General features: G+C 41.7%; 1 protein-coding gene, 2 long non-coding RNA genes and 1 other non-coding gene across 9 annotated transcripts; all 4 read right to left on the bottom strand.

Annotated features, from left to right (window-relative positions):
- Positions 1-809: 809 nt before the first annotated feature.
- On the bottom strand, positions 810-45,402 carry LOC145509054 (uncharacterized). The gene is made up of 5 exons (XR_014055819.1): positions 45,345-45,402; positions 20,854-21,043; positions 19,742-19,890; positions 7,886-8,010; positions 810-2,643 (listed from the first exon to the last, which is right to left on the bottom strand). It is a non-coding gene; the product is annotated as an uncharacterized LOC145509054 (long non-coding RNA).
- Positions 45,403-46,616: 1,214 nt separating this feature from the next.
- On the bottom strand, positions 46,617-50,867 carry LOC145509055 (uncharacterized). Its single transcript, XR_014055820.1, has 2 exons — positions 47,618-50,867; positions 46,617-47,059 (listed from the first exon to the last, which is right to left on the bottom strand). It is a non-coding gene; the product is annotated as an uncharacterized LOC145509055 (long non-coding RNA).
- A 794-nt stretch (positions 50,868-51,661) lies between these two features.
- NDUFAF6 (NADH:ubiquinone oxidoreductase complex assembly factor 6) lies at positions 51,662-85,471 on the bottom strand. Of its 6 annotated transcripts, XM_081497025.1 has the most exons (10): positions 85,255-85,471; positions 82,763-82,862; positions 71,628-71,750; positions 67,495-67,551; positions 63,083-63,185; positions 61,206-61,339; positions 60,508-60,609; positions 57,050-57,106; positions 55,020-55,117; positions 51,662-53,238 (listed from the first exon to the last, which is right to left on the bottom strand). In XM_081497025.1, the coding sequence occupies exons 1-10, from the start codon at positions 85,449-85,451 to the stop codon at positions 53,217-53,219; spliced, it is 993 nt and encodes a 330-aa protein (XP_081353151.1). In that variant the 5' UTR covers positions 85,452-85,471; the 3' UTR covers positions 51,662-53,216. The 6 variants fall into 6 exon arrangements, with proteins under 6 accessions (XP_081353151.1, XP_081353154.1, XP_081353149.1 ...); XM_081497028.1 differs by lacking the exon at positions 55,020-55,117 and having other exon boundaries at positions 82,759-82,862; XM_081497023.1 differs by lacking the exon at positions 55,020-55,117.
- Positions 59,766-59,900, bottom strand: LOC145511825 (small nucleolar RNA SNORA14). The gene has a single exon (XR_014058200.1). It is a non-coding gene; the product is annotated as a small nucleolar RNA SNORA14 (small nucleolar RNA).
- Positions 85,472-121,896: the final 36,425 nt, after the last annotated feature.

Genomic DNA, 121,896 nt, shown 5'->3' with positions numbered 1-121,896 from the left:
CTGGCATTGGGGAGCAGGGAAGAATAGTATAAAGATTCAAAAACACAAGCATCCTGAACTCAGATTTTCTGAGCTCAAGCTCCAGCTCTGTCACTGATGCTTTTGAACAAGTGATTTAACCACTCTTTATCTTAGTTTTTATACCTGCTCAGTCTGGATAATAATAGTGCCTTACTTTATTGGGTTGTTTTGAAGATTAAATGAGTAAATATATAAAAGCACTCAGAACAGTACCCGGAATGTAGCAAGCACTCAATGTGTGTTAGCCATTATTATTTTTACTGAAATACATCCAACACTGTACATCACTGACATGGAAAACTGCTTAGATAACCTATCTGGCTTCTCAAATAAGTGGCGCCCATGAACCAAAACTCACAGACCATTGCAATTTTATCTACTGATATAAGCTCCACGAAAGCATCTTGATGGTAGCTGGACTGAAACATGTTTTGTCTGGTGCATGGTTTGTTGGTGAAGCAAGATGCTAATAAGATCACAGGGCAGAAGAGTAAAGTCTCCAACCATCTCTCAAGCATAAGCCACTGGCCCGAAGGACATCTGGTCACCATTACTGACTATTATTGAACTATGGACCTCATTATTGGGGAAATTACACAGCCATAGTCAACATATGTTAGGTCTTTAGGATCCCATTCCTGAATACATAAGAATGCATTTTACCACCACCCAGGGGACTGGATAAGGATAATTCAAAGAAAATGAGAAAAGAATCCATGTAAGAATATGTTGATATGGAAATGAAACAAAATATCACATAAAAAGAGGCAGAGACAGACAAACATGCGTAATCTTGGATAAGTCACTTTTCATTTTACCAGTTTCAGTTTCCTTATTAACAAAGATTTGGAGGTGTAGATGGTGACCTTAATCAGCCTACCTGAAGACCAAATCCTTTCTTACGTGAAGCACCCAGAATCTCACATAGCACATTATTAGAAAGACTATCTTACAGGATCTGTAATAAGAAGTATCCCATTTACTCTGCCCCCTGAAACTTCTAATCCAATTCTGAGAATATAAAGAAATACTATGCTGTCAGTTCAGTTCAGTCGCTCAGTCGTGTCTGACTCTTTGTGACCCCATGAATTGCAGCACGCCAGGCCTCTCTGTCCATCACCAACTCCCGGAGTCTACCCAAACCCATGTTCATCGAGTCAGTGATGCCATCCAACCATCTCATCCTCTGTCGTCCCCTTCTCCTCCCGCCCCCAATCCTACCCAGCATCAGGGTCCCTTCCAATGAGTCAACCCTTCGCATGAGGTGGCCAAAGTATTGGAGTTTCAGCTTCAACATCAGACCTTCCAATGAACACCCAGGATTGATCTCCCTTAGGATGGATTGATTGGATCTCCTTGCAGTCCAAGGGACTCTCAAGAGTCTTCTCCAACACCACAGCTCAAAAGCATCAATTCTGCGGCACTCAGCTTTCTTCAGCGTCCAACTCTCACATCCATACATGACCACTGGAAAAACCATAGCCTTGACTAGATGGACTTTTGTTGGCAAAGTAATGTCTCTGCTTTTAAATATGCTATCTAGGTTGGCCATAACCTTCCTTCCAAGGAGTAAGCGTCTCTTAATTTCATGGCTGCAGTCACCATCAGCAGTGATTCTGGAGCCCAAAAAAATAAAGTCTGACACTGTTTCCACTGTTTCCTCATCTATTTCCCATGGAGTGATGGGACCAGATGCCATGATCTTAGTTTTCTGAACGTTGAGCTTTAAGCCAACTTTTTCACTCTCCTCCTTCACCTTCATCAAGAGGCTCTTTAGTTCTTCTTCACTCTCTGCCATAAGGGTGGTGTCATCCGCATATCTGAGGTTATTGATATTTCTCCTGGCAATCTTGATTCCAGCTTGTGTTTCTTCCAGCCCAGCGTTTCTCGTGATGTTCTCTGCATATAAGTTAAATAAGCAGGGTGACAATATACAGCCTTGATGTACTCCTTTTCCTATTTGGAACCAGTCTGTTGTTCCATGTCCAGTTCTAACTGTTGCTTCCTGACCTGCATACAGGTTTCTCAAGAGACAGGTCAGATGGTCTGCTATTCCCATCTCTTTCAGAATTTTCCACAGTTTATTGTGATCCACACAGTCAAAGGCTTTGGCATAGTCAATAAAGCAGAAATAGATGTTTTTCTGGAACTCTCTTGCTTTTTCGATGATCCAGCGGATATTGGCAATTTGATCTCTTGTTCCTCTGCCTTTTCTAAAATCAGCTTGAACATCTGGAAGTTCACGGTTCATGTATTGCTGAAGCCTGGCTTGGAGAATTTTGAGCATTACTTTACTAGCATGTGAGATGAGTGCAATTGTGCGGTAGTTTGAGCATTCCTTGGCATTGTCTTTCTTTGGGATTGGAACGAAAACTGACCTTTTCCAGTCCTGTGGCCACTGCTGAGTTTTCCAAATTTGCTGGCATATCAAGTGCAGCACTTTCACAGCATCACCTTTGAGGATTTGAAATAGCTCAACTGGAATTCCATCACCTCCACTAGCTTTGTTCATAGTGATGCTTTCCAAGGCCCACTTGACTTCACATTCCAGGATGTCTGGCTCTAGGTGAGTGATCACACCATCGTGATTATCTGGGTCGTGAAGATCTTTTTTGTACTATGCTGTAGAGGGAAAAAAAAAACCATAAGTAATTAACATGTGATACAGTATTATTAACTAAAGTACAGATTTTGTTCAAATTTCACAAAATTTTTTGCTAGTGTCTATTATTTGTTTTCAAGCTTTATTCGAGATTCCACATTGTATTTAGTTGCACTGAGCAGCTTCAGCTGCATGCAACAAATTCTGGTAAATTCTCTTTTCATTTTTATTCTGTTACAAATATTTTCTAGTTTTACTTATTATGGCTTCTTAGATATAACCATTATGTAAAAGTGGACATTTAACTTCCAAATACATGGGGTTTTTTAAGTAGTTTTGATATTAACTTCTCATTTAAATGCTTTCTTCTCTGCAATCACCCTCTGTGTTTTTTCAGTCTTTTAACTTTATTGAGGCTTTCAATGGCTAAGTCAAAGATTCCTCTTGGTAAATGTCACATTGCACTTGAAAATATGTTGGTTATTTTCAAATATCTTTTGATATTGATTTCTAACATAATTCCAGAGTGATAAGGGAACACACTCTGTATGATGTCAATACCTTTAGACCATGAAATTTTTGTACCTTTTTTTTATGTCCCTGGATATGTCCCAGTGTCTCCTAGTTTATCTGCTAAGTCACTTCAGTCGTGTCCGACTCTGTGCGACCCCAGAGACGGCAGCCCATCAGACTCCGCCATCCCTGGGATTCTCCAGGCAAGAATACTGGAGCGGATTGCCATTTCCTTCTCCAGTGCATGAAAGGGAAAAGTGAAAGCGAAGTCGCTCAGTCGTGTCCGACTCTTAGCGACCCCATGGACTGTAGCCTACCAGGCTCCTCCGTCCATGGGATTTTCCAGGCAAGAGTATTGGAGTGGGGTGCCATTGCCTTTTCCGTCCTAGTTTATAGTCTATGGGAACTTGAATGGAATTTGTATCCTACTATTGTGTGGAAATTGTATAAATCTTAATAATGTTGAATTGGTTCATGATGTTTTCAGGTCTGCTAAATGCTTCTACTTTTTGTATATTCATTCTATTAATTTTTGAGAGCTTGATATTGGAACTCCAACAAAAGTCTTAATTTACCTACTCAAAAATAATTGTAGTATATAGTGGAACTATATGTAACTTTTTCTGTATTTTCCAAGTCTCCTGTAAATATGTTATCATAATTGCTTTCATAATTTATCATAATATCAAAATGCTTTCATAATTTAAAAAGGTAAGAAGAAAGAGGAAAAAAGAGAAAGCAAGAAAACAATTCAATTTATAATTTCATTAAAAAGAATAACATACCCAGAAATAAACTTAACCAAGGAGGTGAAAGACCTATACTCTGAAATCTGTAAAACACTGATGAAGGAAGTTGAAGATGATACAAAGAAATGAAAAGATAGCCTGTGTTTTTGGATTAGAAGAGTTAATATTGTTAAAAATGTCCATACAACTCAAAGCAATCCACAAATTCAATGTTGCTGCTGCTGCTAAGTCGCATCAGTCATGTCCGACTCTGTGCGACCCCACAGATGGCAGCCCACCAGGCTCCCCCGTCCCTGGGATTCTCTAGGCAAGAATACTGGAGTGGATTGCCATTTCCTTCTCCAATGCAGTCCCTATCAAAATACCAATAGCATTTTTCACAGAACTAGAAAAAAGTAATTCTAAAATTTATATGGAAATGCAAAAGTCCCCAAAACGCAAAAATAGCCAAAACTATTTTGAGAAAGAGGAACAGGGCTACAAGTATCATGTTGCCTGATTTCAAACTATACCACAATATTACCGTGATCAGAATAGTATAGTACTGGCACAAAAACAGGCACATGGATGAATGGAACAGAATAGAAAGCCCAGAAACAAACCCAAGCATATATGGTCAATTAATCCATGAGAAAGGTGTCAAAAACATACACTGGGGAAAGGACAGTGTCTTCAGTAAAGGGTGTTAGAAAACTGGACAGCTACATGCAAAAGAATCAAAATGAACAACTTTCTTACACCATATACAAAAATAAAATTAAAATGGATTAAAGACTTAACAGTAAAATCTGAAACCACAAAACTCGTAGAAGAAAACATTGGCAGTACACTATCTGACATCAATCTTAGTAATTTTTTTTCAGCTCTGGTCTCCTTAGGCAGGTGAAACAAAACCAAAGATAAACAAATGAGACCGTATCAAACTAAAGAGCTTCTGGACAACAAAGGAAAACATCAACAAAATGAAAAAGTCCACCTACTGAATGAGAAAAGATATTTGCAAACAATATATCTGATTAGAAGTTAATACCCAAAACACATAAAGAACTCACACAACTCAACATCAAAAAAAACAAACCTGATTAAAAAATGGACAGAGGACCTGAATAAACACTTGTCCGAAGAAGACATACAGATGGCCAGCCCATAAAGCAGCTCAAAACCACAGTGACACAACACCTCACACTTGTCTCAATGGCTATCATCAAAAAGACAAGAAATAACAAGTGTCAGCAAGCATATGGAGAAAAGGGGAGTCCTTTTCCCACTGCCGGTGGGAATGTAAATTGGTGACAGATGGGAACTGACTTCTTGCGGTGATCATTTAGCAATGTATAGAAATATTGAATCATTATGTTGTACATCTGAAATAACACAGTATTGCAGGTCAATTATACTTCAATTTTTAAAAAAGAAAGAAACACAGGGTGTCAGGGTGATATGAAGAGGACATGATAGCAACTGAACACACAATAGGGTTAATTACAGGAGGGGAAGCCTAAGAACAAGAAATGTGAATCTTTTATAATCGGTATATATGCAACACCTTTTGTTCCAGATGAGACATTATCTTTTTAATACTGGACTGTAAGCATAACTGCTCTTTGCTTTACAGGGAAACACTATCTCTATCTTCCGAGGCTGTTCACTACATAAACTTCCCTAGATGAAGCTAAGAAAGATAATCCAGAATAAAAGCAAGTCGGTATCTCTGCTTGCAAGCCATGCAGAAACAAGAAAGACACGTGGAGAATTATCTCCCAGTAATGGAGGCTATAGCCCACAGGGTTGTAAAGAGTTGGACACAACTGAAGCCACTTAGCCTGCCCAGTGGTGGCTCAGTGGTAAAGAATCCGCCTGCCAATGCAGGAGACACAGGAGACACAGGTTCCATCCCTGGATTGGGAAAATCCCCTGGAATAGGAAATGGCAACCCACTCCAATATTCTTGCCTGGAAAATTCCATAGACAGAGGTGCTTGGCAGGCTATGGAGTCACAAAAAGTCTGACATGACTGAGTGACTGAGCACACACACAGTAGTTACTAGCAAATGCTGCTTCCTAACCTTTTTATATAAATACGCTGATGCTGGGAAAGATTGAAGGTGGGAGGAGAAGGGGACAACAGAGGATGAGATGGTTGGATGGCGTCACTGACTCAATGGACACGAGTTCGAGTAAACTCCGGGAGTTGGTGATGGACAGGGAGGCCTGGTGTGCTGCAGTCTGTGGCGTCACAAAGAGTAGGACACAACTGAGGAGCTGAACTGAACTCTGAGGACCATAGGGCTTTATTGTGTGTGCTATGATCTGATGTTCATAAATGTGAAAGTGGACATTCTAAAATCTTTTCTGCATGGTGATTATGATGGACCACTGCAGCAATGCTTAAATGCAAAGGTAAGATACCTATTGTCATTTTATTCTTTTGAGAGTTTTAGAAATAGACCAGTCTTTGCCTGGGCCTTTCTAGGCTGTACTTGGTCAGTATTTACCAGCTCTACCTAAACGAGTACAGATAGGTGTCCACCTGGCTGAACCAGGCTACCTGGAATGACAGGGCAGGCACCAATCAGGTACACTTCCTCATGAACAGCTTTCCCCAGCACCATGGGAATAAATTTCCAGTAAGTTGCAGGGCAAGATTTCCAGCAGGTTCCACTGAAATAGCATGACAGTGACTTGTTCCTCCATCAGAGAGACACAGCTGTGCCCTTTCCAACAAGGTCTGGATCCCAACCATAGGTGGGGAGATGGAAGTGCCAGGATCTTTCTCGGGTGCTCTGTCAGCCCTGGGGGAGGATTGCTCCATATACCCACTCTCCCTGCATTCTTTAGGACTCTACTTTTCCCTAGCCAATCTAATGTTTTACATATCCTGCTATAGTTAATAATTCTTTTTTTTTTTATAATTTTTATTGAAACACAGTTGGTTTACAATGCTATGTCAATTTCAGATGGACAGCAAAGTGAATGATTCTGTAGACTGAGCTTTCCCTGTTCAAATGATCCTGTGACTTCTCTCTCCTGGTGGGACCCTGAATGACAGTTTGAGGGGTGGGGGTGAGGGGCGGGGATCAGGCCCTGACGACACTGGCTGGGCCAGCGGCCTCCTCTTCCTCTGGACTTTTCAGTTATATAGGCCAATACTTTTTTTTCCTTAATGGATCCACGTTGAACTGGATTTTCTGCCTCTGGCAAATTAAAGAATCTCAACTACATAAGCCACAAAAGGAGAAGGAATAAGAAATGTTTACCTAGGAAAAAAGTCACCTTCCTAGAAGGCAGTATGAGAACCATTTACATTTCCATTGTGTGAAACAATTTGCATATTATGATCAATTTGAATTATATGACCATAATATAATTTGTCACCTGGTGACTACACGACTGAGCAACTAACACTAAATAATTAACTAACATAATTTGTCATCCGATGATGACATGGGTAGTAGTTACAGAGAGACAAAATCTCAGTTCACCATGATAGCATAAGGGAAATTTTTCAGCAATTCAGTGTTCAAAAGTGGAGTGAACTGCCATGTCCTTTGGGAGGGCTCTGTCCCTGGAGGGGTTGGGGTACAAGAGGTGGGTGAGTCACTGTCAGGCATGCTATGGAAGGGATGCTTGCATTGGGTGGGATATGCAACTAAATGATCTGTAAAGTCTTTTCCAAGTCTAAGATTCTACTATTAGATTGTGGAAATTCCTTAGCCCAAATACTATTAGTCAGTCCCAGTTAAGAGAAAAACCAGACAAGGGCAACATTGTGCATTATGTGAACCACTTGGGATTGGAACTTTGGGTACTGCCAGATGTTATCATCAGATGCAAAGAAAATGGACTAAGTCACCAGATAGGGGCATTTAAATAGATTTCTTTGCCCTGCTCAGAACACAATGTATTGCATGAAAAACAGGAAAGCAATTACTGTAAATAAAATTCTTCTAAAAATAAACACATTAAAACCTTGGTTTTAATTTGGTTCGAGCGTATTTACCTGATTCAGATTGCTTAAACGAGAAGGTAAATGAAAATTGCTCCAAGATCCGGCTTCACCCAAGGTATGGAACATTAAGCTGGGAGGCAGCCAACATTGATTCTATTCCTGCTTTTTATAGTGACCTTGGGGCAAGGGGGAGGGGAAGAGAAACAAGAAAAAGAACTTGACTTTGCTGAGCTTTGGCTTGTCCAAGTACAAGAATCAACAAAACAGTAGTCACACCTACATCGCAGAGTATGTGAAAGTTAAACAGGAAATGCCTGCAAAAATAGAAAACAATGTATTTGTCTATGAACATAATAGATATTTTGAGTCAGAATCTTTTAATGCAGAGGTTTCTGGGAATAAATTACACTGAAAGATGCATTATTCAGCCAATATTTCCCAACACCTTCTGAATTAATAAAACTTCTAAAAGTATCTCAACCAAAACTAGCCAGTTCTAGCATGTAGGACAAGTTGGTTTAACATATACCTAAAAAAAGGAAGAAAGAAACTGAAACTAAAACACATTAAAAAAAAAAAAAATCAGAAACACAGTATACTCAAAGACATAATATATTCAGGAAGTCAGAGGCAACTTTGCATCTAACTATATACGGAGTAGTCCTCTAGACCAAACATTTCAGCAAATCAGATCATTTCCTTTTCACCATCGACCTTTTTTTCCTTTTCTTTAAGAGGAAAAAAAGAATTCCAACCACAGCTCCATAACAGGTTTTATAGAGCGAAACTTGATTTCAAGTTTAATACCTTACTTTGTCCTTCTATTTACTATTGTTCCTTCTATTTATTTTTTTGCATGCAGACCGCATCCTGAGCAGGAAATCATTTTAAAACCTAATTCTTACGGATTTCCTCATTTCAAGGACATTTTATTTATTTACACAGACTGAGGGAAGGCAGGAATTGATTAGGAGCCAAGAAAGGTAGGGACTGCCCCTGGATTGAGCCTTTACAATTTGACTTCCCTGATCAATTAAAATCAATTTCTAGATCAGGTGGACCCATCCATATTCAGTTTGCTCCAAAGCCTCGTGTATGACTTAGGGATTGTTATCTGCAGCCCAGACCAACACAGAAGAGCCTCAACACACTCTGTCCTAGAGGAAAAGGGTTTGGACAGCAAAGTTGCAGAGATTCTCCTGAAGCCTGGAGCAATGAAAGAGGTACCAGAGAAAGCATTAAAGGCCAAACTTCCACTAATAGTTTATTTAATAGGCACCTGCAGACGCTCTACTATAGGTAATGCTCTAGAGGCGAGAAGACGGAAGTCGAGTGGCCAGGGTAAAGAGAATAGTGATGTGCGCCGCCAGCAAACCCCCATGAGAAGGCCTGGGCTCTGTAACCTGAGGTGAAGAGACAGAAGGGGCAGAACACTTAAGAGGCTGCTCTTGCCAGAGGAGCTCTCCTCTCTGTTTAGAGCAGGGAAAGTACTAGGAACTCTTCCTAGGCCACGCCTTGCATAAACCATGGAAGTTTCGGCCAGGCAGTGGAGGGTAAGGCATGCAGAGAATGTAAAGGCAATCGCCGTGATCACGGCCATCTTTGTCAGCCAACACGGAAACCTAGGAGAACTGGTCGGGGCTGGCGGGGTCCAGTAAGAACATACCTTGAGAGGGAAGCCACTTTCAGGGGAAATGGGTCTCTCTGGATTACAGAGTTGCCCTCACTGAACGTTGGCAGTATTGTGGCATCGACATATGAAGAGAGGTCTGAAGGTTTGAGGTCACCGCATTGGGGATGGCTCTAGCTGCAGTTTAACATCAGCACTGGCCTGTTTTCATACGCTTGGAACAAGACATTAAACATGAGTATATATCTTCTAAGGTTTCAAGGACAGAGACGTGTTGCTCCTTTCTTAGCGCATAGTCATAAGGACAGGCTTGCTGGGAAATGAATCCCTTGGAGGAAATAGGATTTTAGGATTCAGGGATTCCAGCCCACCTTCTCAGTGGTAAAGAACCCACCCCCCAATGCAGGAGATGCAGGTTCGATCCCTGGGTCGGGAAGATCCCCTGGAGAAGGAAAGGGCAACCCACTCCAGTATTCTTGCCTGGGAAATCCCATGGACAGAGGGGCCTGGTGGGCTACAGTCCATGGGGTTGCAAAAGCACTGGACATGACTGAGCAACTAAACAACAACAACCCCCCATCGCCACAACTAGAAGTTTGGCTCTTTCCTTCTGGGTGGAGGGGGGTTCGCTCCAGTCCCAAAGAAGGGCATGACCAGGTCCAGGTACCACATAGCTCAGTGCCTGCCGCAGAGATCACAGTACACAGAACTCATGTTAACACTGGAACAGATGAGCCGAGAGTAAAGGGGATGCTGCTGCTGCTGCGTCGTTTCAGTCGTGTCCGACTCTGTTCATTCCCATAGATGGCAGCCCACCAGGCTCCACCGTCCCTGGGATTCTCCAGGCAAGAATACTGAAGTGGGTTGCCATTGCTTTCTCCGGTTAAAGGAGATGGGAGGGGACAAAACCAGGTCTCTGCCTTGTTACCAGAGCCTCTGAAGGAAGATTGTCCTGTTTCTGTTCTCAAGTCACAAAAAGTATTCCTCTCAGTAGGTGTTTTCAGGTTAAAAGCAACCTACACCCGGGTTTTCTTGCATTTAGTCTAAATTGCGGAGAAGGCAATGGCAACCCACTCCAGTACTCTTGCCTGGACAATCCCATGGACGGAGGAGCCTGGTAGGCTGCAGTCCATGGGGTCGCGAAGAGTCGGACACGACTGAGTGACTTCACTTTCACGCATTGGAGAAGGAAATGGCAACCCACTCCAGTGTTCTTGCCTGGAGAATCCCAGGGACGGCGGAGCCTGGTGGGCTGCCGTCTATGGGGTTGCACAGAGTTGGACACGACTGAAGAGACTTAGCAGCAGCAGCAGCAGCAGTCTAAATTGGCTCAGCAGGTAAAGAATCTGCCTGCAATGCAGGAGACATGGGTTTGTTCCCTGGGTTGGGAAGATCCCCTGGAGAAGGAAAAGGCTACCCACTCCAGTATTGTGGCCTGGAAAATTCCATGGACTGTATAGTCCATGGGGTCGCAAAGAGTTGGACACAACTGAGCGACTTTCACTCCACTCACTCACTCGGTCTAAACTGGTCCAAACAAGAAATGGTGAAAGTGAAGCCAGAAATCTTATAACTCTATTAGGAAAGATAATATTTTTCATACCTGTAGGTTCTTTGGGCTTCCCTGGTGGTTCAGACGATAAAGAATCTGCCTGAAATGCAGGAGACCCAGATTTGATCCCTGGGTTGCGAAGATCCCCTGGAGAAGGGAAAGGCTACCCACTCCAGTATTCTTGCCTGGAGAATCCCCATGGACAGGGGAGCCTGGCGGGCTACAGTCCATGTGGTTGCAAAGACTCGAACACAACTGTTCAACTAACACACTAACAGTGGTAGGTTCTTTTGCGTTTTATCACACTTGGGAAAAATGTAGACTGATGGTACACATGTTTAGCATGTTAGGTGGTCTCAGAAAATTGACTAAATAATAGATTAGTTAAGCATTTTTCTTTTGTTTCTATTCTAACAAATGTAGCTTCTCTACCAAAATAGAAAAACGAGAAACCGTATGATCGTATTTACCTTATTTTGTCAAACAAGTTTCAACAGCTCTTAATTTTATGGGGTTATTTAAAATATTCTACAGAATGTTGCTTACTCATAAGACTTTACATGTAAGTATGTTTATGGACAATTTTAAAATAAAAAAATGAAGAAACATCCATACAGAATATATTGCAAAAGGATGCTGGTGAGACTATGTAATGATATGAGAGAGCTAATCTTAATTAAAGAGAACAGAGCACAAAACTCTATAATATGCAGTGTAATTTTAATTTTAAATAAATATTATGTGTTTAATTAAAAATCATAAGGGTGGAAAATAGAATGGTGTTTGTCAGCGGCTGGGGGGAGGGGAGAATGAGGTGTTAGTGATGAACAGGTATAGAGTTTCAGTTTCACAAAATGAAAGAGTTTTAGAGATGATTGGTGGTGAGGTGTGCACAAGGATGTAAAACTACCTAATGTCACTGAACTGTATACTTAATAGTGGGTAAGATGATAAATTTTATTTTTTTAAATATTTATTTATCTGGCTGCCCTGGGTCTTAGTTGGGGCACACAGGATCTTTAATCTTCGTGGTGAAATGTGGACCTTTAGTCGTGGCATGCAAACTCTTAGTGGGATCTAATTTTCTGACCAGGGATTGAACCCAGGCCCCTTGTACTGGGAGCACAGAGTCCACTGGGCCGCCAGCAAAGGCCCTAAATTTTATGTTATGTATACTTTACTATAATTTTAAAAATTATATATCCAAGGTAAAAGTCTAGACAAAAACACAGTAAAACCCCAGAAGTCATTATTTCAGAGTGGTGGAATTATAGATGGTTTATTTTCTTTATGATTTTCCACAGCAAATATTTTTTAATAAAAAAATAATTTAAAACACCTCTTTTCAAACTCCAGCTTTCTTAGATTTCTCAAGTCATCAGTCTACTTTGCAACTTCTTCAAGATTTCCCCAAGCACAGCTACTAGGCTTTCTTCTTCTTGGGACACAATCTGTAGAATTTCCTATTCAGATTTCATAGAATTAGAAAAACCGATCTCCCAAATAGTCCAAGAGATTTCAGTTTCATCCTCATAGTTGTAATGTCAATTTTTAATTCAGAGGGTGTGGTCACTATACCCATAAAGTTTCCCAGCTTCTCCACGGCCTTTGCCCACCTAATTTTCTCTGCATTTTCTCCCATCTCCTCCCTCTGTGGTTTAAGAATCTGTGGTGACAGAGAGTAGATGAGGTTTCACATCTTTCGCCATGACTACCGTCAGTTCACTGTGTCATTATACAGGGCTCTACACATCTCTCCTCCTTTCTGAGCACTGAGGATGTAATAATAGACATTCTTTTTTTTCCTTTTTTAATCTGCTAAGAAAATTGACTTTGGGAAAGCAGAAGAGTCCTGATCAGCATATCACCGCTAAGGCATAAGCTGCTCGCACCTGAAACTCTTTGTAAGCAAGGAGTTGTCGGAAATAAAGGACTACCATTTCAATGAATGAATCTTGGAAGGTAGTTCTTTCATGAGCACATCAACTTCTAAAAGTTTAATTTTCATCTCAGGCATCAATAATATAAACATTATTGTCATAAAACAATAAAAAAATGATAAAAATATAAAACATTATTTTAACAACTGCATAGCTTTCTATATCTATTGTTGAACATTTCCGTTGTTTCTAATTTTTTCCTTTTACCAATTATGCCATTACCAATAAGGGAAGTACTTTCAGATTCTCAAATTGAGATGTCATAATTTAATCTTTGTCATTCACTCTGAGCTTTATTTCATGTGCAGTCAAAGACTGTGGCCTAGACAATTCTCCATTTGGAAATCTGAGACCTAGTGCATTACATATATTTTGGTCATTTCCCATGAATGCTTGAAAAGAAGATTCTCTCTGGGTCCATAAGGTGTTTGAAAAGGACAACATATCCAGCCACAGGTAAAAATGGGAAAATGAGTTTGTTCTTGGACCCAAGGGCTCTAGGATCTGCAAAGTTTAGATGACTCCTTACCTCCCTGTCAGGCCTTCTTGGATGGGATTCGACTAGCACTGCTACTGATGAACAGTGCCACCAGCGACTGCCCCATCTCCAAGTTTGCAGTGTCTCGGCTTCCACTTTGGCAACTGCAATAACACCAGTAATAGCAGAACAAGCTCCTTCCTGCAGCTTTCCTCACATGAAATTCTCAAAATTGGACTTGCCTGCTTTTGGTCCGTGGAGTCTCAGATACTGACTGAGATGGAAGCTTTGGGGAAAAAAAATCAATGGGGACCAGGGGCTCAGAGAAGATGATAAAGGTGAAAAGGTCACAACATGATCCAGTTTGGGTTAGATAGTTCCTATACTTTGGCAAGATGTGTATAGTTATAGTTATTATTAAGACATATGTATCTTAAATTTTACTGGATGACTCTAGTCTCCACTACTTACTAGCTCTGCAGTTTTCCACATCCATAAAATGGGAAGAATAATGCTGGCCTCTAATGAAAAACGTCTGCTTAATAATATTAATTCTTTCTTTTTTCAGCTGTTGTTTCTTAGTCTATTAACCAAGGGCCCCTTTTCATCCCTATTCATTTTGATTACTTGAGTTGTTCATAAATTTGCAGAGAAACACGCCTTCTCAGCCTGACCTCCTGCAAGGCCCAGTAATTTCTTCTAAGTCCCAGCCCTGATGTCCCTCCCCTTCACATTCTTCACCTTCTGACCTTCTCCCACCTCAAATTTCTGTGCCCACTGCACAGCTCACAAATGTGCACATGCTTCTAAATAAGGAGCACTTGCATCCTGGTTTGACCCTAATTGGCAATTAAACTATCAGTGAATTGAGTCAAGTACCAAACACCTACAGTAAGCAAAAACAAGACCAGGAGATGACTCTAGCTCAGATCATGAACTCCTTATTGCCAAATTCAGACTTAAATTGAAGAAAGTAGGGAAAACCACTAGACCATTCAGGTATGACCTAAATCAAATCCCTTATGATTATACAGTGGAAGTGACAAACAGATTCAAGGAATTAGATCTGATAGACAGAGTGCCTGAAGAACTATGGACGGAGGTTTGTGACATTGTACAGGAGGCAGTGATCAAGACCATCACCAAGAAAAAGAAATGCAAAAAAGACAAAATGGTTGTCTGAGGAGGCCTTACAAATAGCTGAGAAAAGAAGAGAAGCTAAAGACAAAAGAGAAAAGGAAAGTTATACCCATTTGAATGCAGAGCTCCAAAGAATAGCAAGGAGAGATAAGAAAGTCTTCCTCAGCAATCAATGCAAAGAAATAGAGGAAAACAATAGAATGGGAAAGACTAGAGATCTCTTCAAGAAGATTAGAGATACTAAGGGAACATTTCATGCAAAGATGAGCGCAATAAACGACAGAAATTGTGTGGATCTAACAGAGGCACAAGATATTAAGAAGAGGTGGCAAGAATACACAGAAGAACTATACAAAAAAGATCTTCATGGCCCAGATAACCACGATGGTGTGATCACTCACCTAGAGCCAGACATCCTGGAATGCGAAGTCAAGTGGGCCTTAGGAAGCATCACTACAAACAAAGCTAGTGGAGGTGATGGAATTCCAGTTGAGCTATTTCAAATCCTAAAAGATGATGCTGTGAAAGTGCTGCACTCAACATGCCAGCAAGTTTGGAAAACTCAGCAGTGGCCACAGGACTGGAAAAGGTCCGTTTTCATTCCAATCCCAAAGAAAGGCAATGCCAAAGAATGCTCAAACAACCACACAATTACACTCATCTCACACACTAGCAAAGTAATGCTCAAAATTCTCCAAGCCAGGCTTCAACAGTATGTTACCCATGAACTTCCAGATGTTCAAGCTGGATTTAGAAAAGGCAGAGGAACCAGAGATCAAATTGCCACAATCCGTGGGATCACCAAAAAAGCAAGAGTCCCAGAAAAATATCTACTTCTGCTTCATTGACTATGCTAAAGCCTTTGACTGTGGATCACAGCAAACTGTGGAAAATTCAAGAGATGGCAATACTGGACCATTTGACCTGCCTCCTGAGAAATCTATATGCAGGTCAAGAAGCAACAGTTAGAACTGGACATGGAACAACAGACTGGTTCCAAATCGGGAAAGGAGTACGTCAAGGCTGTATACTGTCACCCTGCTTATTTAACTTATATGCAGAGTATATCATGAGAAATGCTGGGCTGGATGAAGAACAAGCTGGAATCAAGATTTCTGGGAGAAATATCAATAACCTCAGATAAGCAGATGACACCACCCTTATGGCAGAAAGCTAAGAGGAACTAAAGAGCCTCTTGATGAAAGTGAAAGAGGAGAGTGAAAAAGCTGGCTTAAAACTCAACATTCAGAAAACTAAGATCATGGCACATGGTCCCATCACTTCATGGCAAATAGATGGGGAAGAAATGCAAACAGTGACAGACTTTATTTTTGGGGGCTCCAAAATCACGGCAGATGGTAACTGCAGCCATGAAATTAAAAGATGCTTGCTCCTTGGAAGAAAAGCTATGACCAACCTAGACAGCATATTATAAAGCAGAGACATCACTTTACCAACAAAGGTCTGTCTAGTCAAAGCTATGGTTTTTCCAGTAGTCGTGTATGGATGTGAGTTGGACCATAAAGAAAGCTGAGTGCTGAAGAACTGATGCTTTTGAACTGTGGTGTTGCAGAAGACTCTTGAGAATCCCTTGGACAGAAAGGAGATCAAACCAGTCCGTCCTAAAGGAAATCAACCCTGAATATTCATTGGAAGGACTGATGCTGAAGCTGAAACTCCAATACTTTGGCCACCTGATGTGAAGAGCCGACTCATCGGAAAAGACCCTGATGCTGGGAAAGATTGAAGGCAGGAGGAGAAGGGGACAATAGAGGATGAGATGGTTGGATGGCATCACCAGTGTGATAGACATGAGTTTGTGTAGGCTCCTGGAGTTGGTGATGGATAGGGAGGCCTGGCAGAGAAGCCAATGGCAACCCACTCCAGTGTTCTTGCCTGGAGAATCCCAGGGATGGGGGAGTCTGATGGGCTGCCGTCTATGGGCTCATACAGAGTCGGACACGACTGAAGCGACTTAGCAGCAGCAGCAGCAGCAGGGAGGCCTGACGTGTTGCAGTCCGTGGGCTTGCAAAGAGTCGGACACAACTAAACGACTGAACTGACTGATCAAACAACTCTTAAAAATAATTGTTCAAATCTGTTACACTTATGAAGATTCATAAGCTGAACTTAAAAACTTAAGTTGAAGCTAGGATCTAGAAAAATGGTACTGATGAATTTATTTGCAGGGCAGCAATGGAGAAACAGACATAGAGAACAGACTTATGGACACGGGGAGAGAGGGAGGAGAAGGGGAGTAACATGGTAACTTATATTACCATATGTAAAATAGATAGTCAATAGGAATTTGCTGTATATCTCAGGGAAATCAAACAGGGCCTCTGTATCAACCTAGAGGGCTGGGATGGGAAGGGAGATGGGAGGGAGGTTCAAGAGGGAGGTGACATATGTATACCTATGACTGATTCATGTTGATGTTTGACAGAAAACAACAAAATTCTGTAAAGCAATTATCCTTCCATTAAAAAATAAGTACATTTCTAAACATTTTTTAAAAAAAGAAGTTGTTACTATTATAAACAGAATATCCATTTTAGATTTCAAGACAAAACCAGCTTTTTACAGACACTCCAGAAGCGCTGATGTTGACTAAGCTGGGTGGAGAAGGGCACAGATCACACAGGACTTGGAAGAAAACTAAGAGGCACTGAGGAGCAGTCAGCCACCTGGGATTTACCTGCCTTGGGCTAGAGCCTAGGACAGTCTTGATAGATTGGCCTTTCCATGCCCTGCCTGCCTTGGCACCCCACCCTGGGGCTCAAAGGTCAATTGCCTTTAGATTGTCACTTTGTTAAGAGCAGGGTGCCACAGGGAGTGGCTGTGGGTTACTGACCCTACGCCCCTTCCCCATTAAGATGACCCATGTCCCAATCCCAATATCCTTCTTCCTCTGACAGCACAAAGGTGACAGTCTTCCCAAGGGTCTCTGGGTTTGCCCAGATCACCTGGCTCTCCTCATTCACCCACTGAGGCATACTTTGCAAATTAAGCATAGATGCCTGCATGCAAGACAGACAGAATCTTCTACAATCATAGGTCAACTTTAGACATGTGAAGTCACATTTTTTTTTTTTTTTTTTTGCCATGCTGGGAGGCTTGTGGAATTTGTGGGTTCTTAGTTACTATATGAGGGATCGTACCCTGCCCCTCTGCAAGGGAAGTGCAGTCTACCACTGGAGCCCCAGGGAAGTCCCACATGTTTTTTTGTTTATTCCCCTCTCCCAACTCTAACTGGATGGTGCTTGTCACCTGTCAGGTACAAACAAACTTAAGAGTCATAGAAAGTCGTGGAAAAAGTAGGGACAGGGTGCTCAGAAGGAAGTGGAGGGAGAAAGGGAGAAAAGGGGTATTTCTTTGAGGTCTTAAGAAGACCTTGAGGGGGGCTTCCCTGGTGGCTCAGAGGTAAAGAATCCGCCTGCCAATGCAGGAGACACGGGTTCAAACCCTGGTCCAGGAAGATTCTACATGCCGAGGAACAGCTGGGCCAGCGTGCTACAGCTGTGGAACCTGCACTCCAGAGCCTGGGGGCCACAACCCCTGGGGCCCACAAAAACCACCCCAGTGAGGAGTCCGCTGCAACAAAGAACGGCCCCTGCTCATGGCAACTAGGGAAAGCCTGCTCAGCGACGAAGACCCAGCACACTCAAACATCAATCAACAATTTCTTTTTTTTTAAAAGAAAGACTTGAGAAAGGGAAAACAAAAGAGAATAGCTTAGGATAATTAAGTGAGGGAAGAACCATGAGTGGACTCTAAAGGGAAGATGCTTGGCACTAAAAATTCTAGCTAACATTTACTGAACACTTCCTCCGTGTTAAGAACTTGTTTTAACGACATTGCATCTTATCTTGTTTAAGCCTTCTGACAACCCCAAAAGGTGGGGTATTTGGGCGAGGGAGGACGGGTGGTGCTGGTGAGGAAATGGAGGCATAGATGAAGTGAGTTGTTCACGGTCCCTACTGGGGCGGGGCCAGGACACAAGCCCACCGTAGCTACCCAGAACCTAAGCATCATCTGCCAACCCCGTTCCTGCCTCCCTAGGCTTCCTACTTGACGGTTCCAGGGAAAAGGAAAGCTACCCACTGAGCAGCTCAAGGTGGGCACCGTGGCCATGGATTTGGTTAGAACAAACTCAGTAAACTCGACATATGTTTTCTATAATTCAGATGCTTTAGGAGCAACTGTTCTCACGAAATTGCAGATCAGCAGAGAAAATGGATTTAATTCTGCATACTGTTTCTACATGTAAGGATGGATACAGGAGATTTCGTTATTTACTTAAAAGACTTCCAAGGGTATTAAATAACCCTAGTAAAAGATGCTGACCAGTTTGGGGTCTGGCCTGCAGATGATTAGCATGGAATCAAATTATGTTAAAGGGGAACTTGGGGTTAACCACATGCCAGACAACTCCATTTAGAGACAGTGGAAGACGTACCAGTGTGATTCAAAACTCTTGAGTGCAATGTGAAGGTGGGAACAGTGGCCCAGGTACAAATAAGAAAGGTGTAAATGTGAAAGGTCGACACTACCACCTGTTTGCAGGTAACACACAGTTAGGCAAACTGCCCAAGACTGTGACGTAATAAGAAGGAGGTGGGTAGAATTGGGTTTGCTTTAAGGGCACACGGAAGAAAAGGGAAGAGGAACAAATGAGTTATTTTCGTTTGTCTGAAGAATGCAAGGAAGAGATTTTTTTTTTAGGGGGTGGGGGCAGATGTAAGTTAAGGGGAGGTTTTCTGGAAGAGCTTCCAGGGTAAAACAAAGAAGATAGATTTAAGCTTGTGGTGGGTGTTTGGAGAATGGAACAGATGACTTTCAATAATATTAAGCAATGAACCAGAGTAACAGCAAGAAATAGAAGGTGGCAGAAAATAGCTCTTGAGAGGAAATGAAAGGACCATGACTCAACTTTGTGTCAATCCTGCACAGGAGAAGAAGGGTGGAGGGGAAGAATTAATAGGGAAAGGTGAGCAGGACAAGAGTCAGAGCTTCACTGCAGGAATCCCAAGTCTCCACGAAAAGAAGCGGCCGAGTACAGAGCTGGAGCCGCCAGTACACAACCTGAGATAAAAGAACATGCTTGTGTGTCCTCAGTTGCTTCAGTCGTGTCCAACTCTGTGCGACCCTATGGCCTGTAGCTCACCAGGTTCCTCTGTCCCTGGGATTCTCCAGGCAGGAGTACTGGATTGGGTTGCCGTGCCATCCTCCAGGGGATCTTCCCCACCCAGGGATCAAACCCGAGTCTCTTATGGCCACTGCATTGGCTGGCGGGTTATTTACCACTAGCGCCACCTGGGAAGACCAGAACAGGGTAAGTCAAATACAGGAGAAGAAGAGAAATCCAGAGCATGAGCTAAAGAACAGAGTAAATACAAGCAAACAGATATTAACGTTATAATGCTTAACTAGCTAGTGGGGCCATGCCACATAAGTATCAGGTGTAGGAAAGGAAAATTCTACAGAGGGAGCTTCAAACGGGGAGAACTCCAATGCCATACAAAGAAGGCAGAGAGACAGCTGAGAGTTGCTCCCACAGCGGGTTATTTGGAAGGCAAGCACACTGGATAGAACCAGGTACGACCATTTAACAAGGAGCGCCTCCTGCACCAGTCAGACGGGACACGGGCTGAGACAGCAGGTCCTGGGGACCTGTCCTCATACGGCGCCAGGACAAGGAGGTGGAGGAAGGTGTTCAGGGGAAGGGCTTGGAAGGGACCAAGGCACAGGGCCCCTCAGGGTGGCAGATGTTTACCCAAAAGTACAGTAAAACTCATTGCACAATAGTGCCAGCCAATGTGGTCCAATATTTAAACACAAAACACAGGCCCCACTATTATGAAGTCAATTTGAGAATAATATTTTTCAGGACTTCCCTGGTGGTCCAGGGGTTAAGATTCCACCTTCAATGCAGAGGAAGGCGGGTTCCATCTCTGATCAGAGAGCTAAGATCCCACATGCCTGGGGGAAACCAAGCCCCAGCCCCTGAAGCTACTGAGCCCATGCACCGCAGCAAAGTATCCCACATGCCACGTGCCTCAAGGAAGACCCCACACAGTCAAAAATACAAATAAATAGCAAAGCCAAATAGAGGTGGAGTACAGGCACTTACTCGTTTAAAAAAAAAAAGAAAAGAATAATACTTTTCCAAGTATCTTTGCAAAAAACACACAAGAGATGCTCATTCTGAGCCCAGCTGACCCCACACTGAATTGAGCATGCACAAATGATCCCCAGGCGTTGAGCTACTGCCCTCACCCCACTCCCAGTTAGGAGCTTTGGCTGGTTCCAGAGAGAGACACCTGGTGCCAACTGTTTTTCATTCCAGTTCATTTTATGGGAGTTTGAGGGAGTGAGCAGCTGGCACAACCATGCAGTAACTTCCTGCCTCCATCCACTGTAAATGCACTTAAGCGCTGAGGTTTAAGAGAATAGTTGGAGATAAAAACTATGGAGGGAAAAAAAATAAGAATATTAATAACTCTCCCCTTCCTTTTTCTCCTAAACATAATTTATACTGTTATTACATTTTCCTATATAAGGAGATACTGTTGCAGGGAAGGGCCGATTCTGACTCCATGATGGACGTATTTCTTTGGCTTTACCCTTTGTTTTCCATTGGTTTTGTTATTATAATCGTATATAATAACCCGCCTCAGAGAGACTTACCCCTCTGCCTGAAGAGATTAACACATTCCCTCCCTGAAGTGGGCCATTCCAGGAGATATTTGCAAGATTGTTTTTGTTCAGTGGCTCAGTCATGTCCAATTCTTTGTGATCCCATGGACTACAGCATGCCAGGCTTCCCTGTTCTTCATTGTCTCCCAGAATTTGCTCAAACTAATGTCTATTGAGTCGGTGTTGCCATCCAACCATCTCATCCTCTGTTGTCCCCTTCTCCTCCTGCCTTCAATCTTTCTCAGCATCAGGGTCTTTTCCAATGAGTCAGCTCTGTGCAACAGGTGGCCAAAGTACTGGAGCTTCAGCATCAGTTCTTCCAGTGAACATTCAGGGTTGATTTCCTTTAGGATGGACTGGTTTAATCTTCTTTCTGTCCAAGGGACTCTTAGGAGTCTTCTCCAACATCACAGGTCAAAAGCATCAATTCTTTAGCTCTCAGCCTTCCAACTCTCACATCCATACATGACTACTGGAAAAAATCATGCCTCTGACTAGAAAGACCTTTGTCAGCAAACTGATATCTCTGCTTTTTAATACAATGTCTAGGTTTGTCATAACTTTTCTTCCAAGAAGCTAATGCCTTTTAATTTCATGGCTGCAGTCACCATCTGCAGTGATTTTGGAGCCCAAGAAAATAAAATCTGTCACTGTTTCCATTTATTCCTCATCTATTTGCCATGAAGTAATGGGACCATATGTCATGATCTTCGTTTTTTGAATGTTGAGTTTTAAGCCATCTGGAAGTTCTTGGTGCACATACTGTTGAAGCCTAGCTTGAAGGATTTTGAGCATTACCTTGTTAGCATGTGGAATGAACACAATTGTGTGGTAGTTTGAATATTCTTTGACATTGCCCTTTTTTGGGACTGGAATGAGAACTGACCTTTTCCAGTCCTGTGGCCACTGCTGAGTTTTCCAAATTTGCTGGCATATTGAGTGCAGCACATTAACAGCATCATCTTTTATGGTCTTAACTTCCTCAACTCCTCCCCCTCTCTGTTTTACAAAAGAACCGGCAACCAGCTTCTGATAAAATGGTTATTTTGAGACATTAGTCTGACATCTTCTCCAGTCAGCCGGCATCCCAAATAAAGTCATATTCCTTGCCTCAACACTTTGTGTCTCGGTTACTTGGCATGTCCTGCAGCTAGCAGACCGAGCTTGGACTAGTGGTAACATTATTGGAAAGGTATTTCAAAGAGATCCTTAGGAAAGTGATTCAGCTGAAAATAAGCTAAAGTTGACTCCTGAAGCCAAGCCTTAGGCCATTATGTAAAAATACAGGGCCCATAGGGCACATATGGAAAAGGGAAATTGACAGAAAGGAGCTGCCTCTGCAGGCCCCTCTTGGTGGAGTTACAGTATGTGGGAGACTGCCCATGGAGCAGGCGAGTTTCAGGGGTGGGAATAAATTGAGGTAGAAAGGATGAGTCCAGCCAAACAAAGCACAGTGGAAGAATATGCACTGTTGCCCAGTTTGGGAGTGGTAGTGATGTTGATCCTACCAGTTCCAGTTTCCAGAGGGAATCTGAAAAGAACCTGAAGCCTTGCGTTGGGGCCTTATGTGATGGGCATACCTGTCCCTCTCCGGTCCTGCCAGGGCACTGGGGGTCAGAGGTGCGTGAGTGTGGGACAGAGGTGGAAGAAGCAGTCGCCTTTGCAGGGGTGTCAACCAGTGGGTGTACTGGACCCTAGCAACCTTGCAGCAACGAGGGCTGCAGATGGCACTGCAGATGGCAGGGCCCCAAGTGCAGGCACCTGAGTAGAGATCCCTTGCTGGTGGATGGCCGCTGGCCCGAGGCATCTGCAGGGTTGGTCCCCAGGCACTGACAGGCAGAGTTTGACGAGCGCTGATTGTTGGCTTCCCTCCACTCCCAAAGCTGCTCTGAACACAGCAAATGCAGGCTGGGGTTTTCAGTTAACTAGCGGAAGGGGCATCTTAAGAAACTGAGTTTTGTTGTCATCATCCATGTGCCACGCCCCAAGCCTGAATCAAATGTGCAACAAAGACTGGAAGTTGTGAAATGCAACTCAGAAGTCCGTGCCAACTGCAGTTCTGTGTTGAGATCTACTGGAACTACGGTCTCAGAAGCTGGGTGACGGGCCGCTTAGCAATTGTGTGTGCCAGAGTGAAATGCAAAGTAAATCCAAATAAAAGGACAAGGGAAGGAATTGGGGATCACCTTTTCAAGGAGGCACAGAATGGTGAGAAATATTCTTTAAATGTTTTAAAATAAAACTACTAAGAAAAGGAGAAAGTCAAAGTTCTTAAACAGCCGATAGATTTCTGGCTGCACGGATGTTTAAATGGAAGCACGTGCCCAGGAAATATGGTAGAGAAAGCAAAGGGCAGCTAGAAGATGCAGAGGACACTGACAGAGGCACATGATGAGCCAAGACAAAGGTCAAGGGAGCTTTAGGAGAAATAGGAAGGGAAACAGTGTCTTACTTCAAGAAAGAAAAAATTGTGCAAAGAATCACAGAGATGGGGACAAAGGATCTTCGCCTGCTAAATTGCTTCAGTCGTGTCCGACTGTTTGTGACCCCATGGACTGTAGCCCATCAGGATCCTCTGTCCATGGGATCCTCAAGGCAAGAATACTGGAGTGGGTTACCATTTCCTCCTCCAGGGGATCTTCCCGACCCAGGGATCAAACCTGCATTTTTCCTGTCTCCTGCATTGGCAGGCAGGTTCTTTACCACTAGCACCACCTGGGAAGCTCTTTGGAAGAATCTTTGGGTAGCAGAAATGTGGACTCCTATAAAGGTATAAGCAGCTACCAGAAGTAGGAATATGTATATGAAGGAGAAAGGTGAACGTTTAAGAACGAAGTTTAATTTGGATCCTGGTGACTCCCATAACCTGCTGCTGGCGCACCCAGTGGATGGCACACTCCTCCCAGGATGCTGACAGTCACCACCCTACAGCCACAGACTTCCTCTGGGGACTTTAGAATGTGTTCCCTTGCTGCAGGCTGGGAGAGCACTCCAGAGGAGCCGAGGACCGAGGGAAGCATTTATGTCAGGCTTGCATTCCCAGCCAAGGATTCTGAGGGGGTGCCTAAGGGAAGGAGCCATTCCTGGATTGCTTGCTATTTCTCAGGCCGGATTAGGGGAAGCAGGGATTAACTAAGGATTGAGTGCTATTTGTGGCTAAGCCATGGGCTATCCATGGTAATAATGAAAATAGGTAAGTGGGTCTATGACTGGTTATTACGGCATTTTACAGCTTTGAGAACAAAAGATGTTTTCTGTTCATTGCAACTGGTTTTATCTGTCTCTGTCCTCCCAGCCTGGTGGTTAAAGGCAGGGCTGCTTTTTCTTTCTTAGTTTGACCTGATTTTTATTCTTTCGGTATCGGTTAGGTTTTTTTCGTTCAGTCCCATCTTGACCAAGGGTAAACAATGTCAGCCCCTAGGACATTATTCTGTGAAATCCAGTTGTTGTTGTTCAGTTGCTCTGTCATGTCCAACTCTTTGTGACCCCATGGACTGCAGCACTCCAGGATTCCCTGTCCTTCACCATCTCCCAGAGCTTGGTCAAACTCATGTCTATTGAGTCGGTGATGCCATCCAACCATCTCTTTCTCTGTTGCCCACTTCTCCTCCTGCCTTCAATCTTTCCCAGCATCAGGGTCTTTTCCAATGAGTCAGTTCTTCGCATCAGGTGGCCAAAGTATTGGAGCTTCAGCATCAGTCCTTCCAATGAACATTCAGGATTGATTTCCTTTAGGATGTACTGGTTTGATCTCCTTGCAGTTCAAGGGATTCTCAGGAGTCTGCTCCAACATCACAATTCAAAAGCATCAATTCTTTGGCATTCATCCTTCTTTATGGTCCAACTCTCACATCCATACATGACTACTGGAAAAATCATAGCTTTGACTAGACGGACCTTTGTTGGCAAAGTAATGTCTCTGCTTCTTAATACGCTGTCTAGGTTTATCATAGCTTTTCTTCCAAAGACCAAGTGTCTTTTAATTTCGTGGCTGCCGTCACCATCTGCAGTGAAACCCAGATCTTCCCCATAATCCAGAATTGACCTAAAGGCAGTTTAGAGACAGATTTTATTTTCTTGGGATCCTAAATCACTGTGGATGGTGACTGCAGCCATCAAATTAAGAGACTCTTACTCCTTGGAAGAAAAGCTATGACAAATCTAGACTGCGGCATATTAGAAAGCAGAGATATCAGTTTGCCAACAAAGGTGCATATAGCCAAAGCTATGGTTTCTCCAGTAGTCATGTATGGATATGAGAGTTGGACTATAAAGAAGGCTGAGGACTGAAGAATTGATGCTTTTGAACTATGGTGCTGGAGAAAACTCTTCAGAGTCCCTTGGACAACAAGGAGATCAAACCAGTCAATCCCAAATGAAATCAATCCTGAATATTCATTGGAAGGACTGATGCTGAAGCTGAAGCTCCAATATTGGCCACTTGATGCAAAAAACTGACTCATTGGAAAAGACCCTGATGCTGAGAAAGATGGAGGGCAGGAGAAGAAGGAGATGACAGAGGATGAGATGGTTGGATGGCATCACTGACTCAATGGACATGAGTTTAAGCAAGCTCCAGGAGATAGTGGAAAGGAAGCCTGGTGTACTGCAGTCCATGGGGTCGCAAAGAGTCAGACATGACTTAGCAACTGAACAACAACAACAGCTCAGAGAACCTCATGTACAGGCAGATAAAAGAAACCTTCTCATTCCTTCTGTTGTCTGATAAACTACGGATCATCTGATCGGATGATAGCCATGTGTTAGCATTTGGATTCTGGAGGTCACAAAATTGAATTCTGCAACACAGACAAATACTAGTGGAATAGATTACGATCAAGGTGTACAGTCTATTTTTTAACCAAGGGACAAATTTACTCAGATTTGCATCAAGAACTGGTTCCATCCCCATTCTGCAGAGCCTGTAGAAACGGACACAGGAATATTAGCTATACTGAGTTGAGTATGAACTCATGTTTAGATTAATATAGATACAGGTTTCATGTAGAAATATAAACATATATAATACATACATGGCTAACTATACACAGATTTTTCTTTGTTCTGTCAGCTGAGGGGACCTAGAGTCAACCTTCCACTAGCCATGATTGCACCTACTGACCAGATTTGGGTTTCTAATACCATTCTCTAATAGAAGAAATCAGGGCTCTTTGGAGAAATAGCTGATTCTAGGACTGGGGCAGAAAATATAAGATAAACCTAGAGCAGCCTGCAGTCCCAGAAAGTAAATAAGTGTTCCTGAAAGATACAAGGAAGAAGAGAGAGAGGAAGAGAGAGTGAAAGAAAACACACATGCGCACACAATGAAGGGACACGGTTGACTGAAAGAGTTCCCACGGCCAAAGCTGGAATAATTTGAGCAAGAAAATAAGGTACCATTGGATTACAATGTAAAGTATAAAGGAAGTATTCATGAGTCTATGCTGATTTAAATAAAAGATTGAATAAATTTAAAAATGGGAGAGAAGGGACAAATCTCCCATGCAGAAGGATTTCAAAACATTTATGTAGATACTTTGCCCTTAAGGAGTGGAACATAACGCCCACTCCTGGAATGTGAGCTGCACGTGGTGACTTCCTTCCAAAGAGCACGATATGAAAAGATGGGGGTGGCAGGGGTGGGAGGAACTTTGGGGTGGCGGTGGTGACTTTACAGTGGAGAAACTTGACAAAACTACCTCAGCTGGGTAATCAAGACCCACATCAGCGGTGGTAAGTCTTACTGATGTACCCTTGATAAGATGTGATGATAATGGTACTTCTTTGATCTTCCTCCAGAAAACCCATAACCCTCATCTCATCATGAGAAAAACATCAGACAAATATCAGTTGAGGGATATTCTACAAAATACTGATATCGTCAACAAAAGAAAGCACTCCTCTGAACGGTGAAGGTTGACAAAGACAAGGAAAGTCAGAAATTGTCACAGCCAAGAGGAGCCTAGGCAGACTGATAACTACATGTAATATGGTCCCTGGATGGGATTCTGGAACAGAAAAAAGCCATTAAGTAAAAAAGACATTAAGTAAAAACATGAATCAACTATGACCTTTTTAGTCAATAATGTAATTAGAAGTTTATTTTTAAAACAGGGTGTGTGTTTCTGCCCCTCTGCTCCAAAAAAGAAAAAAAAAGGCTGAAAACCCCTAATACTTCATTTCCATGGGGACTTTTGAGGACAGCTTTCTCTTGATTAATTTCAACTTTCATCTTCTTGTAAGGCATATATTTAAGTGGTCAAAGTTTTACACTCTCATCAGTTAAAACTTAAGTAGTGCTTTTGCAACAAGTGGGCCCCTCCACCTCCGTCTGTCAGCTAATGACTTTAATCATAATATATTCCATTCTCTTGAGAAAAGGCCCGTAGTGGGGTCTGGGGAAGTTTTGGGAGAGTTTGGGGGCTGTGTCGCTGTGTGTGACGCCAAAAGTTCAGTCTCTGTGTACACCACTGGGGAATCAAATCTCAGAGACAGAGTTCTGGGTAAGGAAGAAAAGGATAGCTTTATTGCTTTGCCAGGCAAAGGGGGCCACAGTCGACTCACGCCTTCAAAACCATGTGTCCTCGCTTAGGGAAGATAGTGACAAGTTCTATAGCAATTGTTCAAAGAGGGCCAGATTAGCTCATGTACATTCTTCTGATGGGTTGGTGATGAGGCAAGTAGGAGTCCAGCATCCACCTTCAGGTCCAGCTGGTCTGGGGTCTACACGCTTGTGGGCAGCCTATCATCACTGATGGTTAACTTCTCCTACCTGGAAGGGGTTTTGGTCTCTGCAAAACAGCTCAAAGATACTGTTGTGTGTATCCATTGATGGGGAAACGGGACCTTGCCCCAAAGCTACTCTTGACAGTTTGTTTCTCCTTGGTCTCCCATCCCCCTCCCTTCTCTAATTAGTAACTGCTTGAATCTGCCCCTTGGAACTTAGGGAAGGTCATGGATGAAGGCTGTTTCTTGTAATCAAAGAAGTGGAGGACACAGGCCTTGTGCCCAGGAACCCCCAAAGGGGCTCAGTATCATGTGTTAGCCCAAATGCTGGTTAAGTAGCATTCATCTGACTTCCCCCTCAGGTCACTTGTTAGATATGTGACTTTGAGCAAACCTAACTCACTTCCTCTTATATGCATCACTGGAATCTAGTCCTTCACCAAGAATCTATTGTGGACCAGGCCCTGTGCTGAGTCCTGGGAAGACAGAGGAGTGCAAAGTGGCCTCTGTCCCCCCATGGAGTTTGTGGTCCACAATAATTAATACTATGAATAATTAATCAAGTTCTCTCATGTGAAAGGTGAAAATGAAAGTGCAAGTCACTCAGTCATGTCCGACTCTTGTGACCCCATGGACTTTACATTCCATGGAATTCTCCAGGCCAGAACACTGGAGTGGGTAGCCTTTCCCTTCTCCAGGGAATTTTCCCAACCCAGGGATCGAACCCAGGTCTCCCGCATTGCAGGTGGATTATAAGCAAAAGCAAATAATCCCAACTTCAACACACACTACCAAGCGAGGGTTGTGTGCTGTCCTGGGGGAAGTAAGGCTTTGGCGAGATCCAAAGGATGGGAGGGGACAGGAAGGCCTGCCAGGCAGAGGGGTGGCACAGGAGGCCAGAGCCCCAAGAGCGCCGTGGGCAAATGCCCTGGCCTTCGCCTCCCTCCTCTCCAGTCATCTAGCCAGTCTGGGGAGATGTGCTGAGCCTGGAGAGAAAGACACAGCAAGGGACAAGGGTTTCAAATGTAACTGGCCGTGCTTACAGGCCTCTCCTGACCACTGAGGGAAAGAAAGAAAGATTCCAAGCAGGCTGATCAGTGGCAGAGCCAGCCTCCCAGGCGGGCAGTGGTTCACCGGGAGCCCGCAAAGCTCTGGGTGCCCAAGGCTACACTCGCACCTCTCATTCTCCCCACCGGCTCCTTCTGCCCTGGCTGCCTGCTTGTTCTCATCTCTTCTGTGCCACGTGGCTTTGGTATACGAGTGACCTCTGCCGTCTCCTGCCATCTCTCAGTGGCTCTGAGCTGCTTCCAGCTGGCTCCATCTGCTGAGAGAGACGTGCTTGGCTCAGCACATCACTGGCCATCAGCGCCCTCCCCAGATCAGGTCAGTTTCTAGGAGGGGTAGGTCACCACCCTTGTCTAGAGCTTTCCAAGGGTTGGTTGTTTATTCCACGGGCCCTCTGGGGGATGGCCCCAGCAGGTGGCTCTGTCTTTAATTGTCTTGATTTTGCGTGGTCACCTTGCCCTGCTCACAAAACCACTGAGCTGTGTTTGTCAAAGATTCCCCCATGGTGATTACCTGAAAAAGCCCTGGAGCTGGCAAAGCAGAAAGATTTCTAGGCATAAGTGCCTGGTAAGATGGGGTGCAGCTGACCCTGGGTGTGCCTGCAACCAGGAACACTGCTTCTCAAAGCGCTCTTGTGCTGGCTTCACTCTTTCAGGCGGGCTGACTGTACGAGACTCACAGCCTGAGTGGTTACATCCTTAATTTCCTTGCCTTCCTCACTAGAGGAATTTAAGACTGTCAACCTCAACCGTGGTCTAACTTGAATCCCAGTTCAAATAAACTGTGCTTTAAAAAATGAAAATTTCCACCTGACTTGATATTTGATAATATAAGAAAACACTGTTAATGTTTAAGACAGGGTAATACTATTGTGCTTTTTTTTTGAAAGAGTCCTTATCTTTTGAAATTCACACTGAAATATTTATTGTGAAAGCTGTGACGTTGGGAATTTTCTTCAAAATAATAATTCAGGGAGAAGTGGGTGAGGGTTGGGGTGAAAAAAGATTAAAGAGGACCCTTCCTCACCAGAGCCAACTGGAAAATTCCAGAAAAACCCTGATTAGGTCACACACCCACTTCTGTCCAAAGAGATGCTTATGGTTAACTGGGGAGGAGAAAATCCCTCCTCAGGAAAGGACCTCGGCTGATAAAATAATACATGTCTATTTTGGGATATCAAAGAAATTTTTCTTTATTTTTGACTATGCTACGTGGCATGTGGGATCTTAGTTCCCTGACCAGGGATCGAACTTACCACTCCCTGCAGTGGAAGTATGGAGTCCTAACCACTGGACCACCAGGGAATTCCCCAGAAATTATTTTTATTTCCAAGCATTTTGAGGCTGCATGTTTGGCCCAAGAGACCCAATAGGTTAAATTTTCATTTAATGTTTCAATCTCATTTAATGCAAATTTTCTGTCAATAAAGTGTATCACTAAGCATGATTTGTTTTTGTACACTTTTGTACAGCTTCATGTGAATAAGTGACTAAATTTGAAATTCATTTGTCAAGTCTTATGTCCTTGGTTTAAAAAAAAAACAAAACCTGGCACCTTGCTCTACTGTTGAGCACACTAGCAAAATTAGCAAGAATCTCTGAGTCCTTCTTCTTTAGTTCTGTTATTTGAGCTCTTCATTTATCTATTGACCCACTTGAACAAGATCTTCGTCACCTTATATTCTGTTGATTGTCCAAGTCTAGGTGTTGTTGACCTACCAACAATGGATGAAAGATGTGTTTGCTTAGCAATTGAGAAATAATGTTTTCCACATTAGACTCTGCTTGAGGTGTGAGGTCTTTTTTGCTATGTGCCTGATGATCATCATTCCAACCTTATTTGCATGGGACTCTCTTGAGATTGGGAGGGCAGGAAATTAGCGTTTGCAAAGTCCAGATCATGCTGTCCCCTCTGAGGCTGTGACTTAATACAAGGCTCTTGCCCCAGTGGCCTCTCTAATGGTTGGTGGCAGGGAGAAATGGCTGGAAGGAGAACAGGAATGGTAGGAAATGGGCAAGGAAGTCACATACAGGGGGAAACCACAACTGGCATTGGATGAAAGCTACAAGAGTGGGAAGGAAGAGACGAGTCTGAGAAACCCTGTGAAAGAAGGATGCATAGAGCTTGGCGACTAAGTGGATTTACAGAGAGAAGAGGAAGGGAGAGTCCGAGACAGCCAGATGCCTTTAATCTGTGATAGAGGCAAAGGAAATGCTCAACCAGTAACAGAAAAGGAGAAGTTGGGGGTGAGAGCCTGGTGCTGGACACTTTCAGACATACTGAGCTCAGACAGGACAGGAAACCGCCTCCCTTCTAGTTAATATTCAGGAGGGGAAGTGCAGAGAGGTGGAAACCACGGGCCCAGTTAGGGGTCAGAAGGCACCAGAGGGGCCGCACGAGTCACCGACAGAAAGGCTCCCAGGTGGTCTTCATGTTCCTGCATGTGGCCCTGAAAGTGCTGAGACTAAGCAGCTGGAATAGATCTACTTTTTTCTTTCCTCTTTTCTTTAACTTCTTATTACAGAACATTTTTAAAATAAACAAAAGTAGAAATAATATGATGAACCCCAGTGTTCTATCACCTAGCCTCAACACTGATCAGATTGTGGTTAACCTTGTTTCATCTTGACCCTCACCCATTTCTCCCTGCGTTATTTTGAAGCAAGTTCCAGACCTCACAGCTTTCCCAATAAATATTTCAGAAGATAAAGACTTTCAAAATTTAAGAATTTCAAAAGATAAGGACTCAAAAAAAAAGCGCAATACCATTATCATGCCTTAAAAATTAACAATAATTTTTTTTTAAATCAAATACCAAGTCAGGTTCATATTTTCATTTTTTATAAACAGTTTACTTGAATTAGGATTCACATTAGACCACAGACTGGGATGGATGATAGTTAAGTCTCTTTTACTCTGCGGATTCTCTCCCTCCACCCCCTCTCTGATCCCCACTCCCTACTCCTCTTCCTATTTATCTTTGAAGAAGTAAATTTGTTTGCCCATAGAATTTCCCACACTCCAGGTCTTGCTGGTTGCATTCCCCTGGTGTCTGTTAGCATGCTTGTCCTCCTGTATATGTTCTGTAACCTTGAAGCCCTGATGAGATTTAGACCCAGCTTCATTTTGAATGTTATGCAAAAAGATGTCCAGTGAAGGGTGTTGTAGGGAGTCAGGGCAGCAGATCCGATCAGCAGGGTAAGAGCGTAAACTGAGAGGGGTCTGAGGCCCGTGAGGCCCCTGAGGAAGAGCGACATTTAAGGGGCAGGCAGAGAAAGACACCTGGGAAGCAGGTGCAGAGGCGCGGCCGGGCCAAGGCTGAAGCTCAGACCAGGTGGTGCAGCGCGCAGGCGTCTTCACTCCGGCCGTGGCAGAGTTGCTTACCCTGAATTACCTGCAGTAGAAAGCAAAGGTTCTTCTGCAGGGGCTTTGGGTGGCCCCGGGGAAAAAACAGGCGCAAACACTGCCAGATACTTGTGCAATGCAAGAACCAAGCACAGCTCTGGGCGGCTTTGATCTAGCCTCCCCTTGGTGGAAGGGGCAGCGGGGCTTGATGCCTGATATCCGCCACATGACGGGGCCAGAGGGGGTCCTCCCGGCCCTCAGGGTGCTCACCTCTTGCAATAGTCCCTGCAGCTACCTTTGCAATTACACCCTCGCCCACTCGCCCACCCAGTGCCCTCCTACACAGGGGCATCCTTTTCCAGCTGGTGCCAGGCTCCTCCTTCAGGTGCTGCAGAGATCCCAGGGATGCCTGCTTTCCCTCACTGCTCAGGGGCCCTTCTTGTGTTGTTCAATCGCTCAGTCACGGCCGACTCTTTGCGACATGGACTGTAGTCCGCCAGGCTCCTCTGTCCATGGAATTCTCCAGGCCAGAAAACTGGAGTGGGTTGCCATTCCCTTCTCCAGGGGATCTTCCTGACCCAGGGATTGAACCCAGGTCTCCTGCCCTGAAGGCAGATTCTTTATCGACCAAGCTACCAGGGAAGCCCCTGGCTCTTAGTAAATGGCCAGGACTGGGGAGGCAGGAGAGGTGGAAGGAAAGAAAAAGGAACATCTTACTGAGCATGGAGACAGGAGTTATGCTGGTGCTGATATACATGCAAAGACTAACTTCTGGGCAGGGGAGCATTAAAAACTACTGAGATGGAGACAGGCAATTTTTGTTATTCCTCCCTCCATAAGGTAAAGCCAGTCTGCTGCTAAGTCGCTTCAGTCGTGTCCGACTCTGTGCGATCCCATGGACGGCAGCCCACCAGGCTCCCCCGTCCCTAGGATTCTCCAGGCAAGAACACTGGAGTGGGTTGCCATTTCCTTCTCCAGTGCATGAAAGGGAAAAGTGAAAGTGAAGTCGCTCAGTCATGTCTGACTCATAGCGACCCCATGGACTGTAGCCTACCAGGCTCCTACCAGGCTCCTCCATCCATGGGATTTTCCAGGCAAGAGTACTGGAGTGGGGTGCCATTGCCTTCTCCGAAAGCCAGTCTATGTAGAGTGAAAGAAGTCTTCAAAGAAAGTGGATGCCAGCCACAGGAAACCCTCCTCTGCCTTGTACTGAACCCCTGCCAACACAGCTCATGTCCTCACCAAAAGCCCCCTAAGAGGATCTCAGCCTCAAACAAGGCCCAGGGCGGAGAGCGGGCCTTGTGGACGCGGCTGGTCCAGAGGTGCCCGGGTGTTGCTGGATCTGAGCCCTGGGTCAGGAATGACTTCAGCCCCAGTCTCTCAAGACTCCCACAGGCCCCTAAGCCCCCGCCTCTTAAAGGAAGGACATGTCTCCCCATCCAAACGCATCTCTGGAGGAATCCTGCCGGAAACTACTTACCGGCCATCGGAGCCACCAAGGGAGGTATTTCCAGGACGTGAGCCCTTCTCCCCGTACCCACTGAACAGGATGCAAGTCCCCTGAAGCCCTCACAGAGAAGCTGCAAAGGTCGTGGGGTCAGGCCTGGTAAGTGGCCGATGTCTTAAATCCCCCTGCAGTCCCGGAGCCCCCAGGACAGCCTTGGGTCCTGTGCACACCTGCAAGGCGGACTGGCTAACGGGCCTCTGTGCTGTGGAAGTCAGCCTTCGGCTCTCAGATAACCCACCATATGGTACTAACAGATGCAACGCTCGTTGGTTTGACCGGGCAAGGAGGGTAGGTTTAACTTCTGGGTGATCTGGATTTTCACCAGTATTGTTTCCCTGTTAAAGACATTGCTTTTTACGGCTTGTTGCTTTTCTAAAAATTATTTTCTCCCTCTGACTTGGACAAATAATAAAGGGAAGGTGATTAGAGGGGGAAGAATATGGGAAGGAATCATGGGAGATACGCTTTAAAACCACAAATCTGAGGAAAAGGAGACGTGAAGGTTTTTCTGTTTGTAATTGCAGTTAAATTGCACAGCACAGTGCTGTAGAAGTGAATTATGATGCCAGAAATTCTCTGCCCAGCTTCCGGTTGTTGATACATTTTAATTCTTATGTGTGACATTAACAGTTGTAGTGTATATTAATTATCTGCCGTCTGCCCTCTCTTTTAAATATAGCTCTGAATTAAGGAATTTTATGTGCTTTTTGTTTTGTTTATATAACAAAATTTTGGGTTTTTTGTTCATACTTCAAAGTGGAAAGAAACCAAGTATTCATTTTTAGAAGCTCATTCTCTAAAGTTGAAAGAGATTTTTAAAAAATGTATTTTCTTCTCTTAAGGTTGTTCGATAAAATGAATTCATTAAAGCATTCAAAATGTGTAAGTCCAAGTTTCATACCTTAATGGCCGTCTAAGATTCCAACAGATAAAATCCAGTCACCTGGTTTTCTCTTAAAGAGACAGAACTATGTGTATAAATAGATTAAAATAGCAAATACTCATTAATGTAGCCCTTATTAAATACCAGGCACTGTTCTAAGTACTTTCATAGTTACTAACTTATTTCTTCAATATAAAAATTCTATAGACTAGGCACTATTATTATTCCATTTTATGGATGAAAAAATTGAGGTACAGAGAGGTTAAATAACTTGCTAAGGGATAAACCCTAGGAAGCAGAGGAACCAGCACATGAAACCAAGTTGCCTGGTTCCAGAGCCACATTCTTGTCCCATTGCTATTACTTTTAAAACTAAAAAAGATCTTCCCCTTAGGACACAGTGGTCCTTCAGGGGAACTGCTTTGAACTCGTGAGTTGAGTCCTGGTCTGGACATGAGGTTCATAAGTTGAGGGGCTCCTGGAGGCAAGAATGATGAAGGTGCAGAGAGGTTAAGTAACTTGTACCAGACTTTGTGACTGGTATGTGGCTGGACAGGTTTCAGAGTCATTGTGTAACATCAACAATATATTTAATTGCTTTGAGATATTTGCAAATAAAGTCTCCTTAGAAAAAATTAATAATCAGCAATATTTTTAAATCAACAAACTTTTAAGGTCACCAACTATGGGAATTTCCTTGGTGGTCCTGTGGCTAAGACTCCATGCTCCCAACGCAGGGGGCCAGGATTTGCACCCTGGTCAGGGAACTAGATCCCACATGCTACAACTAACAGTTCACACGCTGCAACTGAAGATCCAGCATGAGGCAACTAAGACCCAACACAGCTAAATAAATGAATTAAAAGGTTTAAAAATCACCAACTATGTGAAAGCACAACTTTAAAGTAGACCTCATGCATAAAATAAGGTGGAAGCATTAGCTTTATGGAAAAACAAAATTCTTATTTTCAATAATTTTGGAATTAATAGATAATTGAGATTATGTACATGAAAAGTTAGAAGTTTGACTAATACTGTTGAAATGTTATAAGGCTCCAAAACCAACTGATTTTGTTGCTGTTGTTGTTTGCTCTGTGTCTTCCACTGGAATAATGACATTGCTTATCTTGTTCCTTGCTATAGAACAATGCCGGGTACACAGCAGGTGCTTGATAAATGAACACTGAATGAACAAATGAGTGTATTTACCAGACTTATTGAAGCTGTGAGCTTCAAAAGCTGAGAATGAGACTATGGGCAATGGCAGGAAAGGAAGAATCTTGAGGAAGTGCACCAGTCAGAGGATGGGAGCAAGAAGAGAAGTCAGAGAGTAATCAGTGGGACGGAGGCAAATCAAGAAAGGGAAGAATCATCAAAGTCAAGAGTAGGGAGAAAGCTGGGAAGTGGTGAGTAGCATTAGGAAACACTGCAGATAAATGGGAAAGCACTGTTGCATTTGGTCTTGGGGGCTGGAAAAAATGCAGCTGCATAAGAGAAATCAGAGTGGAACCCCGTTTGCACAGGAATCAAGGAGTAATTAGGACACTAGGCAGGAAGCCCGGCATTGAATAGAAGGAAAGAGTTGACCACATTGGGCAACTGCTAGTAGAATGCAAGGACATTGTTAATTCAGTCAAAAAGCGTTGTGTTGTCACTTTGTCACTGTCTCAAGTGGGGGCTCCCTCTCACCCATCCTTTGTCCTAAAGGAACAAAAGGGGCCTTGAATTTCATGAGTGCCCCAGTGATGTGTCTGAGAGCTCAGGCTTTGGAATCAGATGGTCCATGTTCAGATCTTGCAGACACATGTTCCACTCTCTAACTTCTGAGTATAATAAATTTATTAAATTTCTCACCAGCATTATTTTTAATTGCACTGATTCTTTAACCGCACTCTTTACTTGACCCAACTGTGTTGGGTGTTTGAAGAAGAAATTACTTGAATTGAAATTACCAGTTGAAGAAGAAATTACTTAAGTTCTCAATTTTTCTCACTGAAGAAGAGATTCAGTCACTGAGTATTTTCCTACCATGTGCCAGAGACAGTTCTAGTGGGGGAGTTAACATACCAGCAATAAATAAATCTTGTATAATTCCAAAAACACGAAGCCATTTTATAAAATAAAATGTTTCATTTCATGATATTTTATATCTTGACTTCTGTCACCAGGAAGATGGAGGAGATGTACTTTTCCCTGTTGCCCCATTCAGTTCAGTTCAGTCACTCAGTCGTGTCAGACTCTTCGCGACCCCATGGACTGCAGCATGCCAGGCTTCACTGTCCTTCACCAACTCCTGGAGCTTATTCAAACTTACGTCCATCGAGTTGGTGATGTCATCCAACCATCTCATTCTCTGTCGTCCCCTTCTCCTCCTGTTTTCAATCATTCCCATTAGACTCTTTTCCAATGAGTTGCTTCTTTGCATCAGGTGGCCAAAATATCGGAGCTTCAGCTTCAGCATCAGTCCTTCCAATGAATATTCAGGACTGATTTCTTTTAGGACTGACTCTCAAGAGTCTTCTCCAACACCACAGTTCAAAAGCATCAATTCTTCGGTGCTCAGCTTTAAGTTGTATTTAATGTTGCCCCCATTAAATACAACTTAAAACCCCAGAAGTAGTCAAACAGTAGATGGCAAGAGTGAATATCGACATTTTAGAACATCAACATTTAAATTAGCAAACTAAAATGGACCAGAATAGGCAAATTTAATTCAAATGACCATTATATTTACTACTGTGGGCAAGAATCCCTTAGAAGAAATGGAGTAGCCCTCATAGTCAAAAAAGAGTGCAAAATGCAATCAGTTCAGTTCAGTTCAGTTACTCGGTCGTGTCCGACTCTTTGCGACCCCATGAATTGCAGCACACCAGGCCTCTCTGTCCATCACCAACTCCCAGAGTCTACCCAAACCCATGTCCATCGAGTCAGTGATGCCATCCAACCATCTCATCCTCTGTCGTCCCCTTCTCCTCCTGCCCCTAATCCTACCCAGCATCAGGGTCTTTTCCAAATAGTCAACTCTTCGCATGAGGTGGCCAAAGTTTTGGAGTTTCAGCTTCAACATCAGTCCTTGCAATGAACACCCAGGACTGATCTCCTTTAGGATGGACTGGTTGGATCTCCTTGCAGTCCAAGGGACTCTCAAGAGTCTTCTCCAACACCACAGTTCAAAAGTATTGATACTGTGGTGCTCAGCTTTCTTCGCCGTCCAACTCACATCCATACATGACCACTGGAAAAACCATAGCCTTGACTAGATGGACTTTTGTTGGCAAAGTAATGTCTCTGCTTTTAAATATGCTATCTAGGTTGGCCATAACCTTCCTTCCAAGGAGGAAGCGTCTTTAATTTCATGGCTGCAGTCACCATCAGCAGTGATTTTGGAGCCCAAAAAAATAAAGTCTGACACTGTTTCCACTGTTTCCCCATCTATTTCCCATGAAGTGATGGGACCAGATGCCATGATCTTAGTTTTCTGAACGTTGAGCTTTAAGCCAACTTTTTCACTCTCCTCTTTCACTTTGATCAAGAGACTCTTTAGTTCTTCTTCACTTTCTGCCATAAGGGTGGTGTCATCTGCATATCTGAGGTTATTGATATTCCTCCTGGCAATCTTGATTCCCGCTTGTGTTTCTTCCAGCCCAGCGTTTCTCATGATGTACTTTGCATATAAGTGAAATAAGCAGGGTGACAATATACAGCCTTGACATACTCCTTTTCCTATTTGGAACCAGTCTGTTGTTCCATGTCCAGTTCTAACTGTTGCTTCCTGACCTGCATACAGGTTTCTCAAGAGACAGGTCAAATGGTCTGGTATTCACATCTCTTTCAGAATTTTCCACAGTTTATTGTGATCCACACAGTCAAAGGCTTTGGCATAGTCAATAAAGCAGAAATAGATGTTTTTCTGGAACTCTCTTGCTTTTTCGATGATCCAGCGGATATTGGCAATTTGATCTCTGGTTCCTCTGCCTTTTCTAAAATCAGCTTGAACATCTGGAAGTTCACAGTTCACGTACCGCTGAAGCCTGGCTTGGAGAATTTTGAGCATTACTTTACTAGCATGTGAGATGACTGCAATTGTGCGGTAGTTTGAGCATTCTTTGGCATTGCCTTTCTTTGGGATTGGAACGAAAACTGACCTTTTCCAGTCCTGTGGCCACTGCTGAGTTTTCCAGATTTGCTGGCATATTGAGTACAGCACTTTCACAGCATCACCTTTGAGGATTTGAAATAGCTCAACTGGAATTCCATCACCTCCACTAGCTTTGTTCATAGTGATGCTTTCTAAGGCCCACTTGACTTCACATTCCAGGATGTCTGGCTCTAGGTGAGTGATCACACCATCATGATTATCTAGGTCGTGAAGATCTTTTTTGTGCAGTTCTTCTGTGTATTCTTGCCACCTCTTCTTCATATCTTCTGCTTCTGTTAGGTCCATACCATTTCTGTCCTTTATCAAGCCTATCTTTGCATGAAATGTTCCTTTGGTATCTCTAAGTTTCTTGAAGAGATCTCTAGTCTTTCCCAATCTGTTGTTTTCCTCTATTTCTTTGCATTGATCGCTGAGGAAGGCTTTCTTATCTCTCCTTGCTCAGTTCATTTCCAAGGCAAACCATTCAACATCACAGTAATCCAAGTCTATACCCCAATGACTAATGCTGAAGAAGATGGAAGTTGAACGGTTCTATGAAGACCTACAAGACCTTCTAGAACTAACACCAAAAAAAGATGTCCTTTTCATCATAGGGGACTGGAATGCAAAAGTAGGAAGTTAAGAGATACCTATAGCAACAAGCAAGTTTGGCCCTGGAGTACAAAATGTAGCAGCGCAAAGGGCAACAGAGTTTTGCCAACAGAACGCACTGGTCATACCAAACACTCTTTTCTACAACACAAGAGACGACTCTACACCTGGACATCACCAGATGATCAATACCGGAATCAGATTAATTATATTCTTTGCAGTCAAAGATGGAGAAGCTCTATACAGTCAGCAAAAACAAGACTGGGAGCTGACTGTGGCTTAGATCATGAACTCCTTACTGCCAAATTCAGACTTAAATTGAAGAAAGTAGTAAAAACCACTAGGTCATTCAGATATGACCTAAATCAAATCCTTTATGATTGTATAGTGGAAGTGACAAATAGATTCAAGGGATCAGATCTAATAGAGTGCCAGAAGAACTATGGATGGAGGTTTGAAACACTGTACAGGAGGTGATGACCAATACCATCCCCAAGAAAAAGAAATGCAAGGAGGCAAAATGGTTCTCTGAGGAGGCCTTAGAAATAGCTGAGAAAAGAAGAGCACAAAGGGCAAGGGAAAAAAGGAAAGATATACCCATCTGAATGCAGAGTTCCAAAGAATTGCAAGAAGAGACAAGAAAGTCTTCTTAAGTGAACAATGCAAAGAAACAGAGGAAAACAATAGAATGGGAAAGACTAGAGATCTCAAGAAAATTAGAGATGCCAAGGGAACATTTCATGCAAAGATGGGCATAATAAAGGACAGAAACAGTATGGACCTAATGGAAGTAGAAGAGATTAAGAAGAGGTGGAAAAAATACACACAACTATACAAAAAAGGTCTTGCTGACCCAAATAACCACAGTGGTGTGGTCACTCCCATTGAGCCAGACATGCTGGAGTGTGAAGGCAAGTGGACCTTAGGAAGCATTATTACAAACAAAGCTAGTGGAGCTGATGGAATTCCAGTTGAGCTATTTCAGATCCTGAAAGATGATGCTGTGCAACTGCTGCACTCAATATGCCAGCAAATTTGGAAAACTCAGCAATCGCCACAGGACTGGAAAAGGTCAGCTTTCATTCCAATCCCAAGGAACGGCAATGCCAAAGAATGTCCAAACTACCACACAACTCCACTCATTTCACATGCTAGCAAGGTAGGTAATGCTTAGAATGTGAGAGGTGGACCATAAAGAAGGCTGAGCAATGAAGAATTGATGCTTTCAAATTGTGGTACTGGAGAAGACTCTTAAGGGTCCCCTGGACAGCAAGATCAAACCAGTTCATCCTAAAGGAAATCAGTCCTTAATATTCACTGGAAGGACTGATGCTGAAGCTGAAACTCCAACACTTTGGCCACTTGATGTGAAGAGCCAACTTATTAGAAAAGACTCTGATGCTGGGAAAGATTGAGGGCATGATGAGAAGGGGAGCAACAGAGAATGACATGGCTGGACGGCATCATCGACTCAATGGACATGAATTTGAGCAAACTCTGGAAGGTAGGAGAGGACAAGGAGGCCTGGTGTGCTGCAGTCCATGGGGTCACAAAGAGTCAGACAAGACTGAGCGACTGAACAACAACAACAAAAGCCCTAGACGTTATATATAAGACATGAGAAGAAATCTAAAAGGCGGAGAGAAAAATGCAGACAGGCTAGGGACTTTGGGATCTGCGGCACAATCTGGTGATAAGTTGCCTGTGTTTTCTTTTTGCTTCATGGTTCCCAGCCCTGGAGCTGAAGAAGCTGGCATCCTAGAAATGTCAAAAGGAGCAAACAAACAAACAAATAAAAAGTCCCCAACAAAAGTTAAAATAACAGGAAAGGGGAAGTCTAACAAGAGTAAGAACTTTTAATCAACTTACTCCAGCCAAAAACCACAGATAAAAATGATGACTCCATTCCCACCCACAGCATCAAAGGGGGAGTGGAAGCCTAGACTTCCTGCTAGTGGGGTATATCAAAGGACCCCAACTGCACCCCCACCCCCCACCACCACACACACTGAGATGGTATCAGAGAAGTCTGTAGGGAGCCAGACTTTCATCCCCACTGGACAGTAACGGGCCCTGCCCCTGTGGCGTCAGTAGACCACTTGGGGCACCTGAACTCATACACAACAGTAACAAGGCACCCCTCTCCATCCTAGCTGGGGTGGTGTCAAAGGAGGCAGAGTGGAGAGTCAGGAATGTCACCACTGCTCAGAGATAATGAGGCTGATCATTACCTTCTTAAGGTCAGTAGTGGCCCCATGGGGAACAGTAACAAGGAATTCCTACCCCTATCAGCCAGGGTAACAGGTACTGGTGGCTGCCTCATGGGATCCAAACCTCCCACCCCTGCCAAGCAGTTCCTAGGAGCCCCCTTCCTCTCCGGTGTCAGCAGAGGTCAAGTGTTGAACTGGACTCCTACCCCAACCTGGAAGCAACAAGGCAGTGCCCTTCCCTTCCTCTGCCAGGAATTAGAAGAACCAGTTAAACCAGAAAGTTTAAGTAAGATCCAGAGTCTCATAATGTAATACCCAAAATGCCCAGGTTTCAACTGAAAATTACACATCACACCAAGAAATCAGGAAAATCTAAATCTGAAAGAGAAAAGATCATCAATAGATGCCAACTCTAAAATGACAGAGATACTACAATTAACTGAGAAAGATTCTAAAGCAGCCATCTCAACACTTCAACAAGCAATTATGAACGTGCTTGAAACATGAAAAAATAGAAAGTCTGAACAAATAAATGGAAAATCTCAGCACAGAAAGAGAAGATATAAAAAAGAAAAAAGTAGACATTTAAGAACTGAAAAATATAAAGCTGAAGATTAAGTGGATGGGCTCAACAATGGAATGGAGGGGTCAGAGGGGAAAAAGAAATCTGTGAACTATAATACAGAGCAATAGTAATTGCCCAATTTGCACAATACAGAGGAAACAGAATGGGGTGGGGTGGGGGAATGAACAGAGCCTCAGTGATTTATGGACTCTCAGCAAAAATCTAACTATATGTTGTCTGAATCCCAATAGGAGAGGAGAAAGACAGCAAGGCTGAAAAATTACTTGAATAAATAATGGCTGAAAACTTTTCAAATCTGGCAAAAAACCATACGCCTATAGATTAAGTAAATCATGACAAGTAAGTAAATCACAAACAAGATAAGCCTAAAGAAACCCCATACCAAGTTAAACTTTACAAAACTAAACACAGTATTTTTCTTATATTTACTTAAGTGTAATTTTATGCTGCTGAATATAATAAAAAATTTGAACAACAGCAAACAAACCCTAAAAACAAAGGATCATGAAAGCTGAGAGAAGCAACACCTTATATAAAGAAGAAAAACAGCTTGAATAACAGCAGATTTCTCATCACAAATCACAGATGCAAGAAGGGGATGGCATAACACTTGCGAAGTGCTGAAATGAAATATATCCAGTGAAACTAGCCTTCAAGAATGAAAGAAAATCAAGACATCAGCTAAAGAAAACCTAAGAAAGTTCAGTTCATCATCATCATAATTATCTTAAGAAAATGGCTAAAGGAAGTTCTCTAAACAGGAAATGGAAAAGGAAGGAATCTAGGAATATGAAAAAAGAAGAAAGCACACAAAGAATAAAAACTATAAGTAAATACACTTCCTTCTCCTAAGTTTCTAAATTATTTGATGATTGAAACATAAATTATAACACTGCATGATTTAGTTATGAGTAGAGGAAATATTTAAGACAATTATAACCAGGGGAAGGCAAAGAGCTGTAAAAGGAGGTAAGGTTTCTACACTTGACTTGAACTGATAAAATACTGACACCATCAGACTGTAATTAATTGTACATATGTAAAATAATACCTGGAACAATTACTAAAAAAGCTACAAAGAGATACACTCAGAAACACTATAGCCATAGAAGAATCTACAGAATAATATAAAATTAAAATAAAACTGTATAGCTAAATAAAAATAGAATTCAAAAAAATGTTCAAGTGATCCATAAAAAGGCAAGAAAAATAAAACAGAAGCATAAGAAATAGAGCAGAAAACAATAAAATGGCAGGTTGAAGTTCTAACGTCAATAATTACATTAAACATAAGAGACCTAAATACACCAATTGAAAAAATAAATAAATACATAACCCAACTGAAAGACAGAGATCGGCAAAATGCATTAGGAAATATGACCCAACTGAATGCTCCTATAAGAAACTCACTTAAATATGACTTCATAGGTAGGTTGCAAGTAAAAGGATAGGAAAACACGTATCATCCAAATATTCATTAATCAAAAGAAAGTAGAGTAATTGTAAAAAAAAATGGCAACCCACTCCAGTATTCTTGCCTGGAGAATCCCATGGACAGAGGAGCCTGGTGGGCTACAGTCCATGGGATAGCAAAGAGTCAGACACGGCTGAAGTGACTGAGCACACACAAAGAAATGTATATTATTTACTATTTCTTTAGAGCAAAGAAATTTACCAGATTCAGAGGGACATGATGTAACGACAAACTCACTTAAGCAGAAGGGAAGAATTTCCTGGAAGACTCATAAAACCAAATTGTTGGCTGGACAAGCGGTTAGTGGAAATCAAAGACATGGAACCATGAATTAGATGTCTTCCATTCTCTTTTATTTCTGCTTCTCAATAGGAATTTCATTTCTCAGATTTCCATGAGACTGAAAACATGGCCACCAGTGGTTCTTGAGACTCATGACTCTTGTCATCCGTGTGTTCCCAGCTCCAGCTCAAATAATTTCAGGAATGAGAGTGATGCTGGTTCATAAAACAGCAGTTGGTAGATCTGCTATAGTCACATGGTTCCATCCACCACAAACACCTCTTCAAATCCTCATTCTCCTGATGAATGCCTACATTACAGGTTCCATTTGAGTACCATTTCCTCTAAGAATTCTTTTCTAGTATGTTCTCACTTAACACTGTTCTTTGGATCTCCATATATCCTCTATATGCCTGTATCATGGACCTGATGATGCTTTATTTTGGTTATTTGTTTACATCTCTCTTTCTGCATGCACGATAAGTCACTTCTGTCATGTCCGACTTTGTGACCCCATGAACTATAGCCTGCCAGGCTCCTCTGTCCATGGGATCCTTCAGGCAAGAACACTGGAGTGGGTTGCATGCTCTTCTCCAGGCGATCTTCCCCACCCAGGGATCAAACCCATGTCTCTTACGTCTCCTGCATTGGCCAGCAAGTTCTTTACCACTAGCACCACCTGGGAAGCAGCTCTCTTGCTACCAGACCTTAGTTTCATAGACATCTTTGCTTCCCCAGCTCCTAGCAGGGTAGTCAGGTTGCTAATGATTTTAAAACAAAACTCATTGGGCAACTCATTCCAGGAGTAGACACTGATCAGTTGTAACCATCAATGTGCTCACTAATGTGCAGGAAGGAGTGACCACAGTAGCAGAAGAGACTGCTGCCGTTTGCCAGGAAGAATGAAAAGGCCTGTCCCAGGATAGGGTCACACTCACCATTTAATTGTATTCTCAACTCCCTAGGGTGGCTTCCTTGGTTTGGGACAGAGAAAATTCCAAACAGGAAGTGCCGTGTCAACCTACAAAGTGATTTAAATCACTACTGAATAACTGAGGAGTTATATCCCAGTAATGCCACTGAAAGACAATTCCCATCTGGGGAGTTTGTATTATACTTAAAAAATGTAAAAACCAAGACATACACAAAGCAGAAAGGGCCCTTCCCCTTTCTCTCCTGAACAAAGAGGGGAAAAGATGAAGGAAGAGCTAAGGGATTTTTTTAACAGTGGGAGAAAACTTACCAAGGACAGGAAGATGCCCTCTGTCCCAGATGACAGGTCTCAGCACTGACGTGCTCTGGGCAGCTGCAAACACAAGCTCAGGCCTCCGAGCGGCCTACGGAGCGCTCCGTGGAGAGGACAGAAGAGTGGCCTGTCAGCCAAGCAGTCATCCCTCAGAGCACGCCCGCCAATTTCCTTCCCTCCTGTTTCTCCATCCTGCTCGATGTCTTTTCTAGGAACCGTTCTGAGCCAGGACCAGGACAGCTGCGCTGGGGATTAGTCGCAGCAGTAAATCTTCTCTGGTGAGAGCAAAATATGTATCTTTGACCCCCAGGACCCAGCTGGATTGGTCCATCAGAGCCCATACACCCTGAGGCACACACTGGTTTAATTTTTCCTCTGACATTCAGGCGACACAACATAAATTGCATCTATTGCTCATCCATCGTCTCTCACTCTCACTCACCGGCACAGACATGAAAAAGTCAGAGAGAATAACAACTAACTCCCAGATCAAGTTTACAAGGCGAGCTGAGCAGCTGTGTGCGGCATCAGTGCATACAGGACATGAAACATCACTAGAATGAACTCAAAAATACGTTTCATTAATGCAGGTGCCACAAACAATTCCTCACATAACCAGTAGATATGAACTGGTCCCATATCCACAGAAGAAGTGGAGAAAATAGTCCTTACCAGCACCAGCACCATCCACACCAAATGAATCTTGAAAATTTATTGAAAAGAATATTAGTTTGGATGGGCTAAATTCCTAGTCTACCTCATATTCCTTGGTTGAGTACAGTGCCCATTTCTCTTGTTTACTATGGTTCATATCTGAGCTAACCAATCAGAAAACAAAATGGAGATCTTTTAGAGTCAAGATGACTTAGAACTGTGTTTCCAGTTTTTGCTCAGAGACATGCTAACGTGCACTGTGGTTTACCGGCTTCTAGTTTATTCTCCTCTCTTCTCTTGCCTTTCCACTATTTGAGGAGGGGAAAAGCAAAGGGAGGAGAAGGCAATGGCAACCCACTCCAGTGTTCTTGCCTGGAGAATCCCAGGGATGGAGGAGCCTGGTGGGCTGCCGTTTATGGGGTTGCACAGAGTTGGACACGACTAAAGCGACTTCGCAGCAGCAGCAGCAAAGCAAAGGGAGAAAAAGGAAATCAAGATGGTTGAAAGAGAAAGCTGATGGGGTAGACTAAAATTTGACTGATACTCCAAAATATGCCATTTTGGAAAAACAGTGAAAAAAAAAAAAAGATTCATGAAAAATGACCAAGCCAAATGTGACCACTCACTTCTCAGTCTTTTATTTTTAATAAAAAGGAGTCATGAGAACATGTCTTCAAAAAGTGACCTCCTCTAACATTTAAAATAACACTTCAGATTCAAATACAGATAGAAATTGAGTATATGCTCAAGATGTCTGTGCTATCAGTTCACTTGGATCTATTCCTCACATCCTGCTTCAAATTCATTCCGTGTGGACCCAAATGTGAGGCTTCCCAGGTGGCTCAGTGTAAAGAATCCTCCTACCAGTGCAGGAGATGCAGGAGACGTAAGAGCATGGGTATGATCCCTGGGTCAGGAAGATGCCCTGGAGTAGGAAATGGCAACCCACTCAAGTATTCTTGTCTGGAATATTCCCTGGACAGAGGAGCCTTGCAGGCTATAGTCCATGGGGTCACAAAGAGTCAGACACGACTGACCGACTGAGCACACACTTGGACCTAAGTGTAAGAAATCAAAACACAAAAAATACTAAAAAAATCATGGGAGAAAAACATTTTATAATCAAGTAGGCAAAAACTATAAAGAATTAAATCAAAGGATAATCAAATGGCTTTTACATATATGCAAAGATGATCAAACTCATCCATAATGAAACAAAGCCAAATGAAGCTGTTCCAAGAAGTAAGGACATAAATCCTGTGTTCTGTTCTACCCAGGAAAACCTTATAAATATTGGAAAAGGTTATTATGCTGGCTTTTTACAGAACATTACATGGGATGGTGGCTTAAATTTTGATTATTAAAGGAAAGTTTGACTTCAGAGGCCTTAGATACATTTGGACTACAATTGCAAAATAAGAGAGAGAACATATTACCACTGAACTAAAATGATGTTCTAACGAATAAAAAGAATATTGCTATTTCAAATTGTATTACTCAGCTAAAATGCAGACTAAAATATACTATACACAACACACCAATTTTGTATATCATATATATGCCAAGGAAAAAACTGGAAGGCCATAAACACTATGTTAATGGTAGTTATCTCTTACCTGGTATAATCAGAATTGATTTTACTTTTATGACTTTATTTGTTTCTGGCTGTGCTGGACCTTCATTGCCACTTGGGCTTTCTCTAGTTGCAGTGTGCGGGCTTCTCATTGCGGTAGCTTTTCTTGTTGCCAAGTACTGACTCTAGGGCGCACAGGCTTCAACAGTTGCGGCATATGGGCTCAGTAGTCGCAGCTCCTGGTGTCCAGAGCACAGGCTCAATACTTGCGGCATACCAGTTTAGTTCCTCTGTAGCATGTGGGATCTGCCCAGATCAGGGATCAAATCCTTGTCTCCTGCATCAGCAGGTGGACTCTTTACCACTGAGACACCAGGGGAGCCCTAGAGTTGATCTAAAAAATGTTTTTCCCTTATGCTTTTGCATTATTCCCCCCACCCCCACACGATTTCTGTAATGAACACATGTAGGTTACTTGCGTAAAAAGAAAATAAGTACATTAATTTAGAAAATGATCGCTCAGTAAAGAGTATTATACACTCCTCCAAACTGAGATTCAAGCAGATCTAATTCTAACAACTACATTGAACAGCTTACAAGAAAAAAGTAGGGCAGGTGTCTATATGTTAAATGAGAACTTTCTCAGCTTATTAGTCCACTTACAAGATTAACACAGGATAAAAACCACTGCAACAAGCAACAAATGTAAAATATATGAAATAGCTTCTCAAATCACTAATGTTGAGCTCCAAAAGAATCTTTGTAGCACCCATAAAAGAGATCTTGTGGTTTTAAAAAGCTCTTGAACTTGCTCTCTGAGAAATTCAATCTGTAGGCCTGTGTTTAAACACACAGGATATTATTATATAACTAAGCAGCTGTGAAGATTAATCGTGATTAAAAATAAAAGGGAAAAGACAGAACACCAAGGCAGGACTGTTTAACGACAGAAGGGGGACTCAAAGGAAAACAGTATCTATACTGGGTAATAAGAAGTCAACCCATAGACTTATCAAGTAAGAATAAAGATATTCTATTGCAACCTGATTCAAAAGGTACGCTTATTAAATATACGATTACACTAGAAATAATGCAAATAATATTCATAAGCATATATACAAAACACATGTATTATGGACCATTTGTGAATAGCCCAGTATTTCCAAATTTCATGCCATTTTTCAAACCCAAGCACCTTAACGTGTCTATAATTTATCTTTCTAGCTTTACTCTTCTTTCCTTACACTCTGCTTTTCAACTTTACCCCACAGTCCAGATGCTTGAATGAGATATACACTGTCCACTCACCACCTTCTGACATGAACTTCAGTTCATCCTTTACATGTAAGCCCCAATTCATTAACATTTTCTTGGAGCCCACCACTCCACCTTATACTGTGGCATGTTCATCCAGACCATAAAGATTTATGGAGCAGCAGCAGGATCTATGATAGGTTCTGGGGATACAGAGATGAATGGAACAGGGTCTTGCACTCAAGAACTTTGGATGAGCAAGGGACAGACAGGTAAACAATAGTTAAAATGCAGTCCGCTTGCAGGGAGAACTCATGGCTATGCTTAGTGGACCCAGCTTCCAGTTATTTGTAATCACTTGTTATTAATCCATCATTCATAAATTCTCTTAAACCACTGTTTGCAAATTCAAGTCTTACAGAGCAAGCAGGTAACATGAATTGATCAGGCTGAGAGTGAGATAATAGTTCATGCTGATAACTGTCCTATCTAAAGGCATTAAATTTCTTCTTTTTCCTTAAATGCCGTGCCTGAAAATCAAAATGTGCCTGTCTTCTATATACTAAGGTTAACAACATCATTTAGTGTCTACTCCATGTAGGTCCCTGCCCCTCTTCTGGGCATTTTCCATGTTGAAGCTGATACTGTGATTCTGCCCATTTTACAAGTGGAACAACTGAGGCACCAGAGGGTTCTCATAACTTGCTGATGTCACACGGCTGTGAGGGTAGTGAAACTGGAGCTTGAACCCAGTCAGGCTCCTTCGGAGCAGTACTTCACAGCATTAGACTGCTCTGTATCTAAACTTTCAAAATTCCTTTATTCAGCTTCTACCACATCACGGTTTCATAAATTTCATCACATTCCTTGCTTACAATCATTTTTCTCATTTGAAGGTTCTAATTCTTTAGAAAGAACTTTGCAGTTTTACCCCAAGAAATACATGTCCACTATAGAAGCAAGCAGGGAGAGTGAAGTGTTTAAGGTACTCATGGTATCCACACAGCCACTCCCCACCTCCTCCCCCTCCTTCCAGTCCCTCTCCAACACCCTTCCCACCCTGGATGCATGTGCTTTATTAGTCCTCCACACAGCAGGGTAACATTTGGTTTTCAGTAACTGTCAGCATAATGTTTACACCTCTGTGGATCTTTCTGGACAAGGCAATCCATCAGGCCAGTGTCTTCAGAGAAGTCCTATTAATATCAGCTAAATAAATCCAAGGACACCGAGGCATTTGGTGCAATAGGCAAGATATAAACTCCCAAGTCAGTGATCTTAATTCAAAACGTTTCACTAGACCAGGAGATGTAGTCACTTTTTAGTCACGAACTTTCCTAAGAACCCTGAACATTATATTCTTTTCACTTAAGCAAGCTGAAGCCAAAAAATTAAGATTCTTGCTAGAGGCTGTATCAGTTCTGCCTCCTGGCCTTTGTTCCTACTGCTTCCTCAGCAGGGACCTCCCCACACCTGCACCCCCTTCCCAAATCTGCCTCCTACCCTAATTTCCTGAAATGCCTCACGTGTCCCCTCCTCTGGGAAACCCTTGATCTCCAAAGTGGTTATGTGTTCCTCCTGTATCTACCCAGTGACCAGCACATAATATCTATTTCAGTTGCCTATTTACTTCTCTAATCTGTAGTTAAGAATATATGTAGATATACTTTTTAGCCCAATTTGTGCCTAAAATTTATGCAGTAATACTTATTTCTGAGAAGAAGAAAAAAAAAAAAGTTGTACCCCTGAGCTTTAAACTTGGCTATTTATTTTACAATCTCAAGAACGGTAAAAAATATATGGGTTGTGAGCTTTGGCATTGAACTAATGTGGGTTTGGCATCCGACTCTAGTTCTAACGGCTGTGTGACCTTGAACTGAGGCAGTTTTATCCTTCAGAAAATACTTCGCTGTCAAGATTAAAGCAAAGGGGTGCAGAGCACATCACCTGCGCAGGTTCATGCTAAGTGTTAACTGCTGCTTTATTTCTCAGGAGTCATTTACCTTTCATCAAAAGGAGAGATTTAACCAAAAGGACAGAAAAAATAATGATAGCTGATTGGGGAACTATTCAACGTATTTTACGATAAGCAATGTTACGAACATTGAGATTAATACTTAACATATGTTATCTGTTGCTCTCCACCTATTCAATATCAAAATGTGTCTTAAATGGTTTGAAAATGTATCAGACTCGTTTAAATGCTCTAATAAAAAACAATCTGAAAAATAAAAAGCAATGTTGGCACCATCTAATGGAGTATCTTTAATGCCAGGAAATTAATAGTACAGTAAACATCAATGAATAATAAGCTATCTCAATCTCTAGGAGACTGGAAACTTCATCCAAATCTCTAAGCATCATATTTAAAAGGGCTTAGAAAGTATTTTGAAATTATTTGCTTAACAGTAAATTGGCTTCTGAGCCAGTAAAACATCCAGTAATCCAGTTGAGTGTTTAAACCCTTCTTTTTAACCCTTCTTAGATAGGAACTAAGATGCTTAGTGGCCAACTGCTGCCAAGCTTAACCTGAGACCCAAAGACAATCCTTACTAATCAAGACCGTATCTAAGGAACTTTTCAACTCTGGACCATTCCGAATTCCAAGAGGAAATGTGTCCCATTTCTGTGGGTTTTCCTCTTTTAGCACTCTAAAGCCTCAGGATTAAGAAGATATTCTTTCACCATCAGTATAAACCAAAAGTACACTAACATAAACAACTGCACTGTATGTTCATTCATTGATACATTTATTAACCTCCACTTGCCCTAAATCAGAAGCCATACTAGGAACTGGGGATCCCAAGAAGAATAAAACAATGTACTCCTGCTCTCAAGCAGCTCTCAGTGTTTAGTTTTATTTGCAAAAATGTAGTATTTTAAGCCATCATTAATTCACAACTGAAGTAGGCGCTTATTCATAGCTGAAACCAAAGACTTGAGATGGGAAGGAGAAATGGTACAACAGAGGCGGGAGACAAGACCACTAAAAAGACAGGAAAAGGAAACGAGGGTATAATTCTAGTGTTGTGAGCCACTCATTCAGAATCCAGATTTGTCAACTATGAGCGATGCAAAGAATTCTGCTTTTTGCAATTAGTATGTATTTTATAATTAAAACTTTTAAATTACCAAAAACGTTCCTGTTTCACAGTTTTGGAGATCAGCTGAGAACACTGATCAAAGTACATGGCACTGAGCTTTCTACCAGGAAGCTCAACTAGTCAATGGCATCCCCACTCCAGTACTCTTGCCTGGAAAATCCCATGGATGCAGGAGCCTGGTAGGCTACAGTCCACGGGGTCGCTAAGAGCTGGACACGACTGAGCGACTTCACTTTCACTTTTCCCTTTCATGCACTGGAGAAGGAAATGGCAACCCACTCCAGTGTTCTTGCCTGGAGAATCCCAGGGACGGCGGAGCCTGGTGGGCTGCCGTCTGTGGGGTTGCACAGAGTCGGACACAACTGAAGCGACTTAGCAGCAGCAGCAGCAGCAGCAACTAGTATACTAGTCTTTAAAAGTGGAGTATCCCCTTAATGAATTTTTAACACCGTTTTGTTAACTTAATTTACATTAACCCACATTTTGTTAAGAAGAGTTTTGTTCATGATGATAATGCTCGATGACCGAGAGTGAAACAGCAAGGTACACAAAGAAGTAGAAGCCTTCAAGTCAGCCAGACCTAAAATCACATTAGGATTCAAGCTCTTGACAGCCTGCCGCCTTACCCTAAAGAAGTTACTTTATCATCATGGACAAATTTTCACAGGATGGGAAAGAATAAATGTCAGAGATTTAAAGGCCCTCAAAATAGTGACCAACACTCCCCAAATACTGATGTTAACTTCACTCTTCGTGATCCCTAAATAAACGCATTTTCCCAGCTGAACTGGACGCCTGGGGTCTACTGCTCAGCACACAAACCCAGGACTTCTTCAGCCCCTTCCCGGTTCCTCTGTAACGGTGAGAGGGGGCCGAGGTGCCTGCCAGCCCCTGCCCTCTGGCGGCAGAAGCGCGGCCTGCAGCCTCAGTGCAGCGGGGACGGGCTCCCTCCTGGGGCTCCACTCCAGGGAAGGTCTGCGCTGCTGGCAACAAGGGCGGGGCCGGGGGCAGAATCCTGGCCTGGTGGCCCCACAGCAACTTCTCATCCATTCTGTGACCTACACACTCACCCGATAAATTCATTTTCTCCTTAAATAGTTCCTGTTGTGTGTAAACAAGAACCCTGAACTAAGTTCACTTTCATAAAACTAATAAATATCAGTGCCACAAAATTACTTTAGTATCTTTTTCTCCATGACTGAATATACAAAGATAATGGAAGCAGAGTATTTTTCCGCTGTAAAGATGGGTGGAATAGATCAAAATCCACTTGTTGAATTTTCTTTAAATAGTCCTCCAGAGCAACCTGGAAAAAAAAAAAATGGTCACGAGATCATAGATTAACTCTTTTAAAGAAACAAAGATAAAACCAGCAGGTATTAAGGCTACTTTAGTCTTCCTGAGATGGTCTTCTGCATGCTAAGACTGTAAACGAGAATTTTTAAAAGAGAGAAAATAAAGACATCTTCTAAGAAATTTGGAAGTTATGAAGCTAGTAAAACTGTATCACAGAGCTAGGACTAGAAATATCAAGCCAATTCTGATCATAATTTATAGTGTTCTGGTCAAAATGTAAAAGGGAAGTGATTTGCCAGATATTACTAGATTCTGTAGAATACAAAAGGGGTGTTTCAATTAAGGAAAAGGAACACCCCACCACCATCCTCCACAGAAACACACTGTGCCATGAGCGGGAGCCCAGGTTGTTTAAAAACAGTATTTTGTGAAAAAGTTCAGAGTCTCCATATTCTTGTTGGAAGAAAATCTGCAACCAGGGAGAACAATCCCAGGTCCCTTAGAGGTCACGCCATGCTCCCCCATCACACAAAACTCGGCAGCTTTCTCTGGGATTGGGGGGGCAGGTTGGAAAACACTGTTGATGGGCAGTGCTCTTCATGGTTTTCAGTGTTACTAATCTGTAAATTTTTATTGTATTGCAATAACTTCCTTATTACACAGAGAAGCACCTAGTTTCCCACTGCACAATGCAAAGCGGTCCCACCGCCCTCTCACCCATGTGCACAGCGCCCCCTGGAGTTCTGCAGCACAACCTGGGTGTCCCACACAGCTGGGGCTCGTCTAAAGACTGTTTTCTCCCAGAATTTTCTTCCGTACACTATCAACGAATAAGTTTACATATAAATTCAGTCTCTACTTCTGAAACTCTCAACTTATGTACATGCATCAGATATGTGCATGAACGAGCGCAGCTGCAAAAAACCTGGAAACAGTCCAGTTCTTTGACAGAAGCAAATAGACAAATAAAATGTTCACATGATGAAATATTACGCTGCAGTGCAATTATTGTGATTAACTTTTCATCTCTAAGAATTTTATTATGTACATTTTAATAGTTATATAATACCCAATTATAGGAATAGTTACTGAAATTAAGGTGCAAGCACATAATAAAGAATTATACAGCCATCAAATATTAATAAATATTTTTAATGATGTGGTTAAATGCTTGATAAATAGGACACTACCATATAAAGTGTGATTTTAAATACACACAGAAATTCATTAAAAAAAAAAAAAGAACAGAGTAAATAGCTTTTATCTCTGGGTCCAGGAACTGTGCTATTTATGGTATGGTAATTATTTTCTTCTAATATTCTTTTTATATTGCCCAAATCTCTATTATGAGAATATATTGCTTTTATAATCAGGAGATTTCACTGAAATACAGACGAAACAGACCTCAAAATTAGAGCTCAACTAAGCATTCACAAATCAAGATTTGGTTCAAAGTCGGAGTGAGTGAGTTAGTTGCTCAGTCGTGTCTGACTCTTTGTGACCCCATGGCCTGCAGCCCACCAGGCACCTCCATCCATGGGATCCTCCAGGCAAGAATATGGAGTGGGCTGCCATTTCCTTCTCCAAGCAAAGTCTGGCTAATGGTAAATAAATTGTTCAAGGTAACAAATTCATTGTGAAATTTTCAAAGATCTTATAATTTCTGAATATAGCTTCTGAAAACCATGGGCTTCTCTGGTAGCTCAGCTGGTAAAGAATCCGCCTGCAATGCAGGAGAGTCTAGTTTGGTTCCCGGGTTGGAAAGATCCACTGGAGAAGGGATACGCTTACCCACTCCAGTATTCTTGGCTTCCCTTGTGGCTCAGCTGGTAAAGAATCCGCCTGCAAAGCGGGAGACCTGGGTTTGATCCCTGGGTTGGGAAGATCACCTGGAGAAGGGAAAGGCTACTCACTCCAGTATTCAAGTCTGGAGAATTCCATGGACTGTATTGTCCATGGGGTCGCAAAGAGTCGGACACAACTGAGCGACTTTCACTTTCACTTCACTTTTCTGAAAACCTCATCTATAGAGAACAACATATGCTTCCCCGGACGAGTCATTTTCAAGTCATTTTTAAACAGCAGAACCTTCTCTTTGAAGAAAGTAATTAACAGATGCCCCCCACACGAAGGACATGGGGTGAGATGTGCCCAGCTGGAATGAGGAGTAGGACAGCAGCAGCTCCCCGGGACTGCTGTCATGCGTCCAGTCATGCGTCCCGCCACTTTCTCCTCGCACACGATGGAAACTGAGAACTGGGCTCCAGCCCCAGGAGTCTCTGATCCATTAGGTCTGCGGTGGACCCCCAAATCTGCATTTCCAACAGGACCCCAGGCAGATACTGCCAGCCCAGGGACCACGCCGCCAACCCAAGCGACTGGTTCTTGGCCCAGCTGCACTTCATGATTTCTGGGGGAACTTGTAAGTGGCATCAATGCCTAGACCCCACTTCTTAGATACTGTGATTTAGTTGGTTTGGAGATAGGTCCAACATTGTTTTGTTTGTTTTAAAAGTTCACCCAAGTGCTTCTGACGGACAACCAGAGTTGACAACAACATTTTTTTCCCCACAAAAGTGAACAAAACAAAGTCTTTAACCTTCTTGGGGCTTTTAAGTCAAAACAGTGATGATGGTACATCACCAAATGATCAAATACATAACAATTAAAAATGGTGATTTAGAACGTTTTGACATAGAAAGAGAGGCTTGACATCTCATTTATACCAAAAACACATATATAATTATATGAACATAAAAACTCCAAAAAGATGAACAGACATTATCTCTGGAAAGGATGAAATTGAGAAAAGATTCCAATTTCTTCTTTTGCCTCTTGTTATATGAACATCTAAAATATTAATGTATTACTTTCATAGTAAGTAAACTCAGTAAAGAAACGAAATGATTTCAAACACTCAGATCTGAGACCTAGGACAAAAGATGTCAAGGGACAGAAGTGAATCTTTGAACATATTTTAGGGAGAAAGGTAGAAGGTATGTTTGGTACTGTAGAAAATGCTTGAGTTTTCCATTTTCAAACATCACAAATCTTTGAACCTTGGTTTCTACCTATAAAATGAAGTAAACCACACTGAAGAATAATGTATGAGATGATCTAGCTCAGAACCTGTTTCCCACAATAGGTGCTACTAACCGGAAGTTATTCTCATTTTTTAATGTATTTTACAACAATGGTTCCTGAACCTGGCTACACATCAGAATCATCCAGGTAATTAAAAAAATAAAAATCATCACAAATCCTCTTAGGAATGCACCCCCCACAACCCCAAGAGTCTGAGTCTTAGTAAGAAGACCCCAGGAATCTGTATTTTTGAAGAGGCTTTCCAAGATGATTCTGATCCAGCCAGCTCAGCACTGCACTTTCAGGAACCAGTGCTACAATATGGTCACTATTGAGAAAAAAAATTAATAAGTACACCCTCAAGTCATACTTATATGGTTAGAAGCAGCCTACACTCCTATGAGGTGGTTTCTCCTGTGATTCCCATTTTACCTATGAGTAAACTGAGGAACATAATGATTAAGGAACTTGTTCCACAGTAAGTGACAAAGCAGATTCGAACCAATGCGGCCCGGCTGCAGTCAGCGCTAATGACAATTCCACTCACTTGCCTCTGGGGAATACAGACATGACCTTCCCCAAGTGCAGAATGTTAGCTAACAAAACCCACCCTAAGGGACGAAAACAAAAACAAAACACTACAAACTAAAGAACTGCACTGGAAACCTTATTAAAAAAAAAAAGACTATACACATCTGCTTTATTAATTAAACAACTTTCTCTGTTAATCTACTTACAGTCTGAAGAAAAGCAGGAAATGCTTTCACAGGAACACTTCTGTGGAAGGACCTAGCCTAAAAAAGGAAGACAAAAGGAAACGGGTTTGAAAGACAAGTATTTCTGGAAATTAACCCTCTCTGTCTGAAAGTGAACACAAAGCAACACCAGCAGTTTAAAACAGCATAGCTAGGGCCTTTCTTGTTAATCTCCTGCTGGTTGAGATTAACTTGCTAAATCTAAAGAAATCAGAAAAAGGTACTATATTAAGAATTCTATTCTTTTTAAAAAAAAAAAAATTATTTATTTCATTTGAGTCTGCCAGGTCTTAGTTGGGGCATGCAGCATCTTCAGTTGCAGCACGTCGGATCTAGGTCCCTGACCAGGGACGGAACCAAGGCCCCTTGCATTGGGAACATGGAGTTTTAGTCACTGGAAGTCACCAGGGAAGTCTTAAGAATTCTATTCTTTTTGACATTTGGTTTTGGCATTTCCAGCTGCTACAACTTTGACTACCTTTGCTCCCCCCCCACCCCCACATACAGAGGAACCCTGGATACAGAAGGCCACCTGTAAATTATATGTGGATTTTCAACTGCATGGAAGGCTGGCACCCTAAGCCCTGTGGTTGTTCAAGTGTCGACTGTATTTGCACACCAGTCCCAGCACCTCCCCAGCTTGGACGTCAGCCTCTCTAGATGAATATAAGATCCTCCTAGCCACGCTTCCTGCATCTGTGTTTCCCTACCTTTAATTCACGTCACACAATTAGCAAAATTAATGTCATAAAGTCATTGTTTTACTTTAACTTAACTCCCTGATAGATCATGTCTCAACTACTCATCTTAGAATTCAAAGGCCTCCGCATCTTAAATCTAATCTCACCTGTCCAACCCAGCTCCCTACTGCCCTGGACTACAGAGCCTCGATCCACTTGGAGTAATGCCCACCATCCACCCTCCCCAAGCCCACTTCTGTCTACAGGCCTTTGTTTACACTGTCAGCAACTGAACTCCCTGACTCACTTCTCAACCCACCGTACTCCGGTTTTACCCCATCTACTAAAACTGCTCTCTTCAAGATCATTCACCATTCACTGATCAGCATACCCCTCTTTTCTCTTCAATCTCTCTGAGGAATGCTGGACTTTAGTATTTCCCATTCTTGGAATCTGCTCCTCCCTCAGGTTTCCAAGACACTGACTCTTGAGTTCTCCTTCTTCCTAATAAATGGCCCTTTCTCCTCCTACCTGACAACTGGAGGTGGGTTCAAGGTTCGACCTTTGGTCTTCCTGTCTAAATATACACTCTCTTTGGACAACAGCATATCCACACCCGGAGCTTTAACCTTAGGCCTTTCATCTGGATGACTCCTCAGGCTGTATCTCCAGTTCTGACCTCCTTTTAAAGTCGTCAGCCTGCAATCTGCATTTTGGCCCACCTCCCTAAATGCCCTCGAATCCTCTTATATCCAGTGATGCCCAGAAGACTACTGATCAGCAGCCAGCACACCGCTGCTCTTCTATTGCAGTCTCTGACTGGCACCAGCACGATCTATATTTGAACTTCACGAAACCTTCGACTTTCCTGCTCCCTGACCCTGCTGCAAGCTAATCAGTTACCAAGTCTGGTTGCTGCTTCTTCTGCTACGTGTGTGTGCCATATGCTGTGCTCAGTCGCTTCAGTCGTATCCGACTCTTTTTTGACACCATGGACTGTAGCCCGTCAGGCTCCTCTGTCCACAGGATTTTTCAGGCAAGAATACTGGAGTGGGTTGCCATGTCCTCCTCTAGGGAATCTTCCCGACCCAGGGATTGAATCTGCATCCCCTGCATCACAGATGAATTCTTTACCACTGAGCCACTGGGGAAGCTCGTTATATGTGTATATGTATGTATATATGTATATACAATTCACATATATACATATAAAACATCTACCCTCCCTAAATCAGACACTCTTTATTTTTTAATGACTTATTATGGCTGAATTTGTTGGTAAGTATTAAATTAATTGGTAAATATTAAACCTAGACAGCATATTAAAAAGCAGAGACATTACTTTGCCAACAAAGATCCATATAATCAAAGCTATGGTTTTTCCAGTAGTCATGTATGGATGTGAGAATTGGACCAAGGTGAAGAACTGATGCTTTTGAACTATGGTGTTGGAGAAGACTCTTGAGAGCCCCTTGGACTGCAAGGAGATTAACTAGTCAATCCTAAAGGAAATCAACGCTGAATATTCATTGGAAGGACTGATGCTGAAGCTCCAATACTTGGGCCACCTGATGCAAAGAGCTGATTCATTAGAAAAGACCCTGATGCTGCGAAATATTGAAGGCGGGAAGAGAAGGGGACGACAGAGGATGAGATGGTTGGATGGCATCACTGACTCGATGGACATGAGTTTGAGCAAGCTCTGGGAGTTGGTGATGAACAGGGAAGCCTGGCATGCTGCAGTCCACAGGGTTGCAGAGTCGGACATGACCGAGCGACTGAACAACCACAAAGTATTAAATATGAGAATCATTTCTTTGTACTTTCTGGGCTTTAATGACTTAAGTGGAATTTTAATTTCAGAAACTATTTTGACTAAGCAACCTAGATAAGCTACAAAAATACTTGCTGCAACAAATTTGCTCTTATATTGTATCCTGCAAATGAGTATATCTACAAGATTCAAAGACCACAATGGTTTCAGTGACACGATTTCCCTCTTACAAATCTCTCTTAGGAGATGTTGCAGGTATGAAATAAGACTGAGCCATAGGAGAGGCGCAGCCCTTTGGACTCCCCTGCAATTCCTATAGCATTCACTCATATCCTGGAAGCATTCAGAGTGAAGCTACCAAGAGGGTTTAAGAATGCAATAAATCAGACACTCTTTCAAACGTGGCAATAGGAAATGATTTACTAGAGATGATTATTAGAGTATGCAGGATGGAAGCCAAATTACAGCTTGGTGAACAGGGTCACGGTGGTGAGGGCCTTGAGGTAAAAATAAACGTAGAGCACGTATTCAGAAAGGGTTAACTGGGAGAGAAAAGCAAGAAACAGAAGGGTCCCACAGGCTGCCCGATAAAAACAGTAGCAACAAACGAGAAGATGATGGGGCAAGTTGTCAGAGAGGCCAGCTGAAAACACCAGCTGGGAACTGCTGAGGATGGAAAGCCCTGGAAGAGTGGAAGAGGAGAGGCATCAGCCGTGACCAGACAGGAAGACACACTCTCCCCTGAGAGACAGAGAAACAGTGAGTGGACGGATCCCAGGGGAGCCTAACTGAGGAAGCTGAGGAGGAGAAAGGGGGATTTTTAGAAAGTGGAAAAAGTTTCCAATAGTCCCTGAGGTACATCTGCCGGGATTTCAGGGAGCAACGGATACACACTGTTAAACAGAGATGCTATAAGCGCGCCTTGGGAGCAGCCACAGCTAGAAACAACGGTTTCTTCAATGATTCGGCAAAAGGAGGCGACTCACGTGCTTCAGATGCAGGTGCGCCTGGCTGGCAATGTCGTATACCACGTCTCTCACATTTCTATCCCGACTCTTCCGCAGAAAATCCTCTTGTGAAACGCCATGCTACGTAGGAAAACGCACATTACATCAGGAATCAAAAAGCACACTTAAAACTAACTCAGCTCCGGACAACAGGTGATAGAACAATATGTACAGTAAAATGCCTCTTTTGGCTTTTAAATATAGCTATATGCACGTGTCACACACAAACACACTGTCTCTTCCAGAAGAATATGCAACAAGATGCTAAGTAGACAATTGTACCTGGAACAAAATAAACAAACAGATAAGAAATTTCAAAGAACAGACAATAATGAACCTCATCCGGAAAACAAAGGTTCTCATAAACAGTAATTTTTCTTAAGGATGACTTCCTCCTTTAAAATAAAACAGGCTAAGCTGAACACTAGGAATAATTATGTAATTGCTTGGAAGGGAGTGAGGCTACACAAAGTGAGGTTCTCTGGACCTTCTTACACACAGCTCCACCATAACCTAAAATGCTTGACTGATACAACCCTGACTTGATAACTCTGGAGCAAAAATTCAATAAGCATGCGTTTCAAAGAAGTTACTAGAACAGACTAAAGAACCAAGAAAAGAATGTCCCTCCCCATACTCTTGAGGTAAATAATTAGCAGTGCAAGTAACGGCCTTACCAGCACACAGATGTCCATGGGAAGGAGAACCTTTCTTCTGTGACGGTGATAGGGGGTGGCTCTCAAGCAAGTGACAATGCCTTGTGCTTTTCCGATGTGACTGGCAGCATGGTCTGCATGAAGATCCTTTATGCCTATGATTTCAGAAATCTGACAGTTAGGCTGCTCTTTTCTCTTTAAATGCATAACAAGTCAATACAAGCAGCATAGGGAAATCACCTTAACATGTAAAAGGTGTTTATCCTGTGTTTCATATCTGAAAAACAGGATTTATGTGAGCAAAACTGGGCACAAAGGCAAGCTGATCATTTACCAGTAACAGGTTTCTGAACGTCAACTTTTAGATAGAAGTTTCCTCAGACGACAGCATACCAAGAGCACATTTGGAATTTTAATCAGCTCTTGTGGAAAACACTGCAAGTCTCGCATTTCTTCTCCTCAGTGCAATTTCCATACGACCTCATTTTAAGTACATGCTTAACAAACTTTCTGCTCTTTGCTCCCTCCTTTCACTGCACTGGCAAACACGTCACTGAACGGGCAGGCAGAACAGGCCTGGGAAATCGGTAAGGACTTGTATTACTCTTTTAGGCTGACCTAAAGACATACTGCTTTCTTCCAACGGATGGTATTGTCCTTGCCCCAAATAATTCCATTACAATCCTCATGACAATAAGCCCTCACCAATTTAGAATAAAGTCAAAGGAGCAAAAACAGCTAAACTCCATAGCTTTGGGCTGTTTTTTTGTTTTTCTAAGAAAAATCTCATAAAAACTTACAGTTTTATTTCTTCAACTAAGAAAAGTTTTTTTTTTTAAGAAAAGTTTTAAGAAAAACTTAAACATGGGAAAGCATTATTGACAGAGAAGAAAGGAGTCAGGCCACAGGTCTTCCACACAGTAAGAGTTGCATAAAAAAGTAAAATCATCTGCAATTACCAGATTATTAATTACAGCATGAGGCAGCTAAAGTACTTTTATGAGAATCTGGGAATTTTCATTAGTCTGCATTCCATTCCAAAGAAAGGTATATATTATATTGCCCTTCTACCTCAAAAGAAAAAGAAAAGCTCGTCGTTTATAGTTGGTGCAAAGAAAAATTTTAGCGTTAAACTGGTTAGACTGTCAAATTAAGAAACAGTGAAGTATAAAAGGTGTTATGTTAACAGTATGGAGGTTCCTTAAAAAACTAACAACAGAGTTACCATATGATTCAGCAATTTCACGCTTGGACATACATCCAGAAAAGATGAAAACTCTCATTTGAAAAGACATTATACATCCCAGTACTCATAGCAACACTATTTACAATAGCCAAGACACAGAAACAACCTAAATGTCCATTGGCAGATGAACAGATAAAGAAGATGTGGTATATACATACAATGGAATATGACTCAGCCATAAAAGAATGAAATATTGCCATTTGCAGCAACATGGACGGACCTAGAGATTATCATACTGAGTAAAGTAAATCAGACAAAGACAAATATTATATAATTCCACTTATATGTAGAATCTAAAAAATAATACAAATGAACTTATTTACAAAACAGAAACAGACTTACAGACTTAGAAAACAAACTTATGGTTACCAAAGGGGAAAGAAGTGGGAGGGATAAATTAGGAGCATGGGATTGACAGATGCTCATCCTTATATATAAAATAAACAACAAGGATTTAGCATGGGGAACTATATTCAGTATCTTGTAATAACTACAATGAAAAAGAACCTGAAAAAAAAATGTATATATATAACTGAATCACTTTCCTGTATACCTGAAATTAACATAATGACGTAGATCAACTATACTTCAATTAAAAAAAAGTATTTTATTTAAGAAAGAGAAGTATAAAATAGAAAAAAAAGAAACTTACCCAATATTTCTAGTGTTAGATAAAGAAGAGAACTCTGTGTGTTTTCAGCATAATTTTCTAGTTCCTGGATATTACGATATGCTTTGTCATCCAAATTTTTTTCCTACAAACAAAAGGCTTTATTTGTTTGATGAATGGTTAATAATTTATTTTAAAAATGCAAAATTTTTCCCCTAAAGAAATGACTATTAAATAATTAAAACTATTAGTATGAACTGTTTATTACACAATAAGATAAAAATAAAATTAAAATATTAAAAAGTCCTACATGTTCACTACTTACAAGTCACCCCTCAAAATAATAACTCAGGAATAACCTCAATGCACAAATCACCATGGACGTGGGGTTGGTTTAATTTTTACTTGCTTCTAAAGTCTAAGGTCTTTTTATACAGTTCATGAGGGTCTCACAGCAAGTATACTGTGGTGGTTTGCCGTTCCCTCCTCCAGCTGACTCACTGGAAAAGTCTCCGATGCTGGGAAAGACTGAGGACAGAAGAAGAGGGCATCAGGGGACGAGATGGTTGGATGGCATCACTGATGCAATGGACATGAACTTGGGCAACCTTTGGGAGATGACAAGGGACAGGGGGGTCTGGTGTGCTGCAGTCCATGGGGTCGCAAAGAGTCAGACACGACTGGGTGACTGAGCAACAATGAAGTCTAAGGTGGGGGCTTCCCTGGTGGCTCAGTAGTGAAGAACCTGCCTGCCAATGCAAAAGTCGCAGGTTTGATCCCTGGGTTGGGAAGATTTCCTGAAGAAGGAAATGGCAACTCACTCTAGTATTCTTGCCTGGGAAATCCCATGAACAAAGGAGCCTCACAGTCTACCATGGAGTCGCAAGAGAGTCGGATACGACTTAGCCACCAAACAATAACAAAGTCTAAGATATCATGGAGAAAGTTACTTAACTGAGCTCCTATTTAATGAAGCATTTCAGACATTATTGCACCTCCATTCCCCCACAGAAGAAACTATATTCCATAAAGTAATGGTTGATTACCAGAAAATACTATATTTAAGAAACAGAAAAATGTAAATCTTAGAACAAGCACATCTAGCAACTTTTATAACACATTTAAAAAGACTCCATGGCCAAAGTAATATTATTCCTCCACCCCTTCCTCCTGTTTTAAAACTAGGAGAAACTAGCACCAGCAATGAATCCCAAGGGGAAAACATATCCTCCAGATCTTTCACATTAAAAAAAAAAAAAGAAACAACTCACGCATCATAAAATCTTCTGAAGTATACAATTTCTCAGTTGTAGTAAATTCCAAAGTTGTGCAATATTACCACTATCTAATTCCAGAATGTTCTCATCACCTCAGAAAGAATCCTGTATCTATGAAGCTGTCACTTCCCATTTTCCCGTCTCCTGATCGCCACAAACCACTAATCCACTTTCTGTCTCCATGGATTTGTCTGTTGCAAACATTTTACAAAAGTACAGTGATACGATATGTGGCATTCTGTATCTGGCTTCTTTCAATTAGCATATTTTCAAGGTTCGCCCATGTTGCCACATCTATTAGTATCTCATTCCTTTTAAGTGAAGAAAATACAAATAATATTCCATCGTATGTTTATTCACTCATTCATAGACTCTGAGTCGTTCCCACTTTTGGACTATTATGAATAATGCTGCTATGAACATTTGTGTACAAGTTTTGTGAGGACACATGTTTTCATTTCTCGTATCAACCTAGGAGTGAAATTACCAGGTCTATGATAACTCTATCTTTAACTTTCTGAAGAATCTGCCAAACAGTTTTTCCAAACAGCTGCACCATTTCACATTTCCATCAGCATTGTACGAAGGGTCCCAGTATCTCCATATCCTCACCAACACTTAACTATTATTCATTCTTTTTATTAGAGCCATCTCAATGGGTATGAAGTAGTATCTCATTGTGGTTTGCTTTTTTTTAATTTCTATTTATTTATTTTTGGTTGTGCTGGCTTTTTGCTAGTTGTGGGGAGTGGGGACTGCCTTCTAGTTGCAGTGTGAGGGGTTCTCCCTGCGGTGGCTTCTCTTGCTGTGGAGCACCGGCTTTAGGGCGCGTGGGCTTCAGCAGTGACGGCGCATGGGCCTGGCAGCTGCAGCCTGCGGGCTCGAGCACAGGCTCAGAAGTCGTGGCGCACAGGCTTAGCTCCTCTGCAGCACGTGGGCTCTTCCCAGACCAGGGATCCAACCTGTGTCTCCTGCGCTGGCAGGCAGATTCTCTACCCCTGAGCCATCAGGGGAGCCCCTTCATTGTTGCTTGGATTCCCATCTCCCTAGTGAAAAGATGTTGAACATCTTTTCAGGTGTTTATTACTTATTTATATATCTTTTTAAAAGAAATGTTTATACAAATCTTCTGCTCATGTTTAAATTGGATTCCTTTTTTTAATTGTTGAGTTATATGTTCTTTATATATTCTAGACACTAGTCCCTTATCATATATATAACTGATAAGTATTTTCTCCCATTCTGTGGATTGTCTTTTTGTTTTCCTGAAGCTTTTTAATTTTGATGAAGTCCAATTATCTACTTTTTAATTTTATTGCTTGTGCTTTTGGTATCATATCTAAGAAATCACTGCCAACATAAACTTAAAAAGATTTATGCCTATGTTTCCTCCTAACAATTTTACAGTTTTAACACTTACGTTTATATTCATTTTGAGTTAGTGTCTGTATATGGAATGAGGTAGGAAACCAAAATCATTCTTTTGCATGTGGGTATCTAGTTGTCCCAGCACTGTTTGCTGAAAAGGGTGTTCTTTCCCCCACTGAATTATCTTCATATCCTTGTCAAAAATCAGTTGACTATCAATATATAGGTTTACTTCTGAACTCTCAATTCTATTCCATGCCAATATATGTGATCTATATGATCAATACATATTAATCAATACGTCTATGGAAGGCCAATACTACACAGTTTGATTCCTGTAACTTTGTGGTCAAGTCTCAAAATTGGGAAATGAGTCCTTCAACTTTATTCTTCTTTTCTAAGATTCTTTTGATACTTTGGGTCCCTTGCATTTCCATGTGAATTTTAGGATCAACTTGTCAATTTCTGCAAAAAAAAAAATAGCAGCTGCAATTTTTACAGGAACTGCATTGAATCTATAGGTCAATGCATGAATACTGATCCAATCTTTTACTTTTATATATCCCTCTATGCAAATGCCAAATGTCATTTTCCATTAAACAATGGAAAAACTGTTTTGTTTTTTCATAAAAAAAGAGATTTTTCCATTATCTGTCTTGAGTTCTCACATTTTCTTACATCATAAAAACAGAAGACATCTGAAAAATAGACTTTCTTCATACTAATTAATTCTATAAGCCAACTGAGAATTTTAAAATGTAAAAGTCATTATCTCATTTTGGCTTATATTATTACTACTGTAGCCTATGGTTATTAACAGATTGTATCCAAATAAACTAAGTAAACTTACATTTTCATGACAACAGTGTATGACAAATATTAGGTCAAGGGCACTCAGCCAACAATGTGCCGGAAAGATCACACAGATCGGTCCCAGTTATCAGGCAATCTGCAAGCCTGGTTGGAACTAAAACTTAGGTCTAAGTGTAAGATTCTATTTGCTAGAACCATCAAGCTTTCTTTATTCACTCTATTTGGACACAGCTCCAAGCACTGGATGAATATGATACGTGTACAACTATTCTAGTTTTGACGAAATTAAGGAATTATCCATACTTTATAAGGTCTGATTATCATATTATATGTTATACAAGCTTCTTCTTTTCAACTTTTATTTTATATTGGAGTTGATTTACAGTGTTTTGTTAGCTTCCGGTGCACAGCAAAGTGGTTCAGTTATATATATACTTACATCTATTCTTCAGATTCTTTTCCCATTTAGATTATTACAGAACTGAGTTTCCTGTGCTATACAATAGTCCTTGTTGATTATCTGTTTATACACATTTTATTTACAGATCAAATGATAACATGTCTGGGGTTTACTTTAAAATAATCTGATAGGGTTTAGTGAGGGAAGTTGGTAGAAAATAAATGCAATACCACTGGACATTGGCTTATAACTATTAAAGCTGGGTGACAGATACATGGAAGTATATTACACAATTCTCTCTACTTTTATATAAGTCTGAAATTTTTCTATTTTTTAAAAAACACCAAAATAGTAGAGTATGATATGCACATGCATGCCTCTGCCTGGATGCCCGTTTGCCTGTCTGTCTCCAGGTACTGGGGTAGGAGGCTAAAGTAGGTTGCAGGCAGTTATGGAGAACAGATAAAATGGCATAGTTCTCTAAAAGTCTCCTTTCTCCAAAATATTAATACACATATTAAAGCATTTCTTCCCTAAAGAATCAGCATAAGGATTAAAAAAGGAGGAAAAACAAGACTTGGACAATTGCAACTTACTCTTTCATCGATGATTTTCATAAGCCATCTTTTAGTCAGATTATGTTTTCTGACAGCCTAAAAAAAAAAAGTTTTAAGTTTTTAGAAAGTACTACAAATGACTTCTGTAAGCCTGAATAACATAAACAAACCAAATACAAAACTAGGCCAGGAACATTTGTAATAACTCATCACCAGACGGCTATGTTAAAAACCTAGGAAAAAAGAAAATGTCTCTAGAAAACATTTTAAAACATTTCCAAGTAAAGATAATATATCCAAAACTTTTTCATTAATCTTTTTCTTATACTATTAGTAATTTAGTGAATCCACTTTCAAAACAAACAAACCAAAAACCCCAAGAATTAAGCAGAGCAAGCTTCTCTGTGTGATATGCCCCGACTTCTATGCTTACTACAAACTTTTTTCCATAAAATGAAGACCCTATTTAATGCAAATAACCACTTTCTTAAAAAGAAAGGGTAATAAAGCTCCAAAGAAAACCATCTGCAGGATACAGTGTTATCTTATGAGCAAAAACACTCCAGTAAGAAAGAGCACACTCAGTGCCCAGATCTTGGTCTCTAATACCATCTCCATCAAAGGAAACAGACTCTAAAAAAGGGGATTCCAGAGCTGGAACAAGGGAGATTCAAGATGATCCTAAACCATTTTATTGTGCCGGAAAATAGAAGTGCAAAAAGAAAAAAAAGATAGAAGGCATGTCAGTACACAGGAGCCAGTTTGAAGGGACTCTCGTTGTCCAAATATGGGACTGTATAATTAAGTATAGTAATGAGTTATAATCTGCCTGCCAGTGTAGGAGACATAAGAGGCATGGGTTCATTCCCTGGGTTGGGAAGATTCCCTGGAGGAGGAAATAGCAACCCACTCCAGTATTCTTGCCTGGGAAATCCCACAGATAGGGGAACATGGTAGGCTACAGTCCATAGGGTCTCAAAGAGTTGGACACAACTGAGCAAACGAGCATGCGTGCAAGCAGTGAGCTATGAAGTACTGAAAAAAAAAAAAAGGAATTCAAGACTTTATACCAATAATTAATAAACAAATATGGGAGAGTGAGAGTACTTGCTTACAGTAGCGCACCAAGTGGTAAATGTGAACAGAGCATTAGAACTGGGACATTATCATTGTGTAATCATAATAGTAAAGACTGGATAAGAACCATCAGTGAATATTACGTTTCACAGGAAATTGATGAGGAGCAGGACATTTGCATTGTCTTAAAGCTGATTAGTTGCAAGGGAAATTCTAATTATACAGTAGATTACACATTCGGAAAACCAAGCAACATCTTGAATGTTAATGAAAATGAATAATGCCAATAAAGGACAGATGGACAAAATGTGTCTCAAGATGTGACACTCCAAGAATACATCACCAATGTAGTATTCTGGCCAAGAGTGCATAACCTGAACCATCTAAGCATGAGAAAACATTAGACAAATCCAAAATGAGGTATGTTCTACTATAAAAAAAAAAAAAAGAAAGATGTTATATACTTAAAAATGTCAATGTCATAGAAGACAAAGAAAAGCTATGGAAATGTTCCAGATTAAAGTAGGCTAAACAGATATGACCAAAAAATACCTGACTTGATCCTACACTGGAGGGGAAAAATACATTAATGTATATTATTACGTCAACTGACAAAATTGGAATATGAACGGAAAATCAGATGAAAGTTATTTCAAAGTTAAATTTACTAAAGTCAATAACTATTCTGGTTAAATAAGACAATGCCTCCATTCTTAGGAAATACTTAAGTATTGAGGGATAAAGGGACATGATGTATGCAACTTATACTCAAATCATTTTAAAAAATTATGTGTGAAAATATACAGAGATCATGCCAGCACACACGAGTGAGCACACACAAATGATTAACAAATAGGATAACATGTTCACAACAGGTAAATCTGGGTGAACGACATAGAAGTGTTCTTAAAAGATTTTTAATTTTGTAACCTTCCCGAAATTTTGAAGCTATTTCCAAATAAGTTTTTAAACACTGCTTTTTTGCCAAGTCAACACTAAGTATATAATATATTTTCACAAGAAATATAGTAGTGAAACATAAAGTCTCCAGGATATCCTACACTTCACCTGAGACTCTAAGATGTCACTGATATTAATGTAAAGGCTGGCAGGCTCATCAATACACATCCATGTGGCAAAGGATGGACGTGTGCAGAATGGTCCCCACTTTGCCCAACAGGAACCAGCAGAAGCTATGAGGGCTGCAAAGAGTTGGTTTGGAAGTGTTCTCAGCATCGCTACAGTTACCCAGCAGCACTCCCACAGGCCTCCCTCCTCAGTTCCAGGAACCAGCCTGGGGTACCTCAGCCCCTTCAGTCTTGTTATCCTTTTGTTCTGCACTGTCTGAGTAGGGCAGGGCTTGTTTGATCTTTGTAACCACACCATCAAGCACCATTCCTGGCACATGAAAGTATTCAGTAGATACTAAACCACTGAAAAGTCAGACTCCTATTTACTCAAGACTGACGCTGTAACAGCTGCAGTTCCTTGACCACAAAACAGAGTTCTGTCTGATTCTGAAGGAAATCAGAGATCAAGATAAAAAACATATACTTATAAGAAGCTGAAAACCTGTTGAATAAACATATCAAAACTTTGGAAATAGAAGCCAACCAAGTAGAGTAAAAATCATGGCTATAATTATTAGGAATTATAGGAATTCATCTATTCTGTGCTCTAAAAGCACCAATGAAACAGAGCAGCAGGAATGCACACTCTGTTCCCCTATTTAATCTTCTAAAGAACCCGAAGCTCTTTAAGCAATCAATGGAAAGTCTGACTGGACAGTGGCGCAATAAGCACGTGCTCCAGAAGAACGGGGAGAAGCAAAAAACACGCAGTCAGGACAACCTCTCTGAACACTACCTGCTTCTTTCAAACGTTCACGTTAATCTGTAATACCTGTCATATCAGAGAGCTGGTCAACATTAATCATCAAAATTTAACCAGCTTTTAAAACCGAACAAACTGGCATACATGTAAACATTTTGTAATTCAGATATGTCTTCTGGAATTTAAGTGAAGCCAAGACAAGATAAATTTATGTTAAATAAATCTCTGATCTTTCAAGTTATTTCCTGACAAAGGCCAGAATCTTCGATACAAGTCTTAGCATAAACTTCTTACACAGTCAGGTTTGCATATAAAATAATCAGTTTCTGGATTTTGGATAAACTTTCCTTTAAACTGAGTCAGTCAGGAGGAGGTTCTTGAAGTGGGATGAATAAAGGGAAACAACTAATCCGATACTCACGGGCTCCCCATCCACTTTTCCTTCCCAGTCCCTGGTGGAGGGGCCTGGCTCTCCAGTTACTGAGGCTCTGTGAAGTCAATCTGGGGCCCCGAAACGGGGCCTGCCTCTGCTGGGGTGCAGACCTGAGAAGAGGTGTACCAGTCAGGTCTGTCGAGGCTCCTGGGACAGGTGCTGTCTTCTGGCACTCACGACATGACAGTGGGGACGCAGATCAGTGACAGAAGGAGCCTAACCCCGTCCTCTCCTCCTAGTTCAACATAGTTCCAGACTGTAAGGCTAGTTGTGAATAAGGAATCCATACAGCTTTAATGTAAAACTAACTACTAAATACAGCTTAGTGTACAAGTAACCACCTCGCCCACAGGCTTCCATTCTCAGATAGCTAAAATTCATCAACAAAGAGGCAATTCTATGAAACTAGACAAGGTAGTTTTAGGAATGATAAGAGCACAGAAGATCAACGCATGATTTTCAACGGTCCAGAGAAAGAACGAAAGCAGTGGAATAAGGAGCTACTCGGCAGACAGAATGGAAAATCTACCTGTCGTTGTTTCAAAATTGGTAGGGTTTAAACTCTGCAACCAAACATGTGGAAAATAATTTATAACATAAACAGACCAAATTCCTCTTTCTTCCTTTAATAAAGAAACACACTAAAGATGTGTGCAAATTATTTGTTAATGATTTTAAATTCTGTCAAAACTAACATATATCTGAACGTTGCATGAGCCTAAGAATATTTTCAGGATAGATTCCCCATTGCCACTATCCAACTTGTATGTAACCAGAAGTATGCTTAAATAACATTCTTACAAATGAAAAGTAGCTATTTTTGTTTTACCTTCCATAGTTCAATGGCCACAGGCTGACGTGGTGGATTGTCACCGTATATATCATCCACAGTTTTCTTCCAAAACTGCATTCGCATCAGTCCAATTGTTTTCTCAGAGACAGAGTCCTTAATCTACAAACAGGGTTTAAAAACATTAACAACTGCACTATTCAGAGTCTCAGAAATGACTATTTATAACTGTAAAATCATATAATTCAGTCTTCTCTGCATTTAATTTTTCCTTGAAGTTATATATCCGTTAAATTGTCACCACTGTGAGTTACCTAAGTAAAAGCTACTTGGTGCTTATTCAAAAATATTCTCAAGGTCTGCATTCAAAATTACGAGTCATTTTTCTAAAAAAGTTATAAGGAAAAACAAAGGAGGGGGGACATTTTGTTTAAAAGAAATTTAAGAAAGATCAACCAGTCACATATAGACCTATTTGAATCTGAATTTAAAGAGACAACTAGGAAAATCTGAACACCAGATGTTTAAAGATATTAAGGAATTAGTTTAAAATTTTTAATGTATAATAATAGTAGTGTTATTTTTTTTTAAGTGAATTCTTTTAGAGATGCAAACTGAAATATCTGCAGATGGAAAAATTCTTCTGAAATTTAACTTCAAAATAACCTGGAGGTGGGGATAGCTGAGGAGTAAAGATGAAAAACAAGATTGGTCATGAGTAGGTAACAGCTGGAGATGGGTGATGGGGTACATGAGGGTTCATTATATTTCTCTCTCTGTATACGGATATCCTTCATTCTATATATGATTGAAATTTTCCAATAAAGTTTTAAAAAAGTAAGTGGAAGCGAAGAAAAACAATCCTCACTTGGTTAGTGATAGCAAAAATATTTTTAAGTCTGAAGATAAATCTAGGAAATAGAACCAGAGGCCTTTTAGAGGAAGCAGAGAAGGAAATAATATTTATCAAACATCTACAAGTTCCAGAAAACTAAGATCATGGCATCTGGTCCCATCACTTCATGGGAAATAGATGGGGAAACAGTGGAAACAGGGTCAGACTTTATTTTTTTGGGCTCCAAAATCACTGCTGATGGTGATTGCAGCCATGAAATTAAAAGACACTTACTCCTTGGAAGGAAGGTTATGGCCAACCTAGATAGCATATTTAAAAGCAGAGACATTACTTTGCCAACAAAAGTACGTCTAGTCAAGGCTATGGTTTTTCCAGTGGTCATGTATGGATGTGAGAGTTGGACGGTGAAGAAAGCTGAGCGACGTAGAATTGATGCTTTTGAACTGTGGTGTTGGAGAATACTCTTGAGAGTCCCTTGGACTGCAAGGAGATCCAATCAATCCATCCTAAAAGAGATCAATCCTGGGTGTTCATTGGAAGGTCTGATGTTGAAGCTGAAACTCCAATCCTTTGGCCACCTCATGCGAAGAGTTGACTCATTGGAAAAGACCCTAATGCCGGGTAGGATTGGGGGCGGGAGGAGAAGGGGATGACAGAGGATGAGATGGTTGGATGGCATAACCGACTTGATGGACATGGGTTTGGGTAGACTCCGGGAGTTGGCGATGGACAGAGAGGCCTGGCGTGCTGCAGTTCATGGGGTCGCAAAGAGTCGGACACGACTGAGCGACTGAACTGAACTGACAAGTTCCAGGCCCTGTGCAGGTACTGTACCAGATGTTACCTGATCACAATCATCAGAACCAACTCACAGGGTCCCTATCAACACATTCATTCTACAAGTACAGAAATTATGGCTCAAAAAGGTAGAAGCTTATCTCATGCACATGGAGAAGACTGGCGAGGGTAGGGGCTGACTACAAAGGGACACATACGGGAATCTTTCAGCTTGATAGAATGGTTCTGTATCACGACTCTGATGGTACATACATGACTTTAAGCAGTTTTCAAAACCTATAGGTCTATACACCACAAAAAGTGAATTTTACCATGGTATATTTAAATAAACTCATTCATTTATTCACTAAGTAACTTTTTAAAAGAAGACTGTTAGCCTCTCTCCCTAACTTACTACTGATTAAGAATCGCCCTGTTAAGTTCTGGCAAGAATCATCAACGCATGCTAAATTTAGGAGGAAAATTTTTTATTTCTAACTGAGCTATAACTGACACATAACAGTTTCTTAGTTTTAAGTATACAATATGATTTGATACGAGCGTGGTGGGCTACAGTCCATGGGGTCGCAAAGAGTTGGACATGACTGAGCGACTAAACCTACCTACCTACCTATATATTGTGAGAGATCACCACGGGTGTCATTAACATCTATTATCACCACACAAAATTAGAAATCGGTGTACATCAAGAGCTTTTAAGATCTGCTCTATAAGCAACTTTCAAATGCATAGTAACAGTACTAGCTGTGCATTACATGCCCATGCCTTATTTACTTACAATGGCAAGTTTCTACCTTTTAACCACCATCACTCATTTCACCCATCTCCTACCCCTGCCTCTGGCGACCACCAATCTGTTCTCCATATCTATGAGCTTGGGAACTTTTTGTTTGTTATGCTTTCGCTTTAGATTCCACATATAAGTGAGATCATATGGTATTTGTCTTTGTCAAACTCGTTTCACTTAGCATGAAGCTCTCAAGGTCCACCTGTATTGTCACAAATGGCAAGATCTCCTTCTTCTTTACGGTAAGTAATAACTCATTGGGTAGATATACCTCATCTTTTTAAAAAAAATATATTTTCTTATTTATATTTTTGGCTGCCCCAGGTCTTCGTTGCTGCCCACGGGCGTTCCCGAGTTGCGGTGAGCAGGGGTGACTCCCTGGTGAAGTGCACAGGATTCTCACCGCGGTGGCTTCCGTGGTGGAGCACAGGCTCCAAGGTGCACGGATTTCAGTAGACGCAGCAAGTGGACTCAGGGGTGGCCGTGGGCAGGTTCTAGGGCGCTCAGGCTTCAGGAGTTGCAGCTCGTGGGCTCAACAGCTGTGGCACATAGGCTTCAGTTGCGCATGGCATGTAGAATCTGCCTGGACCAGGGATCGAACCCATGTCCCCTGCACTGGCAGGCAGATTCTTATCCACTGTACCACCAGGGAAGTCCCGATAAACCACACCTTTATCCAGTCATCCACCAATGGACACTTAGGTGGATTCCAAGTCTTGGCTATTGTAAATAATGCTGTGATGAACAAGGAGGTGCAACTATTTTTTCAAGTTAATGTTTTCATTTCCTTTGGCTAAATACCCAGAAATGGAATTACTCGATTTTGTGGTAGTTCTACTCTTTTGAGGAATCTCATTCTGTTTTCCACAGCGGCTGCAGCAATTTACACTCCCACCAACAGTGCACAAGGGTTCCCTTTACTCCACATCCTCAACATTTGTTATTTCTTGTTTTTTTGATGACAGCTATTCTAATAGGTGTGAGGTGGTACCTCACTGTGGTTCTGATTTACACTTCTCTCAAAGTGATGTTGAGCACGTTTTCATGTACCTATTTGCCTTATATGAGGTAAATTTTGATGAGGATCACGGTCTTAAAATGTCTCCTCACATTTAACAGGAAAAAAATATTAACATCTTGACCAGTGAACAAAATTGGTATCACCAACAAGAGGCATACAGACATGTCACGCCTCATTGTGATTCCCTGAGAAGGACATACACCATTAAGATAGTTAAGTATTAGAACAGAAATGCTTAATTGTGACAAAAAATAAATTCCAAATGAGAAATATTCAAAATTTTAAAAGGAACAGTATGGTTTTTTAAATGTCAATGTTTAACAGAAGACAAAAGCTGTGGAAATGCTCCAGATAAAAGGAGGCAAAAGATACATTAAAGCTAAATGTAATATGTGATCTTAGTTTGGATCCTGTACAGAACAGTTTAAAGATGCCACAAAAAAACATCATTCAATTGTTTGACAAAACTGGAAACCAGAGGTAGATTAAATAAAACTAGTGTATCTGTCTCAAATTTACTCAAACTGGTAACTGTTATGAAAGAGAATATGCTTGTGCTAATGAAATACAGCTCAAGTTTATGAGTAAAGGGCCAGGATGTAGTCAAGTTACAGTAAAATGATTCGTAAAAAGAAACACAGTGCACGAATGTGTGTGCATGTACATGTGTGTGTGCGTGTGTGTGTGCGTGTACAAAGAGAGAGGAAAAGAGAGGGAGACAGAAAGGAACAGCGAGAAGGGGAACAACCTGATAAAGCAAATGGGGCCAAACAGTAACAAAAGAGCCTATCGGTATTCTCTGTACTATTCCTACTCTTGTGCGCAGGGAAGTATTTCCAAATGAAAAAATTTTTTTAATGGTCTTGGTGCTGGGTGGGTCTCTTTCAATGTTTAGTGTTCAGATCCCATGGCATATGGTCTATTCTAAATACAGCATCAAGAGTAATCCTTTAAAGAAGATGCGGGCATATATATACAATGGAATGTTACTCAGCCATAAAAAAGAATGAAATAATGTCATGCAGCAACATGGATGAACCTAGAGATTATCAGATTAATTGAAGTAAGTCAGAAAAACAAAGAAAATACCATGTGATACCACTTATTTGTAGAATCTAAAATATGACACAAATAAACTTATCTACAAAACTGAAACAGACACACACAGAGAACAGACCTGTGGTTGCCAAGGGGGATGGATGGATTGGGAATTTGGGACTAGCAGATGCAAACTATTACACATAGGATGGATAGACAAGGTCACATTGTATAGCACAGGGAACTATATTCAATACCTTATAAAAAACATAATGGAAAAGAAAAAATAAGTTAAAAAAACTGTTTAAAAGACTAATCATTTCAGGAGGACACTGAGCTCACTTCTCCCCCAATGAACACATCAAAAATACATCTACATCACTGAAAACCACATGGAAACTGGCAACAAAAAGGCTCTTCTGCAACCAAGGCTATAAAAACAAATGCACAAGGAGCTGGGCAGGAAGGGAGGAGAACCTATGAGGCTGGGACCTGGGCCCTTAGCAGGGGACACAGAAGAGGAGAGGACTATCACACACAGGCTCAGGGATGCACCCTCAGCTGGTGTGAAAACCAGTGCGACTGGAGGGCTGTAAGAGACAGAGACTCCGCACAGGCTTACTCACTCCCAGGATTTGCATCAAGGCCGCAGACGGAAAAGTGCCTGAGCTCTGACCAGCTGCCTGCTTCAGCCTCTCTTGTCCAGCACTGCCCTCCACTAAGGCAAAGGCTATTATTGCCAAGGAGTGTGCACACACTGAGAGAAAAGGAGGCCAGCCTGGACCTGAGCCAGCATGCACACCATGCTGCAGGCTGAAAGCTGCCCGGGGCTGTGTGTGGCTTCATGGACTGCTCCAGCAGGCACCCCAGCCCACCCAGCTGCCTGCTTGAGCCCCTCCGGCTCTCCACTAGGGCGGAGGTGCCACTGCCAGAGAAGCGCACATACTTACGGGGAGGGGAGCCAGCTCAGACCAATCCTTAGAGCTTGTGTCCACGCCCCTGAGCTCTAATCGCACCCAGACAAGGGATGACTGCCAATGGAAGAGCCCAGGAAAAGCCCCAGCTCACATCTGGCTTGGCTATAGCCCCTTCATCTTTAGCCCTACCTCCCACCACAGTGGTAGCTGCCAGCACACCCCAAGAGAAGACGTGACCTACGTTCACGTCAGATCCAGCTCTCCCACCAAAATAACTGGGCACACACAGAATGCGTAGGGACAGCCCCACAAAAGTCCCACACCCCTTCAAGATTGGGACAGGTAACCATTTCACCTAATTTCATACAGACGAAGTTACACAAAATGAAAAGACAAAGGAATATGTTTCAAGAGAAAGAATAAGGGACAAAAACTGAGAAAAACCCCTAGTGATACAGAGATAAATAATTTACCCCATACAGTTTCACAGCAACAGTAAAAAGAATGCTAACTAAATTTGCAAAAAAAAATCCGTGAACACACTAAGAATTTAAACAAGGAACCAGAAAATATTAAAAAGAACCAGTCAGAGCTGAAGAATACAACTAATGAAATGAAAAGTGCACAAGAAGGAACGCACAGCAGACCAGCTGGTACAGAACACAAAAGTGCCCTGGGGGGGGCCGGAAATGGAAAGCACCCATCAGAGTAGCAAAAAGAAAAACAAATTTTCAAAAACGAGGATAGTTTAAGGGACCTCTGAGACAACATCAAGTGTACTAGCACTCACTTTATAAGGATCCCAGAAGAAGAGGGTGAGAAAAGAGTAGAAGATGTATTTGATAAAATTATGGCTGAAAACGTTTTGAAGTTGAAGGAGATAGATTTCTACAGCAAGCCAGAGAGTCCCAAACAAGATGAACCCAATGAGACCCACACCAAAATACATCATAATTAAAATGGCAAAAGTTAAAGAGAATTTAAAGGCAGCAAGAGAAAAACAGTCAAACACAAGGGAATCCCTATAAGGCTATCTATCAGCTAATATTTTCTGCAGAAACTATGAAAGCCAGAAGGGAGTGGCATGATATATTCAAACAGCTGAAAGAAAAAAAACCTACAACCTAGGTTACTCTACCCAGAAATGTTATCTTTCAAAACTGAAGGTGATAAAGAACTTCTCAGACGAGCAAAAACTGAGTTTACCAGTACTAACAACCTTACAAGAAGTATCAAAGGGTCTTTTTCAAGTGGAAAACACAAGATTATAAGAAGCAAGAATTCATAGAGGAAAAAAAATCCCACTAATAAAGACAAATCTTACAGTAAAGGTTGTGGATCAACCACTTTAAATAAGCTAGTATGAAGATTAAAAAAAAAAAATTGTAAATGCAACCATAACTACAATAAATGGTAAAGAGATACCATGAAGATGAAAAGTACAATAACAAAAACATAAAAATATGAGGGGTGGAAGTAAAAATTGTCATCTTTTAGAATGTGTTTGAACTTAAAAGACTATCAGTTTAAGTCAAGTAGATATAATTACTGTATAAAACATATACAAACCCCATGGTAACCACAAAATAAAAACCTACGATACAAAAACCAGTAAGAAAGCAACCCAAGCATAGTACAAAAGAAAATTATATGACCACAGTGGAAGAAACAAAATGAAGAAGAAATGAACAGATAAAAACTACAAAAACAACAGGAAAACAAGTAATACAATGTCAGTGAGTCTACTAAGTACACACCTATCAATAATTACATTTGCACTACCTACTGAATGGGAGAAAATACTTGCAAATGATAATCCTTTGAGGGGTTAATATCCAAAATTCAAAAGCAGTTCATACAACTTGATATCAAAAGAACAAACAAAACACCTACATAAGACACTTTACCAAAGAAGATATACAGATGGCCACGAGGTCCATGAAAAGGTGCTGAAACATCACTAAGCACCAGGGAGATATCACCTCACATCCATCAGAATGGGTATCATCAAAGAGACCACAAATTAAGAAATGTTGGCATGAATGTGGAGAAAAGACAGCCCCAGTGCACTGTTGGTGCAACCACTGAGGGGGTCATCACCAGCTGTCGTATAAAATCCACTTTTCATTGCATGTCACAATCCAATCGAGAAGTGGTTTCTTGTACAGAATAACAGGACACTTCAAAAAGACAATTTTTGGATTTGAAGTCAGCTCATGTGGCACCCACATATTGAACTTTTCACCTTTCCAATTTTCTTCAAATGCCAAACAACCATAGGACAGTTGATGTCAAGTTCTTCAGCAATTTCTCGTATAGTTGTAAGAGGATCAGCTTCGATGATCCTCTCAGTTGGTAGTTGTCAACTTCTGCTGGCTGGCCACTGCACTCCTCATCTTCAAGGTTCTTGTCTCCTTTTCAAAACTTCTGGAACCACCACTACACTGTATGTTATCAGTTCCTGGGCCAAATGCATTGTTGATGCTGCGAATTGTCTCTGCTGCTTTACAACCCATTTTGAACTTGGAATAAGAAAATTGCTCGAATTTGCTTTTTGTCTAACATCATTTCCCTAGTCTAAAATAAATACAAAATAAATAGCAAGTAATAATTAGCAAAAAATAAATAAATAAAGTGATAAATGTGCATTAAAATGATGTATAACATAACCACACTTAAGAATGTATTCCAGGGTCAAAGAACAAAGTTCAACAATGCAAAACTGCAATTACTTTTGCACCAATATAATAAATCCAAATAAATCAAAACCACTAACTTGAAAAGATACATGCACCCCAGTGTTCACTGCAGCATTATTTACAATAGTCAAGATATGGAAGCAATCTAAGTGTCCATCAACAGATAAGTGGACAGAGAAGACATGGTTTACACACACGTACACACACACACACACACTGAAATATTACTCAGCCATTAAAAAAAAGAATAAAATTTTGCCATTTGCAACAAGAAAGGCCTCTAGGATATTATGCTTAGTGAAATAAAATTAAAGAAAGGCAAATACTGTATGTTATCATTTACACGTAGAATCTAAAAGTTAAACACAAATGAATAAACATAACAAGAAGAAAAGAAGAGAAACAGACTCACATATACAGAGAATAAAGTAGTGGCTACTAGTGGGGAGAGGGATGAGAGAAGGGGCAAGATAGCGATAGGGGAGTAAGAACTACAAACTACGATGTATAAAATAAGTAAGATACAAGGATATACTATACAGCGCAGGGAATATAACTAATACTTTATAATAATGTTAAATGGAGTATGACCTATAAAAATATCAAATCACTATATTGAACACTTGAAACTAATATAACATTGTAAACCAACTGTATTTCACTAAAAAAAATTTTAAAGGGTAATCCTTTTAAAACATGACCGAGAGATGGTCTCTTTCTTGGCTCAGAATCCTCCAACGGTTTTCCACCTTACTCAGAGTAAATGCCAAAGTGATTGCAGTGGTCTCCAAGACCTTACCTTTCTGGCCCAGATGCCTCTAACCTAATCTCCCACACCATCCCTCCCTCTCTGCTGTGTCACACTGGTCTTTTCTTTGAATATGTCAGGCATACATATCTTAGGACCTTTGTATTTGCTGCTCCTTTTGTCTGGAATACTATTCAGCCACATATTTCACACTCCTTTGCCTCCTTCAAATCTTTGCTCAAATGCTACCTTAGTGAGCTTTTTTTCTTATGGAAACCCCCACTACACCAAACCTTCCCTAACCTCCTTAACTTTTCTATACAGAATTTATTTGCTCCTTGAGTGCAAGGACTTTGCATGTTTTCAGTTCAGTTCAGTTCAGTTCAGTTCAGTCGCTCAGTTGTGTCCGACTCTTTGCGACCCCATGAATTGCAGCATGCCAGGCCTCTGTGTCCATCACCAACTCCCGGAGTCTACCCAAACCCATGTCCATCGAGTCAGTGATGCCATACAACCATCTCATCCTCTGTCGTCCCCTTCTCCTCCAGCCCAATCCTACCCAGCATTAGAGTCTTTTCCAATGAGTCAACTCTTCGCATGAGGTGGCCAAAGTATTGGAGTTTCAGCTTCAATATCAGTCCCTCCAATGAACACCCAGGATTGATCTCCTTTAGGATGGATCGATTAGATCTCCTTGCAGTCCAAGGGACTCTCAAGAGTCTTCTCCAACACCACAGTTCAAAAGCAGCAATTCTGCGGCGCTCAGCTTTCTTCACTGTCCAACTTTCACATCCATACATGACAACTGGAAAAACCATAGCCTTGACTAGATGGACTTTTGTTGGCAAAGTAATGTCTCTGCTTTTAAATATGCTATCTAGGTTGGTCATAACCTTCCTTCCAAGGAGTAAGCGTCTTTTAATTTCATGGCTGCAATTACCATCAGCAGTGATTTTGGAGCCCCCAAAAATAAAGTCTGACACTGTTTCCACTGTTTCCCCATCTATTTCCCATGAAGTGATGGGACCAGATGCCATGATCTTAGTTTTCTGAACGTTGAGCTTTAACACTGTTATATAACCCAGTACCTAAAATAGTGCCTAGCATTATTTCGGGCAATATTTGCTGAATGAATGAATGAATGAACAAGACTGTGTGTGCAAAAACAAACAGTAAGACAGACAGCTGCTGGGAGATGAAAGCGGTGTCTTGTGAAGGGGCCACGGGACCAAGGGGCAACCAGAGGCACACTGCCTGGAGCAGCAGGCAGGAGCGAAAATGCCTGCATAACTGAATTCATTTAAATTAAAAAAAAAAAAAAAAGCAGCAAGACACTCCTACAAGATGACAGAGAATTAGGGAAAATATGGAGGATTTACCTATTAAAAATGGAATTTTTTATTATTTTAAAGTTATAATGGAAGACCACAATGGAGATTATTTATTTTTAAACTGTGACTGACTTAAGATACTGAAGTGCAGTTTATACCTGAAAAAGGATAAAGTGAAAAAATACAGAACCATGACTATTAGAAATACACCGAGGACAAACAGCCAGACTCAACTGCTCTGCAGATTCATCAAGTCTACGCTTAGTCACGCCTCAGTGCTATACTCACATCCTTTTATTCATTCCCAGCTCACCTCCTATCATATTCACTGGAAAGGCTGTGTCAAAACTTGCCACACTCTTCAAGACCCCCAACCCTCCCACGCTCCCTCACTCTCAATCACTGATCTCTCCATTTAATTTACAGAGGAAATAAGGCCATTCTATCTCAACTCCCTCAATGACACTCTCCATTTCAATTTATCTTATACCTCAGCACACATTCTTTCCATTCTAACAAAAGGAAGACTCTCTCCCTCCTTTGTTATTCTTCAGACAAGAGTGAGTATGATATAAGATTTGGGTTTGCTATAATTACTCCAATTTCCATTTCCCTTTAAAGTTAAAAACTCATTTCAAAAACTGCTCTGAAGAATTGCTATATACATGCAAATTATGCAAATATTGTAGAGAATAAGCAGTAATACTCCGATTAACCTATTTAATTAACAGACAATGTTAATTGCATAGTTTAAAATATCCTTAGAAAAAGAAATTCCAGACTGGTCTTTCCAGAAACATTAAGTTCATTAGCTACCTTTAGTTTTTGAATGGAATTGTTAAGCAGGAGAAAGAAGTCCCCAGCAGAGACCTTAAGCATGTCTAACATATAAGTTACAACTATGGTCCTTTATTACTCAGCATTAAAGACATTATATCACAATTTTTGCAAATAATTTATAAGGTATTTTAATACCAGCCTGAGCCAGTTCCACATTGAAGGCTCTCAGTGCAAAAGCAGAGCTTCTGGATTCGGCAGGGAATAACAGGGAACATAAATAGCCTTCATAATCTCGTTTCCTATAACAAAAAAGTAGAAAAAGGTAATTACTTTTCATTTTCCAAGTTGCACACAAAAAGTACTGACCAAAATGAACTGGAAACAAGGCTTCAATTCAAAATGGGCCTTAAGTTTCCTATATTTTATATCTGTTTCTCTACAATTACAAAAAAATGTATCTGCCTCCAATCCCAGAGCAGTTAAAATGAATAATCAATCTCTATTAATTTATTTTGACATATATATAATTTTAACTGTTTCAGAATCACTTTGGTTTTAGTAATAAGAATTCAAATGAGCTACAGATGTACAAATCTAGGAAACAGTTCCAATAAGCCCTGGTATGAATACACAGACATATATTTATATACAGGTAAGACACAAACACAGAACACCACGGGGCGCCGTGGGGGAGAGTGTGCCCACGTGTATGCACACACACTCACTCGTGGTTCCCCACAGCATCTGTTGAGAAAGCCTAGAAACAGTGACATTGCCCCCTCCACCCCATAACTGACACCTAGACCTTGATTTCTCCACTGAAAGAAACGTAGCCTCCTTGAAGCAGTGACTGACTCCAGGACTGGTGCACAGAAAATACAAGATAAGCCTGAAACATCTCCTTGTGTAGAAAGTAAACAAACAGTCAAAGAATGGAGGGACCTGTCAGAGGCCAAAGAAACTGGCTTGATGAGGTTCTCATTGGCCAAGTAGGGTGCAATTTGAACATCAAAAAAACACTGAGAGTCAAGATTGCAACAGGACCCAAGAGCCCACACCAACATGTGTGAATGAGTAAACAATCACACAGAGAAGGAAAAACGTGACAACCAGCACACATGAACTGACAAATCTAGACGACAGGACTGAAGTTTTTAACATCACCATTTGATAGCTCTTAATATCAAGGTAACCACTGATTCAGGCAAATATCAGTGTCTGCAAATGGTAAACAAGTGAAAGTTTGACAGGAAAAGGATATTTACATAGTATTAAAGTATCTCCTCACCAAATAAGTATCATTTACTTTTTCATTAAATTTAAAAGACAGAAACCTTGAAAGACACCCTCTCAACCAAGTAACAGAAAGTTCACCCCACAGTAATAGGATAAATCAACATGCTGTGCTTCCTGATAGGAGACTGAGAAAACCACAGCATGAGTTCTGCAATATTCTTGCAAAAATTGTATAAACCCAAATTGAGAGAACCCGGCTGATTCTCTTAAAAAAAAAAAAATACAGTTCATGAAAGATGAGAAACTGTTCCAGATTAGAGAAAACTAAAGACTTCTGACAACTAAATGTAGCACATGATCCTGGATGCATAAAAGACATAACAGAACAACTAGCAACAGTTGAACAGACTCTGCATTAGATGCTAATATTGCATCAATTTTAATATCTTGATTGCGATGGCTGTACAATGATAATTTGGGAGAGAATCCTTGTGTATTAACAAATACACACCAAAATAATAAGGGAGGTAACGGGTCATCTACATCTTATTCTCCAGTGGTTCAGAACGTTAACAATGAGGGAACTGCAGTGAAGAGCGTATTGGAGCTCTGTGTGCTATTTCTGTAATTTATATGTGAATCTGAAATTACTTTACACTGAAAAGTTAAAAAAATATAGTCATTACTATATTCATTCTAGGATGATGTAAGTATAAAGTACTTACTAGACTGCCTACTGACAAAGCTGCTGCTGCTGCTGCTGCTAAGTTGCTTCAGTCGTGTCCGACTCTGTGCGAGCCCATAGACGGCAGCCCACCAGGCTCCACCGTCCCTGGGATTCTCCAGGCAAGAACACTGGAGTGGGTTGCCATTTCCTTCTCCAATGCATGAAAGTGAAAATTGAAAGAGAAGTCGCTCAGTCGACTTAAATTCCCTAAATTCTCTCTAAATCTGTTTCCATATGTGCTAGATAAGATAATACATTTTATACTGTACTCACTGTGCCCCTGTTTTGTGCCAGACATTGTTCTAAATGCTTTAACGAATATAACTGGGAGTGTATAACTGTCCGTCATACTTTGTGGTGAAGATTAAATAAATTACTTGTAAACTAATACTTTGCATAATGCCTGACTGACACACAGGAAGAACTCAAAATTAGCCACTGCTTACTTAAAATTAATTACTAATCATCTTTCACATTTAAAAAAAAGATACCCATGTAAAAAGCTTAACGTTAAGACTCAAGCAACATGATAGACGAATGAATTTTGCCACAATTTTGGGAGCGATGTGAAAGCTCCTGTGGCTTCACGCCCCCACACACACCCGGGGCTGACCCCAGAGCACACGCATTGTAACGCCAAGGGGCAGATCGGCCCCGAGGCCCGCCGCGCCCACGAGGGTCCCTTCGGGCCTTGCTCCCCGACCTCGGGGCAGGCCGGGCTCTCTCACCGCAGCAGCTCCAAGCAGTAGCGGTCAGTACCCGAGGCGCCAAGTCCACTAGCCGCGGCCACGCTCCGCCCGGACGCCGCGGGCTCCGAAAGCCGCCGTGCGCGCGCCCACAGGCCCCGGGGTGGTCGGCGGCGACACATGCCCGGGACGCCGAGCCGCAGCGGTCCCCACGCCGAGCCCAACGTGGAGGCCGCCATGACATCGACGCTGCGTGCCCTTCGACCCCGCGCTCTCGGCGCGCGGCTACGCTCGGCCACGCCCCCGGCAGGTCAAGCCGCGCACCGTGCGGCGGCGGGAAGGCGACCTCCGGACGGCGCTCGGAGAGGAGCCAGGTGTCGCTGTGGTCCGCCGCCGCGCTCCTCAGGGAAAACCCCGCCTGAGTCCCAGGGATCTCGCCCAGGCTCTGCCCTTCCCTTCCAGGCCCTCCTGAAGATGTGTTTATCGAGATAGGAGAGTGGAGACTAGTTTGACAGCTTACTAGCTTGATTTATAACTTTTAAACAATTACTCACATGGCCTGTGAGCCTCCTTAGGCCCTCTTAACCTCAGGCTGGTCAAATATTACGGTTGGGTCTAGTTGCCAGGACCCGAGACCTGGCCCAAGCTGCTTACATCTGGATCCAGATAACACCTCCTGCCTCCATGTTTGACCAGACGTTTCCTGCTGCCGCCACGCTCAGTTCAGTGGCCCGGTCGTGTTGGACTCTGCGACTCCATGGACTGCAGCACGCCAGACCTCCCTGTCCATCACCATCTCCCCGGAGCTTGTTCAGACTCATGTCCATCGAATCTGTGATGCCATCCAACCATCTCATCCTCTGTCCTCCCCTTCTCCTTCTGCCCTAATTCTTTCCCAGCATCAGGGAAATCTTTTCCAGTGAGTCCTCTCTTCACATCAGGTGGCCAAAGCATTGCAGCTTCAGCTTCAGCATCAGTCCTTCCAGTGAATATTCAGGACTGATTTCCTTTAGGATGGACTGGTTGGATCTCCTTGAAGTCCAAGGGACTCTCAAGAGTCTTCTCGAACACCACAGTTCAAAAGCATCAATTCTTCGGCGCTCAGCTTTCTTTATGGTCAAACTCACATCCATACATGACTACTATGTGAAAAAAACCATAGCTTTGACTAGACGGACCTTTGTCTGCAGAGTAATATCTCTGCTTTTTAATATGCTATCTAGGTTTGTCATAGCTTTTCTTCCAAGGAGCCACACTAGTTCTTTCTAAAATGTACCACTGATCATGATCCTTCCCTGACTGACAAACTTTGCTGCGTGTTGGTTAAAGCTCCTCCATGATAACAGCCTCTATTTACCTTTCAGCCTCAACCCAAGCGTTTGTGATTCCAGCTTAATGTTTCTCCTTAAACCCAAGGGAGAGTTCTGGTTTTCTGGACCTAAGAACTCCAGCCAATTCACTCTGCCTTGGTTTTACTCCCTGACACAGCTTCTCTTCAGCTTATACAGGATCTCAGTCCCTCCTGCATAATGTTCTCTTTTCTCTTTGGGCTTCTGTCCTTTAGCACTAAGTTTAAACCTGCTCAGTTAAAAAAAATCACTTATCTCCACCTGCAGTTCTGGTCTCCTGCCTAGCTGGACTTTTCCGTCTCAGATCTTAGTCTTTTTGTCTGGACAGTGTGCCCCTTTTCACAATCAGGGGAGAAATACTTTGGAATCATCTTTACCTATTCTTTTTTGTATATCTAATGTAATCTAACTGGTCAGGTCCTATCAATTCTTTTTTCTTCATATATTCACATCCATGACAGCAAAACTACCTGAAACCAGATCCTGGCTCTACTTCCTATTATCTCTGTGACCTTGAGTGACCTTTTCTTGTGCTTCAAATACCTCCAATGTGAAATGGTAATAGTAATAGAAGCCAAAGTTCTTGTGAGAATTAAATGAGTTAATACATTTAAGGCATCCAGGGCAATGCCTGGACCCATAAATAGCACTCAAAACAAGTCATCTATGTAGGGAAAACATTAAAAAAGACTGTTTAAAAGGACCAGAAAGATTTCTGGGTGTCTTAATGGAAAGTTAGACACTGTCCAGGTTGTCTGATTTTATGGGTTCTTTGTGCCTTTCACTGTCTTTGAACTGTTTTATAATTCTGTAAGTGGCAGAATATTGATAATGCAAATAATTCTTGTCCATGACTTAGGCTGATTATATCCGTAGGAGATTCAGTTGATTACTGTTCTGTGGTTATTGTCCGATTTTACCCATTTCTTATCTATTAAACAGATTTACTTAAGCTTACTGACTGCCTATATATGTCTAGTAGTTTGAATGCTTCTTTGAATTGGTTGTAAGATCTTACTGGTTCCCCCACAAATTACTGAAGTTAATTTTTTAATTTTTTTTTTTTTTTTTAATTTTTGGCTCTGCTGGGTCACTGTTGCCGCATGCAGGCTTTCTCTAGTTGCAGGGAGTTGGGACTGTTGTCTAGTTGATACGCACGGGCTTCTCAGTGTGGTGGCTTCTCTTGTCGCAGAGTGTGGGCCCTTTGGTGTGCTGGGCTTCAGTAGTTGCGGCGTGTGGGCTTAGTTGCCCCGAGGCATGGGGGATCTTCCCCAACCGGGATTCAAACCAGTGTCCCCTGAGTTGGCAGGCAGATTCTTAACCACTGGACAACCAGAGAAGTCCTGAAATTTTTAGCATGTCTTGATTTTACGTCTGTATGAGAATCAAGACTATAAAATTTTGTTAAAAAAAATTTTTTTAACAGTTATCATTAGTTATCATTAACTTCTGTTTTATTTCCAGTATCCAGTTTCACATCTTTCTGATGGTCCCATTTCTTTTCATGTCTCCAGGCAGATCAATCTATATCGAAAAATACAGCCATTTCTCATAAATGTTATGAGCCTGTAGATTTTTTTTTTTTTGAGCCTGTAGCTATTTAAACCTGAAAACACAATTTCAATTAATGGAATAGAGGAAAAATTAAGTTTTAAAATTATTCTATGGATAACACATTGTCGCTAACATTTATTGAACATCTATTACTAATATTGAAGTTAATTTTTTTAGAATTATGAGTACATGAAAATATTTCCATCATGTAATTTCTTCATATTAAAATCCATATATTTGAAATATGCATGCATTTTTCTTCACTTAGTGTTTTATCAAGGCAGAAGCTCAGTGCTTAACCCAAAAATTAACATTAAAAAATAAATGACCACAGAAGCACAATTTGTTAACTTGGCCTTTATCAGTGACAGTTGCTTACTTTGTCATCTTTGAATTTATATGACTCTCTCCCTGGTGGTTATAACTGATCCATCTGTGTAGTTGTGAATGAAATATAGCAGCATTTGTTTCCAAGCTTCAGCTCAATAAACATTGCCCTGTGGTTATTGCTACATTGTAAAGAGCTGTGCATCATTGTTCAGAATATTACATCACTTCTTATTTTTTATATGACCTCTTTGAGAGTCCCTTGGACTGCAAGGAGATCCAGCCAGTCCATCCTAAAGGAGATCGGTCCTGGGTGTTCATTGGAAGGTCTGATGTTGAAGCTGAAACTCCAGTACTTTGGCCACCTCATGCGAAGAGTTGACTCATTGGAAAAGAGCCTAATGCTGGGAAGGATTGGGGGCGGGAGGAGAAGGGGACGCCAGAGGATGAGATGGTTGGATGGCATCACCGACTTGATGGACATGGGTTTGGGTAAACTCCGGGAGTTGTTGATGGACAGGGAGGCCTGGTGTGCTGCGATTCATGGGGTCGCAAAGAGTCGGACACAACTGAGCGACTGAACTGAACTGAACTGTTAAGAAGTGAGTTTCACTTTTTATGGTAAGAGTCAGGCTGACCTACTGGCTTTTATTTTTTTAATTAAGTCTTTCTTTTATTTATTTATGGTTGCACTGGGTCTCTGTTGCTGCCCTCGGGTTTTCTCTAGTTACAGTGAGTGGGGATTCTTGTTGCAGTGGCTTCTCTTGTTGCAAAGCATGAGCTCTAGAGTGCAGGCTCCAATAGTTGAGGTGCATGGGCTTAGCTGCTCCACAGCATGCAGAATCTTTCCCGACTAGGGATGGAACCTGCAGTGCAGGGATGCATTGGCAGACAAATTCCTATCCACTATACCACCAGGAAAGTCCACTTATTGGCTTTTATATGACACCTTGAGTATATAGTAAATGGTCTGCACCAGACCACACTTGGTTAAATCTCCCCAAAAGACAATACGGCACCCATCTCCTCCCAACTTCTCCATGGCTCTCAGGGATCAACTAACTTCTCCTCAGTCCACTTTGTTTTGTTACATGTTTTTGATTATATGTATTTATTCTTTTTTAAAAAAAATCTTGTTAAAGGAGATTTGGAAAATATAGACAAATGTAGGGAAAAAAATCATGTTAAACCTATGATTCAAACAGTTACTATCCACATTTTGTATTTTCTTCTGACCTCTTTCTTTATGCATAGGCTTTTACTTGTTTTTACATACTGCCTGTGCAGTGTTACTTGATTAGCTTAACATGCTGATGCACGTTTTCTTATGCTGTTATTTCATTTGTTTTGAAACATTTATTGAAAATCTACTCTGTGCCTACACTGTACTAGTTGCTAGGATTCCAGAATGAATAAATGTGCTCCATGTCCTCGAAGAACTTATTCTTAATGGTAAAAACATTTAAACAAACAAAAACCATCACAACTAAATATGCAATTAGAAAATGTGGTAACTGTTGTATTAACAGGAATATAGGTTCAGCTTCTCAGATGAAGATACAAAATAACACTGCTGTAAAAAAAAGTAGATGTTTATTCTTCTTTCAAGTACCAGTTCGGGTATAAGCACCCTAGGGTTGCATGGAGATTCCAGGATCCCAGACACCTAGGCTCTTTCAGTCTGGTTGTTCCATCATCCGAAGGGTATAGTTCTTACCTCCATGTCCAAGATGGCCTGTTGCTAGTCTACATGCCATTCAGCAGTAAGAGTCAAAGAGGAAGGGGCACGACGCCCTTCTCTTTCAGACAGGAGTTCCTTAATCATTTTTGTGCCATGGCATGTAACCATAGATGTGCTTCCTCAACATTAAATAATATTTAGCAGTGAGTCTGATTTCAAGTGTCATAGTCATGATGAACATAAACAATATAAAAAACTATTTGCAATTTCATTTGGTGACAAGATCACAGTTACTCCCAATACTTTTGTGCTTTGTTGCCTATATTCGTAATTGAAGCCAATGATAAATTTTAGTTAGCAGTTAGTAAAAATACAGATGTAGGTTTTTTGGGTTTTGTCCTATTCAAGGTTCTAGAGCCCTGTGAATTCTATCCACAGCTTCCTTGGGTTAAGAACCCTCTGCTGTAAAGGTATAATCTAGCATGTGCACATATCCCATCTGCTCATATCCCATTGGTTAGAACGTAATTTTCTACAACAAAAGCTGGAAAAAGTCTTTATTCCTGCAGACATGTGCCCAGTTAGAAATCAACGGTCCTATTATTATTGAAAATGAAGAAAATGGATATTCAGAACCCCTAATTAAAAAGAACCATATACTATGGAAGAATTTAACTAGGAGCCTAATCTAGATTATGTGGTCAAGAAAAGTATCTCTGAGAAAGTGACAGTTAAACTGAGATCTGAAATATAATTAATAATGATAGTAACAATGCCTGTTACTCATTGAATGCTTACCATATACTAGACATTCTTCTAGATATTTGTTCAATCTCACAACAACCATATTCAGTTTAGGGTGACCATTCAGGTTTTGGGGAATGATAGCCCACTCCAGTATCCTTGCCTGGAGAATTCCATGGACAGAGGAACCTGGTGGGCTACAGTCCATGGGGTCGCAAAGAGTTGGACACAACTGAGCTTGCACGCACTTGATTCAGGTTTTAGCACCGAGAGTCCTGCATCCCAGAAAACCCCTTGGTCTGGAGCATACTAGATGGTTGTCACTCTACGTGTACTCTTGTTATCATCCCCATTTTACAGAAAAGGAAACTAAGGCAAGAAAAGTTTGAACCATTTGCTAGAAATTGGCAGAGGCAGGATTTACACTTAGGAAGGTTACTCTAGAACTCAACTGTTTAACTACTGTGTTGGTTTGCTAGGGCTGTCTAACAATATGGCTTAAACAACAGAAATTTATTTTCTCAACTTTATGGAGGCTAGATATCCTAATCACGGTACTAGCAGAGCTGATTCCTTCTGAGGCCTTTCTCCTTGGCTTCTGGATGGCCGCCTCCTTCCTGTATCTTCACATGGTCTTCCCTCCGGTATGTCTGTGTCCTAATCTCATCTTTTATGAGTGCACCAGTTATATTAGATTAGGGTTCACCCTGATGATCTCATTTTACCTTGAATCACCGTGTTCAAGACCCTCTCTCTAAAAGTCAGATTCTGAAGTACTGGAGGTTTGGACTCCAACATATGAATGCGAGGGCGGGAGGGCATAGCTGAGCTGTAACAACTACTACATTCTACTGCCAGGCAAAGGGAGGAGGGGTGGGGTAGCATTGCATAAGGTGTAACTTCATGTACAGAAGTGCTGAATCAGTTAAGCACACTTGAAGAACAGAGTGAATGCCTGTGTAGCTGGCACTTACTGAGTGTGCAGGAGGGTGGACCATTTGAGACTGGAGAGGTAAGCAGTAACCGAATGATGCGATGTTTTGTAAGCTAGGTTGAGATTGGAGGATTTTATCTTAAGTACACTGGGAAGCCGTTTAAGGATGACATAATGGATAAGAATGACATAATGGACCAATTTAAGGAATGACAGGGAGTTGACATAATGGGACTTAGATTTTAAAAGACAACTCTGAGGACTGTTTGGCAAATAGATTTGAAACGGTGGGATGGGTTAGGAGTTCATGGCTGCACACCAGGCCAGAGCTCTTGGTGACTTGGACAGGTATAGTAGTGGAGGCGGAGAAAAGTGGTGGATGTCAGACATGAGGTGAAGATGGCACCCGTGGAGCACAGAAGGGGGAAGAACTGGCTGCTTCCTCCACCAGACAAAAGCCTCTTTGTACAGGTGTCAAAGGAGCTAGGTACCGTTCTCAGTCCGCCCAGGTACATCACCAGTGACTGGCCCAGGACCATGCATGTTTACCTCCTCTGGACAAGGACACTTATGGAAAAGTCTACTATGGCGCTTCTGAGAATTGAAAAAAAAAAGCCTCCCTAATAAAAGGACTCTGGGTCAAAGCGGAAACAAGGCTGTTGTGAATATGTCTGGTGGTGAAAGTAAAGTCTAATGCTGTAAAAACAGTATTACATAGGAACCTGGAATGTTAGGTCTGTGAATCAAGGTAAATTGGAAGTGGTCAAATAGGAGATGGCAAGAGTGAACATCAACATTTTAGGAGCTGGTGAACTAAAATGGACAGGAATGGGGGAATTTAATTCAGATGACCATTGTATCTACTACTGTGGGCAAGAATCCCTTAGAAGAAATGGAGTAGCCCTCATAGTCAACAAAAGAGTCCAGAATGCAGTACTTGGATACAATCTCAAAAATGACAGAATGATCTCAGTTCATTTCCAACGCAAACCATTCAACATCACAGTTACCCAAGTGTATGCCCCAACCACTAATGCCAAAGAAGCTGAAGTTGACTGGTTCTATGGAGACCAGAAAAAGATATCCCTTTCATTAGGGGACTGGAATCCAAAAGCAGGAAGTTAAGAGATACCTGGAGTAACAGACAAGTTTGGCCTTGGAGTACAAAATGAAGCAGGGCAAAAGCTAACAGGGACACACTGGTCATGGCAAACACCCACCTCCAACAACACAAGAGAAGACTCTACACATGGACATCACCAGATATCTGGTCAATATTGAAATCAGATTGATTATATTCTCTGCAACTGAAGATGGTGAAGCTCTATAAAGTTAGCGAGAACAAGACTAGGAGCTGATTGTGGCTTAGATCATGAACTTCTTATTGCCAAGCTCAGGCATAAATTGAAGAAAATAGGGAAAACCACTGGACCATTCAGGTATGACCTAAATTAAATTCCTTACAATTATACAGTAGAGGTGACAAATAGATTCAAGGGATTAAATCTGGTAGCCAGAGTGCCTGAAGAACTATGGATGGAGGTTTGAAACACTGTACAGGAGGTGGTGATCAAAACCATCCCAAAGAAAAAGAACTGCAGGAAGGCAAAACAGTTGTCTGAGGAGGCCTTACAAATAGCTGAGAAAAGAGAAGCGAAAGCAGAAGATATGCCTAACTGAATGCAGAGTTTCAGAGAATAGCAAGGAGAGGTAAGAAAGCCTTAAGTGGAGAATGCAAAGAAAGAGGAAAACAACAGAATGGGAAAGACCAGAGATCTCTTCAATAAAATTGGAGATATCAAAGGAACATTTCATCCAAAGATGGGCACAATAAAGGACAGAAACAGTATGGACAAAACAGAAGCAGAAGATATTAAGAAGAGGTGACAGGAATACACAAAAGAACTATTCAAAAAAGGTCTTAATGACCCAGATAACCATGATGTTGTGGTCACTCACCTAGAGCCAGACATCCTGGAGTGTGAAGTCAAGTGGGCCTTAGGAAGCATTACTATGAACAAAGCTAGTGGAGGTGATGGAATTCCAGCTGAGCTATTTCAAATCCTAAAAGATGATGTTGTTAAAGTGCTGCACTCAATATGCCAGCAAATTTGGAAAACTCAGCAATGGCCACAGGACTGGAAAAAGTCAGCCTTCATTCCAAACCCAAAGAAAGAAAATTCCAAAGAATGTTCAAACTACCATACAATTATGCTCATTTCACATGCTAGCAAGGTAATGCTCAAAATCCTTCAAGCTAGTCTTCAACAGTACATGAACCAAGAACTTCCAGATGTACAAGCTGGATTTAGAAAAGGCAGAGGAACCAGAAATGAAATTGTCAACATCTGTTGGATCATAGAAAAAGCAAGAGAATTCTAGAAAAACATCTACTTCTGCTTCATTGACTATTCTAAAGCCTTTGACTGTATAGATCACAACAAACTGTGGAAAATTCTTAAAGAATGGGAAAACCAGACCACCTTACCAGCCTCCTGAGAAACCTGTATGCAGGTCAAGAAGCAACTGTTAGAACTGGACATGGAACAATGGAATGGTTCCAAATTGGGAAAGGAGTAGTCAAGGCTGTATAATGTCACTCTGCTTGTTTAACTTATATGCAGAGTACATCATGCCAAATGCTGAAATCAAGATTGCCAGGAGAAATATCAACAACTTCAGATATGCAGATTATATCCCTCTAATGGCATAAAGTAAACAGGAACTAAACAGCCTCTTGATGAAGGTGAAAGGAGAGTGGAAAAGCTCAACATTCAAATAACTAAGGTCATGGCATATGGTCCCATCACTTCATAGCAAATAGATGAGGGAAAAGTAGAAACAATGGCAGATTTTATTTTCTTGGGGTCCAAAATCACTGTGGACAGTGACTTCAGCCATGGAATTAAAAGACAGATGATCCTTTGAAGAAAAGCTATGACCAACCTAGACAGTGTATTAAAAAGCAGAGATACTACTTTGCCAACAAAGGTCCATCTAGTCAAAGCTATGGTTTTTCCAGTAGTCATATATGGATGTGAGAGTTGGACCATAAGGAAGATTGAGCGCCAAAGAATTGATGCTTTTGAACTGTGGTGTTGGAGAAGGCTCTTGAGAGTCCCTTGGACTGCTAGGAGATCCAACCAGTCCATCCTAAAGGAAATCAGTCCTGAATATTCATTAGAGGGACTGATGTTGAAGCTGAAACTCCAATACTTTGGCCACCTGATGTGAAGAGCTGACTCATTAGAAAAGACCCTGATGCTGGGAAGGATTGAAGGCAGGAGGAGAAGGGGACAACAGAGGATGAGATGGTTGGATGGCATCATGGACTCAATGGACATGAGTTTTATTATACTCTGGGAGATACTTAAGGATAGGAGGCCTGGTGCACTGCAGTCCATGGGATCACAGAGAGTCGGACACAACTTAGCGACTGGACAACAATGATAAAAAGAGACATAAGGTACAATATACTACTTATGAAACATTCTTGCCAAAGAGAGTTAAGGTGAATCTCTTGAAACTTCTAAATCCAATTTTGAAGTTTATAAGAAATGCAGAGATAAGAGGAGTAATATAAATGACATGATGAGGAATCATATCAGAATAATTCAAAAGAAAAACTCGGTGAAAAACCAAATTGGGAGGACGCTGACGCCACGAACAGCATAGGGGAGGCTTGCACCAACACAAAGCTAAAGTACATCCAGTGCTTCAAGCGCTGGGTTTGCCCAGCGCTACCAGCAATGTGTTCAGAAAGCAATAAAGGAGAAGGAGATTCCTCTTGAAGGACTGGAGTTCATGGGCCATGGCAAAGAAAAGCCTGAAAGCTCTTCTTGACCTTGACAGTCACCTTGAGAGTGGACTCCTCAAATCAGGAAATTGAGGTCTCTGGATTGTGTCAATTAAAACTGAAGATAGCATTGATTCCTTTCCTCCTTGCTATTTTTCTCTCATTTTTAAAAGATGATGAACCATCACTTTGCTTTGAGATTTTTGGCTTTGGCTTCTCAGCAGGAACTCTGTGTTCTAAATAATGGGATTATGGTTGCAATACTTGGTCTGGGATCAGTTTTAAATATATCTTGTATGAAAACACGCATAAGCTTGTCAGGATGACTAAGGTTGCCTTGAGTCATTCTTTGAAGAACATCGCGGACACTCTACTGGGGTTATTTGTTCATGGAAGCAACTGGTTAAGATCTCTGTTCTTTGAGGGAGCTAATACTCCAGAAAGGGTCCTCAGCACAACAGTTCCAGTCAATGCTTGGGAGGACAGTTTTATTTTTATATAGTCATTTTACTGTGATTGCTGGTGGACTGGGTTACCCAAAAGGAAGATGGCTTTCAACAGTTCCCTACCTTAACAAGTGGTATCAGATTTCCTGTTAAGACGCGGAAGCTTCATGAATGCTGCAGTGAACACCATTTCAGAATGCATGGTGTAGTTCAGGAATTAAAATCCTTGGAGTGGCTCTGGAGGAAGATCCTAAATTACAAAGATTTGCTGCTGCCAGCTTTCAACTTCAGTCAATGAATTAAGTCCACCTGTTTATCATAAAAATGCCAAAATGCTGCATATGATTAAATGGTGGGGGTGGGAGAAAAGAGGTCACTTTACTTGCCTTGTTTACTCACCCTGCCCTGTAATGCCTGTAATCATGAAAATGGAATAAATTGTAAATTTAGTTTCTATTATTAAAAAAAAAAACAAAAACAAATTGGGAGAATGTCCTAAATTTAAAAGGACCAAAGAAACATAAAACCAAGTGCCATATATGCAACTTGCTTGGATTCTGGCTTGAATTACATAAGCTACAAAACACATTTTAGGGATAACTGAGGAAATTTGAACTTGGGACTGAACATTAAGTGACATTAAAGGATTACTGTTAACTTTTCTTCAGTGAGAGACTGTAGTTCTACAGAAGACATCTTTATTTTTAGGAAATACAGGCTAAATTTTGTAGGGGTGGAGTTGTGATATTTGCAACTGATTTTCAAATGACATGGGAAACCAAACATAAATATGTAGACATGTATCAGTCACAGAGTGAAAGAGGGCGGTTAAGCAATTATGGCATGTGGCAAAATGTTTTGTCGCTGTTGTTAGTCACTAAGTCACGTCCAACTCTTTTGCCACCCCATGGACTGTAGCCCACCAGGCTCCTCTGTCCATGGGATTTCCCAGGCAAGAATACTGGAGTGGGTTGCCATTTCTTTCTCCAAGGAATCTTCCCGACCCAGGGATCCAACTCGCATCTCCTGCATTGGCAGGCAGATTCTTTACCACTGAGCCACCTGGAAAGCCTGTGGCAAAGTGTTATCAGTAGTCAAATCTAGGTTGCACCACTCTCATCTTTTCAATATGTTTACAGTTTTTCAATATAATACCTCTTCTTCCTTTGGATGGGTGGATGGGACACCTGTTACTGAAGCAACCATGAGGGAGACTTGTCTGAGGATCAAGCTGAAATGCTGACACGGGTCCCTGCTGACATTAGGAAGTAGATGCATTTTCAAGCACTAGAGCTGCCCTTCTTCAGACGTGTTTGTTCTGTGAAATAATCTGTATTCCTTACTATTTAAGCCATTTTGAATTAAACCACTATCTCTAGTAGAAACAAACAAAAAAGATTGAAAATAGAGTATTCAAGGAGACAGCAGGGAAGCCTGGAGAGAGCGGTGTTACCGATATAAATTATTAATTCACATACAAGTTTTCCCTCTGCATTTTAAAATATTATAACATGAATTTTCCAATATCATTATGATGTATTTATAAACATTTTTATTTAATATGTTTGAATAGGTAATCTAGTCCTGTGATAGGTTAAATATGACCACAGATTCTTTGCAGCTATTCTCATCAAAAGATAGAATCTGTTTTCCACCCCTTGAATCTGCGCTGTCTTTGATATTTGCTTTGACCAGTGGAAGGTAGCAGAAGTGACACTGTGCAAGTTCCAGAGCCTGCACTTGAGAAGCCGTGCAGTTTCTGCTTTCCCCTCGTGAACAGTTCTCTGAGTCTGCCGTTAAGGAAAGTGGTTTAACCTATTAGAGGACACCAAGTTACATGGAAGAAAAGCAGACAGGAGAAGCCAAGACCAACTGCAAGACGTGTGAAAGAAGTCAGTTTGGACCTTTCTGCCCACCAGATCTCCCATCTGAATTCCACCGTGTGACTGAGGCCAAGTAAACAAATTGAAGAACAACCCAGCCAACCCACGGAACCAGGAGAAATAATAAATTATTGTTGTTAAATCATCCAGTTTTGGGATGGTTTGTTATACAGCAGTTGATTACAAGGTGCAAATTCCAAGGTGCAAAAAAATTTGAAGTACAAAAATATACAAGTGAGGACTTGAGGTATTTGCACACTCAAGTTCAGAGCAGTGTTTTTCAAAATTGCCAAGCAACTCACATGTTCATCGACTGATGAATGGATTGAAAATGTGAGATATACATACAAGGTAATGTTATTCAGCCTTAAAAAGGAAGGGGGGACATTTTGACACATGCTGCACCATGGATGAACCATGAAGACATGGTGTTAAGTAAAATAAGCCAGTTCACAAAAGGACACTTACCACATGATTCCTCTTACATCAGGTACCTGGAGTGATCAGATTCATAGAGAGAGAAAATAGACTGCAGAGGGAGTAATGGGGCCTTACTGTTTAATGAGAACAGAGTTCTCAGATGGTAAAGCGTCTGCCTACAATGCGGGAGACCCGGGTTCAATCCCTGGGCCGGGAAGATCTCCTGGAGAAGGCAATGGCACCCCACTCCAGGATTCTTGCCTGGAAAATCCCATGGACGGAGAAGCCTGGTAGGCTACAGTCCATGGGGTCGCAAAGAGTTGGACACAACTGAGCGACTTCACTTTCACTTTCACTTTTGTTTTGCAAAATGAAAAGAATTCTGGGGATGGATGGTGGCAAAGGTCTCACAAGCAGTGTGCATGTACTTAATGCTACAGACCAGTATGCTTGAAATGGTCAAGACGGTGGATCACAACTTTTTCCCAGTTTGTTTTCGGTTTTGATTTCTCTTGTGGAATTTTGCCGTGTAGAAATTTTGTTTTTGTTTGCTTATCTGTTTGTATTTAATTTTCAGTGATTCACTATTAGCATCATTACCCATTTTTGGTTAAAAAAATCTAGTAGCTTATTTCAAAATACTTTTTTTTCATTATCTTATTTATTTTTTTTAAGAAGCATTTATTGGGCACTTTTAAATTTTTATTTATTTATTTTTGGCTGTGCTGGGTCTTCGTTGCTGCGCACGGGCTTTCTCTAGTTGCAGCGAGGGGGCTACCCTTCGCTTCAGGGCACGGGCTTCTCACTGTGCTGAACTCTCCAGTTGCAGGTCATCGACTCTAGGCTCCTGCGGGCTTAGTAGTAGCAGCTCGCAGACTCTAGAGCACAGACTCAGCTGTTGTAGCGCACAGGCTTAGTTGCTCTACGGCATGTGGGATCTTCCCGGACCAGGGGTCAAACCTGTGTCCCCAGCACTGGCGGGCAGATTCTTATCCACTGCGCCACCAGGGAAGTCCTCCTTATCCATTTTAATGCTAATGGTCCTAATGTTTTTTGAGCTCTATGTTGTTGGTGGTGCTGTTGTTCAGTCGCTCAGTCGTGTCCAACTCTTTGCGACCCCATGGACTGCAGCACGCCAGGCTTCCATCTCCATCACCATCTCCCAGAGCTTGCTCAAACTCATGTCCCTTGAGTCAGTGATGCCATCCAACCATCTCGTCCTCTGTTGTCCTCTTCTCCTCCTGCCTTCAACCCTTCCCAGCATCAGGGTCTTTTCTAAGTCGAAATGAGCTATATGAGCTTATATATATTGTCTATCAAATCTATTTTAAGTGTTTATCATCTTTTTATCTAATACTTTTCCAGTTTGTTACTTAATTTTAGTTGTGTATAACATGTATTATTGTATGTAATTTTTTATTTTAAAAGTTACATATTCACTGAATAAATACAGAACCATATATACATATAAGTGTATTTAAACATATATACTAAATATATATACTGAGCCTTCTCATACTGATAAACGTATGCGGGGTGATTTTTTGACATTTAAAAATTTAAGCTTTTTATCAAATGTACAGAACTTTTCCTTTGTTAATTTCTTCCATTTGTCTATACTTAGAGAGACCTTTCCACACAGAAATCAGAGGTGGAGGGAGGCAGAGCAAGTATGGAGAAACCTCTTGAGATCATCTGGGCATCAGATTATTGTGGCATGGACTGGGATCATGGCTTAGAGATAAGCAGAGGTGGACAGATCAACATGTAATTTGGAAGTTGACTTACAGACAGATTCATGGGGGGTGGGGCGGTAATGGAGAAAAGAGAGAAATAAATAGTGACCTAGATTTTTGACACAAGCAGCTGATGGAATGAGGGTATCTTTTTCACATTCTTGAACTAAAATATGTGAATTTTTTATAGGGTGATTGAGGGAATTTTGGTATATGACACTTTCCCAGTGATATTCATCGCCACGGGATCCCCCTTCAACAGGATCCTTAAATATGGCTGACACACCCCTCGACTCTCTGTGCCAGCCCTTTGTCCTCATTCTTTGACCTGCCGTGTTTTAATGTGCCTGCCCACTTTGCAGGAATGTTCTCTTTGTGTTTACAAAGTATGCTTGAGTTTGTCACACGTTCTCTGTGATGACTTCTTCCTAGGTGCAGATGTGGGCTAGAGTTTTCCATTTCTCAGTCACTGGGAGCTTGGGAAGCAGTGTTTTGGGCACCAGGAGATCACAAACACAGGCGGGGAGGCACTCCGCAGTGCTTTCTGCGGCTATCAGATTGTTGCAAGGAGGGCCCTCGGGCACTTCCTGAGGGCTGGTGCTGTATAACTCCCCACCACCTTTAATTTCAACGTTAGGGTCATGAGAGGAGAACTTGGTTTATGAGTGTGTGGCCTGGAAGAGCCAGTTTGGAACTAATCAGTAAAAAGAGCGTCAGCAAGTTTATTATTATGTTGCAATTGCACAGACCAGTGCCCAGTGAAGCTTCCTGTCCGTCTTGAACTGCACAAACAGGTTCAGAGGACAAGGTTGTTTCAGCGCATTGCAACAAGGACACACACACGCACAGTTGCCTCTCTGAGAGTGACGATGGCTTGTGAGGAGCTGTGCCTTCTAGCAACCAGCAGCAATGTGCTAGCAAGGGGGAAAGTTCACTAGAGTTAGAAATGTCATCTGTGGTCTTGGGACAGCTTTTCTGGGCCAAACTAACTGATCCTTCCAGGGAAATAAGCAGTCTAGGTCTTTCAAACATTATGTTCTAGCTAATTCACAATTCTGTCGTGTAACCAAAGGTCACACCTACAGGCAAATTAAATGTTTGTCACTAAAGAGATTTCCATCTGGCAAACAAAATACTGTGGGATCACAGTGCTCCCTCTTCCTGGAATGTCCTTGTGTGCTGTGTCTACAAGGAGGCCATGCTCCCAAATCTAGCCTTTGACCAGTCACATCCTGCCTCCTCAGATGCCCGACAGAGCTATGCTGGCAAAAACAGTGTCTATTACTCTGTTTATATAAACCCCACTGCTGAGCTTGTCTGGATCACTTCAGAGACCAAAACAAGACATAGACAAACCCAACAGAAGTAGTGAGACCCAAGTCCTAGGTCAAGAGATAAAGCTGCAACTGAGGCCTTCCTGAGTTTGGGGTAGCAGAAGAAATTCAAGCTTATCCTTGTCTCCAAACATCCCAATCCCCTTTTCCCATCTCATAGACTTCCACTCATCATCCACTGAACCCCGATTCAAATGCCTCTTCCTTTCTGAACTTTCCTTGATCACAGCCACTTCCAAGAGAAATGAGTGGTTCCTTAATTTGTGATTCAGTAGCGATGTGTGTGTGTTTCTCTTTGATCATATTATTCGGTCTTATTGTGGTAATCTGTTTACATGGCCCTCTTCCCAGGCTCCAAGAGTAGACTCTGCTTTATTCCTCTTTTTATTTCCAGTGCCTGGCTGAGGGCCCAGCATTGGGAGGTGTTCAGTGCATTGTTCTGAAGCCATGTTTTTTGGCACTGGAATCAAGGCACCTGGTTGTACAGTTTGCGCACTGCACGAACGTGCCTGGGCATGGGGTTAAGTGGTGGTCTCGGGCTGCCAAGTGTGAAGGGCGCCTTCCTCTCACCCAGAGGCACAAGTTGGCAGGGCTGCACAAGCCTCAAATTTGCACCAAGATGCTGTATAGACTTGCACTCTTCCCTATTGGAAGACCTAACCAGCCACTTTAAGAATGGCAGAATGTGAAGAAATTCGAGCTTGAAAAGAATAGCTCCCCTTGTGAAAAGTTTCCACAACTCATTTCACTAAGACTTCCAGTTACCTGGTTTTGGAGAAAGTGTTGAAAGTGTCATATCTGACTCTTTGTGACCTCATGGACTCTAGCCCACCAGGCTCCTCTGTCCATGGAATTCTCCAGGCAAGAGTACTGGAGTGGGTAGGTATTCCCTTTTCTAGGGGATCTTCCCAACCCAGGGTTTGAACCTGGGTCTCTTGCATTGAAGGTGGCTGCTTTACCGTCTGAACCATCAGGGAAGCCCAAAATGCATCATGCTTTTCAGTGTAGTGTACTTATCTTCAATTACTGTTTTTCTAAATACACAAGTGTACAGTTTTAGTCCTGAAAAAAAGTTGTCTATTGATGTTTTTTTTCCTGAGCCTTTAATACTGGCTATAGCTTACTATGGACTAGACACTAAAAATTTTAATAAAATTGGCCAGCGTCAAACACCTAATTGGTGGCAAGTTTCTCATTTGGTAAAAAGGGTCTATTATACATTTCAATCAGAAACAATAAGAGGGGAGATTTTCTGGGGGCCTTAAGACGGTGCAGGGGTCTATTCCACTGCAGGGGGTGCAGTTTGACCTGTGGTCAGGTAACTAAGGGGCTTCCCAGGCGGCGCTGGTGGTGAAGAACCCACCCGCCAAGGCAGGAGACATAAGAGATGTGGCAGGGAGCCTGGCAGGCTACCATCCGTAGGGTCGCAAAGAGAAGGACACAACTGAAGTGACTTAGCACAGCGCAAGGAACTAGGGTCTCACGTGCTGAGTGGTGCAACAAAAACAAAAAAGAAACAATTAGAGGCAAAGTTGTCAGCTATGGTTTTTCCAGTAGTCGTGTATGGATGTGAGAATTGGACCATAAAGAAGGCTGAGTACTGAAGAATTGATGCTTTTGAACCATGGTGTTGGAGAAGACTCTTGAGAGTCCCTTGGACTGCAAGGAGATCCAACCAGTCCATCCTAAAGGAAATCAATTCTGAATATTCATTGGAAGGACTGATGCTGAAGCTGAAGCTCCAATATTTTGGCCATCTGATGCAAAGAAGCAACTCATTGGAAAAGACCCTGATGCTGGGAAAGATTGAAAGCAGGAGGAGAAGGGGATGACAGAGGATGAGATGGTTGGATGGCATCACTGACTCGATGGACATGAGTTTGAGCAAGCTCTGGGAGTTGGTGATGAACAGGGAAGCCTGGCATGCTGCAGTCCACAGGGTCGCAGAGAGTCGGACACGACTGAGCGACTGAGCTGAACTGTCACTGTGTTAGTGCAATTGTGGTTTTATCCATCTCACTCTTCGGTTTTCACTGCGGCTGTGTATTGCCAAGGTTTCAGTGCAGAAGCTGCTGGTTTGTTTGCTTCTCTCTCTGTTCTCACCCACCTACCGCAAATAGACCATCAATCATTTTAGGTATAATAACTGATGAATATTCCACAAAGTCATATCTGCAAAGAAGAGGATAGATGGTGGCCCCTCCACAAGGCACAGACAAGACCTGTCATAGTTGCCATGTGGGTAGGGTGCATTGTCCCTGCACAAATTGTTTTGAATCAGAATTAAAGAACCAAACTTTGAAAATAGCTTGCTTTTCAATATATTTAGGGATGATGCCAGGTTATCCCTAAGATAAAGGCATCCCAACATGGGAGAGAAAAGAATGGAGTTTCAGTTTTGTACCAAAAACAGCCAATACCTTCCTGAGCCACAGCCTCTAAATCAAGCACCCTTGAAGGGTGAGGGTTGGGAGAAGGTGTCTCTGAACAATGCCCATGGAGTGTGCAGTAGGGGTAAATAGTTAGGAGCCCAAGAGCTTACGATGTCACTTCTTTCTCTTCTTGCCTTCATTCTCCATCTCCTCCTGTTTCTCCTCTTCTCTTCTCTTTTGGCACTTGCGTTAGGTTTTGCAACCACAACTTCCAAGATGAGTTCGATACAATTTATATTTAATGAGCATCTTTACCCGTGTGTGGGATCTGGGCTGTTCTTAGTCGCTCAGTCGTGGGATCTAAATTCTTTCCCACTCCCACACATCTTCTCCCCAGGGTTTCCTTGTCTGCGCCCACTCTACTAGATCGGGAGCACCTTGAGGAAAGGAAATAAGTCTCAGTCTTACTTGTTTTTACTGCCTGGATTTGTAGTAGAGTAAGTAGTTGCTCGGGCTTCCCTGGTGGCTCAGTGGTAAAGAATATGCCTGCAATGCGGGAGACCCAGGTTGGATCCCTGGGTTGGGAAGATCCCCTGGAGGAGGGCATGGCAACCCACTCTAAGTACTATTGCCTGGAGTATCCCATGGACAGAGGAGACGGGCAGACTGCAGTCCACAGGGTCACACAGAGTCGGACACAACAGAAGAGACTAAGCAGCAGCAACAAGTTATTGCTCAATACGTGTTTTTAAAATGAAAGTTATTGAATGAATAGAGATAAAAGTGACAAGAAGCCTTCCATTCTGTGATATTTTATTTAAAATTTCTGAAACAAACATCAAAATATTAACATTTTCTAAATTAAGGTAGTAGATATGAGTATACATTATCTTTATACTATTTTTATATTTGAAAATTTCTGTAATATTTGTAAACCAAGATGAGGAATGGAGGTGGCAGCAGTATGATAGAAGTGTCTTTCTTCAAGGATCTTATCACTTAATTAGGGATTGTTCCAAGGGCACCTGATTGCAGAAGTCTGTTGGGCTGTACATTTTTAGGGGTTGACTGGCTTGAAGTTACAAAAAAAAAAGTAAAAGCAAATAACTCTAAACCTTGAAAAGCAGGAGTTGACACTACTTGTCCAGTTTGCAAGGTATCCTGGGAATCAGCAGGTAAGCACTTTTGGTATTTTTTAATACACATCCATGAACATTCATGATGATGAAACATGGTCAGCAAGAACTGGACGGATTCTAGGCAGCATGGTGTTGACTAGCTGTATACCTGGGGGTTGGTGGGAAGCCTCTTGAGAATGGTGGCAAAATATCTGTTTCCTCCTTAGGGTCAGATCTCCTCTTTGTCTTCTCCATCCTGCACTCTTCCTGGAACATTGATCTGTATGGACCACATCAGTGGATGCTCATGACTCTGCCTTCTGGTTGGGTTCAACTAGAAGTCAGAGGAAGGAAAGAAGAAGAAGGTCAGGTTGCTTCACCCTTTTGTTTCCTTCCTATAAATTTGCCTCCAGCTGGCAGTGTCCCTCGACTAGAGGTGGTTGCTTCTCTCATATAGAGTGGCTGTGACACACGACTCTGTCTGTCTCTTGGGTCCAGGAAACATCTCTTCTCCTCATCCCTGTGGGCCTGGGTGTTACAGGCTCATTAAGAAGTGTCTTAAGCCTGCACACATACAGCTTTGAAAACAGTCCCTTCGTATATTAAACATCCCAATGTAGCCTCTTCTGAGTGTGCCACCTGTTTTCTTTTGGGATTCTGATTAATCAAGGCTTGAACCATGACATCTAAGTTTTACCTCCTCATCAGTGGCTAGCACCCAGGTTTCTCTCCTTCACTTAGCAGATGCCAGGAGAGAACTTCAGAGAATTCCCTTTAAATACTAAACTCCTGTCTATACCTGATGTCCTCTGTTTCTTTCTAAATCTGTTCATCATCTTCTTTTCTGCCACAAAGTTACAGAAACTGAAATGTTAAATTACTAAGAAACACTTGAAACCATATTGTCAGCATGAAATAATTACAGTCCTCCTTTAATAAATTCTGCCTTCTGATGACTTTTGATCAGCTTGTGATCCTCATATATTAGTACACTAGTATATACAAATATTTAATCATCAGAGGGGGAAATCTAAACTTTCATTCTACCATGTAATGATGAAAAGGGAATGTGTGTAATTTAGTGTAATTTGAAATATTATGGAAAGCAACAAGCAGTGGAAATGGAAGTGTCTGGGATAATGTCCCTGGGCCTAGCCATGGATGTCTGGTGACACCCACAACTCCTCAAGGCCTTCCCACATACTGGTCCCTCTGCCTGAATACTCTGCCTGCCTCTCCCACTCTTCACCTGGCTAATTTCTATTTATCCTTCAGCATTCTGCTTTAATGTCACAACCTCAGATAAATCTTTGATCCCAGTCTAAATTAACCCCCACTTCCTGTCAATTCTCTCTGATAGAACCCAGTTCTTTTCCTTTATCATAATTGTGTGTGTGTTAGTTTCTCAGACATGTCCAGCTCTTTGGGACCCCATGGACTGTAGCCTGCCAGGCTCCTCTGTCCTTGGGATTCTCCAGGCAAGAATACTAGAGTGCGTTGCCATTTCCTTCTCCAGGGGATCTTCCTGACCTAGGAATCAAACCCAGGTCTCCTGTGTTGTAGGCAGACTCTCTACCATTTGAGCTACCAGGGAAGCCCCATAGTTATCACAACATAAAGTATGTATTTATACCTGTGTTCATTGTCCAATGTCCATCTCACCCATGAGGACAGAAATCAGTTTTGTTTGGTTCCCCCACTATGTTTGAATTCCTTATTAATATCAGGGGCCCAACCAATAGTCATGAAATAAATGAATGCATGAAGTTCTTAGAAAGGAAGAGCCACGGTACTTATGAATTATAATTCCATTTATAGTACTGTTATCACAGATGGATTATTTGTGTTCCTTAAATTTAAGAGAATGCCCCTAGACAAATTAAAATAAATCTATTTATTTATCTACTGTAGATTTGCATTTCATGAGTCATGTTTTGTTGCAAGAAGGCAAAGCCGAGCCAAGAACTTGTCATAAACGTCCTAAAAAAAAAAAGTACTTTCTTAAAGTTATAGTTAGATGTACTAGGGGATACCTGCGGTTTTTGCCTGCCCAGCCTCCTTTGCTGTTCTTTAGGTTACAGAACCAAGGACCACCATGTGTGACCTCTCTGGAGTTGTGCCCTCCCTGACTCCAGGAGGTCCCGTTCATATAAACTACATCATGAGTTCTGAAGCTGGGCAGCATGGTGGCCTTGACATAACCCTTCCTGTTGGTGAATGCTTCTCATACACCGTATCATTCAGTCTGTGCATGGACTCCCTTGCCAAAGAGGTGGACACGTGATCCAAGCCAGTCAATCAAAAAACTGTCTTCAGAAATCACCGCTACTTGTTGTAGGACTATATATAAATTGGGATTTCTAGTACTAAGAAGCATGAACGTCTCGAGCTGCAAGAGGTCCTTTTGCCATACAGTGACAAAAAAAAAACAGTCTGCAAGGGACATCAACATACAGAAAGGCAGAACTGAAAGGAAAACATGAAACAGATTTTTGATGATCAGAGCTGATCCCCAGCCCTGCCTAAACTACTCCTGGGCTTTTCGGTTATGTGATCTAGTTAAGTTCCCCCCCTTGTTTAGTCAAGTTTGAGTTGAACTTCTGTTACTTACAACACCAAGAGCACTGGCTAATACAGATACATAACTGAAATCATAAATTAGGAACTTGGACCTTGTATTCTGCTTAACAGGAAACTAAATTTGCTACTTGTGACAACAATGACATCACGTATCTGCTGTAGCCCTCCAATTGCTTCTCATGGTGCCCAGAAAAAAGCCAACTGTCCACACATCATGTCAAGTAGATCTCTACACGGTCTGACCTTACCTCCTCCCACCCTCCCTGCCTTTCGCTCACTGTGCATTGGGAATCCTGACCTCAGTGATCCTTACGAGGGCCAAGCATGCCGCCACCAGAGGTTATTTGCACTTGACATTCCCTTGCCTGGTACCTGCCTCTCCCAGTTTACCTACTTGACTATATTCTGTTCTCTGTTCATATGTGAACTTCCCTCATCATCCCATCTAAAAATCTTACTTTTCCTCTCTGTATTAGTTTCCTAGGGGTTCCGTAACAAAGTACCACAAATTGGATGGCTTGATTCAACAGCAATGTATTGTTTCACAATTATGGAAGCTAGAAGTCTGAGCTCAAGATGTTGGCAGAGTTGGTTTGTTGTGAAAGCTGTGAGGGACTATCTGTTCCATAACTTGCTCCTAGCTTCTGGTGGCTTGCTGGCAATCATTGGCATTCTTTGGCTAATAGAAGCGCCATCCAAATCTCAGCCTTCATCTTCACATGACATTCACCCCGTGTGTATGTCTATCACTGTATCCCAATTTCTCCGTTTTGTAAGGACTCCAGTCATATTAGATTAGGACCTCCTCCAATGACCTCATCTTGACTTGATCATCTGCAAAGACCCTATTTACAAATAAGGTCACATTCACGGGTACTGAGAATTCAACATCTTTTTGAGGGGACACATAACACTCCTCTTAAGCTATCTTATTTTTCTTTATAGTATGTACCTGACATTATAAACTACTTTTATACTGATTTAATGCCTTTCTCTGCTTCAACTGGAACATAAGTCCCATGAGCATGTAGGTGTAATATTATATCCACAGTTGGGTTTTTTTTCCAGTTTTTTTTAAATTAAGTTATTTATTTTAATTGGAGGCTAATTACTTTACAATATTGTAGTGGGTTTTGCCATACATTGACATGAATCTGCCATGGGTGTACACGTGTTCCCCATCCAGAACCCCCCTCCCACCTCCCTCCCCATCCCATACCCCAGGGTCATCCCAGTGCACCAGCCCTGAGCACCCTGTCTGATGCATCAAACCTGGACCAGCGATCCGCTTCGCATATGATAATATACCCGTTTCAATACTACCCTCTCAAATCATCCCACCCTCGCCTTCTCCCACTTTCTTCCAGTTTTTAAAACAGTGCCTGGTATATAGGGTGTAAGCAATCAAAATTTGTCAAATGTGTTAATACTACATAGGAAAATGGGCGCACCTATTTTAAAATATAAAGTCTGAAACTTCTTTGTGCATAGTCAACTATTTGAAGAAACTAAATTTCTCAGATGGCTTTAACATGTGTATGAAAGAGTCTAAGACTTACTGGAGATCTATAAAAGAAAATCTCTGTCACAAACTAACATACCACTCCTTTGAAAATAGAAGCGTGGATAGAAACACTCTAAGGAAGAATGGAATTTGGCAGTGGTAGGTAGATTGAGAGGGGACATATGAGAAGTGGTAGAAGTTAAATAAGTTTATGAGCAGTCAAGCTCTGGCGAAGTCCTGCAGTAGTAATCGTGTAGTCTGACTTCATGAGAAAAGTATCCCGGTGGCCTTCAATAAAGTTACATTGTTTTCATTATTAAAAAGTAATATTAATGCGAAAGCCAATTTTGCCAGCTGCAGATATTAGAAGTGTCCCCTCAGGTACAACCCTGTCAAGTTGTATTATCATTACCTGTCTCTCATCTGATGCCCCCATTGGAATATGAGCTGAGGGCAGGTTCTGTGTCTTCTTAACCCACAAGCAGTCAGAAAACAAATGGTTAATTAACTATCAATGTATTTGCAGCACACATACACTCGCACACACACGAAGAGTTAAGAGCCCTTACTTACATAAGGCTTTTTAGAAATCAATAAATAAGAAGACAGGTGACCCAGTAGATCAAAGGAAGTGCAGATGCCATATAAACATAACAGATTGCTCAATCTTGCCAGTAGCCGGGGAAATGCAAATTAAAATCATAACAAAATTGAATTTTTGCCCATCTGCTTGGCAGCAGTTGAAAAGATTGATAACTTCCAGGCTGGTGAGTGTGTGGATAACCAGGCGCTCTCAAACTTCTGAGTGTGGAACTGTATGTCCAATTTCAGAATACACTGACCTTTTGACCGAAAAATCCTACCTTTAGGCTTCTCTCCTACAAAATAGGCAGTCTTCAAAATAATACATATCAATAAGGCTCCAGAATTTCAATATAGGAAAGACACAGGGGTCTCATTTGGTTTTAAACAAATCAAGAATATGATATTTTTGTACTTTTGAGTTTGTGGAGTAAAATTCTTGCTCTCAACAGAATTAATTATCAAGTAAGTAGCAGAAGCAACATTTATCAACTGTCAACTGGAGGCAAAGAATGCTGTTTGATTCTCTAATTCTGTTTAGTCACGAATATTTAAGAAAGTCACTCTTAGCTTCTACCAGTCTAAACCACCCTAAACCAGTCTCTGATGGAAGTAAACCCTTAGCCCTAGAGGTGAGCTTAGAAAGTGAGAAGTCAAATGGGCAGGCACACTGGGCAGTAAATTTCTCAGCTTTTGCTCTTAAATTTCACCCTGTGCTCTTACCATCCCTAGTTGTTTCTATTTATAATTAAAAAGGGGAAAGTGCTGGTTAGAGCAAGAATTGCCACAACCATTTTCTCATACTCAGGGGGTGGCTTAATATTTATATTTATAACATATCCAGGGAAAATAGCATGCAGCCCTCTTTGAATAGAAGAGATGACTCCTCCCACTGAGAAAGAAAAGGTATTTTTATCACACTGAAGTGCTCTGCATAGGGAAGTGAGAAGAACCTAGACTTTTCCTAGGGATAGGGAGGAGGTGAAGATTAAGGAAGATTTAAGGGGTTTGGGAGTGAAAGCAAAGGCTCCCCTTAGAAAGGGGATGGAATTGGGTCTAGCAGGATGCTGGAGGCCAGGCGGTGCTCCCATAATGCGATAATGTGCTCTCCCCAGACCTGCCCCCCGCCACTCTGGGCTTTGGAGTGAGGTCTGGCTCTTTCCAGGGCAGCCCCTGGCAGTGACTGAAAGCAGGCAGTGGCCAGGGCCCAGCTATCTCCACCAGACAGAGGACCCCTCATTTTGACAAAGCCTCTGTCAAGTGTGCCTGGGTCAGATGACTTCCCTCCCATTTGCCTTCTCAGCTCTTACTCCCCAGAAACCCTCCCCTGCTTCCCTCTGTCAGCACCTGCTCCCCGGAGAGCTGACTGGTACAACCAGAGACGCCTCGTTTACCCCTGCCAAAGTCCTACACCAGGGGGATTTTTTTTTTAGACTCTGAGAGAAACCATTTCTCATTTTAATTTCAAGTTCAGGAATTAAAACCAAATAATTGCCAGTTTGTTCTGTGCCACGTAGTCACTGCTTAACTTCAGATGACTGGCTTTGTCTGAGTGAACAACCGCACTTTTCCTCAGGAACATATTCCTTTCCTTTTCTGTTGTTAAAGAGAAACGAGAGAAATTCTAGGGGGAAAAGACCTGCAAATGGTGATACAAAAAAATTGTAACTTTTATGAGCAATGGAATCTTAATTTCAGAATAAAACAAAGTTTATTCTACATAAAGTTTAGAAAGTTTATCCTAGTTTATTCTAAATAAAGCCCCTAACTTTGCATCACAGGGTTGGTCCATAGAGCACTTGAAAGTTGTAATCTAGATTTCCAGTTACAAAAGCAAATCAGTAAACAACAAAAAACAGCTTTGCGACCATCTTAGTAAAAACAGTTAACATTCCAAGTAATTATAACTTGGGTTTGTATTATTCAGAATGACTATAATACTAGGCGGTAACTCCCATCTAGATAAACTAGTGCTTATGTTATTGAAGTAGATGATAAAGTTCAGTGTTTGGGATCTCGTGTTTTTTTTCAACTGGATGTATTTTCTTTTCATTGTTTTCAACTCACCAACTGTATTTGTTGAAAAGACAGTTCCATTTTCATTTTCAGAAAAAACAGCACATGAGGCCACTTGGCCTTTTAGGTCTATGTGCTGAGGAAACTGTGAGGCAATCATGAACTCAGTGCAGTGTATTTATTGGGGGAGGGGCATTCTGGGTTTTGTTAAAAAGAGCAAACAAACTCAGAAATGTGTAACTTAAAAGAAACAACAAATAGTTGTTACTTGTTTAATACACTTTTAAATATATCATCAAGGAAGCTGACATTTGAAATGGCTTTTCTGAGTATTTATTAAGGGAATGTATTTGTCAATTCCTTTTATTCTCTAAATGCTCTTTTCTCTGCACTCTTTTGCCCTCTCTGCTGAAATTACATCTCCACTTGTCTCTTTGTCATTTTGAAAAAGCAGGAGCTCACCTTCAGCCCCAGTCTGCTTCACCTTCATTAATCCACTTTGTACCTGGGCTAGCCTGGAGCAAATGAGGTTACGATGAGATTTCTCAGCCTCTTAAGAAGACCGTGGTCTCTACACCTTTCAGTTGCTGCTTTGAGGGTCTGCTGCACCATCCACACTCTCCCTTCCAGTGACCCGCTGACCCAGGAGTTCCCAGGGCAAGATGGCTGCTGATCTAAGTCCACCTATATCTGGTTTCTGTTGACACCATAGAACAGCCAGCCCACTTGTCTACACAAAAGGGTGGTTTCAGCTACAAATTACATGCAGATGGTCAGGTTATCTTTTCTGTGCTACTAAAATTGAGACAGCATTTTTAAGTCAAAGGCAATCATTTAAGTGAATATTTACTTATATACATATATATATGTATATTACATGTTCAATGACAGCGATGGTGTCTATTCAGAATCATGGAGTATAGAATATTCCCACATATATAAATATATGTGCATAAATGTTAGTGTTGCCCATGTCATGAATGGAAAATTGTTTTCCTGTTTCAATTTTAAATAGTTTAGAAATTACTCAATAATATTCATTGCTATTTTTAGTTATAGCTCAAAATAAGTAGTTTCTTTGCAAAGAGTTTGTGATCTAAACAAGACATGTCAAGCCAACACCTAAAAAAATTAGCTTAGAAAAACCTAGGCTTCCACATTTGGGGGAGAAACTAGCCTTAGAAGTTGCCCTTTGTTGCATTTCTCCGAGCTAGGATTATTCAAAGTTTTTCTTTACACCACTGAATAAGTGGGTAAGACTTGATGATCGTCATCTTTAATTCATGATGTATTACTAAATAGTAATGTGAGTGAGAGGAGGAGAAGGAGGAGAGGACACAGAGCTGGAAGGCTGTCTGGCTCAGGCTCCACTTTTGCGAAAGGCCTGGAATTTGGGCTTTTGACTCACCTCCAAAGGAGGTTACGCAAAAATATTCTGATAGAGTGGTTGAAAGAAGACACCCCTACCCAAATTCAAAATTGAGATCCCTGACTAAACTACACTGCCTTTCGTGTTAAAAGTTAAATCTTTAAATTATCTTCTGACTAGCACATCTGTCTTGTGTCGTAATTTCTTTCATGTTAAAGGCATCAATTATTAAAATGTGGACATTCAAAACACCACCGGTTTTTATTAGGGAAAAACAAAGTTTGGGAATTCCCTGGCAGTCCAGTGGTTAGGACTCCATGCTTTCACTGTGGAGGGCATGGGTTTGATCCCTGGTCAGGAAACTAAAATCTCACAAGCTGTGTAGCGTAGGCAGAAAAAAAAAAAGTTTAATATTCTGGGGACCTCAAAAAATAATGGAAGCAGCCAGGATCCCCCTTAGCTTTTGAGAAGCTCTGAAATTATTTGGTTAGAATGCAAATATTTCCATGATGTATCAGGAACATTTTTATGTAACCCTAAGATATATGACTAAGAAATCTGGAAATAAGGAAATTGTAGGAAAGAATGAGTTGTATGTGTCAAATGAAGACTCAATACATACTTTTTTGTTTTTCCTCCATGCTAAACTTCATGGGCTTCCATGAGTCTTACTATTACAACCTATTTAATGCATATTTAAAATATTCAATATTTGCGTCTTTAAAGCATGCATTCTCAATTTGAAGTCACTAACTTGCCTTGGTAATCTTAGAGAAGCAGCATGTGTGAGAAGTTGTGAATGTTCAACCAGAGTAAACTGCATGATTAAAAATGTTCTTGAACCCTGAGGCCTGGAGTGCTAAAATAAAACTGAATACGTAAAATTCTTTAAAAGACTAGTCTTACAGAAATGCCTTAAAAGAGAAAGGAGTGACAAAACAATAGGAAAGTCAACTCTTCTGGATTAGAAGGTTAATTCTGGGTAGCAGGTCCACAGAGGTCATTTGAATTATAAATAACTTGAAAGGGAACTTCTTCCCCTTGTCTGCCCAGTTCCCACAACTGCTGGGGAAGCATTTGTAGTTATTTCAGCAAATCCAGTACAGAGTGGTGGAAACAACCATTTTGGGACTGAAATACGATGCCAACTGTCTGGTTGGATGGGGGAAATTATATCTTCGAGACCAATAGGAGTTGGTCTAGAGACATTTAGATAAGATACAAAGGGCACCAAGGGTGAAAGGAATGTTCAAGTCTGAATTCCATCTCTGCTGCAGGGTGGTGTATTCCCGATGGTCTTAAGGGCTCAAAGCGAAAGCACAACACAAGGAGCAAGGCCCGTGTCCACCCGGGGGAGTCCAGGGTCCTAAATGCTAAAGTAGAGTCTGCTGAGCAATGAGAGCCCAAGTTGTAACCTTCCAGTTCAGTTCAGTCGCTCAGTCGTGTCCGACTCTTTGCGACCTCATGAATTGCAGCACGCCAGGCCTCCCTGTCCATCACCAACTCCCGGAGTCTACCCAAACCCATGTCCATCGAGTCAGTGATGCCATCCAACCATCTCATCCTCTGTTGTCCCCTTCTCCTCCTGCCCCCAATCCTACCCAGCATTAGGGTCTTTTCCAATGAGTCAACTCTTCACATGAGGTGGCCAAAGGATTGGAGTTTCAGCTTCAACATCAGTCCTTCCAATGAACACTCAGGATTAATCTCCTTTAGGATGGATTGATTGGATCTCCTTGCAGTCCAAGGGACTCTCAAGAGTCTTCTCCAACACCACAGTTCAAAAGCATCAATTCTGCGGCGCTCAGCTTTCTTCACCATCCAACTCTCACATCCATACATGACCACTGGAAAAACCATAGCCTTGACTAGATGGACTTTTGTTGGCAAAGTAATGTCTCTGCTTTTAAATATTGCTATCTAGGTTGGCCATAACCTTCCTTCCAAGGAGTAAGCGTCTTTTAATTTCATGGCTGCAATCACCATCTGCAGTGATTTTGGAGCCCAAAAATATAAAGTCTGACACTGTTTCCACTGTTTCCCCATCTATTTGCCATGAAGTGATGGGACCGGATGCCATGATCTTAGTTTTGTGAATGTTGAGCTTTAAGCCAACTTTTTCACTCTCCTCTTTTACTTTCATCAAGAGGCTCTTTTGTTCTTCTTCACTTTCTGCCATAAGGGTGGTGTCATCTGCATATCTGAGGTTATTGATATTTCTCCCGGCACTCTTGATTCCATCTTGTGTTTCTTCCAGCCCAGCGTTTCTCATGATGTACTCTGCATGTAAGTTAAATAAGCAGGGTGACAATATACAGCCTTGACGTATTCCTTTTCCTATTTGGAACCAGTCTGTTATTCCATGTCCATGTAACATTCCAGAATTACACAAAACGCAGGTGGAAGGAAGAGTTTAAAACTCCACAGTGAGAGCCCAGGAAAAAGCATAACACACACAGGTAACTCAGGGCTTGGTTTATGGTAACAAGGAACAACTTCAAAGGCAAACCCTGTGAATGGCCCCTGAAGTTTTTGGATCTCTATGTCACATCTCAGTATATGATATGAAGGTGAAGGGCCCTCTCAGGTCGGATATATGCTCTATACATATGATCTGAAGTATTCTTCTTAGCAGCACTGTGAGTTGTGGATTTTTATTCCCATTTACAAATCATGAAACAGTCTCAAAGAAGGATCTCAAGTCATTTACCCAAGATCGAGTGGGAAAGTTGGACTTTGGGGCCATACTCTTTCCTCAGTATCATTCTATGTCTTTCTTGCTGGTACTTTAACTACTGCTTGCAAATTAACCAGACTTTTCCTCTCTTTAAGGGGAATCACCCAAGACTGAAATATGGAATCGTCTTCGACCCTTCCAGTCAATTATTTCACCAATATTTATTGAGTACCTACTACAAGCTAGCCATTGACATAAAGAACGAGTGAAATATAATGAAAGGTTGTTTGCTGAACCACAAAAAGACATCGGGATTCTTGGCCTCCGGAGGAGAAGAATTCAATCCGGGGCCAGAGACGAGGCTTGATTGCTCAGAGCTTTTGTGTAATAAAGTTTTATTAAAGTATAAAGGAGACAGAGAAAGCTTCTGACATAGGCATCAGAAGGCAGCAGAAAGATTACCCGTTTGCTAGTGTTAGCAGTGGAGTTATATACTCTAAAATAACAGGATTAGCCAGAAGGTTTAATCCAGAGACCATCCTCAGGTGGGATACATTATTGTTATATAATCCTTAGGAATGTAGAGAGAAAAGAAAAAGTTTGTCCTTTCTTCCTCCTTCAGAATTCCAGAACCTTCTCTCCCTGGGGACTCCTAGACTTCTTATCAACCTGCCTAGGAAAGGACTCTCTCAATAATGCCTGCTGTCAGAAAGTATAGTTCATATGTGGACTCGATTACTAAAGTTTGTTGAGCTTATTTATCATAATCTATCCCCATCTTTCTTTTCTGAGTGTCTCACCTGTTCAGGCCCTTACTCCCTGCTGCTTGGACAATAGACTTAAAACTGATCTCTATCTGTTACAGCTAGGGTCAAAGGAGAACTACTCACAGAGTTGTGGGCACAGTAAAAAAAAAAAAAAATTTAAAGTAATGCCGAGACATTCAGAAACTAGCAACAGTGGGAAGCAATGACCACGCCTAGGTCCAGCTTGTTCCAGAGCTGCCACCCCTTAGGAGCTACAGTCCTGGAGGCAGGCAGCTAAGATGCCTCTCTTCTCTTTCTCTGTGATTTGCTGGTAGAGCCTTCGGCTCGGACTCAGAAGCCAGCCAGCCCCAAGTCTGAAATCTGCAGGGGTCAGCCTCCCTGCGCAGAATGAATCAAATAGCAGCAAGTGGAGAATAACCAGTTCTCTATTCATCCACTCAACAAATGTGTACTGGATGTGTGGTCCATGATAGGCACGGTGGCTGCAATAGTGAGCAGGATGGGTCTTTCCTCCATGGAGCTTATACTTTGGTGGGGGCCACTGAGAAAAAATCAAACACAAATGAGCCTAATTCAAATGGAAGAAGAGCTGCAAAGAAAAGGAACTCAGTTCAATAAGAGAATATAGTGGAGGAAACTCAGTCAACTTTGAGAGCCAGGAAGGCTTCCTCAAGAAAGGGACAGTATCTGAGAGACAAAGGAGGAGACTAGAGAGGAGAGTAAGAACTGGGGAGCACGTTTAAGCAGAAGACACTGTGGGCAAAGTGCCCTCCCTGCTCATGGTGGGAGGGAGCAAAGCTCATCCAGGGAACCAAGAGACATGCAGTGGAGGACAAGACTGGTGGAAGGGCAGTGGCCTCAGTGAAGCCAGGAGCAGTCCCAGGGCGCAACGGGGGAGGCTTTCTGGGCCGGGTTAAGGATTTTGGTTCACGCGGGGAGGGAATGAGGATAGGGGTGGACACAAACCAGATGTCAGAACTGTTTGGGGAGTTCACTCTGGGCACAGTAGGGAGGCTGAATGGAAGGGGTAGAGACCAGCTCGAGGCTGTTACGGAAGTCCAGGTGAGAGAGTGAGCTCACGACCCGTGATGGTGGCAGTGGAGATGAAGGGCAGTGAAGATCTTAAGAGTGATTCATGCACCATAACGGACTCGGCGGGGCATTGGGCATGGGGGTGAGGGAAGTGAAGTGCCAGGATGACTCCTAGAACTTGAACACATGATTGAGGTATTCATTGAGCCAGGGAACCACAGTAGGCCAGGTTTGGAAATTGTTATCAGTTGAATTGTGTGCCCGCAAAACAGATAGGCTAAAGTCTTAACCCCAGTACCTCTGAATGTAGGTCTCAGGGTGAGGACTTTAGTCTATCTGTTAGGTTAAAGAATGTGACCTTATTTGTTTACAGAGTTAAAATGAGGTCATTAGGGCGGGCCTTAATCCAAAATGACTCGATGTTATTTTAAAAAGGGGAAAGAATTCCCTATCAGTCCAGTGGTTAGGACTTTGCACTCTCACTGCTGAGGGCCCAGATGCAACCCCTGGTCAGGGAACCGAGACCCTACAAGCCACGCAGTGCAGCTTAAAAAAAAGGCAGAGGATTTGGACACACGGATGTGCAGAGGGAAGATCATGTGAAAGCACAGGAAGCCAAGAAATGCCTGAGGTTACCAGAAGTTGCGCCAGAGGCATGGAGCAGATTATTTCTCATCACACTTGGAGGGGACCAAGCATGCCAACACCTTGATTTTGGACTTCTAGCCTCCAGAACTGTGAAACAATACATTTATGTTATTTAAACTACTCAATTTGTGGGACTTTGTTATAGTAGCCATAGCAAACTAATACGGGCATGAAAATCAGAAATTTGACCCTGAACAAATGGAGCTGAAGGGGCTATTTGAGAAGCAGTATAACAAAATGATTGAAAGCATGGACTACGGTACAGAGCCATCTGCTTTGGTGTGACCTAGCTTTGCTATTTACCAGCTGTGGGAGTACACACACGTTAACATAAATCTTTAGCCTCAGTCTCCTCATCTGTAACTAGGAATATTACCTTTTCCATAGAATTCTTATGAGAAGTGAATGAGCTAATTGTAAAGCACTTAAAACAGTGCCTGTCACATAGTAGGCACTATAGAAGAGTTTATTTAAATGTATACAAACATATAAAGCATCTAAATATTGCATAGAGTTGGTTATAGGAGTCTGGAATTCAGAAGAGAGTCCCGCATCCTAAAATTGGGAGTCACGGACATGTAACTGAAATTGTAGAGGGGAACACGTGGCCTAGAAAGTGTGGAATGAAAGGGGATAGGGCTTCTAGCCAAGTCTTGACATCTCCAGCATTTAATGGCTGGATAGAGGAGGTTGAAGTCTTCCCTGGTGGCTCAGTGGTAAAGAATCCACCTACCAATGCAGAAGATGTGGGTTTGATCCTTCACTAGGGAAGATCCCCTGAAGAAGGAAATGGCTACCCACTGCAGTATTCTTGCCTGGGAAATCTCATGGACAGAGGAGCCTGGCTGGCTACAGTCCCTGGGGTGAAATAGTCAGACACAACTTAGAGACTAAACAACAACAGTGGAGGAGGTTGAAACTTCAAAGGAGATAGAAAAATGGCTAAAGAAAACCATAGTGAGAGACCATCTCACACCTACTAGGAGGGCTGTTAAGGCACCCAGAATTCATACGTTGAAGCCCTAACCCCCAGTGTAGCTATATTTGGAGATAAGGCCTTTAAAGAGGTTTGTTGTTGTTCAGTCGCTAAGTCGTGTCTGACTCTTTGCCACCTCATGGACTGCAGCACGCCAGGCTCCCCCTGTCCTTCACTCTCTCCCAGAGTTTGCTCAGATTCACATCCATGGAGTCAGTGATGCTATCTAACCAACTAACCTCTGCTGCCCCCTTTTCTTTTTGCCTTCAATCTTTCCCAGTATCAGGGTCTTTTCCAGTGAGTTGGCTCTTCACATCAGGTGGCCAAAGTATTGGAGCTTCAGCATCAGATCTTCTAATGAATATTCAGCATTGATTTCCTTTAGGATTGACTGGTTTGATCCCCTTGCAGTCCAAGGGACTCTCAAGAGTCTTCCCCAACATCACAGTTCAAAAGGATCAATTCTTTGGCTGTCAACCTTCTTTATGGTCCAACTCTCACGTCCATACATGACTACTGGAAAAACCATATAGCTTTGGCTATACAGACCTTTGTTGGCAAAATGATGTCGCTGTTTTTTAATACACTGTCTAGGTTTGTCATTGGAGAAGGCAATGGCAACCCACTCCAGTGTTCTTGCCTGGAGAATCCCAGGGACGGGGGAGCCTGGTGGGCTGCTGTCTATGGGGTCGCACAGAGTCGGACACGACTGAAGCGACTTAGCAGCAGCAGCAGCAGCAGGTTTGTCATATCTTTTCTTCCAAGAAGCAAGCGTCTTTTATTTTCATGGCTGTAGTCACAATACAGAGTGATTTTGGAGCCCAAGAAAATAAAATGTCACTGCTTCCAATTTGTCCCCTTCTGTTTGCCATGAAGTGATGGGACCGGATGCCAGGATCTTAGTTTTTTGAATGTTGAGCTTTAAGCCAGCTTTTCGCTCTTCTCTTTCACCCTCATCAAGAAGCTCTTTAGTTCCTCTTCACCTTCAGCTATTAGAATGGTATCATCTGCTTATCTGAGGTAATTAAAGAGGTAACTGAAGTTAAATGAAGTAATAAGGGTACAGTCCTAATTCAGTAGCCCTGATGGTCTTATAAAGAAGAAGAGACACTACACATGAGATCTTTTAGGTCATGTGAGGACGGGGCAAGAAGGTACTCTCTGCAAACCAGGAAGAGAGGCTTAATTAGAAACTAACCCTACTGGCATCTTGATCTTGGACTTCCAGCCTCCACAACTGTAAGAAAACGAATTTCTGTTGTTTAAGCCACCCAGCCTGTGGCATTCTGTTATGGCAGCTCAAGCAAACTAATGTAATGACTATAATTTAAAGAATGGAAAATAATATGTGTTGGTGAGGTTGTAGTGAGATTGGAACCCTCATACATTGCAGGTGGGATTGTAAAATGGTACAGCTACTGTGCAGCTTCCTCAAAAGGCTAAAATAAAATTATCGTAGGACTCAGCAGTTTCACTCCTAGGTGTATTTCCAGAAGAATTGCAAAGAAGGACTCAAACAGCTGCTTGCATGCCACTGTTCCCTGCAGTGTCATTCACAATAACCCAGGGTGGACACACCGCTAGTGGTCATCAACAGATGTGATATATCCATACAATGGAATAGTATTCTTAATTTCATAAAAATAAATAAATCTCTACTACATGCTACAACATGGATGAACCTTGAAAATGTCATGATAAGTTAAATAATCCAGACACAGTGGACAAATACTGTACAATTCCACTTATATAAAAACACTTATATAAAGTGTCTAGAATAGGCCAGTTCATAGAGACAGAAAGTAGATTAGAAGTTACCAGGGACTAAGGAAGGGAGATATGGGAGTTATTGCTTAATGGGTACAGAATTTCTATTTTAAAAAACTATGGAAAGAGTTGGTGGTGATAGTTATACAGCATCATGGATGTATTTATTACCACTGAATTGTACACTTAAAATAGCTAAAAACACAAATTTTACATACGTTTTAGTACAATAAAAAGATAACAGAGAAGTTGGAAGAAAGAAAGAGTGTGGCATTGTGGAGGCAAAAAAAGAAAGTTTGCAGTAGGAGGAAGCAGTTAAGAATGTTAAAGGTGAATAACTGAACTGATTTCACTTGGCAAGAACTACTTGATGAAAGATGGCAGTAGAAGTCATGCCATGGGTTAAGGAAAGAGGAGAAAATAAGTGAAAGAGTATGGTTGCAGATAAGTCCTTCAAAAAGCTTGGTAGTAAAGAGGAATAAGATAAGGTAGTGGCTGGAGGGGGCTAAAGACCTGGGACTTTTCCTTTGTAAGAGGAAAGAGTTGAATATGTTTGATGTTGATAGGAAAAAGTTTAAAAAGGGTAGTTGCATAAGAATAAGGGATCAGCTAAGGGTAAGGTGCTTGAGGTGGGTAAGGTGTTTGCAGTGGGTAGATCTGATAGGCGGAGTGCCTGGAGAACTATGGACATAGGTTCATAACATTGAGGTGGGGCAGCAGAAATCAAAGCCTGGGTGAAGGGATTAGCTTGGGACAGCAAGCAGAATGCACTGCTAAAGCCAGATGAAGAGAATGAGAGATGAGGGTGCTGGGAAGTTGAAAAGAGTCAGTTCTCTGGAGTGAAAGGTGAGATCCTCCAGCTGGAGGTAGCAGAGGATTAGACAGGAGGATAAAGGTTTAAGATAATAGAAGAGATTTGAGATCAACACATTAGAAAATGAACAGAAAAGCAAAGGTGAGTTGTCTGGCCATGCAGAGGGCTCTTTGAAAGTTGCCCATCTTGAATTTATCTTGCACCAGCTTGCCCTGAAGCACTGCTCAGCTCCTGGAGTCAGGTATGGGGAAAGCACAG

Source organism: Giraffa tippelskirchi, chromosome 6 (genome assembly GCF_054371585.1).
Source record: "Giraffa tippelskirchi isolate mGirTip1 chromosome 6, T2T-mGirTip1v1.2.pri, whole genome shotgun sequence".
NCBI classification, from domain to species: Eukaryota; Metazoa; Chordata; class Mammalia; order Artiodactyla; family Giraffidae; genus Giraffa; species Giraffa tippelskirchi.
The sequence above is the reverse complement of the archived record's forward strand: the minus strand, read 5'-3'. Positions and strand labels throughout refer to the sequence as shown.

What these genes read in the sequence shown, in the direction of transcription:
- NDUFAF6 (XM_081497023.1), bottom strand. Translation starts at nt 85,451, where the DNA reads ATGGCGGCCTCCACGTTGGGCTCGGCGTGGGGACCGCTGCGGCTCGGC. An exon ending in TCAATGTGGAACTGGCTCAG is followed by an intron (nt 71,751 to 82,762) that starts GCTGGTATTAAA and finishes CCCTGTTTGTAG; the next exon opens with ATTAAGGACTCTGTCTCTGA. An exon ending in TGGCCATTGAACTATGGAAG is followed by an intron (nt 67,552 to 71,627) that starts GTAAAACAAAAA and finishes TTTTTTTTTTAG; the next exon opens with GCTGTCAGAAAACATAATCT.